This window comes from Prosopis cineraria, unplaced genomic scaffold (assembly GCF_029017545.1).
Source record: "Prosopis cineraria cultivar Desert tree isolate PC_DT_omini unplaced genomic scaffold, ASM2901754v1 PC1, whole genome shotgun sequence".
In the NCBI taxonomy this organism is placed as follows: Eukaryota; Viridiplantae; Streptophyta; class Magnoliopsida; order Fabales; family Fabaceae; genus Prosopis; species Prosopis cineraria.
Genome location: NW_026555332.1, coordinates 47,130,822 through 47,274,590, shown reverse-complemented (window position 1 = coordinate 47,274,590; position 143,769 = coordinate 47,130,822). Strand labels below are relative to the sequence as shown.

At 33.3% G+C, this 143,769-nt stretch overlaps 11 protein-coding genes, 1 non-coding gene and 1 pseudogene across 19 annotated transcripts; 6 read left to right on the top strand and 7 right to left on the bottom strand.

Moving 5' to 3' along the window:
- Nucleotides 1-3,279: 3,279 nt before the first annotated feature.
- LOC129309804 (thaumatin-like protein 1b) lies at nt 3,280-4,389 on the bottom strand. The gene is made up of 2 exons (XM_054951525.1): nt 4,303-4,389; nt 3,280-4,032 (listed from the first exon to the last, which is right to left on the bottom strand). The coding sequence occupies exons 1-2, from the start codon at nt 4,349-4,351 to the stop codon at nt 3,356-3,358; spliced, it is 726 nt and encodes a 241-aa protein (XP_054807500.1). The 5' UTR covers nt 4,352-4,389; the 3' UTR covers nt 3,280-3,355.
- Nucleotides 4,390-39,135: 34,746 nt separating this feature from the next.
- Nucleotides 39,136-52,810, top strand: LOC129309782 (protein fluG-like). 4 transcript variants are annotated; one of them, XR_008592959.1, is made up of 14 exons: nt 39,136-39,354; nt 40,432-40,683; nt 41,333-41,400; nt 41,496-41,611; nt 41,681-41,786; nt 42,366-42,522; nt 42,619-42,714; nt 43,141-43,189; nt 44,299-44,558; nt 46,120-46,292; nt 47,070-47,190; nt 47,258-47,302; nt 47,418-47,548; nt 49,384-49,518. XR_008592959.1 is itself a non-coding variant. In XM_054951498.1 (14 exons), exons 1-14 carry the CDS (start codon nt 39,193-39,195, stop codon nt 52,540-52,542), a joined length of 2,070 nt encoding a protein of 689 aa, XP_054807473.1. In that variant the 5' UTR covers nt 39,136-39,192; the 3' UTR covers nt 52,543-52,810. The 4 variants fall into 4 exon arrangements, 2 of the variants coding, with proteins under 2 accessions (XP_054807473.1, XP_054807482.1); XM_054951498.1 differs by lacking the exons at nt 47,070-47,190; nt 47,258-47,302; nt 47,418-47,548 and adding exons at nt 50,408-50,640; nt 51,437-51,582; nt 52,480-52,810 and having other exon boundaries at nt 49,384-49,572; XR_008592958.1 differs by having other exon boundaries at nt 47,070-47,302.
- Nucleotides 52,811-53,786: 976 nt separating this feature from the next.
- On the top strand, nt 53,787-55,864 carry LOC129317565 (expansin-A9-like). The gene is made up of 3 exons (XM_054961878.1): nt 53,787-54,088; nt 54,898-55,213; nt 55,296-55,864. The coding sequence occupies exons 1-3, from the start codon at nt 53,860-53,862 to the stop codon at nt 55,603-55,605; spliced, it is 855 nt and encodes a 284-aa protein (XP_054817853.1). The 5' UTR covers nt 53,787-53,859; the 3' UTR covers nt 55,606-55,864.
- A 75-nt stretch (nt 55,865-55,939) lies between these two features.
- LOC129317543 (uncharacterized) lies at nt 55,940-63,402 on the bottom strand. Of its 3 annotated transcripts, none has more exons than XM_054961859.1 (12): nt 63,100-63,402; nt 62,485-62,700; nt 60,939-62,084; nt 60,454-60,576; nt 59,783-59,964; nt 59,468-59,699; nt 59,059-59,268; nt 58,341-58,469; nt 57,453-57,521; nt 57,009-57,131; nt 56,589-56,639; nt 55,940-56,514 (listed from the first exon to the last, which is right to left on the bottom strand). In XM_054961859.1, the coding sequence occupies exons 1-12, from the start codon at nt 63,331-63,333 to the stop codon at nt 56,377-56,379; spliced, it is 2,853 nt and encodes a 950-aa protein (XP_054817834.1). In that variant the 5' UTR covers nt 63,334-63,402; the 3' UTR covers nt 55,940-56,376. The 3 variants fall into 3 exon arrangements, with proteins under 3 accessions (XP_054817834.1, XP_054817839.1, XP_054817844.1); XM_054961864.1 differs by having other exon boundaries at nt 62,485-62,681; nt 63,100-63,214; XM_054961869.1 differs by lacking the exon at nt 63,100-63,402 and having other exon boundaries at nt 62,480-62,582.
- Nucleotides 63,403-65,707: 2,305 nt separating this feature from the next.
- Nucleotides 65,708-70,176, bottom strand: LOC129305328 (uncharacterized). Of its 2 annotated transcripts, none has more exons than XM_054945395.1 (7): nt 69,854-70,176; nt 69,579-69,748; nt 68,129-68,230; nt 67,967-68,032; nt 67,688-67,762; nt 66,911-66,985; nt 65,708-66,386 (listed from the first exon to the last, which is right to left on the bottom strand). In XM_054945395.1, the coding sequence occupies exons 1-7, from the start codon at nt 69,948-69,950 to the stop codon at nt 65,982-65,984; spliced, it is 990 nt and encodes a 329-aa protein (XP_054801370.1). In that variant the 5' UTR covers nt 69,951-70,176; the 3' UTR covers nt 65,708-65,981. The 2 variants fall into 2 exon arrangements, with proteins under 2 accessions (XP_054801370.1, XP_054801366.1); XM_054945391.1 differs by having other exon boundaries at nt 68,129-68,205; nt 69,854-70,173.
- Nucleotides 70,177-74,589: 4,413 nt separating this feature from the next.
- Nucleotides 74,590-77,488, top strand: LOC129319916 (ras-related protein RABC2a-like). The gene is made up of 6 exons (XM_054965028.1): nt 74,590-74,962; nt 75,506-75,574; nt 75,775-75,840; nt 76,191-76,312; nt 76,753-76,881; nt 77,096-77,488. Exons 1-6 carry the CDS (start codon nt 74,824-74,826, stop codon nt 77,201-77,203), a joined length of 633 nt encoding a protein of 210 aa, XP_054821003.1. The 5' UTR covers nt 74,590-74,823; the 3' UTR covers nt 77,204-77,488.
- Nucleotides 77,489-77,530: 42 nt separating this feature from the next.
- On the bottom strand, nt 77,531-80,293 carry LOC129319906 (ras-related protein RABE1c-like). Its single transcript, XM_054965017.1, has 8 exons — nt 80,008-80,293; nt 79,159-79,231; nt 78,881-78,981; nt 78,656-78,721; nt 78,434-78,531; nt 78,288-78,350; nt 78,026-78,118; nt 77,531-77,937 (listed from the first exon to the last, which is right to left on the bottom strand). The coding sequence occupies exons 1-8, from the start codon at nt 80,072-80,074 to the stop codon at nt 77,845-77,847; spliced, it is 654 nt and encodes a 217-aa protein (XP_054820992.1). The 5' UTR covers nt 80,075-80,293; the 3' UTR covers nt 77,531-77,844.
- A 2,932-nt stretch (nt 80,294-83,225) lies between these two features.
- LOC129286950 (uncharacterized) lies at nt 83,226-87,077 on the bottom strand. The gene is given in 6 exon segments (XM_054923065.1): nt 83,226-83,602; nt 83,677-83,772; nt 84,237-84,315; nt 84,397-84,503; nt 84,590-84,681; nt 86,785-87,077. Coding segments are annotated over 6 exon segments (642 nt in total). The 5' UTR covers nt 86,969-87,077; the 3' UTR covers nt 83,226-83,518.
- Nucleotides 87,078-89,124: 2,047 nt separating this feature from the next.
- LOC129291336 (zinc finger protein ZAT5-like) lies at nt 89,125-90,474 on the bottom strand. The gene has a single exon (XM_054928631.1). It carries the CDS (start codon nt 90,139-90,141, stop codon nt 89,287-89,289), a length of 855 nt encoding a protein of 284 aa, XP_054784606.1. The 5' UTR covers nt 90,142-90,474; the 3' UTR covers nt 89,125-89,286.
- A 19,394-nt stretch (nt 90,475-109,868) lies between these two features.
- On the top strand, nt 109,869-109,940 carry TRNAH-GUG (transfer RNA histidin (anticodon GUG)). Its single transcript has one exon. It is a non-coding gene; the product is annotated as a tRNA-His (tRNA).
- Nucleotides 109,941-117,434: 7,494 nt separating this feature from the next.
- LOC129293991 (aquaporin TIP1-1-like) lies at nt 117,435-118,653 on the top strand (annotated as a pseudogene).
- A 13,228-nt stretch (nt 118,654-131,881) lies between these two features.
- On the top strand, nt 131,882-134,926 carry LOC129320589 (E3 ubiquitin-protein ligase RZFP34-like). Of its 2 annotated transcripts, none has more exons than XM_054966116.1 (13): nt 131,882-132,021; nt 132,128-132,254; nt 132,374-132,461; nt 132,610-132,669; nt 133,275-133,307; nt 133,399-133,476; nt 133,562-133,605; nt 133,712-133,752; nt 133,899-133,981; nt 134,099-134,190; nt 134,286-134,355; nt 134,453-134,494; nt 134,579-134,926. In XM_054966116.1, the coding sequence occupies exons 2-13, from the start codon at nt 132,160-132,162 to the stop codon at nt 134,729-134,731; spliced, it is 879 nt and encodes a 292-aa protein (XP_054822091.1). In that variant the 5' UTR covers nt 131,882-132,021; nt 132,128-132,159; the 3' UTR covers nt 134,732-134,926. The 2 variants fall into 2 exon arrangements, with proteins under 2 accessions (XP_054822091.1, XP_054822100.1); XM_054966125.1 differs by having other exon boundaries at nt 131,882-132,027.
- A 1,077-nt stretch (nt 134,927-136,003) lies between these two features.
- On the bottom strand, nt 136,004-137,939 carry LOC129303272 (alpha carbonic anhydrase 7-like). The gene is made up of 7 exons (XM_054942475.1): nt 137,738-137,939; nt 137,406-137,611; nt 137,156-137,262; nt 136,944-137,058; nt 136,613-136,777; nt 136,432-136,485; nt 136,004-136,304 (listed from the first exon to the last, which is right to left on the bottom strand). Exons 1-7 carry the CDS (start codon nt 137,832-137,834, stop codon nt 136,209-136,211), a joined length of 840 nt encoding a protein of 279 aa, XP_054798450.1. The 5' UTR covers nt 137,835-137,939; the 3' UTR covers nt 136,004-136,208.
- Between the last annotated feature and the right edge of the window lie 5,830 nt (nt 137,940-143,769).

Sequence of the window (143,769 nt, the reverse complement as noted above, 5' to 3'; positions counted from 1 at the left end):
GCATGCACATGTAACCTTAATTAACTTTTTGAGTTTTGATTGCGAGGGCGGATTTTTTATCGAGTTATTGAATAGTAAAGGTATGTGCTGTATCTTTTTTTAAATATAAACTGAAATACTAACCTAAAACAGAGTTTACTGACTTGATTAAATCTTCATTTTCATTTTTTTTAATGAACCATCCTTATATGGGAAAACATTTATTATTTAAAAATAATCAATTTAAATTATTTCAAATTCCAGCTTAAGATGCGTTTCGTTTTGCGGTAAATTTAACCATTGTAACAACGACGCATGTGACAAGTTTGTAGTAATTAGCGGTAGAAAAGAAGTAGCACAGCAGGATATAAGAGTAAATACCTCCGCAGGCCACCACACTTGACAAGATGTTTTTGCCCATACAACACTCCCTGGGGTTACAGTAATACAATTGCTGTCAGGAACAGGTGACTCCTGTGGTGTGGGTTCTGATATCTTGAGGGTGTTATGTTTTCCTTGTTGACCATCCCTACATTAAGTTCTTATTAACATAATGTGAGAGAGAGAGAGAGAGAGAGAGAGAGAGAGATGCAATGTTTTGCATATATTCGCACAGCCATGAGGAAAGGCCATCCACAACATACCTATTGCTGCCAAGGTCAAGAGCTTCATCCCGGATAACTGATTCAACTTCAGTCACTGGAACATCAAGATTTTCATCCCCATAGAAACCACTGCATTTAACAAGTGTACCTTCAGGGAATTGTTCCTCTTTCATTCTATCCTCGTGTAAATTGTTTGCAGAGACATTGTCCTATCTGACTTCTCCAGAAGATGAACCATGTGAAGAAACTGCAAAATACGTTTCCCAAAATAAAGGTTAACCATGATTTTTGACGAAATTCAATGATCTGAAGACAAAACGGGCACTAGTGCTGTAGGCAATGATCTGTGTTGAGTCCTTGTGCATAAATTACAATAAAGTCGTCAATTTAAACCCCAAAAGAAAAGATTGATGCACATGAATTTAAATATAAGAATGTAACTTTTTAAAGCTTTTAACATTTACTTAATCAAAGACAAAAAGTTATTGAAGGTCGTTATAATTTATCTATGAACTGAAAGCCCTATCGATGCTTCTCACCCAACATATAAATACTCCACAACTACAACACTAAAATGTGCTTGCTATTAATTACCCTGGCGTCTGCTGAACCATTTAGATATTGGCACACAACAGTTGAAAAAAAAAAAAATCCACTTATAAGAGCAACAGTCTTAAACTGCATTGCTTCTCCTTGCTCAACCAAGGAAGCATGGGAAAAAAAATATTGAATAAATATATCAATGTTTCAAAACTACCATCCGAGCCATCGAGAAAGAAAAGTCATACATTAATATTATGACGCTGAAGAGCAGCCATACTCCCTTTGACTAATAAAGGGGTGAGAAGACATTCTATAATGATTATTACTATTATTAAATACTTCAACTTAATTATTTTAATTTATTAAAATTTTAAATTATATTATTTATTTTTCTGAAGTAAAATATAAATATAATTGATAAAATATTATTTATATTGTTTATTTTAATTTTTTTGTGCTTCTTGAGGTTATTGTATTATTTACTTTAATATTTATATTTATAGTTATAATATAAAAATATATAAAAATAAATAATAAAAAATATAGATGATTATACATTAGATCATAATTATTTTTTTGTATATCTAGTTTTAATTAAAATTTTATTTTTTGCATTTAATTTATAATCACTCTTAAGTAATGTAATTGACTTGTTTTTACATTATATTTTATTTTTAATTATTTTTTATTTTTAAATGATAATTTTATAAGAAAATTATACACCGGATTATCTATTTTTTTCATATTCATGTCTCAAGACAGCATCAAATAAAAATCATATAGCCTCACATCTATTGTTATATTTCATATATTCTAAAAATTAAAAGTGAGATTTTAAAATATCTCATTTCTCCTCTTTTTATCTTCTTCTTTTCTATCATTAGCTGTCAAATTAGGAATCTCTAAACCATCATCAAACTTTAAAATTACCAGTGTTAAAAGCAGAATTTGAATTAAAAAATTAGGTTAATTGAAATATCATTATATGGATGAATAAATTTAACTATCATATGTCTCATTATTATAAACAAATATATTATTATTTGACATACCAATTTCATCATAAAACATTTGAAAATGAAGACTGGTTACCACATTATATAAGCATTTCAAATTAAAGTATCAAATAATAGGTTTTTGAATGAATTTATTATTTCACATAGGGATGTACATTGATCAATTCAATTAGATTTGATATTAATTGACAAAAACTAATGAATTAAATTGGCCTAAATCGTTGGACCGACTTGTAAATGGTTACTACAAAAAAAATGATCAACGACAACTTTACAATATAACTGTCAAAAGTCTAAGTTTGGTATAAATATATATAAGCTTAGTTCCACTAATGATTAAAATAATTTTTAAAAAAATCATAACTTCTAAATTGTAGAGGAACACTAAAATAATTTCATACATAAATTTAATATCAAAGAAGTACCTAAGGATCTCATTATCATTATCATATTTCATGGGATAAAATTATCATTTTCTTGTTTCAGAGGAATTTATCTATCATTTCCCATTTTCTTAACTTCTGTTGATTTTAAATTTAAATTCCAACCGTGGTGTTAATTTTAGACTATAAATTGAGAAGACTCAGCTCTTCGAAATTGTATACATTCCTTTATAAACTATGCATAAGGATGAAAATTGAAATCTTTTGCAGTACAATTTATCGCATTTTTATACTATTATCTCTTTAAAAGATATAAACATGTAATATCTTAATTTCAAAAGTTAACATGAAGTATCAAATTTAAATGGATCTGCATAACAAGTGATCATATATAACAATGCAGATTTTATCAAATCATTTTTATTTTTAAAAACATTTCTCCATATATTTTAGTGGGATTTAAATATTATTGAAGCTCCTATTTATTATTATCATTCCCATGAGATAGCATAGAAAAATATACATATTCAGTTGATGGCTTCAAAGTTAGAATATATTCGTTCATGCGCGTTGACGAAATTATCGAAGACACCAAGTGATAGAAAACGACTTATAGTTTATTCCCATGTGGCTGTATTATTCCTTTATAAATGCGTTGTACTGGTACATAAGTTGATTTTTGTGCCCATATAGCAAAATAATCATCAAATAAAACTGTGTTATTGTTTTGCATGCATGTATCAGCTGTGCATGTCACTAATTATTGTCCACGTTTATTGTATAATTATCCTATAGCGGACGAGCACTAAAGCTCTGATCTTCCCATCGCTCATGGACAGAAAGTGATGGCGTAGTTAGGTCCGCCATTGCAAGTAAAGGTGCCCTTGATATCATCATAAGCGTAACTATAAGCTTCAGGGCACAGATTGCTAAAAAACTGAGAGTAATTGGTGGGTTGGCATTTCTGTGGATTGTTGTAATCTCCGGAGCAACAATACTCAGGCTTTCCATAAGCCACGCAAGCACTCTTACATGCAATAACGCTCCCATCAGAACCGGTTACTTTTAGGTCATCTGGGCACTGCGAGTTGATGTTCGCCTTGCAGCTTGAAACTTTGCAGGTTCCGGTGCCGCCTTGTGGAGCCATTGACACAGGCAAGTTGAAACCATCCACGTTACTCACGTCATAGAAATCTTGTCCTCCGTTAGCGGCCACCGTAATTTCTACCAACGTTGCCGGTGTGGCTCCTCCGTTGCCATTGCACTCGACTTGACCGGAGCCACAGTTTGCGGTGGCACAGTTAAAGTTCCCAGCGCCACCGGAGCATCCAGTTCGAGCCCAAAATCGGCCCGACCACGGTGAAGGGACGTCCAAGGATTTGGATGCTCCCGTCCCCAACTCGAATCCGGTTGTGGACAATGCAGGGCTTGAAGCTCCGTTTAAGGTTCCTGGCCACACTGTGAATTGGCAATTGTTCGTAAAAGTAATGGTGATTGCATTTCCTCCTGCACGAAACCACGTCTCATGTTAATATATCGTCATATACAGTATTGCTTCTTATGGAGCATGCATTCTTAATTATGAGTTGCAAGTAATGTTATGTGAACAGCATATACGAACTAGAAATGGGATTGGGCATCTAGATTATGCTCAGTTCAAAATTGATCATCGTATAATGACATCACTGATGAAAATAAAAGGGGGGGAAACTAGAAGGACGATCTATGGAAACACTATAATTAGCCAATTAATGTCGTGAATGTGATATATCATACCATAGAGGAGGCAGGCCAAAGCAAGGCACAAAACAACTGGGGCATTCATGACGACGAGAATGTGTTGTGTATTGGTGTGTTGTGTGTGTCGATGAGAGATGGGTTCAAGTCCGTGTTTGTATATATAGGCCTTGGTCTTGAATAGTCGACATACGGAAATGCGGGGAGCCCTCAGTGGAATTTTCCTAGCCCTGTCCCTGCCGTGCACGTTTGCAAATATATTCATTTCATTCTTACGATTTTGATTTAGTTATAATTTAATTTTTAAATTTTAACTTATCATAATTTAGTTTTTAAAGTTTTGACTCGATTGTAACTCAATTTTTAAATTTTAATTCTTACAATTCAATCTTTATATTTTTAATTATTTAAATACTGATCCATATATCTTAAAAAATAAAATTATAAAGATTAAACTTATGTTAAAATTTATTGAGTAAAAGTATATGTTTGTCCCTGAAGTATTTTTTGAAGAATACTCAGCATCATAACATTTTTGTTAGTTTAACTTTTCCCTAAACATTATCAAAACAGAGCATTTTTACCCTTTACATCAAATTTTTTAATAGTCATGTTTCAAGTCAACATTGAAAATTTGAAAGAAAGAGTAAAAATGCTTCATTTTGATAATTTTAAGAACAAAATTGCTCTAACAAAAATATTAAAGTGCCGGCGCTCCTCGAAAAATATTTCAAAGACAAAAAGCGCATTTATCCAAATTTATTACCAATATTTTAAATTACTAAATCTTTTTAATCTTTATAAATATTATAAATATTAAAAATTTAAAATATTTTTAATTTTTATGATTTTATTTTTTAAAATATAAGGACTAATATTTAAATGATTGAAATTATAGGAACTGAATTGTAAAAGACATCGTTTAGGAATTAAGTTACAATCAAATTAAAATTTTAAAAATTAAATTATAATGAGTTAAAATTAAAAGATTGAATTACAACTGGATTTAAAATTTGAGACCAAGTGATTAATTTTTTTTTCACCATCAATCACGGAAGAGGCCAATTAACAATTAAGTTTTTCGTTCCTCCAAAACGTTAAGTTGTCCCTTGTCAAGATCAACTGGGTTACATCGTTTGTTTGTTGTGCATAGCACTCCATCGAACAAATTGCTATGATGGTGAGGTACATGCTACTCCACTTAGCATTTTCAGCCCTTAGCTAAAGCTGCTCGGCTATTGAGTATTACAACTAACCACGTAAAGAAATAATAAAGGTGTCAGCATGTAAAAGGAGAAATATGAAGAATTTAGAAATCAAAATACACACACCCCAATTCTCCTGTAGACGGTCAATAATCTCTCCCTCGATTTTTCCTTTTACATTATTAACGCCTTAATTGATGCCAACCAATTGTTAGGCCTGATATGTGCGCGCGCGCCCGCGATTCTACCATGTAAACATGGTTAAGTTGGGCGACTTGAACTTCGCTCTCGACGAAAATAATTACTTCTTCATCGTTTTGATTCATTTGACTTGGGCAGGCTAGCCGCCTCATATTATCTCAATATTATTGACCCATGCGATTATAGAAAATTTAAATTTGACTAGTAATAGCAATTAATAAATGAAATTGTTTATACTAAATACGAAACGTCATTCAAATAAATCACAAGGCTAGTTGAACTGAGTAATTGAAGTATCAAGTCCAATATAAATAAAAGAAGCCGACGCCGAAGCTCAATAAAAGCCACAAAAAGTAAACATGCTGAAATTCCGTCAGCTGCAAATATTAGACCATTGGCACGAAGATACAATCCTAAGTAATGCCGAAATCTACGTCCAAGTACGTAGTCGATAAAACGGGCTGGTTATCAAAATAGAGAAATCGTGCCATAAGTTTCACGAGATTCCTGATTTTTTAGCAGAACGTGTTAAGTTTCAAGGAAAAGACTTCTGCTATTCTGACACTATAAATAAAAAGAAAAAATACAGAAGAAACTAGTCAACATTCTATCAAAACTAGCAAATTTTACATTCGTTAGCCCTTCTCAATTTTTAATTTTTAGTTTGTAATTTTTTTACACTTTAATAAAATCATATACTTGTTTTACCAAAATCTTGTATCTTTTTATATCGAGTGAACTGTTGTAAGAGAACTTAAAACTCTTTTCATTATCTATTGAGACTTAACATCTCTAATATATTTAGTATTTATTATTCAGTTACGAAAAAAATAAAAGCTTCCCGTTGTCCTTGACTCCGTGTCATTCACTGCAAATACGTCAATGAGGACTTTTCGACGCAATTAATAGCAATTTTCGACGCAATCAATAAGAAATTTGACTAGTAATAACAATTAATAAACGAAATAAAAGCTTCCCGTTGTCCTTGACTCCGTGTCATTCACTGCAAATACGTCGATAAGGAATTTTCGACGCAATTTTGTGAAGAACTTGATTGAATCCCGCATATTGCACGACTTTGATTTAAGAAAATTAAAAAAAAGTAATATAGGTAATTATTTACAAAATTCCAATTTAAATAATAATATTATCTTCTAAGACAAATTGAAATTTTGTTTGCACACGAATTTAGATTTAGTAACTATATTTAATACAGACATTGAATGTCTGTATTATCTGAACCATTAAAATTTAAATCAATAGTTATGAATCTTTATTAAGATTTAAATATATTTTGAATAATTTTAGATGGTACAAGTACTCAATGTTTATATTAAATACAGTCACTGAATTCAAATCCATTTACACACACATATTCAATTTTAAGGTTAAAAATGAATGAATGTTATTTTTTTCCTAAATTGAACACATCCTATCAAGGAATAATATATTTTTGGTTTCTGTTCATGTTATTCTGTGGATGTAATTAATAACAAAGTTAATGGTTATTTTTGTCCCTCAGCTTTACCTAAGGAGTCACTGAGAATTTTAAACTTAACTATAGGTTAATTTTGTCCTTCAACATTAAAAAAAATCTCTTCTTTATCACCCCAATATTAAAAACACTTAACATTCTTTAATTATAAGTAGGTCTCACTATTTTTTAATATTTTTTATTAGATTAAGAGTCATTTTTTCTCTTCAACTTTTGTTGGAAAGGTAGCACCCTCAATTCAAATATTTTATAATAAAAATATTAAAAAATAATGTGAGACCCACTAAAAATCAACTAATAAAGAGAAAACAATAGGTAATATGAGAATGAATATTTAAAATTAAAAGACAGAATTCACCTCCAATTGAGTTTAGAGTTCTTAATGAATTTTTTTGGTAAAGTTGAAGGGTCAAAATGACCCTTAACCCTTTTTCCTTAATAAAATCTTCAATAGTGATATTTTTATAGAATTTTCTTTATATCTATTGAGTTAAAAAATGTCTGTTATTAAAATCATTTCAAATAACTTATTAAATAATATTAATATTAAAATAGTGTCCAAATCCTTATGCTTTATTAGAGAACTTGAAAATTAGTCATGATTGAATCTCGTGCATAGCACGGTATAGGCATCGTAATATAGATAAATTTGAATAATAATATCTTTAAAAATTCCAGTGAAAATGATGAACTTGTTATAATACAATTGAAAATCATAACACAGTCACCTAATTTTAAAAATATCAGCTATTAATATTATATGATTTTACTTATATAAATTTGTGCACAATATTTAAATCGTTTGGAATATATTTATTCAATATTTTCTCACAACTCTTAAAGTCAAGCTTGATTGAAAATAAAAATATGAGAAAATATTACAATAATCTTATTTTAGCAATAAACTAATTAAGCATTAAGTACAATGCATCCTGTATATTGCATGGTCTATATATCATAAAACGACCTATATATATGGAAATAAGAAAATATTTAAAAATTTCAAAAGAAAGAAAGATGTTATGTGTTAATCTCTCTAATCCTTGCACGGGTTCAAGAACAAAACATTTTCAACACAATATTTTGTCATCCGTAAAAAATCCCTCCAGTCCCTATTATAAAATATTTTTTTAAAAATTCTTTGGTTTTTAATACAAGTCATTTAATGTGGTGTTAATTGCTTTTTTCTAGTATTATTCTCACATAAACTCGCTTACTATGGGCAATTCAATAACAATATCATTTAAACAAACGGCCTAAAGTAAACATGACACTCCCAGCCTAAAAAAGATATTTTCATTTAAAAAATATTACACATAAAATTAGATAACTGATGACAAACAAAGGCACAACTCTACCCAGCTTCAGTGAACTACTCCCTTCATTTTTATTTATAGGAGAAAAAAAATTATATCACACAGTTTAAAAAAAATCAGTTAACTATATTAATTATATTTGAAAATAAAAGAATTGAACTACAATACTCTTTATTAATTATGTTAATGAAGCCTTCATTAATTGTTTCTTATGACTATGAATGATAAAATTATGAAGGATAATTTAAAAAATTTGTAACAAATGTCTATTGAAAAATAATGTAATTTTGCTTATATAAAAAAATAAGCTAACCTAAAAGTGATAGTTTCTCTTATAAATAAAAACAGAGGGAGTATTTTACTAAATTGTTGCCTGGAGGCACATGAGATTTAAAAGCAAGGGTGGGGTTATGTTGGATTTTAGCTGGTTACCGAATCATATGTAAAGAAATTTAAGCATGCATCCAAATTAAATTAAATTAATTTCATAAACAAACACTAAACAAATTGTTGACAGTTCATAGTATTCTTCAAGTTGATGAAATATAAAGATCAAATTGATGTGCACGTGGATGGTATGTGTACAATCACCTTCAAAAAAGAAACATATGTATCAAACACTGAAAAAACAGAATACTTAAATGAGCACCAAAATGGGAAGAGGAAAATAGAATAGCAGAAAGATGAGATTGAGATGAGAAAAACACACTTAGCATTTTCCAAAATTATTCACTGAGGCTTGTTGTAACAAATCTATATCTATGTTCATGATAAATCAAATAGACCTCGCCGTCTATTTCATATATTTATATTACAAAATAGATCTCTATAAGACTATTGTTGCCATACCTTCAATTTGATTCACTAATGTTTGGGCTAAATATGAAACATCACTCAATTAGGTCACAGTACTAATTGGGCTAAGTAATTGAAGCGTTAGGCCTAATATAAATGAAAAAAGCTAGCCCTGAGGCTTAATAAAGGCCACAATAAGTAAACATACTGAAATCTCATCAGCTGTAAATATTAAATCGTTGGCATGAAGACACAATCTTAAGTAATGCCGAAATCTACACCTACGTATTTTAATAAAACGGGCTGGTTATCAAAATGGAGAACATGGAATAAAGACCATACCATGAGTTTCATGAGAACCCTGATTCTTCGCCAAAATGTGCTAGGTTTTAAGGAAAAGGCTATCGCTACTCTGACATTATAAATAGAAGAAGAAAATACAGAAGAAACTAGTCAACACTCCATCTGATTTTAAAGACCAAAAGCTTGGTAAGTTTTCATCTAATTGGGAAGGACCGTTTAAGGTAAACGAAGTAATTAGAGGGAACGCATATATGTTAGCCAATATTGATGAGATTCCACATAGACGGGCCGTAAATGAAAAATATTTGAAGAAGTATTGGCCATCATTATAGTAAAAAAGCGATAAAAGACTCAAGGCCTAGAATGGCCTTAGGACATACGAAAGTCACACAATAAGAAAAAAATTGTTTGTTTTTTATCACGTTTGAATCATGTTACAAAGGATATGGAGTACATGAATAAAGAATAAAAAATAAACAATGAAAGAAAAAAATATACATATATATACATTATTTATAAAGATTGCATATAGTCTCCCATGTCGCCAAGCTGAATCTAGATCCTCAAAAAGGGTCAGATGAAGAGTAAGGGCCATCTCAAACTTAAGCATGGATTGAAGCTTGGCATTCGAAATGGCCTATGCCTCATCTAGAAGCTTAGTGGTGATCTCTAGTTTAGATTCAGCTAGACCATCTTTAGCTTCAGCTCACACCAACTCCTCTTCAGCTGCTGTTAGCTGGCATCTTAAGTCCACCACCTTAGCCCATAGTGCCTGGTGGTGATCCATACGAGGAGCATCTCTTGGACTCGATCAGTAGCAGCAGTCGTCCGGGTCTTGCGGCAAGGTATTTGTCCCTCACAGACCAATTGTTCTTAAAATATTCTAACAGGAGGGGGAGTTCTTTATGACACTAATTGGTGATGCCATAACATACTGGGACTTGAACTCGCAGGAGCACCAACTCAGACATGAAGATTAACTTTCTCCACAGTTTTCAAGAGCCTGAATCATCTCCTCAAAATTTTGTTCAGGAATGAGGAATAGATTGCTGCTGAGTTAGAACTGCACAACTCTCCAAGCATCCAGCACCACATCCATTTCAGGGACATACATGCGGGTTAGAAGGCATCAGTGGGCACTGCCTCTATTACAGCCAGCTGAAGAAAAAAGAATGAGGTTAGTAACGAAAGACCAAAAAGGAACTGGAAGGACTAGAAAGAAAGACCAAAACAAGTCAATACCTGAAATGGGTCCACGAGTGCTTTGTCTTTGCTAGTGGAAGGGGAGGAGTACGAGCAGACCGCGCCACCAAGTGCAAAGCCTTCTCCACATGGCCTATAAGAGTGGAAGAACTAGTCTGACCCTACACTAAGACACCTTGGGTGGAGACCAGAGAAACTAAGGCATTATTCACAAATGCTGCCTGAAATCCCTCCAGGGATCTCTCAAGGCCCCCACCTCTTGAGCACTTGATGAATTAGAGGTGGAATCAAACTAATAGGGGAGACCATTCTGAGGCCTTTAGTGGTAATAGGACCTTGGATCTTAAGTTCTAACACACCACTCAGCGTTACGGTGAAAGCCCTTCCCTGATCAAAAGTGGCCCTGATATCTTCTCGACTAATAACACCACCTAGGGCTGTAGTAGACATGGCATCCCCCAGACCTTCAACATTTTTTATCACCTCCTGAGCAACTTTAGTCGAATCCATAGGTGTTGGCTCATGATTGGCAGTGGCAGGGGAAGTGACCACTTGGGGATCTAGGAATTGGGTCTCATTCTCCCATGTTGAAGAGGACTCACCCTGCCATCATCAGAATCTACTGACAAGATCATCGTCTGTTGGTGATTGTTCTTGCACTTTCTTTTTTAAAGAGTGGGGCCAGTCAATAGAGGAGTAGAGGAAGGTTGGTCGAGTGGAGGGGGCATCATCTTTTTCCTTCTTTTAGCTTCAAGTGATGGAGATAGAGCCTGCTTCTTCTTGTGAGGACCATCTCCTTTATTAAGATGACTTGAGAAGCTTTTCTTAGCCCTGGGCTTCCTGAAGACTAAGGGAGCAGAAACTTGAGATGAGGCGTCATCTTGCTCCATCTCTTGGACCACAATCCTCAATGAAGGGGCCATCTAAGTCTCAGAAGTGGTGAGGGTGTCAATATTTTCCCTTAGAAACATCATCAGCATGTGAGATTGCATCCAATCATGACTTATAAAAAATAAAGATAGGATTAGACTGGGATATGAGATAAAAGAAAGAAAACTAAGACAAACATGGGAGGTAATACTTACTGGTGTGGCTTATGCACATAAAGCGTTGGGGCCACCATTTATTAAAGTGGAAGTAGGCATCTCTATCTACAAGCTCTACCTTACACTACCTTTGAGCAGTGTGTGGAATGGCTATCTGGTCGATAGCTTCTTTATCCAGCAGCTCCACACTAATTTAAGGGGATATGCCCCAAAGGATGCATTGACTCAATCCAAACTGGCCCACTACCAGTTAAGGATGATAGGACTCCATGTATACCCTCAGAGACTTAGAGGAGAAGCCAGTGCATGGCAGCCACATCTTCCTAAGAGTGGTGGCCAAAAGGAAAACTTCATCCCTTAAGAGCTTGGCAGGCTTGTTCTTCTTTTCCACCATGTGCTTGTACCAGGTAGGAAGGCAGCAATCTGAAATGTTAATAGCCTTCAAGGACTAGCTTTTGTTGACTAAAGAACTCAAAAAAGTTCTTTGACTCGATCAGCAGATAACCACCTAGGAGACAGGTTAGGGGTGGTTAGTGCGAGAATCGTTTGGAAAGGCTCTCGCCGAAGATGTGGAAAATAGGCCATTATCCATAACTTTAGAAACTAGACAGGCCTATAGAAGTTGCTGAAAGGTCTCTTTGTCAGTGACTCCCTCATGCCATCGTAAAGGAGGCATAGAAACATAGTCCCCAAGGCTATTTCATTGCTGTAGATCAGGGACTGGGTGATCTTCATGTACAGTTATACGGGATTCCTTCCCCCAGGGCTAGGATACATATGAAGACCAGATGCTCTGTGGTAGTGATAGGCTCAGTGGGTGGCTTCTCGAAGAACAACTCTATAATCTTCATGTAAGAGCCACACTCCTGATCTTACTCTCCAAATCAGCATGGAGGCGGTGTAGGAGTTATACTTCTCAAGGATCACATAGAAGTTCTCTTCCTTGATGATAGACAGCCTTAGGAACATGAAAATGTCCCATAGCGTGAGGGACATTAGGCTAAGCTCAAAGATGAAGGCGTTGCAGCTTGGAGCCTAAAAGTTGAAAAAGGTTATCAGAAGCTTGACGGGGACATCAACATCAGCCAAGGATAGCTAGATTAGGTCATACAGACCCATCTCCTTCTACTGAGGCTCATATTTTGACTTCAGATGCCTTACCTAATTACCCCAAGCATGAGGAGGCCGGGGCTAGTTCTTGAGTTTTCTACAGGATGACTCGAGGAAGGGCGAAGTCGTTTGGGCTAAGACTAAGTTGTGAATGGAGGTCAGTGACCATGGGTTTAGTTGAGTAGGGGCTATGACTTTGAATAGGTCGGGAGAAATTGTCAGGTACTTGATGTCACTCGTGTTGGAGATTTGAAAGCTCCAAAGTAAACTGCTGGAGAAAAATTAAACACAGTTAGCATGTTTTTCCAATAAAATAGAAGGGTTAAAGATGAGAAGCAATAAACTTACTAAAAAGCCACCAATTTGTGGAATGATGAATCCTCCTATAAAGAAATGAACAAACTATTAGAATGGGGAACCAATCTAAAGGGAAAAAAAGTTTTTCAAACCACTAAATACATAATGTCATAAACTTGCTAGGTTAACGAGATTTAGATAGTCACCAGAGAATCTGGCAGACTCCCAGCATAGGTGGAAGAAGGAGTAACGATAGAAAAAGCGACAGAAGCAGAAGAAGTTATTTAAGAGTTGAGGCAAGGGGAAGGTAGCAGATTGAATACTTGAAGTTTAAGAAATGGTAGAAAGGGCAAGAGAAGTTACCAGAATAAACATGTCAAAATTCCATCAATTACAAATATTAGATCGTTAGCATGAAAACACAATTTAAGTAATGTCGAAATCTATGCCCAAGTATTTTGATGAAATGAGCTGGTTATCAAAGTGGAGAGTATGGAATAAAAACTGTGCCATAAGTTTGACGAGATCCTTGATTCTTCAGCAAAATGTGCTAGGTTTCAAGAAAAAGGCTACCGCTACTCTGACACTATAAATAGAAGAAAAAAATATAGAAGAAACTAGTCAACACTCCATCAAAGACTCATGAGTTTTACATTCATTAGCCTTTTTGTTAGTTTTCAGTTTTTGGTTTGTAATTTTTTTACATTTCAATAAAAAAATCATACATTTGTTTTACCAAAGTCTTGTATAGGGAGCTCGGGACCTTTTGTTATCAATTGAGACTCAACATCTTTAACATGCCTGGTATTCATTGTTCGGACACGAACAATTAACTACTCACAAGTTAGTGAAATTTTACTATTTGAGAGATCAATTACTTAAATTTAACCATATAGTATGCATCCATTTTACTTGAAATATCATGAGAGAATAGCTGAAAAGGCAGTTATGGCTTGTCAAATATTTAATTGTTCAAAAATTACAATATAAAAGGAAGTATTCCCCCTTGTCCTTGTTGCAAAACAATTTTAACTGTTTCATGTATCTTAAAAAAATTAATTTTTTTTCATAATATCATAAAAAAATGATATGAACTTTCATTTTTACTTTTTTCTTTAAATCATTATACAATTACATTAAATGCATTCACACTAATTAAAAAATATAAAATTGGATAAAGTGGTTTAATTATTACAAGGCATCCAACGTTTTAGACAAAAAATTACTTGTAGAAGTAGAAGGTTTGTCCTACAAATAGGACTGGATAGAGTAATTCTTTAGTCTAGACAGAAAAATCTCAAGGTGCACAAACTATTAACCTTACACCAAAACTATAGAAATATTGCAAGAAAACAAAATGATGCTAGCAATGAGTCAGTAATAATGCTTGACAACCCACTGTAGGATATTTCTAATTATAATGAGGATTTGAATTTGGTACAAATCCCTCATTTGAATAAATAAAAATTTATAAATTTAAATTTTATTTAAATCTAAATCCATTTCTATTATAGTTTCTTTATAATTTTAAATTATTTTGACACCCCATCATTTGAAACTATAGTCATTTTAAATATCTTGCTATCTTCATGTTTTTATTATTAATACCTCCATGACTCTCTTATTTTTCTCATCTCTCATTCTTGTCTCACGTTAATTAAAAAATAGAGATAAACTCATTATTTTTAATTTTTTTTATTTCAAATCTTAAATTATTTATATTTTTCATTTAAAATGTTTAAACTATTCACCCAAACGAAGGATTTTAAATACATGAATTTTAAATGTGAGATTTGAAATGTAAAATCCTAATTTAAAATTTAAATCTAAATATACCAAAATTTGAATGCTATCTTAAAGTAGATGGAAGACTGAACAAATCATGTGTGCGCGCACTCAAATCTCCTTTTAGACTATGTTTGGTTTAAGGGGAGGGAAGGGGGGAGGGTTTTTAAGATATCTTATTTGGTTTGATTAGAGGGAAGGGGAGGGGAGGAGTTTTCAATGATCCTTTATTTCGTTTAGGAGGGGAGGGGAGGTAATAATTAAATTTTCATTATACCCTTGTAAAAAATGTTTTTATTTTTTAACCTTTTATCACACAAATCAATTTTACATATAGAAACTCAAATTGTATAATTTTTTCTTAAAAATTATCCTAATCTTATCAATTTTTTTTACTTCTTCACCCCAAATAAGTAAATTAAATAATACTATTAAATAATCTTATTAATAAATTAATCTAGATATTAAACAATACTTTGTGAAAAAAATCAATGAAACTAATGATTTTATACCCCCAATAATTGCACAAGATAATGTTAGTCCCTAATAACAATTGAGCAATAATTATCATCATTAATAACAAAATATATGGCAAGAGTATCTAACATATTGATCATGCTTAAGAATCACATTTTGAGCATCTAGCTAACAAAATATACAAAAATTATCAATAAAAGTCATCATCTAATTAGAACTATAAAACATCCTCATTATCATGTCCTTCCGTACTGGTGCTGGACATTGAATTGCTGCTCTAAACCTATCATTATCAATCATAAGAAACCAATATATGTCAGGTAATCTTGCAGCATCAATCTTACACTCTTCAAGCATTTTTCAAATTTCTTCACCTAACAATTGTGGCACCTTCTTGAAACTTTATCCTATCATCATATTTTCTTGTTAAATTGCCTCAACCACAGCTAACACTACTCCCATCAACTCATTTAAACTAGCCTCCTTCTCCTTAAACACCCTCTTTGTCTTCTTGCTACATGCACTATTAATAGTAGGTAAGTGCTCTTGGTCAAGTAAGTTTTCTTATCCCGGTAAGTTTTATTATCCATCAAGCTCAACATTAATTGTGGCTCTATTTTGTAAAACAATATTGTTGATGTCATTGACAGTTTTAGTGAATTCTTCCTGAGAACGATATCTCTTTCTCCACTCACGTGTTGTCTCACCCTTATCTCTATTAGCTTATCTACTCCATATAATATCATCATTTTTTCATAGTTTGAAAAAAGAGTAGTTCTCCACAATGTTACTTCAGGTTTAGCTTGAAACAAGTGAAATTACAAAGCCAATTCAATTGCAAATGCATACTTTTTCATTTTCAAAGACCATTAAACAAGTATAGCTATAAACATTTAGGAAATTACAAAAGAATAATATAATCAATGCATATGTAAAAAATTTACCTTAATTAATGCATCCCAAACTTTAGGCTCAGCATCCCATACTTGAGTTATTGGATTCCAAGCGAACCCACTCAAACTTTTGAAAATATCATAAACATATGAAAAGTTTCTCTTTAAAGTCTTTCATCGATTTTTCACCTTTTCCTTGTCAATTTGTTTACCGAACAAAGCACTCAAATATTTATATATGTTATCATAAGTTGTGTGGTAAAAGTGCCATTAATTTTGTGACCCTCATTATATTCATTCATGAAAGCATCAACGAGGGCATCATCTATTAATTTTGTCCAATTCAATGTCTCCTAATTATTATTTGGTGCCATCCTATTACATAATAACATAATCACATAATATCAATCCCCATATGAAAAGCTAATCAAATTTTAATATTAAACAAATAATACAAAGCAAATAAAAGTTAATAAAATAACAAATTTCAATGTCTAATCAAACCTCAATTAAACTCACTATAAGTCAATATAATAATACAACATATTTCAATGTCTATAATAATACAACAGATTCTAACTTATTGAGAAAATAAAATTTCAATCATCAAGTTCATCCTTAAGAGTAGCCAGATGTTCCTGATAATCTGCCCATATCTGATTGGCTATATTTTCTCTAATAAGTTCACCTCGAGCAGCTTCATTATTGTTCCTTCTTTGAGCACAATTATTATCATTTGAATGGTTTTCTCTTGCAAGAATAGCATCAACTTCCTCTAAAAGATCTTCAATAGGGTCCATACTTACAAGGAAGTTATGAAGAATGCAACATACATATATTATCATTTTTTGAGCTTTGATTCCATATGTAGGTTCAGTTGCATTAGATAGAATGAAAAATCTTTTTTTCAAAACACCAAAAGCACATTCAATAGCATTGCGTAATTATGCATGTCAAAGGTTAAATAACTCTCTATAATTTAAGGGGGATTTCATTTTGAATATTCTTTCAAATGATAGCAAACTCCCCAATAAGGTGTTATAAGTTCTCTTGTTAACATGAATCCAGCATCGACAAGGTAATATTTACTTACCATAAAGAAAAATAATTACTATAATAATTTTATAATCACAAATATAAACTTTATCAAAATAGGTAAAATATTTACCTTCAGGAATTATAAGCCTATCTTCTCATGTTAATGCATTTTTAATGATTCTTGAATCAGATGCAATACCTTCCCATCCAGGGAGTATATAAGTGAACTTTAGATCAATGTACATGATGTTAACACGTTCTGTGTCGGGAATTCCTTCCTACCATGGTATCTAGGAGCATCTAAAGAAGGCACGTTGACTCATATATGTGTTCCATCAATAGCACCGATGTAATCCTTAAAATATGGGAAGAATTTTTTATCTTTTTCAATTTCAGAAGGGATAGTTATGCCATTAGGTTGAACAAAAAATTTTTCTTCTAAGTCAATGATAGCTGTCAAAACTTGATAAAAATGGTGACTAATTATCTCACCAGAATACCTAAACCAAAAATTCACTTCACGATTTTTTGCACTATGTGTCAATATATATAGAGTTTTTGCAACTATTTCTTCCAAACTTGACCATCGTATGGGTTGCAGGCCAACCTCTCTTTCTAATATACCACATAATTCTAAAAAAGTTCTAGGAGTCATTCTAATGATATTTCGACTGGATGAGCAATCATTAATTTGGCTCATTATCTCGTCACACACCATTTCTCTCTTGCCACTCAAACTGTAACTTATTTTTTTTTAACACATCTTACTTGCACAAACTTTTACAAGGACACAAGCAAGAAGAGCTAGTGCTTTTCAACACAATTCAAACCAATGTTTCACTAGTAAAAGATATTCAGATTCCTTGCTCATCTACCAAAGTAACCAAGAAGAATAATGAAAATCAATAAACAAGCTACAATTATCATAAATAATAGCAAAAGATTTAGTTTCATCAGTAGAAAACAATGATCATATATATATATATATATATATATTACATGCTCGGCTAAAAAAGGAAATGCTTTCAATCTAATTTTATATCTAGGTATACATTCAACTTGTATTAAAGAAAAAATGGCTAAGAATTTAATCAGGCTTTACGCCATCTAAGCTAGAAGAAAATTTTCAATTTGATTCTTAGTCTTGCTGACTCTGAAGGAAGAATGGAGATTAACAGAGACTTCATTGTTAATTTCCTTCCACAGTATTATCCTAGAATGGTGGAACCGAAAAAGAGATTTGAACAGTATCATGCTCAGCATACATTAATATACTCTAGTCAGGTTTGAAGAAAATGAATCTTAGAAGCTAAATAATGCTACGAGCACATATCAATATACATCAATAAACATCTAGTCAGGTTCTACGAGCACAGATCAATACACTTTTATATTTGAACATCAATAAACATCAATATACTCTCACTCAGATTCTACCAACACAAATTAATGCATCTTAGAATGATGCTCATTTTCTGCTCGCTATTCTCTGCTATTCTCAGAACGAGCAAACATCATATAAGCTTCAAATATTACTCGCTATTCTCTGCTCATTTTCATTTCATTTTCTTGATTTCATACTCAATAAATCTCAGAACAGGAAAAGGCAAGAAAGGTTCAAAGAAGATGAATCTCAGAAGCTTCAAAGCGGACAATCTTAGAATAATAAAAGATAAATCAGAACAGAATGATGAAGAAAACCACGACGAATTGGACAAAGAAAACTAAGATGAAGCTTAAATCAAACACAAATCAAGTAGATCAATTCAAAGCAAAGATAGATTGAGCATCTACGAGGAAGAATCTGACTTGACGATGCATGGTGGAGCTTCGAAGAGTCTGACCTGACGGGATGACACATGGCAGGAGCTTCGATCACTTTGGTGATAACGCACGGTAGGGCTTCAAACACCTAGACCAGATCAGCTCCGAAAATGCAAAGAAAGCCAAGATAGATAACCAAAGATCTGCAAGGAAAGGAACCCAGCGCGGTAGATTAGTCAAGTGTTCTAAGGGCAATATGGGAATATCATAAAAATAATGATGGTAAATTAGTCAACAAATTTAGCTCCCCCTCAAAAAAACCCCAATTTGGAGGGATCTAAAATAAAGGGAGGGGAGGGCCCTCCCCTCCCCTCCGCTCCCCTCTAACCAAACAAAGCCTTAAGGTTTTATTAATTTAAAGGGACCTAGAAGAATCTGGGTGACACAAGTCCATCTTTGTTAAACCCAACCACCTCTTAGGTAAAAGTAGCCCACCCCCTCTTAATGGCTCCATCCTTGCACACATGTTTAATTGAATTTGGTCTTATGAAGATTAGCTAGCCAGCAGCTGATGATCCTTTACTATGCTTGTTTTTGGTTTAAGAATTACCCATTCACTATTTGATTTGATGTTGCCAATCGATCAGGTGCAAAAGCTAATTATAATACTTTCATATTAATTTCAATTTGAACATAATAAATATATAAATATAGTTTTTGGCTATATTTCAATCCCACCGATACATTTAAAGTACATAACTAAACAAAAAAAAATTTTGATCATATTATTCCATCATTATATAATTAGATATCAGATGATAAAAAGTATAATTATTTGAAAAGTAAATTATTGTAAGATCTAATTATTTTATTTGTATCTTCCATCAATTAATTTATATTATTTTTCATATGACTACATTTATTTACGCAACTTTTAATTAAGAATAGAGCTGAAAAAACAAGTTAACTTATGGATTGCGGGTTGGCAGGTGTGGTTGAAAATGCACACTCTTTGGTTGGCTATGATTTTCGGGTTGGCAGGTGCGGGTTGAAAATGCACACTCTTTAGTTGGTTATGATTTCTTCAACCCAACCTATCAAGCCATCAAATATTTTTTTAAAATTTATATTTATGCTTGCTTAAAAATATTATTTTACAAATTTATTTTTATTGTCTTTAACATAAATAATAATAATTAAATTGCATTGTCTTCGAGTAAGAAATAAAAGGAACAAAATAGTTAAATAGGTAAAAATGGGATGATGTAGGAGAAAAAAAATCAATAAAAAATTCTTTCTCTTCTTGAATCCTTCCATAGGGTACTGCTGTAACTGATAAATATAAAAAAGATGAAAATTGTGTGCGAAAGGACAGGATATATAAATGGTGGTTGAAAAGAATTTAGTAATAAAAATTTGAAATTTAATCACAACATCATGTACATATTTTCTTTCTCAAAGCTCTATGTGCATTTTCATTCTAGAAGACAGAAACATGCGTATATAATGGTAAAAAAACCAATAGCCTCGTAATATCAAAAACTCATTTATTTATCAATAGTGGTTTGTTGGAAGGACAAAAATATTGGAACAAATTGAGGAAGGTTGGAAGAGGAAATAATGAATAATTAAATAATGAAAAAATTAAAACAAAACATTATAAGCGAGTTTGCTCACGAATTGTAATATAAATTAAAAAATTAATGAAAAATTAAATAAAAAAATTAAGAATGATTTCCCTAACAATGTTTATAATTCATTATATTCTATAAATTAGGTTAATTAGCTCCTACCTTGATTATAGTTGAAAAAGTAAATAAATACATATTGTCCTTGCTCCCTAGAGAGAAAATTGTATACTTAAACATTGATAATGTTGTGAAAAATGATGAGGACTAGAGTTCACTTGTAACCTACCCTCTAAACATTTTCTAAATTCAACTGCAATGTCAGGCCTCGTAAATCATGAAATAAGGCTCAGATGTATCGATTATTTTAATATGAAACATTGATAAATTTATAGAGTTGTACAATGGTACAATCTCATAATTACATGAATTGAAAAACATGTTATTGAGATCCAAGTAATGCTTGGATCAAATGTAAGGATGAAAGTATATATATCATATATTGTTATATGTCTATCTGATTCTATGTTGCCGTTGCTGTGAGAAGGAGGCAATTTCCCATTATATTAACCTTTGTAATGATCATTAATAAGAGCTAGAACCAAAGCATATGTCATGTTGGTTTGTACCCACATTGTCCTATTTTTACTTGCAGCCAATTATACATTGTTGCTTCTCTTGTTCAAAGTAGGAAATTTTAAAAATATCATTTCTTAATGAGGATAGTAGCTTCATAGATAGAACTTCTAATGTTATTTAAAGGAATGACCTTGATAATTTGATCCAAATAATTATGAATTTTTATTAACCCACTTCCAATTATACCTACTTACATGTCATGTTTTTATTTTTTATTATTTACTATAATCTAATATGCATATTTAATATTAATGATAATAATTATACAGCCCTACTATGTATAAGATAATATGAAAAATATCCCTACTATAAGTTATCTTTTTTGGAAAAAAAAATTCACTATAAAATTAACATCTATTTAAAAAATATTATTATATATTATCCGTGCATCGCACAAATACTTTATTAATTAATTAATTGTTTGAATGAAATATAATAACGAGTATAATTAAAAAACAATACATAAACCCAACTAATATTTTATATTTTGAACCAAGCCAAAAATTTATAAATATAGGGAGGGGCGGTAAAGCCAAGGATTTACAGTTCCCGGCATTTTTCCCAAAAGACTGCTTTCTTAAGAGGCTAGGGAGGCATTCTCTGAAATAATGATTAAATTGCAAAAATTTTATTTGATTTTTTAAGATATCTAGGAATTTCATCTAAACATAGTAAAATTTAATGTATGCCTATATGAATTTATCATTTATCTCAAATATAGGTTTATATGATTATATATTTTTTTGGAGGATATCATGGATAATCTTTATTTATTTATTTTATAAACCAGGAAAAGGCAATTTGATCACTCAATGAATAGAGGAGATAACTTAAAAAAACGTGATCTAAGAAATTTTTCCTAATTTTTTTTGGCCAACACATTTTTCATAATTAAAGACCAGATAACTCAATTGTCAACCTGAAAAACAATTAAATACACACACACACACACACAAAGCAGTTTTCTGAGCTTTTGATTGATACTTAAATTGAACCCAACGACCCAAGCATAAATAGGACAAGGTTCAACTCAACCATCGATGGCTGAAAAAAAATCTAGCACAAGCTGTCAGCCCATCCCTTCAATCCTTTTAGGCCCGACCCATCATACACGTGTTTAACAACTACTGTCTTCTTTCTCTTTGTCCATTTCATACTTAAAGCCCAGCAAGTGATACTATAGTCACACTGGGCTTTGTCTTGTGGATACGAACAAGGCCATTGCCACCGATCATTGGCCAGCAATCCAGTATTACGTAAAGTTTTACGTATCATGCATTTAACTTCTATTCAAGCATTCCAGGAAACAAAAATAAATAAATAAATAAATAAATAATGATGAAGAGTCTAAAGTAATGACTCATCCTAATCATGGGCTTCAGATTTTAAGTTTGGTTAACATGAAACCAAATATTAGAATAAGCTAATTTCTATCTTAAATGTAGCACACGTTCCTTTATCGCAACTAAAGTTAATGTCAACTGTGCTGCCAAAAGTTGCCAAATATGACTCTGAGCAAATTGAGTCCCCTCTTTGTAAGTATTCATGTATTTGAAGAAATGACTTCAATGAAATATGATAATGCGTACGGGTCCATCTTCTATAGCCATAGCCATATCCATGTATTTTTCATTCTCTAATTTTTTTTAAGTGCACGCTCTACATTATTTTCCGTATTGTTCTCTGAAATGCGCTTGAAGCATTTAGAAGGATAGAAGATTATGCATTTGTTGGGCAAAAAAGTCAATGGATGACGAGTTGAATGTATTATTTATTGTTTTCCATTAAAGCATTTATGGGGGAGGCAGTATCAGGGTCCCAAAAGAATCATCCACAATCTTTTCCCTTCGCCAATAACGCGGATATGGTTGCTAAGCTTTAAATAACTGGACGGTGTTATTTTCAATCGCTCAGATTGACAATCAAAACAAAATAAAAAAATCCAAATAAAGATGCCTACTTTTCGATTGGAACCCTTCAAGTCAAGCCATCGGCTCTTGATTCTTCTATTCCCCCCCCCCTCCGGGTTTTTTTGGGCCAATATCAATTCTTCTATTCAAAAGACAAAGTTTTCATGCCGTCAGCAAATATAACCATTTTTTTCTACCAACAAGCGTATATAACTCATCATCCTAGTTATTATCATTGTCCATATTGTATTAAGGGTTAGGGTGTAAATCTATCTTTAAAATATCACATGAGGAATGTCCAGTATTTTAAACTAAAGAAAAGTGCACTGTTGCCTCATTTTAACAGACTTACAGACCTCAAACGTTGGCCATTAGTTTGACCAATGCTTACCCGGTGATCTACATGGCATTTCTTTTTTTTTTTTAAAAAAAAAAACAAGTTCATGAAAATATGAATTTTTAGCTTTGTAAAAAATCTAGAATAAAGATGGAGGGATAGGAGGGAGGAATGCATGCCAGTCCAGATCTGGAACAAAAACCATTAACAGAAAATTCAACAGATTGCCTCCCTCCTTCATCCTTTCCCTTCTTCCTCATCGCTTTTCTCAAACACATTCGAAACAAAAATGAATTGAATAGATTTGGCAAAAACTAGTATTAGAAAATCATTTGAGCAACTCAAAGGGGATTAGAATTCACTGAATATTCAACAAACAAGTCTGGTGGTAAGAAGCCACAGGGCAAATCTAGAACCAAATTGGAACAAGCTTCTTCTTCTTCAAAAACTAGAACAAGCTTCTCGAGTCTGGACCAAGCGAGGAGCATTGCCACCGCCGTAGTTAAAAAATTCATCACATAGCTCCTCAAGTCTGGACCAAGAAAGGACCCGGAAGGCAAGAAGAAGGCACATATAGCTTGGGACAGCAGAATCGAAGCTATCCACAGCGGTCAAGAACGACGGAAGATGTAGCGCGAATGACGAATCTAAACTTAAGTGACTCAGCAACAAAGTTTTGACTCCCACACGTTGGATTTGGATTTTCAACAACATCATTATTCCATTTCGAGCTAGATAATGGCAGATACAGTTCAGCAACAACTAACAGAATACTTTCGGCGGCGAGCATGGACTCGTCTTCGGTGTTAGAGAAGTCGAAGGCTGGGGGCTTCGGGGAACGAGTCAAAGGCTAGGTGAGAGGGAAGCTGAAAAGGGTTTCTCCAAGCTCTGGTCTTCGACTCCAATCGAGAAAATAGTATATTTTCTCCAAGTAGGATGCCACGTAAGTATTGATACCAAGGTCAAAAATGAGGTGGATGCACATGTTATGCCATGTAAGTATGGTCAGGTCAATTAACGGTCAGCCTTTAAAGTCAGTCAAGATTGGGCAACACGGTACCGTTTCATGTGCCTGGAGGGTGACATTGCCTATTTCACTAGGTTAGGATTCTCCTCACGTGATACTTTAAGGAAAGATTTGCTCTTTAACCTTTACATTAAATGACTGGAACGACTGATTGTTTAAAGGACCAAGGGCTTGTTTGGTTTATATTTTCATTTTTTTTGAAAAAACCTATTTTATAATAAAATTTTAAAAATTATTTTTCAGAACAAAATAAAATAAAAATCTATTTGGTCATGTTAAGTTAGAAACAATTTTAGAATTAAAAAAATAGGTTAATAGAAACAGTCACATAGAATTAATGGTGTTTAGATTGGAGATGATTATTAGTCCGAGTGTTAAAAGTATGGTGGTGGTAGATATAGCGGTTAAAAAAATAAGGGATGCCACGTGGGTCAAAGAGGGATGCCATGTCCAGGAACAAAATGGGAAAATAAACGACTCATTAAGAGAAGAATAATTTTGCTCTTTTAAGGAATAATTTACAAAAAAAAAACTATCCCACTTATTGATATAAGATACTCAGCACTCTTCAAAAATAAATGTAGAGATAAAATTGAAACTTAACCCTTTCCTATTTAATTTATGGCTATCCTATCATTTTATCATGCAGCTATTTAGATAATATTTATAATTAATTTTATAGGTTAAAATCATGGCTTTATGAAAATGTATCCAAACATTTTTATTATATATTAAAGTTAATTATTAACCTAAAATTATATTTTTCTAAAAATATCCAAACGCCCATCATATACGCCAAAGTTAATTTTGAACCCAAAATCATGTTTTTCTTTAAAATATTTAAACACCTCTATATATATCAAAATCAATTATAAATTCAAAAATACAATTTCAAAAAATAATTTATATGATTTTTTAATAAATTTTTAGAAAAATATAATTGAAAATATAAATTGAAAAGCAAATAATAGTAACTTATGAAACAATCATGATTTTGGATTCATAATTAATTTTAACATGTATGTAAATGTTTGGATTTTTTTGAGAAAACTATAGCTGTTGATTTATAATTGATTTTTGCATGTATAATATTAGATGTTTGGATATTTTTTGAAAGACATATTTTTAAGTTCATAATTGATTTTAACATGTAACGGATATGTTTGAATATATTTTCACAAAACCATGGCTTTATCTAATTTTTACTTTTTAATTTTGCTTTTCAACCATGATTAAAATCAATCTTATTAATAAAATTTATAAATCAATTATACACCATATAACATAATCAATTATATTGAAAATTAATCATATTAATTAAACTTTTTATAATCAGTTATACCTAACTGAAATTCAAATACACCGCATAACAACTCCAAATCAATTCCATTGATGGGCCAAATTAATATAAATATTTATTAACTCTTTATTTTTTTTTCATTTGAAGTAGATTGAAATTCTTTAAAGTTCACTTTATAAAATTTCTCAAATTTGAGAGCACTTGATTACATGAAGGTTCATAATTTTTTTTTATCACAGACCATGTACTAAGTTGTTTCAATATAAAATTTTTTATCACTCTATAATATTTAATGTCAAATGCTTCTAATTTTCTCTGTTTTATGTGTAAAATTATATATTTATATTGCTTACCTTTAACCAATGAAAACATAGCTCAACTGATATGAGATTGTACCAATTTAACTAGTGGTCTTGAGTTCAAAATGGATAATTGTGTTAGAAAAATATTTCTCACATTCATATTACAGCCTATGAATAAAAATTAGACATATTTATTATCAATTGATTTATTTAATAACTTAAATGCTCTTGAATTTAAAAAAAGCTTAGAAAGTAAACTTTAGAGGACTTTGACTTTGATACCTAAATATTGAACTTTTGTTTGGTTTGAAAGCAAATAGAAAGAAGGGAAGGAGAGAGGGAAGATGATTTTAATGAATTTAACTTAAAATTCAATTAAAAAAATCAATGAGCAGAGTTTTAAAATTTTAATAGAGAAAATTATAAAATAAAAATAGTAAAAAAATCAATTGAAAACTTTTTAATACACTCTCTCTGTCTCACATCCAACTAATTAAATTATTCCCTCCCCTCCCTCAAACTATATTGAATAAATATTAATTTGATAATTTTATAACAACATAATATCTAGGGCAATATGTGGATTAATCTTTTCAGTGATAATTTTAAAAAAAGTTAAGAGGCAAAAATACCTCAAAATTTTTTGAAAGAAGCAATATATGTCTTTACTTTTTAATTTGAGTAATATTGTCTTAAAACTTTTAGAAAGGGTGCAGTGTCACCCCTGATGTTAATTTTAACTGTTAAATAACTTAATTTGACTAATAAATGCCACGGGGCAAATTTTTTGTACTAATGTGGCAAGGTATATGAGATAGGAAGGAAAAAAACCATATCCTCCTCCTTCCACCTTCTCCCTTTTGTTATTTTCATCAACCTCCTCTCCTCCATTATCCCACCACCGATCAAACATAATTAAAGAAAACACCAATAAGATTTTTCCTCCCATTTTGCTTTCTCATCTGAGTAAATTTTCTAGAAACTAAAACAAAAAAAAAGAATATTAAATCTAAAGCAAATCACAAATTGTAGAGAATAAAGCAATCTAGAACAAGTTAGGGTTGGAAAAACATGTCCAAAACAATATGACTAAGTCAGTCCCATAAGATTGATAGCAAGGATATAATCTAATTAAATTATCAAATAGTGTGTTAAAAGAAAAAAAGGAAAACCCATGCACGCATGAAGCACCTAGAAAAACACAAAAAATGGAATCCAATGACTTCTTGAATAACCTTGCTTTCTATGACTTACCAGCACTCTTAATCGCAAAATAATCAATGGTCCATAAACACATAGATAGAGTCATAGAGAGTAAGAGAGTACATCATCTCCTCGAGCAAAACAATAGAAGAAAGTAAAAGTAAAATAGAGCCTAAAAGCACAAGCAATGTTATCGAGTATTTACCGTGACTAATGGCTTCATAGTTGTGGTATTGGTTTATGGTCAACGTAACTCAATCTAAAGCTTATTTCAGCTACAGAGGTTAAGCAGTGACGGTAAAAGAGAGGTTATAAGAGATGATAAATTAAAATATGGTTCAGACTGTGAAAATAAATTAGAGATATTGTAACTCAATTTAAGGCTTTATATTTTAGATGCAGATGATACATCAAACATTTTTAAGAAAGCAAGATCTGGACCATCTCCTTCTTCCTTCATCCTCTTCCCCCATTATTGATTCTTCACTGTCAGTTGAGAGAGAGAAACCTAGTTTAAAGCCTTCATCGTCGTACTGCAAATAATAGTTGAGTTAGTAAAGAACACAGCCCCATATATGCCATGTCATTTAGCAACTGTGAGAGCTTATGGCAAGAAGGAGTGCAAATGACATAAATAATGGGGAAGTCAAAGCGCTCAAATTTATTAATAAACCAAGAGAGTGTGTTGGAGCCATTGCTCTTAAAGGAGTTGAGGAACAAGTTAATGTTCTTGGCTTTAGTAAAATTGACCTCATTAAAGCTATCGGAGATGATGAGGAGCAAGCTATGGTTAGATCATGCTCCTCAATCTCTAGAAACCTAATTCGACAAGAAGTTTTAGCTCTTCTTTGAGGTTTTTTTTACCATGAGTTGTCTAACTTATTCCAATTAACTTGCTATTTTTGATTTTTTTTGGGTCAACCTATGTGATTTAATGGTCAAAATGGAGGGAAGTTAATGACAGGGTGTAATACCTCTAAAACTTGAACACATAATTAGCACATTTAACCTTAAAGTAAAGTTACCATGATAATTTCAACTAATTTAATAAGCAATAAAAGATATCATGATATAAAAAGGATTAACCTTAGTTGTTTGAAAATTCAAAAGGCTAAGTAGGAAAACTTGATATAGATAAAATCCTATAAATCATGTATCTCAAAAGCAAGTCTAAAAGGTCATTTGACCATTATAAATTAGAATAAAAAGTATTTAAGAAGTATAGAAAACAATTAGAGTCAAAAATAAGTCAAAATAAGGTTAAAAAGGTCATTTTCTCTTAATAAGGGTACTTAGCCATGGCTAACACTTCCGGAGAGGATTTGGTTGTGGCTAACACTCTTTAGGATGTGGCTAAAGTTTTTCCAAGGCCATTAGGTTGCAGCCAAATATCTATAAGTTGCGGCTAAAGTTGTTATGATAGCTCCCTGCCACAAACTTCTGACGCATAAAACTTTTGACTCGAATCTTTGATTAAGGTGATTTATGTATCCACCCATTGAAATTTCATAATCTAGATAATAGTTTTAATTTCATGTCAATATGATATCATTCAGAGAATTTAGACACTTGGGATCATAATTTCACAATTGCACCTTTAAAACTATCAACTAAGTATTCAAATCTCACACGACAAGTCATTAGCCCATGCAAGGGCCTAAACCACACTTAATGGGTCCTAATACACTTGTCTAAGTAGTCACATGCATAAAAAAAACTCATAATACAAGAATTAACTACTCAACCACCATAAAATCACATATAGAGGGGTTGAAAATGTAACTATTTGCCTTCAGGTTAAATAATCATCCAAATCATACAAAACCTATTTAATTTGTTAATATATATTTGTTTAAACCATCTTGGTACACTATCATAGTTAGATTAGGGGTTTGGACTCTACCTTGGCCAAGGCAATTTAAAAAAAAATGTCTAAATTCAATGTTTAAGGCTACAAATATAAGTGGACTTCAAATAAACATAAGTGAATATGAAAGACCCTAAGTTGGCAAATATTATATTCAAATTACAAATAAAACTAGAGGCCTACTTAGTCTCTAGCTCAAAGGCCTCCCTTTTACCTTTAACTTGATCCTTACCTATAAATATTAAACTACAAAAGTGAGATAAACATCTTAATAATCAAGTAATTTAATCAAATATATTAAAGTGTGGCATTTACAACAATTAAGTATTTAATATCACATGAGGAAAACCAACATTATTTATAATACATCATTATAATATATTTTGCATGATCAAATGCAACTGTCTTATCCCACTCCTTATGTCATCTGATTGAATTTATTGGCTATTATCTCATATAGGTATAACTCATATGACTGGACTATTAAGGTTATAGGTTCTAGGGGGTGAATTTGGGTTAGATTTAACTAAAAAATACTTATATTAAGTTGAAAAATTAACATATAGTGCTTGTAATTGTAGATTATAGTTCATGGAACCTCGCTAAGGGTTCAAGAGGTGATAGTAGTGACTTTGTACAATGGGTAACCGTTTTAATAAAAAAAAAGTTGAGATAACTAAATAATTTATATTATTTATTAGCTTGTCAAGTTATTTATAAGTGATTTCATGAGTACATGCTAGATATTCTACACGTCACATGTGCTTTGGAAAGTTAAAAGCTTTTGGAAAGGAATAATGTATTGGCATGTTAATTACGATTTAAATAAAAATGAGTAAAAATTAGTAGTTGTGTGCGTATTTTAAAAAGAACCTCTAAACATGACAATTTAAAAAGTGATGATTTATATAGAAATGTGATGGTGTGGTGAAATAAACATGTTGTGTGAAAATTGTATATGCATGATCTAGTGGTAATATGTGGTGCATAGTTGATAAGGGTGGAAGTTCACCTTAGTAAAGATAGTGAAGATTAAATTCACGTAGTAGTACTAACACTTTAGGATGCCAAGTGCAGATTTTATTCTCCTTAGTGCTTAAAAGGATACGGTGTTAGATATAATATCATCACTTCACTAACCACACTTAACAAATAAAGCTCTTGGTAATCAAGGGATTGTCTCCGAAGAGTGATTACTAAGTTTTTAATTCAAAAATAAAGGATCCCAAGTTTTCTAAATAGAAATAAGATAACATCAATAAAAATCTTTCATATCAGAGAAAAAATAAGTTTCGGAAGTATGGGATACCTCAGAGGAGTGAAAGAAGTCGAAAACGATGGAAAAACGAATTATGTGCTGAAATACAAAGCAATGCACCGCGGTGGGCGCACTTTGTGTTGCGGCGTGCTACTCTCTATGCCACGCACTGTGACGCAGGCACCATACGCTGTGGCGTGTTGCATAAAAATCTACTGGTTTTGCTATCAATTTGACAGTAGAAGTGGGGAACTTTCGACTCGTCTCGATTCTCTATCCGACGTCCGAATGACTTAATCTAGGTGTCTATAGAAAGCTCTTTTCTTATACTAACTAATGGCATATGTATTACTTCTAAAATAACTCACACTAGAAAGTTGGATACCCAAACACATTTTAATCACTTTTTAACACTTTTACACAAAAGTGGGTGTCTAAAACCCTCAACAAGTGCTATAAGCCTTTCCTAACACTTGGACCATATCCAATGAATCTAGGAGTACTAGTACAACATGTCACAAGCATCAAAATATTAATATAATAAAAATTTACTTCTCAACCCCAATTTAATAAAAACAAAGGAAGAGGTAAATTAACATTGCATTTAACTTAAATCATTCAAAACATGCTCAAATCTTCATTTCTACACTTGTATTAGTATTTTAGCCCTATATACATATATATAACAAAAATACCTAAAGGCTGAGGGTCCAAAATACAATTCTAACATTTTTAATAGCCAAAATAGTGCAAGTGAGATAATATGCATTCTAGAATTGGCAATTTATATGCTATTACACAAATGCATCAAAACTATAGGCATACAAGAAAGGAATGTCCTAATTCCCTGCCTCTTTAGTCTTCTCCCTCTCAATACCAGAGCTAGAGCTTGAAAAGTATTAAATAAGAGGAGTGAGTTTAGCCACTCAGTAACTAAGGTTAAACCTACTCTATGCAATTATATACCAATTATAAAACAAATGCATGCACAGGGAGATCAAATATGTAAAACAAGTACACATATACCACATATTATCATTTATCACTTTATAGCTCCTTTACTCACATAACTAGGTGTATTATCACTATATTCTCAAATATGTGACAAGACCTATACTCCAGCAACCTGCTACCACTTAGCACGTGTGACACGTCATATATTTACTTAGGCAATGATCAACCAACCTTATATCCTCCTTATTTCCTTAGACTAAAACCGTGAGCTATAACACTGATTAGAGCTTCGTCTGTATGACTGGACTACTCAAGCTTACCAATCATGAGATGTGAACCGGCCAAAGATTATAGGACTCACTCTCGAACCATGGCTTCCCCTATTCTTGAATCCTTGGGGTGTCTCATATCCTAGGCTATTCTCCTTATTGAATCGGCGAAGATAGCTATGCTCTAATCCCTCGACAAACTATGGGACAATCCATTGACAAACAGTGGGACAAGGCTATAGCCCCTGTGCACCGGAGGGCAGCCTAATTACCATATAGATTTTCTCTACTCCTAAATCCCTAGGCGAACTCCCGCAACTGATCATGCCATAAACCATACTCACTTATTCTCACTTTTCACTTTCATATACTCACTATTACAACAATCACGTTGGGTTCATGACCTTGCACTACCCAAGTGTGTATCCTCATCTTTTTCTCAAAATTCCATTTTTCATTAACAAACAACTGCTTCTATACCTCATCATATACATCTTTCAACAACAACAATATTCATAGTTAAAACTGTCTTGACTTTATATATTGTACTTTCAAGTCAAAAATAGCATTTCCATGCACCCAATGAAATATATATATATATATATAGTTTTTTATAAAAATCAATCTCATGCATGTAATATTCACCATTCACAATCAACAATCAATTAACATACAACTACCCAAAGTAAAGTTTCCCCCCGGTTACCTCAAACCTTTGAAAAGTCAAAGGTTTACCCTTCAATCAACTAGCCTCCAAGCTTGAATTTTCACTCCAAAAGGTGACCAAGAGTCAAAACTACAATCAACTAAGTTGAATTCTATTAACACAATAAACTCAAACATTTGAACCCTCAATCTTTACTTCTAAATTGCCCAATCTTCACCTTACAAGAGGTGGATCCTAACCATTGAGTTTGATAATTACCTTTAGCTCCCAATAGTAATAATGAGCCATTAAATTCCCATTAATGGCATCACAAACTTCCAACCACCATAATAAATGGGATTTTTAGACATTTATGGTGTTCAATAACCCAATATACTAAAACTCATCATATCTAAGTTTAAATACTCTAATCTACCCATATTAACTCCATTTAAGTCAATAAATTTGGACCCATAATCTATATGAACCGAAATCCTACTTCCATTATCAAACCCTAATCTTAATCTTATAAATGTGGGAGAAAAGGGAAGATTAATGAATGTAATACTTAGCTTGGGTGTTTGTAGCCTTCAAAATACTCTCAAAGTGGCCCTCAAGCAAACCTTAACTGAGCATTAACATGCCTCTCCTTTCTTTCCTTTCTTTTCCTTCTTTTTTTCTGTCTTATTTCACGTTTGATAAAGTACAGAAAATGGCCATGCACCGCGGTGCATGGCATAGAGAGGTCCTCCCTCACTTAGAGATGGCTGTGCATTATAGCGGATGATCTATACGCCGCGGGTGGCACAGCAACTTTAACTCCTCTTTTTCTTCTCATTTTGATGCCCGGGTGGTCTACCTCGATATTGGCCCCACAATTAGGGTTGAAATAGCATCAAACAAGATTATTAGACCTCTCTGGCCATACACCACTTTAATTTACTTAATTACCCTAATTAAATTCAATTAATCAGGGAATTAAAACTCAAGATGTTACATTAGAGACTATGCTCCTTAGCATCCATAGGATGCGATGTTTAAGTAATGATGCTCTAATTACTTGTAATAGAGGGAATTTATAATTCAGAAGTAGATTAGGATGCCTTAGTTGAGTAGCTCTACTATGGATGGTAAGCTCAAACCGAACATGTAGGTTGGTCTTGTGAAATAGCTTACAGGTTCATTCGAGAGTATTGGAGGATCAGATGGACATTGATCATGCATTGGTACGGTGCTAATATTATTTGTAAGTGAGAAAAAGGGTATAAATGCCCATAATATTATTTTAGTAAGTGTTATAGTGATTAATTCATTACATCCACTAAATGTTGATTGTTTAGCTAATATCCAAGTAAAAGTTAACCTTTTTTTTCATTGATGTGGATAAAAAAATCCCCAAGTAGAATTTTATAGAGGTTGATCAATCATCATATAAATACCATATGGGAAATCGCCCGCTTCTTTACAGTAGTGTTGGAAGCCAATTGAGGGTTTCAAACATCATCGTGAATGAAATTGTTTAATGTTGTGTTAATGTTCCTAAGATAGTTGGCATAAGAGGTGTGTGTAGTCACGAAAGCATTATGAGCAGCGACAAACTCTTTCATGAAGTGCTTGCGTTCTTTGCAGTGAGCTATAACCTCTTCATTTTTTATCTTTAGTTAAGTGTAACCTATCTTACTATGCTGAATCTCATATTTTGTAGACCAGAAAAATAAGTAGAAAGGGAGGGAGGAAGGGTTGGGATGCATGGTGATGGAAAGAAACCACCTGACATGAATTTTGACTGATTAGTCACTATTACATTTACTAAAGTAATATTATGGATACTCTTTCTATTTTCTCACTTTATGCTACTGGATGCTCTTGATCGATGACCTTATGAGTATTTTTGCCCTTTTTTTAGTCCTTGTAAGTAAATATTGATACATGATAAGTACAGTCAATATTTAACATTGAAAGCTAATGGACATTAGGATAAGTTAACGTTTGCTCACTTTTACACCAACTTTGATAATGTTATGAATATTTTTATCCCTTTATCTATTTTTTTAATATAAAATTTAAAAAAATCTTTCATTTAATACTTTATTTATGCAAAATATTAAAAAGAAAGATTATATAAAAAGAATAATATTAAAAAATATTATTAATAAGACTTTATTTTTATACCATTGAATCTCTTACAAAATACTCCCTCCGATTCACTTTATTAGTCACCTTCTAGAAGGATGAAGTGGTCCACTTTATAAGTTATTAGATTACTAGCGATATTTTATTTTAAATAAAATGTCTAAACTATCTTTAAAAAGTAAGAATGAGAGAAACAAAAAATGATATTATATATTTTATTTACTTTTTAAGAGTTATGATTATAATTTTATTAAATTTTATTCTTTATAATTGATATTGATGGGGTTAGTAAAAATAACTTATAAATTAAATCAAAGGAGTATGTTTTGGTATTAAATAAAGCCATCCATTTCGTCCCCATCTCTGATCTCTCTATTGCCGTGACGACCAACTATTGATGAATATAGAAGCATAGTTCACATAGTTTAGCTAACTTGATAGTAAAGTCAGGAATTCAGGTCGAATAAGCCTGAACCCAAATAGGCTCGCTATTTTTATAAGCCCAAATTAACAAGCCCAGCTCGAATTATTTCAGGCTTTAGGCTAGCCTGAATACTCGTTTAATATATTTTTTTGGTGTGATTTTGATGATTTTTTCCCACCTAATTGCACCAAAATAATAATCCAACATGCATTCATTGGTACTATTTTTTTTAACCATCTAAGCTAACAAAGCAAGAGCAAGTTCACCATACTAGTTTAACATCTAAAATAAATAATCCAACAAAATAACAACACATTCAACATGACATTAAAGTTAAAACATAACAATAATCAACAATACAAATAAAAGTCAAGCTAAATCCAAATCCTATGGCTCTTCCTGTTCCTCATCATCATCCAAAACTACATTTGCACTCTCAATGGCAGACAAATCCGTATTTAAATTTGGTTCAAGTGATTCCTCCTCTTCCTCTCCTTCCCCCTCTCCCTTTCCTTCTTCCTCTTCCACTACCTCTTCTCACTCAATCCTCTCTTTCTCTTCACTATCTGCAACAAGACAACAGAGGAAAATTTTTTCAATTATAATTGAATGAAATCAAATTTTACTTAATAATTATATAACAAAATAATCATATATTTTAAATTTATATTACCATCATATTGAAAACCACTTAACTAATTACGAGTGCAAATAAGAGCTTGAAAATTAGAAGGAAGAAGACTGTTTCGGTATTTGGTGAGAACATGTGAGCTAATGCTAAAAGTCAATTCACTTGCTACTGTAGTGATAGAAATGCTAGGGATATCAGCTGCCATCTTTAAAAGGATAGGAAATCTACCCTTATTAGTGTTCCACCAATTGAGAACATCTAAATCTTGATATGCTTGGGGTTGAAGTATTGCCTCATCTAAATAAAATTCAAGCTTAGACTTTTCAACAGACATAACATTCATGCTTGTATAATTAATCCAATCCTGCAACATGTAAAAATTTAATAAAATACCAACTAAAAAAATAAAATAAAACAATAAAATTAATAATAACATGAAATTAAACTTACATCTAAAACTCCTGGAATATTGCTACTCATGGTTGAAGCTGAAACACTAGAAGTAGTGGAGGATTGAGCTTGATTTGCTTGCATTGGAATCGTTGAACTTAATCTAAGATCTGAGAAAAGAGCATCCATCTCTTTATATTGATTAAAAATATATCTCAACTTGCTTTGAACGCTCCCAATCTTGGCAGGGCAATTTATAGGATCAATCCTTGCATACATGTATTGTATCATTTGAATCTTCATTCACGGATCAAGCATAGCTACAATTGCAAGGATAGTATTATAATCATTCCAATACTTGTCAAATTTTTCTTTTATTTTTTGAGCCATTTCTTGTATCACGAGATCACCATTTACCATAGTATCATTTAACAAGATCCGAATCTTTGATACTTGAGCGAAATACAAGGTCGAAGTGGGATAAGATGTCCCAAACATCAACCTTGTCATCACATAAAATGGCCTTAAGAAATTACACATCTATTCTCCTCTCCTCTACTCTTCATATGTTAGGCAATGGGTAAAATTATTATCAATAAATGCAAAGCTAGTAAAAGTTCGACAATATTGTAATCCACTCTTGAGCATTGTTCCATCTAGTGGGCATATTCATCCTCAAGCTAATTGAACTATCAATGCCACCAACCTCTTCAACACATTTTTGAAAGCAATTGCCCTTGCTTCTGATTGTTTAACATACTTAATGCTATCTCTAATCTTGTTTAGAGCAACGCTTGTCACTTTTAAGCCCTCTTGAACTATTAAATTTAAGATATGAGCATAACACCTTTGATAAAAAAATTTTCCATTATAAATCAACCCATTATCTTGCAAAACTAACCTTTATTTCAAAATTTCTTACATATTATCATTTACAGAGGCATTTCTAAAGTGATAGAAAATACTTTCTTAGTAATCCCCCAATCAATCAAACAATCACAAACTTTTTTAGCTAATTCTTTTTCGAAATGTAGAGGCTCCATCTTATAAAAAGAAAGTATTTTACTATTTAATCTCTAATTTTCATCAACAAAATGAGCAGTCAAGCATAAATAACCTTCAGAGGTTATAACAGTCCAACAATCAAATGTTAAACAAATTCTACCAATATTTTTCAACAATCTTTACTTCAATGCCTTTTTCTGCCCTTGATAGACTTTTATAACATCAGACATAGTGTTTTTAGTGATGCACTTTACACTTGGATTCAACATTAAAGAATAATACTTGAACCATTTATATTCAACTATGAAATAAGGCAAATCATTTTCAATTATCATCATAGATAAAACCTCTCGCACATGCTTATCATTAAGCTTTCTAGGCCTCAATTTTCCTTCTCTATCTATCATCATCACTCTAATATCATGATACTTAGCAAGTTGAGGATAATTTTTAGCATGTCATGCTAAATGAGATGTGCCATTAACCCTAGATCCTGTTAGGTTTTTGTTACAACTATTACACTTGGCTTTTACTTTCCTATCAATTACAATTCTAGAAGATGACTTCCAATCATTAGATGTACAAGTTTTTGATTTTTTAGCAACAAGTGGCTTCACTTCTTTCTCAGAACTTATTCTTTTACTAGAATTACTAGAACCAACAAACTTATTACTTGAAGAGGCAACAAATTTCTTACTTGCTGAGGAAGCTGATTTAATTGTAGAGGCAAGTAATTTTTGCTCATTGCTTTTTTGAGAGAGAAAAATATCAACTACTTTACCTTGCCACGCACGTTATCATCTACCTTACTATTAGAACTACCACCCACATTTTCATTTGTTTTCTTCCTTTGACTACAAGACATGTTTCACTGCATAAAATTGGAAATTAAATATCAATTTAACATACCATGCATCTATGCCTTTATTAAAAGTTAACACAACCAGAGGCAGTCTCAGATAGCTTAAGATATTCAATTTCACATAACAACACAACCATTGAAATTCACGCAGAGGCAGTCTCAAATAGCTTAAAAATAAGCTTAAGCAAACACAACCAGAGGCAGACTCAGAGGCAAAGCTAACTTAAAAACAATCTCAAGTAAACACAATCAAAGATTGATCAAGCAATCAAGCAAACAATGAGCATGCCATTAGATATCGAAATAGAGCAGAGATTTCAGTCTTGACTCTTAAGCAATCAAACAGATTGAAACAGAGCATGTCAGTATGCATGAGAGAAAAAGAGAGAAGAAGAGAAAGAAAACCTTACTAGTAGGTTCTGCTGTTCTGGTCTAGACAAAGCTTGTTGTGCTAGGGGGTTCTGGTCTGAACAAAGCTCATTCTGCCAGTGGGTTCTAATCTTTCTAGTATGGATGAAGCTCGAGTATGAGACAGTGAGAGATTGCAATCGATTGTGTAGTTTGAGAGAGATTGAGAGTGTGACTATGCGAGTAGGCCAATGAAGTCCGGTGAGGAAGAGGAAGCAATGACTGCCGATGGGTCTGGTCTTCTTCTTTTACAGCCTTCAAAGTTTAGCTTTAGGTAGTTTAGTGTAAGGAGAACTGGAGAAGCAAGACAGTGATTCAGTGAAGACGCTCACTGGATCTGATGATTCAGAACGTGCTTTGACTTCAATCAACCGATATCTCGATGGCTCGAAACTTCAAACGAGAAACAGAGAAAGCAATTTTAGGCTTTAGGGTTTTTTTAGCTCTTGCTGTCTCGCCTCGCGTCTCACTCTCAGCCTCTCAAGTCTCACCTCACTATCTAGACCTTAGCCCTCACCTCACTCACTCATGACTTATTTCTTGGTGTTAGCGTGTCTGCTTTTGTAGTAAGTAGCTGGCGCCATTTTTTTTAAAAAACAAAATGAGTATTTGGGCTTATTCGGATGGCCTGAATAGGCTCGAAGTATCAGTTTTTTTCTAAAATGTTAAGTACACTTAAATTACTGGCTATATATATATATATATATATATATATAGAAGAGAGATTGATGGGCTCGGTAAAATCGGAAACGGTAAAATCGGAAACAGTGAGGCAGCCTTTCTGCATTAGTCAAGGGCAGAGGGAGGCATGGATTTCGCAGATTTGAGAAGAGCTGTAGAGGAGGTTGAGCTTGTCGACGCTCACGCTCACAGCATAGTTGATCTTAACTCCAACTTCGCTTTCATCCATGCCTTCTCTGAAGCCTATGGTGATGCCATTTCTTTCGCATCACACTCTTTATCATTCAAGGTACTCCATCCTCACTCCCTCTCCTGTTATTCGCAACCATCATCGCCATCTGGATCCAACTGGCCTGATTCATGACTTGCCTCATGCGTATGGAAGACAATCCCGACTTTTTAGCTTCCACATTGTCAAGTCTGATAAAAAAATCCCGACTTAAATGATTCAGTTGACGGAAACAAAAGGATTTGTAGTTTCCAATCGACCGAGCTCCAATTAGAAAACTCGGCTGCGGCTGGTAAGAACCGGCCATGGGAGGCCCCTTTCTGAGACCATATGCCCAAAGAGAGTGGTATCACTATCCAACAGACTAGCTTATTGGGTGGGAAAGCTCTCACATTTATAAATCTTTCACCACTTGTGAGACTCTCGATGTGTGACTTGTGACGTATGACTTTAAAATGAAAACCGGAATCATCTTTGTACTATCGGTCAATAACGAATTTTCCTACGGCCTTGCACAATATTGAGCGCCCATGTAAAACAGATAACTGTAAATAACATGTTAATGTTACATTCCGGTTCGTTTTTTGTTTTGACATTGGGAAGTCAACATAATTGTAATCGTGTTATTATGTCAATCAAGCCACAAAACATGATAAACTGATAACCCGAGGTTTGGATTTCCTTATCAGAGTTGAATAGTAACTGGAAATGAAGTTGAAGGGAAAGAATAAAGGAATGCGTTCTAGCATGTTCTGTAAATTTTGTGAAAGTAATTGATTATGTGTGCTGTGATTTCTACTTGCATCTCTGCTGCATCAGTTCTTGTTGAGCCATGCTTCAGGATTTCTAGCGTGTTACTATATTTTATGGTGTTTCAAATTGAAACTCAACACTCATTCATGAGTCCCCAGAATAATGATTGACCTCGTTCTATGGATTTTTCATGAAGTATGGGTCCGATTTCCTTGAGTCAGATGATTTACCAGTCTCATGTTAAACTGCATGCAGCATTTGTGGTTCAATTCCCAGTTCCACCTTACAATTTATATATACTAGTGTTATGGAATGGAATTTGCTTGAGAACTTTCAAATTATTTTGATTGACATCTAATCTGTGATCAAATTATGCAATAACAGAGAAGTTTAAGAGAAATCGCTGAACTCTATGGATCCCAATGTTCTCTGCAAAGCGTGGAAGAATACCGAAGGGTCTCTGGATTGCAATCCATCTGTGCTACATGCTTCAAAGCTGCAAAAATCTCTGTCATACTCATTGATGATGGGTTAGAATTGGATAAAAAGCATGATTTAAGGTGGCATGAGAGTTTGACACCTCTTGTTGGTAGAATCTTAAGAATTGAGCGGTTGGCCGAGAAAATTCTTGATGAAGTGAGATGCTAAGATTTTCACTTTTGATCTGAAGTTGCATAATTGTTGGGCTTTTGATCTGAAATTGCATAATTGCTGGCCATCTTATATTGTTTTTAGGCATTATATTGTTCTTTATTCTGCTTTCTCTGTTTTAACTGCATAATGAACAATGTCAGATACAAGCTTTTCTCTATTTTGTGTTTATGTTATTGTTTACTAGCTAAAATTCCAGTAAGGTATTATTTCATGTTTAGTTTACTTTTACATGGTCATTTTTTTTTTTGGGGGTGGGGGAGGGGGACAACATTCTTTTCTTTGTTGACTGCAATAATAAAGTTAAAAGAATATTGCCCTTCTTGTAATTTTCATTACAAGAGTTTGTGCAATCAGGTCATAAAAATTCATAACAGACTAGAATTTGAGGAGGAAAGTCTAATGTCATTGGTAGTACTGTCCTAGGAGCATTGTAAAGCAGAAATTTTGTAGGCGAATTACTCTTACGCATGCTTTCATTCCAAACACATGAAATATTGTAATTTGGTTTCAACTTTTATTTGTTTTCCCTTCTTGCATTTGTAATTGTAGTCATACTGTTTGTTTCTAAGCCATGCTTTCGGCCATTTTCTATTTATTTCATGACATATTCTGAAATCTTATGTCACTTTAGGCATTGACAGATGGATCTAATTGGACATTGGATAAGTTCACTGAAGCATTTCTCTCAAAGTTGAAATCATATCCTTTGCAAAATCAATCTCTTTTCTTAATTGATATATAGTTGCATAAATGATTCACCAGTTTGGCTGGACTCCTTAGCATTTTTTTCCTACTGTTGCTGGTGAGATCTTTGGATTGAAAAGTATTGCTGCATATCGTAGTGGTCTTGAAATCAATACGAAAGTGACAAACAAGGCTGCGGAGGAGGGTCTCACTGAAGTGCTAATTGGTGAGTATGTAAGTTGCTTTCAAAATGATGTAATGCTGGATATTCCTAGTCATAATTCCTTATTTTCAGCTGGGAAGCCTGTCCGCATAACAAGCAAGAACCTTATTGATTACATCTTCTTGCAAAGTTTGGAAGTTGCTCAGTCCTATGACTTGCCAATGCAGATACACACAGGGTAATGGATAGTTCTTAAATTTCTGATGCTTCAGCATATTCTCCCATTGATAGCCAAATATTTTTCAGGGAATGGATGAGTTTTAAAAACGGGTAGTCTAAGTCAGTAAAACCTGAGTTCATTAAAATTTCTTGTAAACAACTGGACTTCAGTTAATAAGGTTTCTTGAACTGTCTTGTATTTGGCAGTGCGTGTGTTGTGGAAGTGCAGTAGTCCATGCTTTGTCCACTTTTAGGATTTACCAAAAATCTTGTTCATCAAGGTTGCAGTTTCCTTTGCTATTTACTGCATTTTGGTAAATACCATATTAAGCATCCCGTGCTACTCAAGTGGGGTGGGAAACCATCCTCCTAAAAGCTAGTTATTGAGATGAAAGAACTAATCCATTTAAATACCCCATTGAGTATCCCAAACTACTAGATGTGTGACTTAGGCATCCCATGCTACCTTGGTTTCAATCAATACACGTTTCACTTTTAACTAATGTACTATAAATTAAAATATTAATTTTTTTTTTTGTAGCTTTGGGGATAGTGGGATAAAGGCTTGTTGTTGTTGTTGTTGTTGTTGTTGTTGTAGCTTTGGGGATACAGATTTGGATATGACACTATCCAATCCTCTTCATCTCCTTGCAGTTCTCGAAGACAAGAGATATTCCAAGTGTCGTATAGTTCTTTTACATGCATCCTATCCTTTCTCAAGGGAAGCATCATATCTAGCCTCTGTTTACACCCAGGTAAATGTTAGATGACTCTGTAAATCATATTAGTACATATCTAATTTGGATAACAGGTTCCCTGGAATTGTAAATAATACAATTTTTTTCCTTCAGGTGTATCTCGATTTTGGGCTGGCAATTCCAAAGTTTAGTGTTCATGGAATGATATCTTCAGTTAAAGAGCTATTAGAGCTAGCTCCAACAAATAAGGTGACAGTATACGCAGTCATAATATGAGAGCACTGTGCACTGGGTATAGAAAATAAGAATTTCCATGCACTAGTAGGATAGAAAATTCAGGTGTAGCATATGGAATTAATTTTAGAAGTTTATACTTCATAATCTATAGTTTATAGCCTCAATTTTTATAACTTTTAACGTTTATGTTAGGTTGTCTGAGTAAGGAAGTCAAAAGGCAATCATTTCTTTCTTTGCATATTTATCCTGCTTCCTGGGTTGTTCACCCTTTCACTTCGTAAAAACTTCTGTACTATCTAAAGTGAAACTTCAGTTATTTTTATCTCTGGCTATGTTATTGCACACTCTGCACTGGCACACACATGGCAATATGGCATGTGGAGTTGTATTTTTGCTCTGTGCTGGTGACATTTAATGTCTTGCTTCAATAACTTGCAGGTGATGTTCAGTACTGATGGCTATGCATTTCCTGAAACATTCTACTTAGGTTGGTTGGCATCATTAGCATTTATTCTTTATACTCCATTTACTATAATACTTATTTCTTTGTTTTAAATACTTTTCTTCTTCTTTTTGACATCTTGCTTTGTTTTGAATTGTCTCATCACTTTGTCATGGTTTGTCTGCCCTCTTGCCTTAACATTTATCCTGATTCTTGGGATTTGTCTTGACATCTAAGCTTAGAAAATTATGGTCCACGCATACATAAATGCGGACCAGGGGTTTGAAAAGGAGAAATATGCTGGTGGCTTACTGACAATAATTCTGTTTCAATTTATTTCTACATTTGGCAACCTGGGATTCCTATTTACTGTTGGGGCATGTGTCCCATTTCTGTATCAATTATACAAGATTACATAATTGGAAAGGGGGACCTAATGAAAACTGGATTCGTGTCATTAGTGAGAAGGTGCAGGCCATATATAGAGGGACCATGCCTATGAATCAACCACCGGAATCCTATGAGATAAGCAAATTAAAGAGATATAACATGCATTAAAGGATATCACAGAAAATCAGAGCGCTGAAAATGAAAACAAACTAAGTCAACTTGATCCTATGAGATCTGGACATGATGTCACAGATTTCAAAGAGAGTTGAGCCTAATGACTATAATCACCACTGCACCCCCTCTTCAAGTTGAGGGTAGATGGTACCCATCTTGACTCCAAGCTCTTTAAGTCTACTCAATCAAGGAAGGCCATCGTCAGATCACATCATCAGCTACTTGCAATTTGGTTGGACTGTTGGAGTGTAATTGAGTTCAAGTAATCCAGAATCGAATTTTTGAGTCAAAGAATGTCAGTCAGTAAGATGTACGTAAAATAGTGCATATTCAGGCCACCCTTTGCTGTGTCTGTTGTCCAAAAAATTATGGGCCATTGACGTCCTAGTAACATCACTAATTTAAATGCAATATGTTTTGTATTTATAAATGTAAAAGATGATTAGATCTCTTTCATATGTCACCTGAATAATATTATCAATCATATAACCTACAATCTTGGCCCTAGAAATTTCTACCTCCTCCCTGCCTCAATACTTGAGGGCCAAACATGGCTGATTGAAATAATTTTTGTTTTTTTAATTTGACAGGTGCAAAGAAGTCTCGTGAAGTTGTTTTCTCTGTTTTACGTGATGCATGCATTGATGGTGTTCTCTCAGTTCCCGAGGCTGTGGAAGCTGCTAAAGACATCTTTGCACGAAATGCAATCGACTTTTACAAGATTAAATCAGCCGTTGGTACTGTAACTTCACACAACAACTTGTCCCAAAAGTCAAATATTGCCTTAGAGTCTGAATTGTCACTTGTTCGTCTGATCTGGGTCGATATTTCTGGACAGCATAGATGCCGTGTGAGTTTACGTCAAGCCTATTTCTATCATTTTCTCATTCCTGTCCTACATAGGAACCTTACATTTGGGAACTTGAGGAGAAAATTTGAGAATGTTTACTTGCTGACTTAGAAAGCTTACAATTGTAGTATGAGACAAGCAATTCGGGATTATGTTTACAAATGCAATAAACTTGATAAGGAAAGTCAACTGTCCATGGTCCTCACAACTAGGCTGCTATTCATAATGCTTGATTGTCCTATCTGGTTCAATGGTAAAAATTCCTGTTTTAGATATTTGTAAGGAAACAAAGTAATTTAACTATCTTTTAGAAAAAGTTTGCCATAATTTTGCATCATGCGGTCACATGCCAGTTTGACTGTTGCCTATTTAAGTGATTGTATCATTTCCTGAAATAGATGTCTTCTCGGACAAGTTAATATCCAAAATATTCGTTCTTGAGTTACATCTTTGATAAGTTGTACGAGCAATCTTTGAAAATGGAGGAATGCTTGAATCCTTGCATATTGAGGGGAGACATTTGAATAAACATTTTAGGGTTAGATTGCTTATAAAACTGAAACCGCAGTTCATGTTCACATTAATGTAGAACAAGGATTTCGTTAGACAATTTCAGCACATTTTCTTCTTCTTATTCTCTTCATGAATAAGTAATCGACTGTGAACCTAATCAGTGACTGTGAGGGTAGATTGATACAGTTCCTTGAAGTATGTAACGGTCATATAACTGGATTTTGATTTCCAATAGTTTCCTATGGATTTCAGATACTCTGTCCGGCTGTTTCAGCATAATGAAGTGTCTTTTATTGTTATATACATGACAATAAAAGACAAGTAACGCTCATTAGTTTTAGCATATGATGGGCCTGACATTCGTTTTGACCATGTTTACAAGAGGAAGGGTACTAGAAAGGGCCCAAAGCCCAATCAGCATACAGTGAACAGTATGGAGGCAGTTATCTAGGGTAGTGTGCCCTAGGTAGAGGTTATGCAGACTTTGGTTTTGCTCATGGGAGAGATCCTGCCCTCTCGAACGACAGGAGTGTTTCATTTCTGTTGCATTTAGCTACTGTTTGTGCTTGTGCTCTGTTTTGTCATTGTAATTGACTATAGTTAGTTATATTGTAATTGACTATAGTTAGTTACTTTTTCAGTTTTCCTCTTCCATTTTCTCCATTGAAGAGGTTGTAACTAACTTGTTTTGAAGTTAACCAGTGATATTTTTCCCAGTTCCGTCAGCATAACATCTTCAAAAAGAAGTGAAAATATATTCATGATTAAAGAAGCAAAATTAAGAAATGCAATAAATCCTCATTGCAAAGTGGCAGTGAACATGAGCAATTGATGCTGGGTCATTAATGAACAGAATTTGTTGTCACGATAGTAGCTACATTCTTATTGTTCCATCATGCTTTCCCTCCCTTTTTACCACTCACATTAGAATGAGTATGTTATAGTATTTAGGAATAATTCTTCCAGATCTGCAAAAGGTTAATTTCGACTCTGCTTGGAATTCTTATTATTCAAGCTATTCACAAGATGCTGCTAGTATTTGTTTCAGGTTGTTCCAGGAAAGCGTTTTAAAGATGTTGTTAAGGAGCATGGGGTTGGTTTGGCAAGTGCTTGTATAGCAATGCCTTCTTATCTAGATACAATGGTAGAAGGGTCTGGTTTGAGTGCAGTCGGTGAAGTAACCCTAATGCCTGACTTGTCTACAAAAAGGAAAATCCCTTGGTACTCCGTTTTTTACTTCATGAGATTTTCTGATATTTTATATTTAACTGGTCTTGCAAATTGTGATTTATTTTCAATTTTTCACCCAAAATTGTGTGTGCATCCCCTATTTATCTTGAAGTGAAAGATAATGAAAATCTCAATGCAAAGTAACTTTTTGCCAAATGGAGGCAGTAATATAATAATTACAAGACAAGCATTTTGAAATCTTCACTTCTCCCTTTATTTTATTGATACGTTAGTTTCTTTGGCCAGCTATTGTTACGTCGAAGAATGACATTCAAAGAACCTGCAACTCATGACATGCACAGTTATTTTGCGTTGGGCATTTATAATTGTGAAAGCTTTTGCATTCCATAACATAATTCGAATGAAGTTCCCTAAACATTACATTTTGTGTTTGTGGGTGGGTGAAATTCACTCATTTTATTTTATGAGAATTCAAGAGTAGTCTAATTTGATTAGTATTAGTATCCCATATTCATCTCTTTCTTCCTTTTCTTTTATCAATTCTTAGCATTACTGAACTTAGTCATAATTTTTATTCATTTCAAGATGTATTAGTTTGTCTCGTTATTCTATTCTACGAGCTATTATTTTGTATTTGATTACTACCGAATTCGTTAACTTCTTTAACATTGCAACTTCCATATCCACAGAATTCTTCTTCTTCTTCACAAAAACCACCAAAGGGTTCGTGAAAATTTGTAACTCGAGATTATCTTCTTGAGCTGATGGATTTAATCATTAAGCTGTTGCAACTCTTTTCTGTGACAGGAGAAAGCAAGAGGAGATGGTTTTATGTAATTTGCAAAATAAATCAGGTGAAGCATGGGAATATTGCCCAAGAGAGGCCTTAAGAAGAGTTTCAAAGATTCTGAAAGATGAATTTGACTTGGTATGTTGTAAAGCTAGTCTTAGTTGTGATGTACAATGTTGTTTAATGTTTGAACCTATGTTTCCAGGTAGTGAATACAGGGTGAATTTTATCTCTTGAAGAGTATAACTAGGTATTAAAATTAATGCTCTTCTTATTCATAAAAAAGATAGTACTCTTTCATGATCTAATGATTGAATTGTACCGTGAGAACTGATTAAAAAAGTGAATAAACAAAAATTGTTTAGGGAAGGGAAAGAAGAATGGGTGCCGATTGACTCAACTCATTACTCCTCCACATCAGCGTTTGATGCCACATCCCCCATTTTTTCATGATGTCATTGCTGCTCTTCATTCCTTGGGTATTTTAGTGGAACAGGTAAAAGAAAAAAAAAGGAATTTATAGCATCATCAGTTGTAAATATATATATGATGAAAACCTTTTTTTATGAGCATTAGTGTTATATTTTTATCTGAAGTGTCTGTAGCTTATGATTTGAATTGTGTATCTACTTCATTATTTATGAAAAGTTATCAAGGGAAAAGGAAGGAAATTTGAGCTTACCTTCTCACAATTATGACGAATAGTTCCAGTGGAGTTCTGTTTGTTGGAGGACCTGGAATTAGTTTTAAAGGTAAAATAACCTCTTGGCCTTGAGATCTAGATTGGCCACTGTCTAAACATCAGGTAAACAGAATTTCTCTGAATCCTGTGTCAACTATAATATAGTGATGTAGGACCGGAACCAAAAGATAACAGGAGCCCAGGATTTTACTTCTGTACCACCAAGAATGGAACAAAATCGCTAACAGAACTCCTAAATTGGTTACTAAATAAAATAACGCTCTATATCAACATGTACAAATTCACACAAGGATTCTATAATTCACCTAAATTAGTTTATGTAAACAGGCTTGATAAGATTTCAATTTCTTTTAACCTTAGCCTAGTTACAGGCTCTGAACTGTTCTAATGATCATTAGCGAGATACCTCCAAAAAGAAAATATATCCATATTGCTGAACCAATGCCTCCTACTCCGTCTAAAACATGGATCGTGTTAGATTACTGTGCCAAACCAAGGTTCCGAGAAGGACTGTCACCATACAGAACGTGCCAAATTAATGCTAATTTTTAAATTAGCATTTGGTTGTTCTTTGTAGGTCATCTGCAATTCCTCTCCTGAGGTTGTAATTGGTGGCCCTCATCTTCTGACTCTTTTTTGCCTCCCCTTTTCTATATATTTAAGATACATGCAGAAGCTGGAAAAGGTCAATTTGAAGTTATTCAGAGCTATTCGACTTGTACTGAAGCTGCTGATGAGTTAATCTACACTCGCGAGGTTATTAAGGCAATTGCAAGAAAGCATGGGTTGCTGGCAACTTTTATGCCGAAGTAAGAGTGGAAATTCTTTGAGTTCAACTATAATTATCTTGCCAATCTATTTTGGAGGATGCTGAAATTTAAGGCTAAATCAAAGGGGCTAAAGAAAGGCATTCTACTTCAGCCTTATGTACCTTTTTATAATATTTTGAAAATATAATTTAACTACAAGAAAAACTTCCATAGATAAAGATAACTGGTAACTATACAACAGTTAGGCCCCCTATGCCATATAAGGCCCGGTAAGATAGTAGAATCTAATGCAACCAATGCTCATATTATATTTGGGGGTGTACAAACGTTAGTATAAGCTTATTCATTCAGAGCTTCTTTTACAATTACCTCTACTATCTGCCAAGGAAGGGTGGGATAAGCCATGCTGGCAAATTTTGTACATTATCTTTAGAAGCAAATTTGTTTGTGTATTTATTTACTAACACACATACCTAGTAATATTTATGTCAATAAAATATTGTTTTCATTTTATCATCAAGCACAATGATGTTAATGCAACAGACAAAGTGGTTATAAGGTGGATCTAGTATACAATACTTCCCAGTGCTACCTATACTATTAGCTCTCACCCTACAAAGCTGTGCCAAACATGCCTTGTAATAATAAATTCTAAACCCTTTTAACAGTTCCATGTAGTTTGTTGCTGTTACTCTGTAGTAAGATATATAGGCCTCTCAAAGGGAAAGGTAGCATAGGAGTCCAACTAGAGTGGCATATAATACATGCAGCTTTTGAACTCTCTTTGGTTGCTTCAAGTGAATGCTAAGAAATATATATTTTGCGTATGTATAACAATGTTCTCTTGTAATATTGAAGGTGCTTTTTAGATGACATTGGCTCTGGAGTTCATGCGCATCTTAGCCTGTCACATAATGGTCAAAACGTCTTTATGGCATCAGATGAGTCGTTTAAATATGGAATATCGGCTATAGGAAAGGAATTCATGGCAGGAGTTCTGCATCATCTTTCTTCACTTTGGGCATTTATAGCACCGCATCCTAACAGGTTGCTCTTCATAATAGTAGTCCATGATTATCTTATCATATGAGCATTTTATTTAATTATTTATTTTTAAAATTTCAGTATGTTCATAATTTTGCTCTCTCTCATTACATGGTTGATTAAGAACTAGCAACGCTGATTAGATTGTTGGCGGTGGACCCAACTGCACACAATCTAATCCTCTGTATTGAACTTGTTTTCGGACCATGAAAGAGAAAAAGCAGAATATGATTAGAAATTGATGATATTGCTGAAACGGGAACTTGAGCGGTTGAGACTTGAGCTTGTGAACTTTCAGATTCCATTCTTTTATTCCATGTCAATTGTTAAAAAGATAAAGCTTATAATGATTTATTTAATTATGTATATTAATGATAGAGAACCGCCACCTTCTCTGTCCTTCTTCGGTACTTGATGTTTTCGTATTAGCTCTGTCTTTTTGTGATACTTAGCCCTGTCATTGGTACATACATAACTTGTGACTCTATTGGTCTTAATTTGTAAAGCGTAGGTTGATTCATTATGAGTAATTCCCTAGATATCTGTTTGGAAATTGAAAATAGGAATTTTTCCTTTAGGAATGTAGAATTTATCTAAAGTTACGTGCTTTTGAATAGTTGTTAAGAGTTTTTTTTTTTTCTCTTATGATTTGCATGTAGGAATTTATATCGAAAATATTGTTCTAAAAAATTAACCAGCAAAAGGGGAACCAAAGAAAAGGAAAAACGTTAATCTCTGTAGGTTGCAATGTCCACGCTTAATCCCTGTGCATCCAAAATATTGTTGCATGGACTATCTTATCCTGCATGGTTGCTTAGCACTTCTTTCTTCCTTGTAGTTACCATCGTCTTCAACCCAATACATGGAGCGGTGCATTCAAGTGCTGGGGAAATGAAAATAAAGAGGCCCCAATACGAGCTGCATCTCCACCTGGAGTTCCTGGTGGTCTAGTGAGTAACTTTGAGATTAAATCATTCGATGCTACTGCGAACCCTCATCTAGGCTTGGCTGCCATGATTGCTGCTGGAATTGATGGGCTTCGTAGGCACCTTTCTCTTCCTGAACCTGTTGGTAAGTTCAGTTGATCTTTCATCACACATGGCATGACTAGAATATTTTTTGCAAGCACTAATTATCATCTCAAAAGAATTTGACTGACTGACATTGTGAAATATATTGGATAACCAAAGAAACAGCTTTCAGATGAGGCTTGCTCAGTGTGCGTGTAATTGTGACGTGACTCGCATGTAATAGAAGGCGGGCATACCTCATCTTTTGCTAATAGAAACTCAGGCTGGAAGCTTGCGTTTCTAAGACGCATAAGAGGTTACCCAAGTTGAATAATGCTTAGTTTCTCCTTCCTCAAGTCAATAAATGTAGTTATAGAAAAGTGAAAACTTTTCGATTTCCTTCTAGAACTTGGTTATCGGAGTGTACGCCTTTATTGTCTTTACCAGTTGAGCGCTGATTTTGCTACCATCTTTCTTCCTTCTTTCTTTCATCCAATGATTTTTTTTTTGGGGGCTATTTTCATTTGTTTAATCGTTTGGATCAATTACAATTGCATCAAGGTAAAATAAAAATCCTTCTAAATCATTTTTTCTTGATCTTGTAAAAAGCGTTTAAAGCAGACAAAAAGAGGGAAAGTGGACAGGACAACTTTATCGTAGACCTAACCATAGTAGTACATTTGTTTGTGTGCTAATATACCTTTGTCAAATGTTATATCCTTGTTTTCTATGCGTCACAGTTATTCAAGTGATACGTATAATAAACTGAATGTTATTCAAATCTACCAATGAGTTGTTATTCTATTCCCCCCCCCCCCCAAAGAAAAATAATAATAATAATAATTTGCATAAAACAGATACAGACCCAGAAAGCTATCCAGAAAAACTTCAAAGGTTGCCTAGTACACTCTCTGAATCTTTGGAGGCTCTTGATGAAGATGATGACATCTTTAAAGAATTCATTGGTGAAAAACTGCTGACCGCAATAAAAGCAGTTCGAAAGGTATGTACTAGCGGGGTTAACATGCTTCTTAAGTGGTAGTTAGTAAATCCATATGATATAGAATGCTGTTACAACGACAATAACAACAATGACAAGAGTTTTATCTCACTAAGACTGGCTGCATGGATCACACAATATTATCATGCTTTATCAACAACCAGATAGAATACAATTACACTTGTTAAGAAGATAGTAACAGGCTGCCATGGAGTGGAAGATTGAGTGGATAATTTTTAAGCGGTCTCCCTTCCGGATTAAATTCTTTGGTATTTAACGTGGGCTGTCTTTGCTTCTTTGGCATCTCAATTTGACTTTTAAGGAGACTTCTCTACTGATCTCTTATGTCTTGGAAGCGAATAAGCTGCTTTTCATGTGTTATAGTTCTAAAAGTTCATGCTGCAGATGGGACATTTTCTTTTTGTCACGTAATTAGTTTTAAATGCAAGTCTTGTAAGACATAATGAAAAAGGAATACCTGCAGTGTTTAAGTCTGTTTGCAACAAATCACGCAATCAACTCCGATTGCTGGGATGCATTTTTATCTCCATGTCCTTAATGTTCTGTACTACATATCATGCTTCAGTTACTCTAATACAAAGTAGAAAAAAGAGGTCGCAAGATTATAGTTGAGGAAGACCGCTTTCTAGAGCTGGCACATATGCTTATACACCACACGGTTTTCTGTTACCATGTTCTTAGATATAGAGATTTAACCATTCTCCACTTAGTTTCTTCATAATCGGTCATTTGTAACGATGCAGCAAATAGTAATTCGATGACTGAATGATCGTGGTGGCTCTTTAGACAGTTCTTTTCTCTTCTCTACTCTCCCCACCTTTCCGTGTTATTTCTTCAGTCAGGCTAATTATGATCATTGATGTGATTTTTCATGTGCAGGCTGAAATTAATTATTTCTCAGAGCACGAGGGTGCACACAAGAATCTCATTTACATATACTGAATCAATCTGTTGCACTGGTGTAAGATCAGTCAGGCTAAAGTATTAGACTCTGGTGATTCTTCACGTTGAGTAATTTATTAATGCTTCCGATCCATGGGGTTCAAAACCAAGATAGTAATACTAATAATAATAAAGTCGCCCCTCCCCCACCCCGTAGGGATTTGTAGCTTTCGTTCCTTTGTCCTGTATTTCCCAATGGTTTTCCATCACTGTGCACTCTGCGCATAATGAACAAGTTAATAACAACAAATTATCTTTTGTCTTGTAAGGCTCCGTGAACTATATCCATTTGTTAATTTATATTCTGCTCAAATTTTTTAGTATATTATATATAGTTTAAGATGAATATTGTATTGTTTATATTATTCATAATTTATGAATCACATTTTTTTGTGTTGATGTATTTATAATAATGATATTTTTTCTGCATTAAAAAAGATAAAAGTACTTAATTAACCAACTGCCAGAGTTTATATACTTCCAACGTGCACATGTAACCTTGTAGTCGCGTCACTCAAGTTTGATTGCGAGGGTAGATTTTTTATTGAGTTATTGAATAGTAAAGCTTTTTTTTTAATATAAACTGATAGTTTACTGACTTGACTAAATCTTCATTTTCATTTTTTTAATGAACCATCCTTATTGATGAAATTCTGTGATCTTTGTACGAGTCATTAAATTTTTATTCTAACCTCTTGTATTTATAAGCTTATACTCCTTGCGCTTGTTATGTAGGCACCTTAGAGGGGTTTTATCCCCAACTAGATCGAATAATTGGTAGTCATGCCCCAGCGATATGACGGGGATTATCTCCCGTTTAAAGTTAAAATTTCCATAACATATATAGGATAACATTGATTATTTAAAATTAGTCAATTTAAATTATTTTAAATTCGAGCTTGAGATGCATTTCTTCTTGGAGTAAATTTAATTATTTAACCATTATAAAAACGACGTATAGAAGTTATTTAGCACATTACTAGAAATAAAACGTTGGATGATTTCATGCATTCCATGAAATGCTAAGGTTGGTAAGAGAAGAGAGGCAATGGCTCTTGTGATTTTGGTAAGGAGGGGCTGGGAGAAAAAAACTGGAACACTCAGAACGGACACACTATTCACCAACCCAAATAACCGACGTACCCAAATCTACGTTCCCATATATTGTTGCTCCTACCATGCATGATTTTCTACGCAGAAAATCTGGAAGAACCAAAATCACGAAGCAGATCAGAGAGATTATATTCCTCTAGAACTAAAAACGAAGACCCTAAAGGCTGTGCCAATATCTCATAATATAATTCAGAACACAAGGAGATGGCAATGCCTTTGCGAGCCCTGTTGGCCTCAATTGTGCTCTTTCTCGTTATCATCGTTCTTCAGCTTCCTCACGTTGATGCAGACACTAATCCCTCATGGAAACGAACCACTCACCACGTAGGAGGAGGCAGTACGGTTCCCCTCTTCCAGTCCCGGCCACGTTTTAAGCCGGGTCCTTGGAAGCCAGCTCATGCCACTTTCTATGAAGGAGGCTCTTCAACATATGGTATATTTTCTTAACAATGCTAATTCCCAACTTTCATATATTAAGTCATGTATACATAAGATCTTTAAAATTTGATAACTTATTTGATTCATACAAATAATTTTCTTACTATTAATTAGTTCATTATTTTATTAATGAAGTGTATGGGTAACAATAACATTGAATCTCTTTAAACTTTTTTTCTTGTTATAACCCTGTAAAATTTAGATGATGCATATTCTCCACTAATTAGCAAATAGCAATGTAGCTCACTAATAAATTAAGGAATTTTTTGCAAACGTGTAAAAAAAATTAAAGAATTCCTTGTCAAATTTTAAAATTGTTATTTTCATGAATTTATTTTTTTAACAAAACTAATGTACCATAATAAATAAAATTAATGTATGATATTAAGCTGGACTGGACCTGGATCAGAATCCAATTGATTTATAGCTACACTGAGTATGGATTTGCTTTAGGCTTTCTGTAATCTCTTCGTCCTTTTTCCCCTATATGTTTTTGTTAAAAATTAACATCAAGATGATTAAAAACTCGAATCTCTGCTCACACAGTCACACTCCACTATCTAAGCTAGCCTCGTCTAGTTTCTCCCCTCGTTATTTAAACTCACCACATTGGATTAACTATGAAATGGGTTGACTTAGCCTAGGACCAGCTGCCCAATAATAGGAAATGATTTTATTGGCTGCGGAGCAACAAAGTCCTTAGTTACCCGAAACTAAAGTCATTTCTTTTCAGTTTCTATATACCGAAACGATGGTTTGGGAAGAAGTACAAATATATTGATAAATTTGAGAAAAACATGGCAGGAGGAGCATGTGGGTACGAGGATGTAGTGAAAGAAGGGTATGGATTTGACACTGCGGCATTGAGCCAAGTTCTGTACAACGATGGACTCACGTGTGGTGCATGCTTCGAAATCCAATGCGTGAACTCGCCATGGTGCAAGCATATCAAACCTTCCATTTTCGTGACGGCCACCGATTATTGCCCTCCCAATTTCAACCTCGCGAGTAACAATGGAGGATGGTGCAACCCGCCACGCGAGCACTTCGACTTGGCCAAGCCTGCTTATCTTGATATTGCCGAGTACCAAGGTGGCATTGTCCCCATCAACTATCGCAGGTGGTTATCAAGAAAATCTCTACGCATAATAATTGTTGCGGTTGTTTTGACAAATTGTGATTGAAAGTGAATTGAAATGCAGGGTGGCATGCAAGAAGCAAGGAGGCATTCGGTTCACCATAACTGGGAATCCGTACTTCTATCTGGTGTCAGTGTGGAATGTTGGAGGAGCAGGGGATGTGGTGGGAGTGAAAGTGAAGGGAAGTGAGAAGGTGAAATGGACAGTTTTGAACAGGAATTGGGGTCAGAAGTGGGAGACCAATGCCATGTTACAGGGAGAGTCATTGACCTTCCGTGTCAGAACAAGTGATGGAAGGCACTCCACTTCGTGGCACGTCACTCCTGAGAATTGGCAGTTTGGGATGACCTACGAAGGCAAAAACTTCAAGTGAATTCACTCCAATTCCCTCCTTTCTCAACCACCATGTGCCTTGGTTTGTATATATTTGTTCTATTTTCAAGTATGTTGGCAGCTCCTTAGAGGCCGCGCATCAAATTAGAGCAGCTGAGAACGAGAACGAGCTTCCCCAGCCAGGTAGGTTAAGACTTGTAAGTTGTACCGGTTAGATCAACGTCGAAAGCAAATTTGTTCCTTTCCCCCTTTTATGTTCCCCCTTTTATAACTTTTGCTCAATGAAAGAATTTAATCAATTTGTTAATGCGTTTGAAAGGAAATTTCGAGGAATAAGGAAACGTAGTCAATAGGTCAGGTTAACTATATACGCAGAGCCAAAATCTTAATGATAATTAAGTTCAGAGTACAATAAATTTCAAATTCAAATTCCAGATAATTTATTGTTTAGAGACAATAAAATTCTACTGTAACACAACTTTTTTCTGTGGGCCACCCAACCCAATACCTTTCTCTACTCCTATGTCAGCTTGTCAACATGATGGACCGAGATTACAAAAATCCATCAGCTGGTAATGGTAACAAAACGTCCGACCACCTTCTGCAAATAACCAAGAAATTCACGAGCCATGCAAGACAATCTTCTCGTCCAGGGTATATGTTAAGACAATTTGGCTCTGAACCGTCATTGATGCCTCATCAGTTAGACGTGTAGCTTAGCTTAAGAGGTCACTTTCTCCATAGCGCGATCATAATATTCCAACGATTATCATCATCAACAGCTTCAATAAGTCCAAACGAACGAATACTTTTATGTCGTCTTCTTTTTCTTGCGCCTCACTTCTCCAGTATCATACCTTTTCTCACGTTTTGATTGTTGAGCACGTATTTCTAGTAGTTTTGATTTTGCATCACGAAAGATGACATCTGATCTTGAAGCCATCATTTGCTGAAAGATCATTTTAAACAAAATTAGCATTTTTCAAAAACCGTGTGCAAAAAGACTCGCAGATTGAGACAAACCTGGAGATGATCCATGGCTGCAAGGTTAAAACCAAAGGTATCTTTACATCCCTGACAAGTAATCAACACATGAAGTTGTCAATCAACGAAGAACGGCTAAATTATTAAGTTGACAAATATTTGTGTTATGAGGGTGGAATATTAAAAACACTAGTGCAGTAGAAAAACTAGAAAAGGATGGAACAGTTAAATAGAGGCCGATGATCACAAGACAGTAACACGAAGAAGTAGATCCTTTATACATCAGTCAAGATGAGCATATCAAATACCTCCTTAAGATCTAATCTAATAACTTTAAGAGTTCAGATAGCAAAAAATTTAATTCAAAGTAACAAAAATGGCAAAGCCTCAAATCTATCTTGTCCAACACTCCAAAAACTACAAATATTTTTGCGCACACAAAAAGGGGGGAATAGATACCTTGACTCTTTTATAAAGAATGTCACTGAGAACAGTCAACACATGTCTAGCAGCTGGTGTAGTAACCAGCTGATTATAATGTATCTGCAACAACAGAGTGCTAATCCTGCAAACAAGCTCAACCTGCAATGATAAAGCCATGAGAAAATGCTCGACTTCTAAAAATGTTTTGGGAGGGACTCAAAGCAATTTATAAATTGGCTTTATATCGTCATTATTACCCATATAAAAAGGATTTTACGTCTCATTCATCATATTCACATTCACATGTCTGTTAATGCTCATCATAAAAACACACAATCACAAGGAAAAAAAAGGCGGGGGTAAAAGGAGCCCCCAAAAAAAATAGCAAACAGGGGGTAGAATTTTTTTTTTTTTTTTTGGGGAGGAGGGTGTTTAGGAGTTTCAAGACAGGAAGTTTTAGTGTAACACATGCAGAAATACCTTATCAGAATATGATATCCAGTCCTTCAAATATGATAGAAGGTTCAAGGCATCTGAAAATGGTAAAGCCTGAAAAGAAAATCGAACCAAGTTAGATAAGTCTTATCCTGCTAGGTGGAGTCAGCCACATAGATTGCACAACATCATTATGTTCTATCAACAGCCAAGTCTTAGGGTATATTGTTAACTAAAAAATCTTATTCAACAACTTTCGATGCTCACATTCTACAATAAAATAAAAGAAACAGCTACAAAAATTCCAAGCATGACCAACAATTTGTGGAGGGTGGCCAAATTTCTTTATATTTTATACCTCTCAGGTATACCATATGGAAGAAAGGTTAAACTCCTTAAATATGCAACCCTTCACTAAAACCAGTTTAACAAATGATTTGTTGCTCTTACCAAGTTGTTTGTTATTTAGTTGTTAATTATTCAAAGATGAATACAAGACTCCCCAAGATATAAGGAACTGTGAGAATGACAGAAGCTGGTCAAATAAATTTTTGAAGAGGGATAAAAAATGTGCAGCTCCTAAATGTTTAAACTTCTTATTTTTTCCCTTGTCTTTTCCCCCTTTTGTTGGGAATTACACAAGTCTTGCATATTCGGTTTCAAACTCCTTTAATTTTGCATAACTGCCAATAACTATCTAGAACAATCAACAGTCAACACAGTACTTTGGCAAAATCAACAAAAATATGCAACTAACAAAACCTAAAGATTTGGTCAGTGCAAACATCAAAATTATCGAAGATTTTTTGGTACTTTCAAACACTAAAATCATCTTTTTAAAATCAAAGTAGGTTTGCTCCAACCAAATGCAATGCCCAACATGTTTCATAAATAAGATGAGAGAAGGAACGAATGTGCACATCCCATACATACCATCAACGTTTGCTCTAGATCATTGGAGTGAACATCTGAAAATGCACTTAGAACATAATCAGAAGGTGAAAGCCCATTCATAAGAGGATTTGCTTGAAATACAGCAACTTCACCGCTATTTTTCTCCGCCTGAAAAAGCAGAACCATAGCAAACTGTAATTTAGAGGAACTTTGTCTCTTAACTTCCAGGTGATCAACTGAACTTTGTAATGACTCACAACCATGTTATTTACAGTAGAAATCACCCACACTGCATCAGAAAAGTCACATGAACTCTATCAACTAAATATCATTAACTATTAACTAGATGATCATAAAATTTAACAAGTATATAGTTTGATGTCATATATTACTAAATTTAAGTTTAAACCAAATTAAGAGAACTCGATTACTATTTCGGTTGATTAGATATCATAGAATGCACACATGTATATTGCTTCTAGAATTTGTCAGAATTAGAACTACCATATAACATTAAGATATTATTTATTTATTTAGTATATATCAACATACTCATACCATATATTTTAGATAAACTATCATTGCACTTGTCCATGCATCTGCGAAACATGTTTGTGCAAATGCCCAATGCATCGTTGATCTCTTTAGATGTATTTAATTATGCATGCTTGAGCCATAGTTTATCAGCAAGCTTCAGTTTCGATCACAAGGGTTCTCCAAGAGGGAACAACCATCACTAGGCAAGTGAGCACCATACCTGATGCTCTGCAATACGCTTTTGTTCAGCATCAGCTATGTCTAGTCTCTCAATAATTAAGTCAGTTGCAGAAAGGGTTTCCTGGGTTTTCTTCCCAGCCACAGCCACAGCTCCCTCCTCTGGAATTTCTTCCTTGGGCACATACTTGTTTTCAAATGCATTGTCTATATCAGCCTCAAACATCTCCTCCAACCTTTTTTCCTTTTCTTCCTGCAATTAAAATGGTTTATCCTATTGAGGTGAAACAAATTATACTGAAAAGATTAACATTGCATCTATGTTCCAGTTATAATCAAGGCCCTTTGTCCTGCTTTAAACAAGCAATGTTGCATCTATCTTCCAATCATAATCAAGGTCCTTTGTCCTGCATTAAACAAGTGTAGCACAAGCCCAAACAAAGTGAGTATACCTCAATGAAAAACTGCTCCTCAGTGCGATCCCAGCGGCGGATAGAACGATCATGAGATCCAGTGACAACAAAATCACCACGATTACTAGCAGCAAGACACCAAATATCTGCATGATGTCCCTCAAGAATTAACAGTAGCTCAAATTTATCAGCATCCCAGTACTTTAACAAGCGGTCTTTCCCCACACTAAACACGTAGTGTGTCTTGGGAACAAATTTCACTGCTGTAACACTACATATAAATTGCATCAGAAAATTTTAAGTGAAATCTCAACCGAAAAATAAATATAATAGACATGAAAGATTATGTAACACCTGTCAGCATGTGCAAAAATGGATTTATGACAGTCACCAAAATCTAAACCCCAAATCTTTATATTTTTATCTGCAGAGCCAGTCACGATCAGTTCTCCATCTGATGAGATATCCATACATAGAACAGACAGCTTGTGGCCATATAAGGAAAGAAAGAATTTGAATGTGTCAACAAAGTGAATCTGAAAAATGAAATGAAAAAACTCATCAGGATAACTAAGAAATGCTTGAAAATGCAATAGTACCAATGCAAGAGACGTGAGATGCACCAGATGTTCATACTTCATAGCCAGTGCAGTACTGAATACTCATCACTAGAGTGAATGCATGCAAGTATCCATGTGATGACAAGAAGGGTGACATCTTCAGACGGTTCATAGACACAATCCTAGATCTCTAATTCATTTAATTTTCTTCTCTTTACCTTTACCAATTTTGGGATTTGATACGAAGTTCTATGCCATGTGCACACAATCATCTTTCCCCCAGGGAGGTGTGGAGGATGTAAGATGTTGCATAATTGAAGTACCAACAGAAATCAGAATGACCATAGAGAAAGTTAAAATTACGTTGATTTTTCAGAAACTGAGTCCAGAAATTAAGCAGAAGTAAATGTGAGCATGATCAAACGATAGATGTAAGCAAACTTGGATAAAGCTGAGCCATCTGACCTTTACAGTATAATCTAACAGGGCAATAGCAATATATTTAGCATCAGGGCTTATCGCAACCACAAGAACATCATCATTCATTTTCAAAGTCCTCACATTTGACACACTAAGTTGCTTTCTAGCCTGAAAGTAAACAGAAAAAATAAGGTGTTACCAGTAAAAAACATGGCAATTGATATAAAATACCTGAGCATATATGAAATGTCTAAATTTTGAACAATTTAGAGATCTATAAAACTTAACAAAAGAAGCTAAACAACTTGACAGAGGGGAGGGTTTTGGTTTCCACAAGATACAGCTGTGTTTAATAAATATCACAAGAATAAAACATGTGGCTGAAAAATAGCAAGGGCTTTTACTTATACTTTATCTATTTTAAGAGAGAACCTATTAAACCATTTCTACAAAAGAGGTATTAATTTTTTATTAAGATGTCATAAGAAATTTAAATAAAAGAAAACAAATGAATGATATGAGGAACACACTTGACCAGCCTTTTGCTTTAATTGATACTCCCAGAACTTCACATCATGGTCTGCACTTCCTGTGACAAAGCCATTCTCATCTGGTAAGACAGCAATTGAGCGCACAGAGCCACCATGAGCTTCCACCACTTCAAGACAAGTGCCACTTCCTATGTCAATAATTTCTAGGCTTCCGCTTTTAGTCCCAACAAGTCCATAGTTGCTATGGGGAAGAATTATACCACATAGTCCATAACCAGAATCAATGGTTCGTAAGCAAGAACCAGTGCTGGGGTTCCAAATTTTTACAGCATTATGACTGGTTGACATCAACAGAGTGTTGTCAGAGCTAAGCGTCAAACTTCTAACGTCTGAACGGTGCCCTTGAAGCTCAATAGCTAGTGTTTTTGGGGAAGCACCATTTTCAATAGAGTAGAACTCCAGTAGATTATTATTCAAAGACAGAGCCAAAGTTGCCAGAGAATTCTTAGGAGTAATTGGACAGAAAGAAATGGAGCATATCTTTTTGCTAGCTCTTATGGTATGAAGCAGCTTAAAAACATCTTGTATGTTGACAGTAGAGTTAATTGTTTCATTAGGTTGATCAGTTGTAACAGGATTATCTCCTGCTGCATTCTCATTTTGCCTATCCTCAACTTCTGCAACCTGCAGTGACTTTTTGCCATGTTTCTTCTCCTTTTTTCGGTGAAGTCTACGTTTTGCTTTCCTATTTGCTTCAGAATCATCTAACACACGGTATATTTCTACTGTCTTTCCAGCAACTTGACAAGCTAGCAAATTCCCTGACTTGTTGAATTGCACAGTTGCGACTCTATCCTTGTTTTGCCGCTGAATTTCACCAAAATAGCTTAAAACTTCCCATTTGTTTTGAATTGAAGAAACTCCATTGCCAACAGTATTGCCTCCATTTATAGACTGATCATTCATTGAGTCATGCTTAAGCGTGTAAAATCGAAGTTCCTTATCTGCAGAACCAGTGACCAAGTACCTTTCAATTGGATCAATGTCTATGGACCATATTTCACTATGATGACCACTAACGATTTGCATACAGTGCTGGGTATCAAGATCCCACACTCTCAAGAACTTGTCTTTGGAGGAGCTAACAAGTTTTTTCCCAGAACTCAAAAAAACAACATCAGTTACCTAAAATGAAGAAAATAAACTTGAGTCAGAATAAGAAAACTCATCATGACTTTAAGCAGTACAAATTACTCCCTCTGTCCCTATTTGTAAGTCCCAAATTCCATATTTGTTTTGTCCCTAAATATAAGCCTCAATTCAAATTTCAAAGTTTTAGGTGTAATTAATGAGTTTTTCCTAAAAAATCCTATAGAGAATTAAAATTACAATAGAATGCACATTCCAATGAGGCATTTAATTGAGAGCATATTTGGAAAGAAAAAACTAATTTTTACACATCATTTAGGTTTTAGTGTTTTCTTGGTTTGCATGTTCAGGGGGAAAAAAAAACAGGTAAGCAGTTAACCACTGATAGAAGGCAGAATGTCCGCATTTAGAAGTTTAACTTGAAGTTGCACCAAACCTGATCCCGATGACCACGTAGGCGAAAGAGCCCTGTCTCACCAATCACGTCCCATAAAATAACATCATTATCCTTGCTGCCGGAAGCGAGCATGGATCCAGCCTTATTGTAACGAAGAGCAGTGACAGCCCCCTTATGTCCATTTAAGGTTGTCTCACATGTTCCCGTGTCAGGATTCCAAATTCTTATGCTCCCATCTGCATAACCACTAGCTATCTGGAATCAAAACCATGCCATTTTCAGGTACTCCAACTCGAGCATATTTTGGGATTCAACAGTACAAATAAGCATTTATACGGGAGTTCTCGCATAAAATTTGTTTTACTTCAATTAACCAAACTGAGAAATGGCAATCAGAAACAAAATATCCATGTCTCTTCATTAACGAAAAAAGCCAAATACTTCTCAACTGACGACTTTAGCTAGCCATTGTTGCCCACTTTTACGAGAATCCATCATTTACTAAATGGAGGTTCAACGAGAAAAAAATATCTGATTTAGAATGATTCAAGACAGCCCAAACTCTTTCTAGAACAGACGACTGATTTGCATCAATGACGCAAAGAACTCAAGCAAGGTGAAAAGACAGAGAAAGCGGAAAACAGTTACTGTTACCAGAGAAGTGGTGGAAGAAGCGATTGAGGTGACAGCAACAGAAGGACCACGTGAAGCAGGAGAGGGGGTTAGTTCTTTAGTGCAGATGCCCTGCCGCACATGCCAAACGCCGACTTTTTCGAGGGCCGGAGCCAGGAGGTGCTTGCCGGAACTGTCATAAGAAATATTAGATTCAACAGACACAACGACCCCAAAAGACGCCGCCGGCTCATATCGCAGGTAGGCTTTAACCATGGCTGCGTTGGCGGAGTTCTCCCTGGTGCTGCGAGGTTTATGCCTCTCCCGACTAAAACGCAGGGTTTATGCCTTCTGAATTTTTTGCCCTTTTACGATAAAGTTTTGGGAAATCACGAGCAAGGACCCTTAAACAAATACATTCACAATTGAGGATCAATAAATTTTAATTTAACAATACACTCCTTAAAATCCTATCTATAATTAATTGTAATTGTAAAGCACGTACTTGCCCCTAAGCAAATATATTCATATGATGAATAAGCCATTATGTGCAAAATAACAAAACTATTTTTATTTTAATAAAAAATAATTCTTAAAGTGATATAAAATAAATTTATTTTCATTAATAAAAGTAAATATAAATTTGATGAATAAGTTACCATTCATTAAAAAAAAAAAAGACAACATTCCATCACCTTTTAACAAGAAATAATCTTTTTATAATTTATTCATAATACAGTTAGAGCCAACAACGTACTTTCACAATCCCAATTAAATACTGTTCGGACCATAGTCAAAATTTATTGGCTTTCAACTGTGGATATACTTCTTCATCGGTCTTTGGTTGTAAGTTGCCCCTAAGTTGCGGGTTTTCCCTTTTTATTTCCCTTGTGTGGTTTTTTGGCTTTTACAATTTCCTTACATGAGTCCAAGCACAACATTTGTTAGGCTTTCCAGGCCCATTAAGTTGGGTTTTGGAAAAGAAAATTATAAAAAAATTAAATTTAAATACCCAAAACATTAACAATTTAGAATTTAAATTAAAACATTATAAGAATAATAACCATATCAAATACGGGCTCAAATTCTTGTTTCACTGTCTTACTTCTTTTCTCATTGGTATTATTTTTATAGTAAAAAGAATAAATATATTTACAGATAAAAAGCATGCAGCACCAACTTCTGAAATTATTGGACTATATATCCCTTGGTCATGCTTAACTTTCCTTTTTTGACAACAGCTTAATCTAATCGACAGAAAACTAGTTTGTTTTTGTTTAATTCAAAAGGCAACCAACGTGTCCGTGGTCTTAAAGCTCAAACATTGGGATACGCATATACTGGAAGGAGCAGGCAATCGTACTTTCCACCTTCCTTTGGAAATTAACAAAATTTTCTTCATAAAAATTGATTCTAGGCCCCCATGTTTTATCTTATTTAAAATTCTGTCCTCCTGCACATCACAATCCTTCCCTACTGACCTGATTTTGCTTTCTCCGATCATCCCGCTAATATTTCCAGCGATGCACATGAAGTTAATTTCTCATCCTTGTTGAAGTTTAATCCACAACTAATATATTCATTGACTGTCCAGTTAACTTGACTTTCGGAAATGGCGACGTCGACTCCTCCAGGCTCCAATCTTCGGTCGTCTTCTATCCCAGCAAGGAAATCTGGGGTTTAATTATTTCGCTAAGATCTAGCTAGTTTTCAATATTCCTGATAATATACTTCTACAGAGAAAACCCTCGCACGTAAGTTTGACGATTTTTTTTGTTCAATGCAACGTAACATGTCCGTTTCAAGCCCAAAAATGAGAAACAGGTCGGTAGCTTGTTAGGAGTTTTTTGGAAAAGCAAATAATTACACTAACTAGTCAGAGCCCATTGGACGCATGAATGAAATTTTTGTTTTTATTTGAGACCCCACCTCTGGAGTGTGGGAATTTCCTGCTGGTGGATTTGCACAAGTGCGACGCTCCATAAATTTAGTGCATGTTTGGATATTTTACTTTCTACATGACTTTTGTAATTTTCAAAAAGTAAAAATTGTTTGACTAATATTTTATTTTTAAATATATATTCTAAAAATTTATTCATATTAATATCAAAAGTTCTTTTTCAAAAAATTAAAGCAAGCTGCTTTTGACATTTTAAATGGGCGAGTTAAAATTTTTAACCACATTTTTTCCATATTTCTTTTTGTTAATATTTTTTTAAAATGAAAATAAAAATATTATGTATTTTTTAATAAATCAACATTAACATAACAAAAATCACATATTATAAAATTTGTCTTTTTTAATAATTACATATTTAAAAGTACTTCCTATCATATATTATCTAAACAACTTTCACTTTATCAAATTAACTTTCAAAAAAATATATCCAAACATAAATCTTATTACATTAACTAACTTTCATTAAATTGATTTTTACTAAATGAATTTTTATCAAACTAAAAACGAATTACATCCTAATTCTCTTCTCTCCATGCCTTAGAAGTTTTTAAACCATAGCCTCGTACCTCAAAAAGAAAAATAATAAAAACATGAAGAAAGAAGGAAGGAAAGGAGGGAAGAAGAAACAAAGTTAATGATATGATACGACACCAGAACTACAATACCCTCACTTAGTTCGTGTATCGTGTGTTTCAGAAAATGACGCTCCTCTTTGTTAATTTCCGATTAATTTCGAAAGTATACATACACGTGTCCGCATCAATTTAGGGCACTCTCCAAACGCATAATAATTACTAGAAACTAGATACCACAATATCTTAATTTGAATACGAGGTCAATAAAGGACGCAGAAAATGAAGTGCACAGCTAATAAAGCTAAGCCTCTAACCTTAAAAAAAAAACCTCTTGGAAACTAACTTTACGTTAGTCGTGAGCGTACATCCCGCTCAAAATCGGAGATCCTCTATCCCATGCTTGGAGGTGGTGGGGGTGGACGTTGGGCTAAATAATTTTGAGGAGGTGGCATTGAAGGGGGCCTAGAACCCATGCTGAAACTAGCTGCTGGGCCAGCTGCAACTAGGGGTTGCGGTGGCATTCCGCCAGGAGGTGCAGGTGCAGGGCCATTTGACATTGGAGGAGGCGGCGGCAGCAGCAATGATCCAGGCATTGGAGGTGGAGGGGCTCTAGGAGGATTTCCGACAGCAGCACCAGGAGGTAGTCCTTGTGGTGGAGGTGGTGGTGGCGGTGGAGCTTGAGGTGGTGGAGGCACAGGCCTTGGTGGGGCCCCAGGTGCTGCAGTGCCATTGGTTGTAGAGGGAGGCTGTGGTTTGTTAGCCTCTGGTGGCTTGGGTTTGAAATATAACTGCAACTGCAGACAGTGCCCCATAACGTCCATGTCAGATTATGAAAACCAAAAATCTTGCTCAAGACACTAAATGGATAGAGAGTAAAAACCAAAAGAACAAAAGGAAGAGGAAAAATCCAATGAAGTTCTATTATCAAATTGCTTGAATAATTTTTTCCCCCCTTTTTGCCGTTTTTGAATCATCAGTTTGTAGTCAGTACTGAAGCAGTGATGCACCAGGTCCGTCAAGCTGCGTTGCCAATCATGTCATCTTCAGTAGTAAAATGAAGTACAGTATGCATACTGTGCATTCAAGATCCTTGTTTTACAATTCATTGGCTTGAAGTCTACAACTAATCATTGTATCTCTATTGAAGAAGTAACCATTCATCAGCTATTCTCTTCTTGTCAAATTATTCTCATTCCTTTGAGAAAAAAGGGGGAGATATTGGGTAGGCCGGTAAGGGCACATGTTAAGTTGTCCTTAATGAATGAAGCAGGTGTGTTATCAACTTATAAGGTATAACCAATACAGTGACGGTACTGACCGTGAACATTTTTGAGTCTGGGTCCCAATGTGAGAAAAACTTTGGTGTGGACTTGTCAATCTCTGTGCTGGGAACCTAAAAATGCAGATTGATCAGACACAAATCATTGCAAATGCCAAAATTTACTCTAAAGGGGGAAAATGACAGTCTATGATAGGATTCAAGATAAGTGAAGAGAAATAAGAAAAATCTCTATTAATACATGAAATTAGAATTTAACTTCATAATATTAATAAAAAAAACATAAAACTAATAGAAGAAATTAAAAGGAATAAATTTATCAAGATAATATAGAATAAAAATCTTATTCTATATTTCTCTCAATAAACACACTTAGGAGAATCTCCAAAGAACGAAGTCTCAAAAGTTTGTTTTATTCATGATATGTCAGCTTCTAAATTGCTAAGCATATTTATAATGCTAAATACAATCTAAAATAACAAATAAAATCTATATAACTAGATAATTAAATAAAACTGAATAAATCTCCTAAAATTTATATCTATATAAAATACTAAATAAAATCTAAAGAACTAAATATCTAAATAAAATCTAAATAAGTAGATATCTAGATAAATATATAGATGTCTAAATATCTATATAAAATCTAGATAACTAAATACCTAAATAATATCTAAACAAGATTATTAAATAGAAAATATCTAAAATAAATTAAAAATAATATTTATTTATAATATCTATCTTCCCAAATCACCCATTATCTCGGAACTCTATCAGTCTACAATCTATAAATATAGAATAGCAGGATTATATTACCTTGAAAGCAATTATCTCATACGGTTCAGCTGCAAACAAAAGATACTGATATCTTTTGTCAAATGGTTGAACCCTCTATCAATGAACATGTGAGAAGAGAAAGAAATAGAAGGATTAGTCCACTGTTTTATACAGAACAAAGAAAATTGACTTTTCCTTTCCTCTGAGGATTAAAAAGCAATTTTGAAGTAAGAAGCCAAACATAATAAGTTATGAAAAAACAAAAGACAAGGATGGATAAGCTTTTAAAGGCATTTGAGTCAATAAATTTAAGTCCACCTGCTCATATGAAGACATAAATCTATGCCTTGGCTTTGTGAGTTCTTCAATCTCAGGATATTCTATCTACATTAAATTCCCAATGAAAAAAGGGATCATCTATTAGAAAGCTAAAGTGAAGAAAAGGGAAATATATGACAAGAAGGTAATGCCATAGAAGACCTGGAAAAGAAGAGATCTCTGCTTTGTCTCTGGATCAAATTGCTTAGTCACTCGGTACCCAGGCCGACCAATCTTGACTGCAAAGTGCAAACATGTTGAATTCTGTTGATTGAAAAAGTAAAGAAGCCAAAGTTTCTTAAAACAACCAAAAATAACAGCTCTCTTAAGTCATAAATCATTCAAGTTATACGGGCAAATTCAGTATCAAATTATAAGTACAACAAGTTGAAATTAGTCCCAATAATTGATAGCTTAGGCAAATTATCAACAGATTCAGGTGTCTTTACTCACCAAAGCAGTTCATCGTGGAGTCATGTTATTAATACTTACAGATTCATCAAAATTAATTATTTATAATGATGATTTGGAAAATCAAACCTTTCCTAGCTCAATTAAGTTCAGATTCTTAAAGGCATTCAAGTGTACTTCAATCTAATTTCAAACTTACTATCAAGCTAGCAAAGCAGGGAATTGAAGTCAACCTGATTAGAAACCTTCCCTGGTCTTAGATTTAGCAAGTAATTGAAAAAAAAATAAAAGAAAAGAAAAGATGGTACATCATCTGAGATAAGACAACCATATTGAAATATGAAGATGGAAAGATGAATGATAGGGATGCTTTGGAAATTAACAGCCTGCAGCATGTCATAATTGTCCATCTTTTCCACGAGCTCCTTCAGGTTAATTGGATTATGAAAGCTTGGAATGCCATAGAGATCTTTTGACCAGCCTCCCACAGTCTCTCCCACAAGCATACAAGCAGCTTTGACATATCTAGATAGTCCTAACTGGGTTATGAAAGCTTCTAAAAACTTCATATCCAAGTGCAGGAGAAATTCGACAGTTTTACATTAGCTAAAAACTTCATATGAGAGGATGAAAAATTACAAATGAGATAGACCCCCAAGAAAATTCCCAACCACCTCAATAGAATGTGCTTCATCAAATAAGATTCTTTTCACTAGTTTATAGAGAGCTCTAAAGCCCGTTCTTATCCTTTTCATGTCTTTTTGCTTTCTATAACAATCAATTGTTCACATAAATAACCTCTAAGTACAGGAGATTGAAGATTCACTATTCAGAAACTACGCAAAAGTCAATAAATCGTGACTGAATCTACCAGACATGTCTTAATATACTTTCAGCTGTCATCTTTTCTCCAAATTTAGCCTCAGAAATCGGAGCTGAGGGCTAGACTAATTATCAAAAACAAAACCGTGGAAGTAAATAAAATTGCGTCATCATTGATATAGAATTTATTCGTTGATGTCAAATAAAGTTCTACTCGAACAATACCGTAAGCTACAGAAAAATTCTAATATCAGGAAATATAGCCACTCCCCGCTGCCACAAAAGTGGGACGCCTCGGTTAAAGTTAAACCAAGAGCACTCAGACAACTTGCCTCCATCACAAAGTGCACTTCTTAATACATGTCAAAGAAAGAATTACCTGACTTGCGAACCGAGACTTTACGTTTGTGGGGCTGAGGCTGAGCAGGTGCCTCTTTGGCCTCACGAGCTGCTCTCTTTGCCAGATTAGTCTGATGCCGCTTACCCTGAGTGTGGGCCAAGTAATTGCCCTCGTTATTGTGTAAGGTGAGACAAAGCTTGCACTCATAGCTGCATCCATGGGATAGAGCAAACCCAGTGAATAATACCAAGGAGCCCAGAGGCAAGGAAGTCTAGAGAGCATAAATGTAAATAGAAAATGAGTGAAGAGGAGACCTCCCAAGATGGTTGCGCATGAAATATGGGTCTTTAGCAAGATCAATGGTCTCCAGGGCAAGTCGGCGAAGACGCTCTCGACGGTCGATGGCTTCATTCTGAGCGGAGGCGGCTCCTCCACTCCCAGGCTTTGAACCCCAGTCTCGATCCATTCTGCTTCGTCTCCAGTGTCACTGACGACTCGGAAACGAGAACACAGACGATGGCCGACGGCGGACCTAAGCGGCTAAATAAAATGGAAAAAATAAATAAAATAAAAAAAAGACCATATTCTTGGAACTTCGCCGAGTTCCGGGTGAGTTATTCCATCAACAAAACCCTAAGCAGTGAGGAGAATTGTTTTAGGGACAATTACAAAGTTCATAAATAATTAAATTAAACCCATTGACAGCACAATATGGTATTATTTGTTTTTAGGTTAGACGTTAACAGGTTGTGTAGTAATTAATTTTTTTATATAAAATTTTACTGTAATTCTCCCATCTTTTATATTAGACAAAATGGGCCATAAGCCCAAATAATGAAACAGCGAAATAGACGAAACCAAACTCAGGCCACATGCTAATAGGAGTTAACTCTAACAAAAGAGTTAGTTTTTCATAACATAATAAATTAATATTTAAATTTTTGTTTGGAGAAATATTCACATTTATTATCTAATAGTATCTTAAACGGAATTGTTTTCAATAAAAAATATTTATGCATAAAAAAAATGCAAATACAAATTAATTGCTCTCCTCAAAAAGCTAGGTGATAGGGCTATATTGTGTTATCTATTGTTTAGAATAATATGTGTTGCCATAGCTCACTGAATGCTAGACTCAGCTTCTCTCCTCTCGACTCCCATCCCTTTTTCCTCTACCCCTCCAAGGATCTTCATGAAAAATTTGGACTGCTAGATCCACTATCTCTTAGCGAAAGAGATAGTGGAAGAAATTCAACTTCCTGTTGCTTTATTTGATATGTGGAATATTTTTGATAAATTAAAGTAGGAGTATGAGTAGGAAAGAGATTTAAAAAAGTATTTGGTATATCAATGAAATGATGATATAATTTTTATTTGATATTTATAATTATAATATTTGAATACCATTTTATCCTCGACTTTTTTTAAAAAAAGACTATATGCACTATAAATCCAAGCACTGACCTAGCCGCCAAGCACTACCATGCATAGCTTTGGCCACGAAGCATTGTCATGAGGTGGGAGAAGATGATTAAAAAAACTAGCAAGAATATCAATTTTAATTTGGAAAAAACAAACAAACAAACACAACAATCAACAAGAAGCCCAAATCAAATGAGAAGAACTCGATCTGAATCCTCTTGCAAAACGAGCTCGTCATTTGAGAAGAAGACAGGAAGGTTTTGGATTTCTCTAGTTTATTCATATCCAAATCTGATAAAATTTAAAGTGAATATGAGAATTTTCTCTTAAGAAACATGCGAACCATCATCATTGAGGTCTCCATCATGGTTCTCAATGATCTTTTCTTGCTCAGTGGAAGAGTATGGATGAGACAAACTCTTTGGGAGGATCTATCGCCACAAGGGCAAACAAATTGTGGGGGAGGCTCGGGTGGCATCAAAGGGGAGGAGGTTAGATAAAAACAAGGAGGAAAAGGTTGGGTAGTGAGGCAAAAGAAGGAAGAAGAAGACGTTGCTAGAGAAAAAATGATGATAAAAAGAAGGAGACATGAGAAGAAAGTGATGAGGGTTCAAAAGATGAGTGACCAAAGTTGAACAATGAAATGTGTGTTTGGATAGGCATAATAATCGATTGTTTAGTTCAAAATTAATTTTTTTGGACCAAGTTATCCAAACAGCTAGAAAAGGTCAAAAATCAATTAATGCCATAAACATTGTTTTTTTAGAAGCTCTCTCAATCAACTTCTTGCAAAAAGTTGATCAAAAGTGTTGGGAAAATTATAAAGAAAGGCCTAAGAAAAAATTATAAAAAAGGCACAACATTAAATAAAAATAAAATCAAACTCTCTTCTCTTATCTTTTTTTTCTCAATAAAATTTAAACTTTATATCCTCAAAAAATTGATAATTTGTATTTAAAAATTAAATTATATAATAATTTATATGGTTAAAATTGATTATGATTAAATTATACCAACAACTTCAATTCTGTTAAAATCACTTTTAAAAAAACGGTATTCAAACAGATTGCGTTATAATATAATCAATTATGATTAAAATCTACCACTTAATCAATTATTTTCATAATCTATTACGCCCAACTAAAATTCAAACGGGCACAAAGGGTGAGGTGGAGGAACGTAGAAGGGTTAGGGCTTTGTGTAAAATAGAAATTTGGAAGAAAAACATACAAGGACAATTTGGTCACTCAAAAAATCATCCCATAAAATAGATTCATTTTTATGGTCTGTTGATGGAATGGAAATTGCCTCAAACGAGATAATAGACCATTCTATTGAAATGGCTTCTCATGTCCACTAAATGAGGTAACAAGTCATTAATTTCTCTATTCCCATTCTATCAATTTCCATTCCCTCGTAGCAAATGAGGCATGAGTTCTATGAATGTATTTTATTATTGAATTTTGTTTTTAACAAATGAATTTGATAACTTTTTTAATCTGCACAAAAAATTATCTGAAATACCATATACAAGGGGCCGAAAGTAGTAATGAAGATCTTGTAACTTACTATAGTTTACCTGCATTATGTTTTTAAAATTACATGATCAGCATTCTACTTTAGCAAATCCGTGCAGCTTGGCCGCGGCCTTTAATCAATTAGTAATCCATTTCTCGTATCCAGAATACATTCTTACAATTAAAAATGTAATTCTTTATTTAATTCAAATAACTACTTATTTTTATCAAACTTCTTAAAAGAATATTTTCCTTTTATGTGACCGATGCAATTACTTTTTCGTGATAAATCATATCAACTTCAAGTTTGACGTGTTGATTTAACTTGACAAATTTCAATATGCTATAAAAGTATTTGGGGATATGTACGTACAAGGGGGCGAATGTTCTGCTTTTGCTTTGTTTTACATACACTGATTTTGGGGCAAAAGCGATTAATCAAGACTGTTTAGTTCCAAGCCACAGTGATCTTTTAAACTGATTTTTTCCAGTTTCCCTTCATTGCAAGGCAACAAACCGTAGACCAATAGCGCATCCTCTTTTTTACACCATTCACATGCTTGATGCAGTCAGAGCTAACATCAGCCAGATTTACAGTGATTCACATGCATATTGTACTTGATCCGGTAAGAATGCAAATATGCAATGCCGCAGATCCCATGGAGTATACATGCGGATCCAATAGAAGAAAAATAAATATAAATAAATAAAAATAGCCAGCAAACAGAAGATGTGTTCCAAATGAACAAGCGTGCATTGGCAAAGCGAGGTTGTGGCTGTACTACTGCAAGGCACTGGGCCATAAATGATGTCCAACTTTGGTAAACAAAATGATTGTCTGGTGACACGGTCTCTGCCGACTCTATTATTAAAGTGATATGAATATAATCTTAATCTTAGCTGGTTGATTTTCATCCCGTGGCAGCTGATTACGTGTCAGCGATTTGGCATTATTTTGAACAAAAAGAGTTTAATCAAGCAGCTGAGAAAAATGAATTGGGAATCTAAGGAACGCATTTTAGTGAATGGGTTAAAGCAGGCAGGGGAAGAAAATATACACATACAGGGAAAGTGGGAGCACATTGGGTTGGTTGAAACTTGACAAATGAAAGGGTGCGGAACAAAGGAACATATAATGAAGGGAGCAGATAACGACCTCCCACTCAATGCTCAAACTTTAAAGCACAGTTTGTGTTGCGTGGCCACTCTGTTGGACCCATTCTGGTTCACTATCTCATAGATCTGACACGGCCACTTCACCATACCTTTGTCTTTCCCGCTGCCAAAGCCCACTCGGGTCAGCACATCGAGCCTTCTATGTACATTGATCAAGGCCACGTCGTTTGCGTCTAACGTAATAATACAGATGCATTAATCCCAACCAGAAAAGAAAATTTTGCATCAGCTAAACTCAATAAATGAATGCCTTGGTTGTTCTGGTCACGCACCGTGCAAATCCATTCAACCATGTAACCTCGATCCACGATGGGTGCATGCCTTGTTTAATCTAGTTTGATTAGTTTCATGTTGTGTTTATGCGGCAATGTATTTTCATCTTTCATTCAAATTGTTTCAACGTTGCACATTTCATATTTTTTAAAAGTGTGCATCAAATAAGATAGAAGTGAATTTATTTCAACATTCTCTGTCAGGCTTCCATGTTTTTTAGATTAAAGATAAAAAAAAGTAGTATATTTGGAATTTAAAATATATTACCAATAGCCTAATAAGGATCTATTATATTTTTATTTATAATATTATCTTCAAAATGAGAGAAAATTGCAGAGACGATAAATGAAGCGGCAACTTAAATTTTAAGGAGCAAGTTGCTTCATTTATTGTCTAATCAAATAATTATATATATATATATATATATTTTACCTGGGTGCTATATTTTATGTGATCCCATCCAGAAGATATTATAGCTTGGGGGAGAAAACGACGTTAAAAAAATCCAGAGGGCAAGAACCAGAGATTCAGGAGAGAGGGGCATCCAGAAAAAAAGTGGGAAAATAATAATGAAAGAAGCATCCCGAAATAAAGAAAAGAATGAATACGTTGGCGTGTCACCTGATTGTTTCTCAACTCAACTCTGGCCAACATAGCCGTTTTCTTTAACCTCTCTCTCTCTCTCTCTCTCTGCGCGCATCGCCACATTCACATCATATAAATGAACCAATTAAGATGCTGATACCCATCTTCAATTGAACTGCATTGCATTTTAGAGTAACTTTTCCCTCTCACCACTTATACGTTCATTTCGCCGTACATTTTGGAGGGAGATAGGCACGTTAATTACCTTGGAAAAAGTTTCATCATCACGCGGACGCAGACAAAGAGAGAGAATGAGTTCATTCTCAGGTCAGAGCGGTGGCCATGATCTTTCTTTCAAGATCTTGTTGATCGGCGATTCCGGCGTGGGAAAAAGTAGTCTCCTCCTCAGCTTCATTTCCAGCTCCGTTGAGGATCTTTCGCCCACCATTGGTATGTACTTTATTTCATTCCACTCATTTTCCTTTTCTGTTTGATTCCCGAGAAATCCTTTTTACCTAAACCAAGGAAGCATACCGTTACTTTTTCACTGATATTCCATTTAGCATCATGCTATACTAGCGCTGGGTTTGTCGCAGATTATTCTTGTCAACTAGTTGACATCTGATGGTTGCTGATCTATGATTTGCAATCTACTATTCAACTGGCATATTTTCAAATCTGTTTCATTTACTGGGAAGTGGCTCTTTGCATTTCACAATTTCATTCGTAGAATTCCACTGATTTCTATATTTTATCTTTGCAGGAATAACTCAAAGAATAACTCTCAATATTGAATTTAATTTAATATTCTGGCCATCTGACGTTTCCCCCGCTAAATTAACTATTCTTCCAGAACTTTATTTTTCCGTAACCCCCGGAGTTCGCATACACTAACGCTCTCGCTTTGATTTTGCTTTTATCATCAGATTGAGTACTGATAAGATCTGATGTTATAATTGTCATTATGTTTACCTCGCTCTTCGTCATCTGTAGGTGTTGATTTCAAGATCAAGGTGTTCACAGTGGGTGGGAAGAGATTGAAACTGACGATTTGGGATACTGGTAAAGTATAATCAATTCCTCTGCTTCAGATTCACAAATTAAAACCTTATTTTCGCTCTGCATTTGAGTTTGTGGCTACAAGCAAAACGGTAGAAAAGGATGGACTGGAGCTTGTCCCTTTCTTCAGTTCATAGCGTATCCTGCGTCTTATGATAAATCACTTTTTCATTAGCCTCGAAATAACATTTCATCTGTTGCAGCTGGGCAGGAAAAGTTCAGAACGCTAACAAGTTCTTACTATAGAGGAGCGCACGGAATTGTTCTTGGTATGCTTGTTCTTCTACATTAATGGCTTCTCAATAATTTCTTTATGGAAAATTTGCTTGTTGCAACTACTGTTGAACTCTATCTTGATTCTCGGGCATTGTACAGAAATATAAATTTATATTTTCTGTTTTTTTATGCTTTTTTCTGCTTTCGATATTCGGGCTAAAAGGTGCATTATCTTCCTCAGAAACACCCTTCAGATTTGGTTTATCTTTCCAACAGTAAAATTGTTATATTTATTGCCATTGGCTTTTATGTCCTGTTTAAGATTTAATTATGTGTATGGAATTATTACTATTTTTTATTCAACGCTTTTTGTTAAGTCATTGCCCATTTGTTCTTCACTCAGTTTACGATGTCACAAGGAGAGATACCTTCACAAACTTGTCAGAAGTATGGTCTAAGGAACTGGAACTCTATTCAACCAACCAGGATTGCATGAAAATGCTAGTCGGAAATAAGGTTGATAGGGTAAGTTTGTGCTCTAATCCTGCGCAAATAGATGACTAAAGGGTGTGCATAATTAATTATCGTTAAATTTTCCTCAATAAAATGGATAATAGGTATTTTCCTCAATATGAAAGGTCTGTCCCACAAGATTTTGTTATAAAATGATTCTGTAACAGCAATACAATACTCCCAATTTACATGTTTCTACTTAAAATTGTTATAAGTGTTGAAGAATCTTTTGGAGCTATATACATGTAATGCTTGTATAAATTCCAGCACAAAGTGGCAAGTACTAAAGAAACTGGATTGACATGGGTTAAAGTTTTCTTAAAACAAAAGCTCCTAACGACAAAAGGCACGCCTTAAATTTATTTTTTTTTTCCTGGCAATAATCTATTGAAGTATACGCTTCTTTATAATTTCAGGTTCTTACATCACTTTTATGGGTTCTCTCTGTTTAGGATTCTGAAAGGGTAGTCAGTAGGGAAGAAGGCTTAGCTCTTGCCAAAGAGTTGGGGAGTTCGTTTCTTGAATGCAGTGCTAAAACTCGAGAAAAGGTAGATAAATGCTTTGAAGAACTTGCTCTAAAGGTACAGTTTTAGATGCCCTCGTGCTTCTTCCTCCTCTTTTCTGGGTACCTAATATAACTAATGTTCGAACCTATAAAACTTGTTGTGTAATTTAAACATAATAGACATAGTATTTGAAACAAAACTAAACAGATGCAAATTTGCAGAATTTTAAACTAGCCATGTGTCATGAGAATAGACATGATATTGTAGACTTTTATGCTGCATATTGTAGATTATGGAAGTTCCTAGCCTTCTTGAAGAAGGATCAACCGTAAAAAGGAATATATTAAAGCAGAAACTGGAACCCCAAGCACAGCAACATGGTGGATGTTGCTCTTAAAATGCAGCAATGTGGACATTTGAGACATGACAAGCGCTCCTTGGACATGTGATTGTATATGTAAGCTTCTTCTCTAGCCTCTTACCGTTTCCATTGTCTTTCAGTTGCTCTATTCTTGTACTACCGCAATGTGGAAATTGACACTCAAACTACGGTTGTTTTCCTGGTGTAAATTTGTTTGCTCTTTCGTTCGTTGTTCGTAGCCTAATATTTTGTCCAGATCAGTAAAGCCAATGCCAATACGATTGATCTATCAGTTTCGATGTCACTCTCAAGTTCAGAGTTTCTGTTGCATGCATAAAGGGCTGTGGTCCAAACCCCCAAAGGAAAATCATACGAATCACAATCTTTACAATCGAACAGAAATCTTAACTTGACACTACGCGTCTCGAAAGTCCAACTCAACCAAATGGTACATACAACATCCAATATATGTCAAATCAGTCTGGCTAAACGTGGGGAAAAAATACTGTACTCAATTCTAAACTACAGTTCAGTAGCACCAAATCATTTGAAGCGATGAGAACTCGCCTCCTAATATTTTAGGAGAAGTTACAACGCCACAAAACTACGAGCTTGCTTTGTATGCCGTAGCTCATTGTCGGGGATATATAATATTCGAGGAAGTGCTGATATAGAATTCACGTTCTGCAGCATACTGATTTCTGTGGCAAAGCTGTAGACGCAGACGAGCCTTGGACCGGCTCAACTTTGCTGATTTTGATAGATTGAGGCTACATAATAAATAACGAGTCGAAGGTGATTTTGGGGAAAATAATCAATTACTTTCCTTGGAAGATTAAGGAAACCAAGAAAGTGTACCTCTGCTTTTGAGTCACTCTCTGAAAGTCTCTGCTTTATGTCTCTTGCTATAGAAAAAAAGACCTGTTCCACGTTCAAGTTGGTCTTGGCACTCTGCCCAGAAATGTTTTATTAATATAAACTGTGAAAGCAATGCCCAAAATCCAGAACTAGTGCTTAAATCAGAATCCATGCAAATCAAATGTTAGCTAGACCCAAGTTGTAAACCATGTGTACAAATGGTGAGTGATTTACACGATAAATTGGTGCATATTCTACTCACAGTCTCGAAAAATCTGATGTCATATTCATCAGCCAATGCCTTGCCCCTTGACGTTGGTACTACCTACAAGGACATTATAACGTAAGTTTTGAACTTTGGATACAACAGAGCCCAATATATGCTTCTAAACGATCTCCAGTCAGTACCCTTTTGCTCTCATCCATGTCAGCTTTGTTTCCGACCAGTATTTTGTTAACATTATCAGATGCATGCTGCTCAATGTTCCTGATCCAGTTCCTAATATCTACAGTTAAAATAATAATAATAAGAAGAAGAAGAAAAGGGATTCATAATTATTTAATCCTTCTCAGTAATTCCAGCCAACGAAACTTCAGGCGAAAGGAAAATAGGTGGAGCTAGGGCAATACTGTTAAAGGATGATTCATCTGTTACATCGTAGACCAGCAATATTCCCATGGCACCCCTGTAATAGGCTATAAGAAACAATGAACAATATCAGCCACTTGGCCATACATATAGAAACTTCCTGAAATAATTTGTGACTCAAGCACGCATTTTCATCCTCATAGTGGAGCAGCGCTCGAAAGCTTCAACAATGTCTTTTGAGAGATTTCGTCAGAAAAGGGAAGTACCAGTCGTTATTGTTCGGAAACGTTCTTGACCAGCAGTGTCCCATATTTGCATTTTAATGCGTTTCCCATCAATCTCGACTGTCCTAATCTTAAAGTCAATCCTGAAACAGGCACCGATAATTCAGGACTCTGTACATAACCATGAAGCAAATTTGCATGCATTTGTGATTTTCGAAGTCCTATGCCTCAAGATTAGGCCTATACACACAATATAAGGGACTCGATCCACCAAAAGATTCACATAACAAATCCGTCCTCAGAAAGTTAAGCACACATACCCGATAGTGGTGATGAAACTAGTAGTGAAAGAATCATCCGTAAAACGTAACAGTAAGCAACTTTTTCCTACTCCTGCAATTCACTAAAAGTTGTCATGTAACTCGTAAAAACCACTCACTCACTACTGAAAATTAAATCGGAGAAGGAAATGAGGAAACTTGCATAGCTTTAGCTCAAAGCATAGCGTTGCCAAACACATAAAACTGCACAATGGGGGAAATAGCAAAGCGCAAGCAACAAGAAGTCGTTATCACATACAGCGCCTTCATGATCATAATTAAAATCTAGTTACTGTATTAAAAAAAAAAAGTTGTTGATTAAGCATGCCCTGTGCCGTTATTCACATCATTGGTATTGAACGAGTAGCGAAGGAAACAGCGAAGTTCATGTGGATGGTCCTGTTGAGTCAAAGGACCACAGATAAAAACAGACTAAACACGTTTACAGATAAAATTTGGCATTTCTGTGGTGGTTCCATCTTGCTTGATTTTTAATCTAAATTTGCCCGATAAGTCAGCAAAGAATAGCGCAAATTAAAAAACCACACGAACTTCATTTGGTTTGCATGAAACCCGATAAGAGAGCCCACACAAAATTATTTTAAGTATCAGTTTTGAAATGAAAACTCACTTCCCCCAAACAACTGATCTTAAATTTTACACAATCAAGCTGAACCAAATTATAACACAAAATCATAACAACCAGCAGTTAACCCACCAGTTAACAAACGATAAGTAGCTAAAACTTTTAAACCAGAGTGAATATATAATTAAACACGAGAATTGAACAGAAGAGGGACGAGAAAAACTAGAATAAGGAGAGGAAGGAAGTAAGAAACAGAGACTTGCCGCTATCACCGATGAGAAGGAGCTTGATAAGGCAGTCGTAATCGGTGCGTGCTCTTGCCACCGCCATTATCAAGGTCGTTTCAGAGTGAGACAGAACTCTCACAACTCAGAAGTCACAATTATGAAGACAGAGAGAGAGAAGATGAGAGTTTAATAGTAAGTTTACGTTACATTACATCGACAAAGTTTGCTGCAGAACAGAAACGAAAGAAAAGGAGGCAGACACAGCGTGACAGACTGTGTTGTGTGCAAACCTGGGATGAGGCTGAAAAGTTCCAATGACCTTGTCCTCGTTTCTACGATGCTTTCTATTGGTGTCTCCATGACAGCTGTTCAACTTTTTATTGTTTGCTTTACATTCTTTGTACTTCCCCAACATGTCTCTTTTTCTCACAAGGTTTTGATTGAGAGATTACAAATTAATTATTCCCAACTTTAGAAGCGACTATGAGGATTATTTATACCAATCACGAACAATTTTTTTAAAAAAATAAATGTTGATTATTTTATTCATAGGTCAGTATTTACTAGTGACTTGTGTATTTTTTTGGGATCAGCAATCATTGATTTGGCGATGTTATAACCATTGAAGCAATTAATTCAAGGTATTCGTCTCTTAACTCATTGAATATCATAATAGTGACAGGTTTATAATATATTGCTCTCTAATAAGGATTTGTTTCGATTAACATGATTGTCTCATACGGTAACAGCAACATGTTTTCCTAAGATATATCGGCGTTAATACTTAATCGTCCCAACATATGAACTTGACACCCAAAAAAATTACCTCAAAAATAGCTGTCCTTTTAATGTTGGGAGAAATAGCTGTCCTTCCACCCTCAGTGGCTGCAATGGAAAATAGTTGGCGGTTCATGTTGCCAACATTGTTCTGATTTAGTCTTGAGAGGAACAGAATGGTAAGAATATGATTTACTTTGTCCGACGAGTATAGGAAGGCAGTGTGAAGAATAGAGAACAAGCGAGAAGATAGATCAGATTTAGAAGGCAAAGAGAAAAGATTTGGCTTCTCTCCCCTGACCTTTCCTTCCATTTCCTCTCCACTAACTAAAATAAAATCTGAACCATTCCGATTTGGTGAAGATTAAATTTGAATGGTTCACATTTAACATTTTTATTTTTTATTTATATTTATATTTTATACTTACTAAAGTAAAAATTAAAATTTCATCAATTTGGATAATTCAATTTAATTTTAAATTTTTTATAATTTTTATAAATTAATTATTTAGATATATTTTAAAAAATTCAGATTTAATATTAATTTTTTTAAATTTTTATTTTAATAAATATAAATTAAAAGTGAAGGTAATATCTCAATTGATATTTTCTAAAAAAAATATTTTTATAAAAATTTAATATTAATTTTTGAACTCTCTGAATTATTTTGATGAGTAATAAAATAAATTTATTAAAAATTTCAATTTTAAATTTAATAAATATAAATAAAAAATAAAAACTTTAAATTTAAATTTATTTTATATTAAATTTGAATAGTTTTGATTTTATTTTAATTAACAGAGGGAAAGTAAAGAGAAAAGTTCGTGAAAAGGAGCCCAGCCCCAAAAAAGGGGTTAGGATAGTGAGCAGTGAGAGTGACGAACAAGGCTGGCAAGGTGACAATGACAGAATGGGTTTCCTTGTCCGACGTTGTCCCCGCTGTACTTGTGTTCTGTCAACTTTTGTCGGATTTACTTTGTCAAGTAGCGCCCAGTGCACAAAGAATAGCAGCAGTTCACACGCCGACACACACCGCTATGGGTCGAGTTTACCAACAGGCCACGTTCACTCCTCCACTCGCACAAGGTCAGGTCACAGCACTGGCGCTAATATGAGACTCAGATCCTGATGCAACAAATAAGTACTAAACAGTGTCTATTATAAAGTACTCTTTTTTTAAAAAAAAAATCTAAATTATATGATCATATCATTCCTTTTGAGAATGTATACTAATATCCTTATCATTTTAAATTTATGTTACAAGCAAAGTACCAGAAAATGTAATTTTGGGTCCCTAAAGTTTTTTAGATTATCAGTTTATGAATTTTGACTCGAAGTAATTAAATTCATGTAATTTCTTAATTCAAAATAATTCAATCTTTATAAGTTTTTGACTTTGTATAATTTGATATCTATAATTTCTTAATTCAGCAAAATATAAATACCAAATTGTACTAAGTTTAATTTCAAGAATTAAATTGATAATTGAAAAAAATTTAATAACTAAAAGGTATATTATCCTACCAAAGTATTTTTACATAGACCATTGATTTCTTTGATTGATAATATATTTCATAATGTTTTATTTGATATTTTTTATGTTGTATCAAAAATTAAAAATTTAACTCATTCGAAACATTTCTTTTTAACATTCGCAAAGCTTACGCATAGCAATATACTTATTCTGCCCCCAGATATAAATCCTAGTATCAGTTTTCTTTTGTTTACAAATATAAGTCCTAATGCAGATTTTTAGGTACAATCAATACATATTTCCCCCAAAAAAAACCTTACGTAGAAAATATAAGTGCTAATTGAGGCTTATTTTGAATTTCTAGACATTAGATAAAGGGTAAAAATGAAAAAAAAAATATTCACATGACACATACTCTCTTTGTTAGAAAATGTAAAATATTTTTAATTAAATCATACCTATAATAAAGTAGTTAATTACTTTCAAATTAATAGGATGTTTTATTTTAAAAAGATGTATTAATTATACTTTAAAATGCTAAAAAAATTTTATTTTTTAACATCTAAATTCTTAAAAAATATTTCTCTCTCTCTCTCTCTCTCTCTCTAAAAAAATATTTCTCCTGCTAGTATATTTTGGCACCTCTTTGTTTAGCATGTTTTTCAATATTAGAACTTATATCAAGGAAACAAGCACCTCGACTCTTCTATCCCGTGGCTCACGGAGCATGGTTTTCGACACTCAGACACTCGCTTATTGTTTGTTTGGCAGGAGAGGAAGCGATGGAAAAGCCGAGTATAACCGTGACGGGAATTATTCTAATGTCTGTTATACCTTACAAAGCACCAACCTCAATCTGTCCAGTTTGGAAATAATATTGCATGTAAAATTGCCAGTTCCTGTCTAAAAGAAGCTGAGTGAATGCGCGAAGGACGAAAATATATTACGACTAAAATGAGATTGAGGGAGGGAAAAAAAAAATTTGGAGGCTTTCAACGAGTAGTTAGTGATTGAAATAGTGAGATGGAATAAAAAAATTCACATATTTTTACATGATTGAATAACCTAACCTAAAACGTATCCTAGGTCAGGCATCTGCAATTTCCCAATTTGCCCTGAATACTGGCAAAATATGAAATCAGTATAAAGGAACTCACGTGTTCTCTAATATATCATTTTTGAACTTCTAGCATTAGGCAAACAATGAATTCTCAGATTTTGGGTAGCTTAACGAAGCGACTTCGAATCTAGAACATCCGTCTAAATGAATTTAAACGTGTTCCACCCATCACATTGCTAGTGAGGTGGTAGGGAAGTAGCACCAGCAGCTTCCAGCAATCTCCCAGCGTCTGTGCTGTGATCAAGTAATTCTGCTGGGATCTGCCAAGAAAAAAAAAATTCAGGCTTTGATGCAGAGTAGAAACGGAAATTTCTCATATTCCTGCCAACATTACCTTTCCATATAAGTTTGTCTTCGTGGGAGATGCACCATGAGACAGCAATAACCTAACGACATCAACATGCTCGCCTCTAGCAGCGTGATGGAGCGGCTGCAGAAACAATCGTGACATAATGTTGATAGAGCGAATCAGAACTCTATCAAATATCATATTGTGGGTAGGTTAAGGACTGAGATACATCTATTCATGATTTCATCTAAACCCCCGAAAGTGAGGAATTTCATCCTGCATCGCGATGTTGAGGATACCCAAAAAAATGACACACTTTTTAAATTAGATGCTCTCCAATCATATCTTCATGCATTCTGTAAGAAAATCGCACTATAATATGACCATGTTGGTCCAAAAAAAAAAAAAAAAACATGACCATGTTGAAACTCACATCTTATTTTTGCTCCCATCATCTCATCTCTTTTCTATCTCTTTGCAAATACAATATATGCATTCACTCTTTATAAATGTAGAGGATCAAGACTACACAATTTCATAGATGGTTCAACCATACAGTTCACAGTTAGAAGTTGAAATGCAAGATTTTTGGTAAAAATACTCACTGTATCACCCTCTGAATCAACTGATTCAAGCATCCTCCTTATATGCTCTGCATTATCAGCTCTGTTAAGTAGCAGTGGACTATCTCAGCATACCCTGAAATGATCGTAAAAAGATTTTTTAAAAAAATTATAAATAACAATCCAGTGAAGTGAGCCAGACTAACACTTGGAAAATAACTACATATCACCTCCTGCACAAGCATCATGCAATGGAATTGCACCATCTTCATCCTTAGATTCCATGTTTGCTCCTCTATCCAGAAGTAGCTGCATTTAATTGAAACATTTATCAGTTAACCATCAAAATTCTTTGAAATAACATATCAAACAAGGAATAAACAAAGTTGACCAACCTGGACACACGATAAATGGCCATATAAGCAGGTCAGATGTAGAGCCGTATCCCCATCTTCCACAGGCTCGTCAATGCTTCCAGTCAAGTTATCTGCAGTAGAATGAGGGTAAGCACCAGCACAAAGATGATCTAACATTCAACTGAAGGAGCATTCAGATGTCCAACAAAATAATTAAAATCCCCACTTTCCCAAAAATAATGCCAATCTCCAGACATGAAACCTTTAGCGTACAATACTGGATTTATAAAGATGTCATAGAAACGAAATAATGTATCAACAATATTGAAATTTCAATTGACTGAAGCAACCAATTAACCTATCAGTTCAACTCTTTCTTCAATTGAGGCAGAATGAGATATCTAGTTCTGATTTCAATCACTAAAAAAAATAGCATGCCTTGCCCAATCAAATCTCCATATCTCACAACTACTTTCAACGGAATCAGTTCTTTACATGAAGGAGCATCTCGATGATAGGCAGAAGAGAAGTATAAAGAATAGGAAAATAAAGAGCTGGACAAAAAACTCAGAACTTTCATTAGCAATTGTAATCTATTCTACTTCATTAATTACAAAAGAATAATTAGTTAACTATAACTCCTTCTAACAATAAGTCTTTCATTTACAACTATTAACAGACTTAACTATTTCCATCTACTCAATTCCATTCCATAAAAACCTTAATCCTCAAAGGCAACTATCATTATTACAAGATTGTTGTTGTCGTCGTCGTCGTTGCTGTTAACACTTCCATTCTGCCTACGAAATGCTGCATAACACTTCCATCTGCCTCAATTACATCAATTCTTACATTAGGTCGTCATAGATAGGCTTAAAACATCTTCTCAAAGCTGTTTCATATGTATCTCACGAAATCCTATGCCTTCTTGATATACATTCTATGCCCATTGAAGCCTTCGTCATCTAAATGTAACTAGACGGTTATCTTCATCTCTATTGGTGTTTCATCCAACAAAAAAGTATATTGTGCACTTCTTGAAGCATCCAATGACATCTTTTTGAAGGAATCGTGGAAATTATATGTTTGTATAATGAGTGGATATCTAATACTCATGATTCACTTACCTCTAATGATCTCCTCCTCTTCTATCAATATCGACCCATTTGATGGACCAATCACTCACTTTGCATGCACTAGTAGTGCCAAGAGACCTTCTAACAGACATGGAGCCTAGAAACATGTTGCTCTATGGTAAACATTCAATTATCTACTGTAGTCCACAGTCAATTAAGTTCTGCTCTAATCTCATTCTATCTTCCATCTCACGTAGTCATTAGTCAGACTTAGGAAGGGGCAGCTTCTGCCACGGGTCAGCAGATCAATAGCTATGACACTACCGATTGGTAGAGGGAGAAATTAAATAGAAAGAACAGTAGATTAGAGAAAGACTTGGGATCCAGAATTTCATTTACAACTATAGATGTTCTCCTTCATCTGTTATACAACTATATGGAGGATCATTAGTTAAGAACCCTAAGTCCTTCAACAATAATTATGTTATTAACAACTACTAACAGACTCAACTATTTCCCTCCATTCAACTCTGATGCCTAAGACCCGCACTCCAACGCTTTCAAATTCAAATTATACCACATGAAAAAGCATACCAAGACTAAGTAAATAATCACACCCCTGCCGCTCGACTTTTTCTCTTTGCCAATACTCTGTCGACCAATTTTGAAGACAATGAACCGCCCACACCAAATATATTCACAAAAGAAACTGGTGCTCATGAAGTTTAAACCCAATAAGAAACGTTGATGACAGAAGGCACCCTTAGAAATATAATGTTCGAGAAATTTTTAAGTCTATATCGCCAGGCACTCAGTAGTATATAATGGCAGGCATTTAGGTTATGAAGAAGTATATTCACCTGAACAATCTGAATAGCTAAATAGCTATCACATTACATCAGCAGCAAACATATTTCAAATTTCAACAAGTTAAACGAATCACGTGTAGATAAAAGTAGAAGGAATGATAAAAGCATGAAATAGAGTCCGCAAGAATTTGCAGACCTAAAAAAAAGCCAAAAGAAGCAGAATCTAAATAGCTATTTTTACAGTTATTGAACGTGGGGATTAGTTTGCACAGAGATTAAAGGAGGTCGAAAACAACAGCTGAAAGAGGGTAAGAATTCAGCAGAAGAAATTAAGGCAAGAAGTGGGAACCTAGAGCTCGGCGGAGATTGTGGACGTCACCAGACTGGGAGGCCGTGGCTAGGTCGCGGAGATGAGGAGGCGTATCCGATTCATCAAGCTCCACCAGGCCATTTTCTTCAAAGAGGGCGTTGTCATCTTCGAAGTTGTCGTCGTCGTCGTCGTCAAGACCATTGCGCCTCCCAGGAACCGCCATTCTGGACTGTCGCTGCTTCCGCCGCTCACGAGTTCCCAGCACAACGAGGGCCCTCAGGGCAGCCGCTCCTATTTCGATACCCAGAGTACACGCCACGCAGAATTACGCCCCTAAATCATGCGGTACTAATCATGTGTCGTTTTACGCTGGTTAAAAAAAAAAAAATCTATGTCGTTTTACGCTCCCCCCCCCCGGGCCAAATGTCGCCTGACACATCTAATGATAGGAAAGGCAACTTTTCATCAGACATTAAAACGTGGGAATTGATAACGCAGAGTAATTTTGCTCCAAAAAAAAAAAATAACGCAGAGTAATATTTTAGCGGACAAATTAGAGGACTTGTTAATAATCCTTCTAAGGCTACTAAAAGTTAATGGGTCAAATTATAATTCTCAAAGATAACTGTATCATGATGCGCATATTTTTTAAATGTTTAGATTGATTATTAATTTTATAACTTGTAATACATAAATATTCTCAAGTAATTTAGTTGGTCAAAACCCAAAACAGATATTGGGGCATGTGCATCTAAATTTATATACTAATATCCAAAATTTTAAGTTTTCACAATGAATATCGCTCATTTTTTAATGTAATACATTTTTAGTATTTAAAAATATAATTATTACTTTTTTTAAATTGCTCCTAATGAATATATCATATTATATTTATTTTAGAACGAAATGTCATATTAAATATGTGTAAATATGAAAAAATAATATTAATTTAAAGATAAATAACTACTATATTAAAAATAAAATTTAATTAAAAATACTTTATATTTTTTAACAGTTGGGAATACATTCTATCTTTAATACTAGGCTTTTAAAATAAGGGGAGAATGACATATGAGGATCACACTTTGCATTTTTTTTTTAAATGAGCTAATTATTATACTGTAACTCAATGGACTTTTTTATATTAAAAACCTATACTTTGTGTTCATCAGTCTCATATTTCTACTCTCTCCCACCCACACGCCAGAGAGAATTAAAATTAAAGAATATTGGAAAATAAATATGAGGGGGTCGTTATCCGTGGGAACTTAATTAGAAGCATGAAGCTGCAAGTTCGACACCTAAAAAGCTAATAAAATAGTGGCTGAGGGAGCCTCACAAAATTGCCTTTACCATCAAAATCTGGTACATAATTAATGAATCTTATTCGTTTCTAGTTGGGAAAATATATCAGTTCGTTGGGCCACAAGCAGCATTTGTTAAGAGTTCCTGCAGGGTTACCTCATATTGGTTTCAATATAATGCAGCGTGAAATTCTAACCAAAACCAAATTATATGTTTAACTGGTTCAAAATTGAAGAAAAAAAATTGAAATCATAGGCGATTTAATTACGAGGTGAGACGATAATTGACGCATAGATGTAATAGAGAACAGCACCATTTGGCAGGTAATTTCATTAGCTTTTGGTAATGATTTAGTAGTTCATATGTCCGTGAAACGTAAACAAATTAAATCTTGAATCAGCCCAATTGATAAGGTTTATTTTAAAGTTGGACTCCAAGTTCTTTCAGTTTGGCCGACGTGATTAACTTACTCAGGCTGATTAACTAAGCCTCTGCTTGGTTGGAGAGAAATTGAGAGGAAGAACTCGAATAGGTTTAATTTTTAAAATTGGAAAAACAAGGTTAAAAGACTTTAATTAATTTTCCTTAATCCTTTAATTTACATATTTTTTTATTAAAATTTTATAACCTCATCACCTATCCATTTTTTTTCCAAATCCAAGTCATTAGAAACTCCCATTCCCTATTCCTCTCCAACCAAATAGGTGTAAGCTTGGTTCAAAACCAGCACTTATTACATCATACTTGGCTAAGTTGAAAACCGTAGAATATTTTTTTTTTTTGTTTACCTGTAAAGCCTTATTAAGTTGACTCACATACAAAAAACGGAAAAAGATAGAACATTTGGCTAATTATATTATGCCATAGGTCTCGTGGAAATATATGTACTTGATTGAGAAAACTTTTTCCATAGTTAATTTACCCCAAGTATGTCTAGAAGCAAAACTAACTAATGACAGGCCAGCCAGTTCCCCACGCAACCGCAATTATCAATTGAAAGAGAAAAAAAAGAGGAACGTAATTGTAAATCTATGGTCATAAGCCACAGACCCAGCAAGTATAAACTTCATCGTCGATTCTGTACTGTGGGAATCAAATCAAGCATTAAAGAATGGAAAAAGCCAACAACTGTATACGAGTCGATCAGGTAAAAAATAATAATGTCAATGGTAACAATAATTGATTTCTCTCTTGACGAGGTAAATCAACTAAATGATAGAGGCAGAGAGATGAAGTTCAATAATGGCAATCCACCAAAGAAGATGCAGAGAAAACCAGAACATTTTCTTTAGACTGAAAAGTCAACTTGGCTTCTCTGTGATCATCTTCTGGAGCTGGAAGATTCAAATCCAACTTCAAAACATTTTTGGGTTTGTTGGCTTCCTGGAGTTCAGAATTATTCCCCGTGCTCGTCGTCGTGCACGTCGCAGAATTGTTCACTAAAGTCCTGTGGCGCCTCATGTGACCCCCCAAGGCTTGCCCAGAAGTGAACTCAGCTCCACATATAGAACACTCGTGAACTTTCGACTTATTAGTGTTACTGCCGCCGCTATGCGAAGCCCTATTTGATATCTGCAACGAGAGGACGAAATCTGTGGTGGGACCATAGGGGTCATGACCATCCTCCTTGGCAAAAGTAACTGATGGCAGCTTTTCTTCAGAATTATTGTTTGGCTTCGGTTTCTTGTGGCTGGCTCTGTGTCCACCGAGCGCTTGGAACGAAGGGAAGCATCGATCACAGGTCTTGCACTGATAAAGGTATAGCCCCGAGGAAGCCTTATCGTTGTTATTATTGTTGATGTGGCAAGAGGGCTCAGGTGTATGGCCTTGAGCCAGGAGGATCAAACAGTTGGCCATGTCCTCTTCTTCTGTGCTCACCCTCAATTGATCAGTTGAGGCGGTGGCCATATCTACAACCGATGATGATCCACCTGAATTGTCCTCGGTGCTGGTTCTTCCTGCGCTGGAAGAAGAAGAAGCCACGGATAGCCTGATTGGGGAAGGTAGCCTCGAACGCTTGGTGCGCTTGCCCTTCATGACTTGGGCTTGATCCTTATTCCACACCACAATTTCCTGGCCTGTGACCTCCATGATTATCCTGATCTATTCTTCTTCTTCTTCTTCTGGTGTCGAGTGTGGGTGATGGAAGAAGCAAAGGAAAAGAGTGGGAGTTAATAAATAACCGAATATAGAGATATATATTAATTAATTGGTGGCGTGAACAGTATGAAGCATTGCCAGAGTTGCGTTTCCAACCTTGGAAGTTACATATAAGGAAAACGATACAGGTGTGTAATGAAGAAGAGGGGAGAGAGAGAGATTGAGATGCAATGTTAAGTATGATGAGGCGAGGAAACGAGTGAGATTCGGTTGGCTTTGAAGCAAACCCATTACTTTTTCTCAACGATTCCTTTTCACGGAGGATTGGTTTGCAAGCTTGGAACCACAGAATTTTGCAACTTTCACCCCTCCTCATATACATGCCTTTTGTTTTCTATCACCTTTTGTTTTGCTTTTCTTGCTTGTGTTCCTCTTAATTCTCTTTTCTACCTTTTTGCCTTTCTTCGCTCCTATTGGTAATTCACTGCAATTTTATTTTAAAAGGTTAATTAACAACCTCAGAGTGTTGAGATTTTAAGTTGGAGAGATCCTGGTGACTTGTGATAGGAGATTATCTCGCATTATTAATTAAATTATTAATATCAATTGCTTCCCATGATTTGAAGATGATATATATACCGTGTATAATTTATAAATGGAGTACACTACTAGACACACTTAATCAGGGACTTCATGTGCGGTTGACCCAACCACTTGTGATTATCCTCAGTGGACAATATATACAACCCAATAATCACGCTTAATCATTCGATTATTATGATCTTTTTCAAGATCTCATAACCAATCATTTGGTGTCGGTAAATGCACTACGTAGAGAGTATGACTCTGTCTTCTTATACAACGCAGACCCTAGCTAGCCTATATATACAATTTTCCCAGCATTAACTCGTGGAAATGTGTGAACTGGATCGATCTGTGCAGGCTAGCTTTCACACAAGGAATGGAACTTGGACTATAATGGTCAACTAGTCATTCATAAAATAACAAGTGTATTATAAACAGTACGAAGTAGTAAATTAACACCGTGTGAGACTACTTGTTTCGCGTATATAGACCAAGTTATCAGGCTATTAGGGTTGAGGTTATAAATAATATATAATATAGAAGTAGCAGAAGACATGGAATATGGATGGTGGAGAAGTGCGGTACGTAGCGGGTTTGGTGGTGTAAGGTATAGAGTATGTGAAGGTTAGAGGGGAAGAGAGATTCTTAGCGTAAGGAATTGTATGTGAGGGGTTGTGAGGGGCACGTAACTTGCAACGCCAGCATCAGCTATCTAGGTTTGCTGCGGTTAGTGCCTCAAAGCAAAGCATCTACTTCACTCTCTCTTCTCAATTATTGTGCATTTTATGACTATCATTTAACGCAACAATTCCCTGCACTACCTCTCCACCACCTTCTAATGTATATTTGAATATTATATATATATATATATATATATTCGTCAATCATTATGTAAGAATAATGTTGCTTAAGCTTAGACAAGACACAAAGCGAGTTGGCCGGTGCTTGCACCCTATGTTTTGCACACATAACATGCTTTCCATTATTTTTAGCCTGTGATCATCTACTTTCGCACTTCACATGCAGATGCCACGCACTTGCATACTATTAGTAATTATAATACAGTAACATTTTTATTTTAAACTCAGAATGATGAAAATATATCTGCATGGGAGGAAGATCAAGATGAAGATTTGTTCCATGATTGTGCAAAGGCATGGACAGTCATAGGCGGTGCTACATTAAGTTTGGAGGGGCAGATGCACCCCCTATACTTGGATCAAATTATAATGGAAGGTTAATTGTTTCATTATTTTACACCTCCTGATCCAAATATTTTGCACTCCATAGCTCAACTTTAAAGATATTTGAGTTCCAAAAATTTTTTAAATATGTTCAGCTGAAAGTCAAACAAAATTTACCTCAAAATTTTAAAAGGAAAGGTTAATTGAATTTGCCAAGTTTTATCCATGTGAGTAGTCTTCTTGTGATTTAATGATGCTTGATAATCAACTTCAACTTATATCATTCATATGTGAAGCAATACTTAATTTGCATCATAAAAAGGAATTGGAGTCTTGCAAATAATTGACAAAAATAAGAAGACATATAGTTTATCTCTTAATTTATATTATCTTGAAGTTAGCAATGATATTATCGATTACCACAATAATGATAGAAAGAGCCTTTTTATTATAAAGTTTTTACAGAATTGTATGGAAGATCCACTAATAAATAATTGTTCGGTGACTTATATTAAAAAAAATAGACAATGAAATGATTGCTAAATGATTCCAAAACATAAAGTTATGCAGGGTATAATAGTAAGATATGTGCCTGCTTCTTTAAAAAATTATTAAATTATTTTTAAATTATTAATTTTAAAAATGTTGCACCACCCAAAGCCTTAGAAGCACCACTGTGCACAGTGAATCATAATTCGCGATCAGGTATATAAATGCACAACACACGCACAAATCGAAAGTAGTGGAGCAGGACTAAATTTAACACTTAGGAAGGGATAGTTGTTTCAACAGCAGCGAATAACTTTGGTACGTCATCATGATGTTTGCAGAAGTTATGGAACCCACACACACACACACGCTTTGTCCGTGATCAATTTTAACTTTTTTATATTCATGTCCATGCAAAGTAATTATTAAAGAGAGATGTTGATGAAGGGTTGGATACAGGGACAAAGCGTTGATATATAAAAATATGATTACATATGCACTTTTAGCAAGGTTATGAGGAAGTAGGTTTAGCTTCTGAATTGATTGACAAGGAGAAAACTAGTGGCTATACATACTGCCATCGCTTTCCTCTAGAAGTGAGAAGAGTGAATGAAAAAGCGTGCCGGCGCCATCTAACTGTGTTGCTTAAGGAAGGAGTATGCAGCAGACATACTCACATGAAGCGTGAAAAAACATACTAAATTGTAACCACACTCCAGCAGTTGGGAGCTTTCCTTGAAAAATGCAAAAACTTGTGCAAGCTTGATTATTTGTGAATAGAAAATGGAAGGAGACCAGACCACCAGCTGAGAGAACGTGATAATGGAGCTTTCCTTCTTCACATGACACGACCGTATAGTACTGTTTCTTGTCGGTCCTTAATGTATTCACAGCTTCCGCGCCAACGTGACCATCATCTATCGAAAACAATTTCTTTAGAATCAGAGGTTTGTTCCTTTCTCTTGCAATGATTTTATCAACCTCCACAAATCGAATCCCAATGTCTAGTTTTCCGTAGTTCAACAGACGGACCCCGTCAAATTTGTTATTTATATTTTGTTCGCGTTTTAACTAAATAAATATTTTGTTTGGGGCATTTTCTATCCAGTTTTTTGACCTCCCTTTGCTTTAATCACATCATTTTTCGATATAAAATCTTGCCCTTCAGTATCTTTTACGAAATTTTTTAATGAAATACCTTTGAGATATCATTTCCAAAAATATCCGTCTCTTTCACTACTCTCACCTTAGATTAAGGGTAATTTTAAACAAATTATAAAAAAATTGATATTTAACTAATTTTCTTATTTGTCCCCCCCCCCCTTTTAACTTTGAATGTTTTAGATGTTTGGGAGCTTATTACTCGGAAGTCGGAAGATACGTGTAAAAACAGTAAAACCCCCAAAGGTTTCTAGAATCACGAGGTTCATGAATTGAATAAAGAATTTGGAGAGAAGCGTGAAGTGGATCCAGATAACATTTTTGACCAAAAAACAAAAGAGAGACCCAGATAACGTTATATTCTACTGAAAGTATATAGAACCATACATCCACATTATGGCGTCAGCGATGAGAGGGAAAATTTTAAGAATGGGAGGGCAGCGAACACAGATAGTCCTTCAAGGATAACGACTCTGTGCCAACTCCACCCACGTTTCAGATTTGGTCCATTATTTGTCCCCATTTGTCCCAGCTATGTGAATGAAACACGTGAAACGACACTACCAAATGTCACCCACTAGTTTTAATTCTGTCGATTATTTTTTTTAACATAACATTCTCCATTATTCATCGAAAATTTCAGCCATAACGTAACACTATAGTTATCGTTATTTATTTACCCTATACTGGTGCTCTTGTAGTCATACTCGATGGGTTCTAAAACTTTTATGCTTTTTTTTAATACATAAAACCTTCATGTTTAACATAACTCTTTTTTTTTTTTTTACAAGGGAACACAAATGGATCATTTGGACAGGAAAAATAAAGGGCAGCATGCGCCCCCCCCCCCCCCCAAAATAATAATAAAAGAACTAGGTTGAAAGATTTTACATATAATTTAAAGGAGCGTAAAATACATGGCAGCTTTTTTGTATGATATATGGAAGCAGGAAGCATTTGCGAGAGAATAAATCCACGGGGAGGGCTCTGTTACTAGTGTTTGGGTTTTGAGAATTGAGAAATTAAAATATGAGGTCAAGGATGAGTTCTGAAAACCTTTTTGTTTCTTTTTTGTTTTTGATAAACTTGAGTTCTGAAATCTGGTGATGGTAAGAAAAGGGTCCATGTACAAGACTGAGGGCCCAATTGTTGGCATCATCTGCGCTATTTGACCCAACACTGTATTGGGCTTCAGATCCTAACTACGCTTCTCAATATTGAACGCAAGCCTAGTACTGTGGGTGCAAAGCTCTCCAAGTAGTAATTTTTTAAGTAAACAAATCTTAAACCACTTAAGCCAACTATCATCGATAAAGTGCATACATGTTTGATGATTTCCTCAATTTCAACAACAATTTATCTACTTTCCTTACACCATATCCTCTTCTCATGGCTTGCCATAATCAGAGGCTTCTCGTGGGCTCTTTAACAACGATTTTTGATCTTCAATATTCTCAATTATGACGTGGATCTCTTAATTCTCAGCTATCTCTGTTTCTAGATTTAGTTTCTCTCGCGCCGGCATGGCCTACAAACTTGTATTATTGTAATTTCTATCGTATTATTCACAAGTAAAACTAAATATTTGAAATTTGAAATGTAAAGGGGATAGAGGAACTTATTTACAGTCAAGATAAACTAGGCGGGATCACCAATTCACCATCTCGGTGTATATCTAGTTTCGGTGATCTAAAATGCTTCAAGGCCTGAATATTTCAAATGAGGTGATAGGGAGGAAACCGGCAGTTCGGTTCAAACTTATGTTTCAGAGTGGACGGTACTGGAACCAAATCAGGCATGACATCGAGGAGGCCCACAAATCAGAAGAATATCTCCAGCTGGCAGACCTCGTGCTTCACTGATCCACTTTACGACTCCAGAATTCACTCGCGACCTGACAGCTAGCTTATATACCACCACGGCACCGTCAATCAAGTATTCGCCTCTCCCTTGGCCACCGTTTTAACCAGACATTTAATCTATTTACGGAGAAAACAAACGGTGCCAAACTGCTTTCTTTCATTTTCTGGCTGGGTTCATTATCATGGGTGTTGATGGAACTTGGGTGGCTCAGCTTGATTCATCGGCTGTAAAAATGGGCCCGTGCCGGAGATTTTTATGGTTTGGCCCCAGGAATTGACTGCTCTGTCCAAATTGCACGTTTCTGTAAACTTCTTTCCTTTTCCAGATGACACGTCACCGATCTCATTTCCCCCAACCGAAAGCGACCCCTTTTGGAGGTTTCTTCATCATCATGCTCCACACTCACCGTCGTAACCTGAAATTTTGACCCCTTTATAACCCCTAATCTTTAATACTCATTACATACCAAATTAATTGGTATAGGACACTTCTTCAAGAGGCTGAACGTTTTAAAATATAAAAAATTTTAATTAAAATAAATTTTTATTAATTATAATTATTTAATATTATTCTTTTTGCATATATTTTCCGCTCAATATTCTTTTATCATATTAAATGAAGTGTAATTTTTAAAATTTTTATTTTTATTTTAAAAAATAAAATTATAAAATATATTTAATGAGCTTTATTAGGGGTGTTCACGGGACGGGACGGGACTGAAACACCCCCATCCCGTGTCCCATCCCGAAAAAAAAAATCGGAACTGAATTTTGGTCCCGTGTTCCATCCCGTCCCGAAAGTCGTCCCGTCCCGTTAAGAGTCGGGACGGGACTGGGACAAGATCAGGACATCCTGCCGTCCTGATAAATGAAATAATATCAAAAAAAGATCTGAACAATAACGTTCAATAAAATTTTAAATCATATAATTTATTAAGTTTAAAATCAAAACAACACAAGCACATAAATAACAATAATTTAAAATCAGTTATTGAATTATATTAATCACAACTACATATTATAATAATATTCATTAAAATTTTAAATCATATAATTTATTAAGTTTAAAATCAAAATAACACAAGCACATAAATAACAATAATTTAAAATCAGTTATTAAATTATATTAATCACAACTACATATTATAATAATATTCATTAAAATTTTAAATCATATAATTTATTAAATTTAAAATCAAAACAACACAAGCACAAATAACAATAATTTAAAATCAATTATTAAATTATATTAATCACAACTACATATTATAATAACAAATACAAGTGATATTTATGCTATAAGATTAGCAACAACAGGCAAGTCAAACACAATATCAAAATATTTGTTCTTCTACTTTAATGAAGATGTACTAAGCTAATTACTCTTCTAAAAATAAGCAAGAAATATATTATAAATAAAATTTATTAAATAGATAGATATAAAAATAAATTATATTAATATAATTAATATATTATAAAGAAAGATATCACCATGTTTACTCCATGCCATTAAAATTATTAATATAAAAAAACTTTAATTTTAAATAAGAATTGCAAGTATTAAAATTATAATTGATATAATTAATATAAATATAAATTATATTAATATATTTAATATATTTAAAATAAAAAATAATATATATAATATTCGGGACGGGACGGGATGTCTCGATAGTAATCCCATGTCCCGTCCCGTCCCGAATCTCTTTTCTGTCCCATCTCGTAAAATTCCGTCCGATTATTTTCGGACCGAGACAAGACCCGTCCTGATATGATCGGGACAATATCGGATCAGTCGGGACGGGTTCAAACTGAACACTCCTAAACTTTATTAATATATAAAATTTTATTTAAAAATATTTTATTATTTAAAACGGAGGAAGCACATTCGATCTACCACCGCTATTAAATAAATTGCATTATCTTTTTTCCAGTTTTTTGTCTCTTGTTATTTTTTCTCACAAGTCTTTTTCCTTTTTCAGCCTGATCTTAGAATAGGTTTTTCCACGCAAGTGAGCATGTTTGTGCGTGTTCAAATTTTTGCGGTGAAAGTCATGCTCCATTCTTCATCAATTTACTTTTTCGCGATAAAATTAAAATTTCACATGCATTATACAAAAAGTTAAATTATTCGATTATAATACGAAAGGCAAAATTATTTGATTATAATTACAACACATGAACATACTCTTTCAAATCACGATATAAGTTACTTTCTAAAATTATATATGGACCCAAAATATATGATGTTGAATAAATTTTATGTCTTTTTTTACCATTTGTACCTTTTTTTTAACATTTAAATGTTTGATATTTAAAGACTATGCATGTGTTATAAAGAAAATTTAAAAATATAAATATAAACATATGAATATTTTTAGAAAAATCAGATTTTGACTAATATTTTTTAAAAACATGAATTAATTATTAATTATTAATTATTAATAACATATGCCCTCTCTGTTTAAAAATATAAGACATTTTTTAAAGAGTTAGATATTAAAAAATATAAGGCATTTTTAGTCTTTCGACGTATAATCAGTAACTTTTCTTAAAAAAAGTGTCTCTATTGATGAATAATTTTATATTTGTTGTAATAGGTGTTTAATATGGGTAAATATAAAAAGACAGAATTATTTTAAAAGTAGGTAACTACTTTATTAGAGGGTGAGATTTTGTTAAAAATACCTTATATTTTTTATGAAGGGAGTATCATGTTTTGGGTAAAGTATATAACTAAATCCACTCACTCATTAGTCATGCTAGAATAGTTACCATGGGTTTCTCAATTCAAACACAGACTTGGTGCTTATTTGAATTTGCATCTAAAATCAATTATTTAGACCATAACCATGATTTTGATGAAAAAACACCCAAACACCTGCATTTTCCATAATCCATAATTAGGATGAAAACTACATTCTTGCCACATCTGGGGGCACGTAGTTTTTCAATTTTAATTATATAGTCATATGTGTTTATTACTGTGTAATATCTTGAAGAATTTAACCCTTAATTAGTTGAGTAAATGAAAATTTATTAAGTAGATTAACGTGGTATGTTGTCACGAGTGTTTCAGGTTGCAATTTCAACCCTGGGATTTAGTCTGGAGCAAAGTTAAGCCACCCGAATATCAAAAGGTAAGAAAAATAAAGAAAAATGATTTTGTGCCACATGTTCTGGTGCACAAGCAACTAGAAGGCAGGAGCATCTTCTCTGTACCACATACCGCGACGTATGATACAAATTCTATAGAAATAAGTCACAAAAACAAAAAGAAAACAAAAGATACACAAAGGAGACGTAAAGAGCTCTACTGGGGCTTAAGGTTTGGAAGCATTGAGAATATTGTAGAACTTTCAAATACTATAGGAAAGTTTTTTAACCTTAAATCTCTCTCCTCTCTTGCATTTTTTTTTTATGTTGGGAGTTAGGGTTTGGTTGAGAAAGATAATTTTTGATTCATAAATGCCATGAGTCGAAATCTCATTGACTTAAATAAGGTTAATGAGAATTGTTTAGGTGCTTTAAACTTTGTGAAGAGTAAATAATGTGTTTTTGATGGTTGATGGCCATTGACGCTCAAAAATCCACCATTAATGTGGTAGATGAGAGTTGAAAAATACCATTGATGGTTGCTTTAGAGCTCAATGAAGTTGTTTTGACATAATGGGAGTTAGTGAATCCAATGGATAAGTCTAAAAAAGAGAGATTATCCTAATAGGAGTTTTGAAAGTATAGTGATAGACATTAAAAATTATCTGAAAAAGGGATGCTAAGTATATATATTGTGGTTAAATGTAGAGTAAGCCTATTTAGCACCATTTAAGCTTTGTGAAGATTTCAAAGTGTGAATTTAAGGGGTAAACTTTTAACCTCTCAAAAGTTTAAGGTAACCAAAGAAATTATTTCTTGTGCTTTTATGTATTAATTGATTTATTGAGTTATATTTGATAATTAAAATGTGTAAAATTGAATGAAATGCAAATATAACATGACTTACTTGAAAATCTACTATAATGATCTTGTAAGTTCAATGACATGTTTTCTTGAGAGTTCAATGATGTGATTTGTTAATAGAGTTCAAAGATTTTTTGTTAAGTAAAGTAGAGTTTAATGATTTGATGTGCGAAAAGTTCAATGAAATGATGTTTGTAAAGTTCTATGATGTGTTATATTTAGAATTCAACGAATGTGTTTAGTGAGGAGTTTGATGATACAAACTAAAGAGGAGTTCAATAACCTAGTTATGTATGTCCATGTGATGTTCATATATGAGTTAAATACAATGATGGTATTTTGCATGCTTGTATTTTGAGTAGATACATGCTTTGAAATGTTGCATTATTATACATTACATGATTATGAGAGGTGAGAGTTCACCTAAGAAGAAGAGTAGAAAATTAAAATTCACATGGTAAGGCTACCATCAGAGCTCGATGGTTTGCCTAGATATATTTATCACCCCACTTATTCAATGAGGGACTCAAACCTAATTAGTTTTTCACTTATTTAACGAGAAAAAGTAGTCTAAGAAGAATAATACCTCACAATATGAGAAATGGGAGAAATCGTGAATCACAAGTGAGATAAGCAACCTTAACTAGGTAGCCCTTCGTGCGAAAATGGCTAGGGAAGACTCAATTCATAGACAATCTCGATGTATTATCGCTCACGGTTTCATGTCAAATGCATAAAGATAATATAAAGGAGGTGTGATCATGCATATAGTGATAAAAAGGCATACAGTTATTTATATTGTGACCCTAGTGATGAAAGCCATGTGATCAGTCCTATATCTATATGAAATTGTGTCATTTAATCATTATCTCATGATTATATGCTACTATGAATGAGAAATGTGAATGGTGTTCTCGAGCATGCTAAATGATTTGAGAATAATATCTTTATCACTTGCATTTAAATTGATTGACATGCATTAGTATAAGTTACAGGAACCTTGATTATTGAGTAGTTGTACTCACCTCATCATCTTTAATATTGTAGGAACTAACTCAACGGGACAAGACAGATAGAAACAATCTGAGGCATAAGATTACTATCCTATATGTAGGCATCATTTTCTTTTTTATTATTAACGTGTACAATTTTTCATGATATTGCCAACTCAGAAAAACTTATGTCTTTAGTTTGCTTACACGATGAGATTGTGGTATTATATTATGTATTTTGAGCCCTAAGATTATATATGTATTCATTGTGATTAGAAAAGAGCCAAAATACTAGTACAAATGAAAAGTGATTTAAGCATGCAATTTATCTTGATGTGGTACAATGATTTATGAGATTATGACTCCCTCTTTTCTTTTTGAAATTAAATGATTGAGCATTGAAAATGTATTGAAATTGTTATTTGTAAGATGTGGTATACTGCACAAGTCCGTTTTGGTGTTTTGAGTGTAGTTTAGGGTGTAAATTTGATTTTTGGGCATTTAATATGTGAATTGGGCACCTAAGTTGTATAGTAAGATTGAAAGGGAATGAATTTTTGAAATGGGTGTTTAAATTTTGATATGGAAATGTTATAATTGTGAAATTAATGCCATTAGTTATTGTTAGGAAAAAGTTTTTTATAAACACCTAGATCACTTCAATCAAACATCGGATGAAGAAACGTGACATGTCAAAAATTTGCCCCTGTTATTGTAAAAAATATGCAATGCGCCACGACACGTGACGTAGAGGCAACATGCCGTAGCATACATCACACAAGCCACGGCATAATGTCTATTTTCCTACACTATCTTGTTATTCATGCTCATTGTGCAAATGCTTAAATTGTTAAAGAATTCATGCTTCGGCATACATTTAATTATTTTGATTTTGAATTGTAAAGGAATATTACAGTGTGTTGATTTTGAAAATTTATGATCCCTATTTTGTAAAAACTTATATATACTTGATAATTCTATTAGGAGTAATCACTTGATTATCTTAAATATGGAGTTAGTTGGAGATTAGTAAGAAAGACTTTATAACAAGTTAGAAAATTTTTACTTACAAAATATACTTGTAAACCATATCTCCTTATTGTGTTATTGTGGTTTCTCGTGATCTGATCGCCCATGCGTCAATTTGATATTCATTTTCTGTTAACTCAAAATTTTATTTTTTATTTTTTGTGCTCAATGGCAATTTGTTTGGTTATGAGGAAATTAGCAGCATCAAACTTTTGAAAATTTATTCTTTATCGGCAAGTAACGGTCGTGTCCTCCTCGAGCCATATTTAAAAAATAATTTCCGGCACAAAAAAAATGATTAAATGTGTTGTTTAAGGAATCAACAAATTTTTTTATTTTTGGCGAAAAGAACACAATTTTTATAAATAAATAAATAATTAATTTTTTAATATTTATAAATTTTTGCCAAAATATTTTTTTCCAGTCAATATGAATAGTTAAATACTAAAAAATACACACTAAATGTTTTGTATTCGGTAAAAAATACCAAATGCTAATGTTAATATAATTTAAACTTTTATAATTAATCAAGTATAAAAGTTAAGTTGAATAAATTTAATAATATTAGTACGTACAACTTCATCAATATTTTAATTTTTAAAAAATAATATCTTTTATGATAATTTATGTAATTAAAATTGACTTCAACCAAATCATCTAAACATGCCCAATTTTATTAAAATTAAAATTAATTTTAAAAAATAATATTCAAATATGATCACTTTATAATATAATCAATTATAATAAAAACAAATCACATTAATAATTTTTTTATAATTAATTATGTGCAACCAAAATCTAAAGGGGCGCTTGGACATCCCTATTTCTGTCACTTTCCCTAGTTGCTTCGGGGGTTTTCCTTATCTATTATTATCGCGGTCTGCATCCAGAGCATGTTCCGTGTGAGCATTTTTAAATTCGTTTCATAGACTTGGAAAGTTAAAATAGTGCAATATAATCCAAACACTTCAATTTCCATTTCCAATTAGCGGAGAGAGAGAGAGAGAGAGAGAGAGAGGCGAAATTCATTATTTCCGAACGGATAAAGACGAGGGCGACTTCTTAATCACGCAGCGTTTAAATTTTGAAGAATACAACTTTGTAAAGAAACCACCTGTTTCATGGTGCAAGTTAATTAAAAAAAAAAAGCCCTGAAGATTAGTTTGAATACGTACGAAGGAAAAAATTATTTAATTTACAAGACTCAGTCGTTAGAATTGGGAGAAATGTTGGATTTATTCGCAATTGTTTTTGTTTTATTATTATACAGAATGTATTTTGAAAATAAAAAAAATAATGAAAACATATAATTTTTGCATTTGTCTTTGTTTTAAAACTACGTTACTGAACATATTTTTAAAAGCAGATTATCAAACAAGCCTATTAATTTCATGTTATTTGATCCTTTTACCATTTCGTTCATCTCTATCGCCAACGGCCATGCACGCAACACCTAACAGGGTCAGCTTCCCCCTCTAAACCATTACTTCTTTAGCGCCTCTCCTAATCATTGAATGATGTCTCGATCGTCTGAATTTAATTTTAACAACTAACTAGATTTATGCCCCATGCACTGGAAGAGTTTAGTTTTTGAGAATAAAAATAGATATAAATATTAAAAAATACTTTTATATAGATATAGATACTCTTTTTGCTTAAAAATATAAGATATTTTTAATTAAATTTCACTTCTAATAAAGTGATTGTTTGTCTTTAAACAAATCCTTTTTTTTTCGTTTCACATTTACCCCTATAGGATGTTTTATTCTAAAATAAATACAAAATAATTTATTTAATATGGATAATTTTTTAAAAAATAATTACCCCTTAAAAAACTAAAAATACTTTACATTTTTAATATTCAACTCTTTAAAAAATGCCTTATATTTTTTAATGAAGAGAATATATAAAAAATGCTTTAAATATTTAACACCTATTATTTTACTAAAAATATTATATTCACCATCAATTTTTAATACAAAATCCTATATGATCTCTTAAAATATAAAAAACTTATTATTTTTTACACCTTGTTTAAATTTTTAAAATTTTTAAATGTAGGCCCCACTCATAACTTTTTTTGATAAACAGACCCACTCATATTTTTAATGGTAGGTCCTATATTACTTTTTTAAACCACACTTTTTCAATTTCTTAAAAATCAAGTTTATTAAAATATCATACTCCCTCTTTAGAACTTCAATTCATATCGAGTTTAAAATATCTAAACTTATAAAAATTTATAATTGAGCATGACTCTTAACACTTTTAATTTTCAGGTTTATTTAAATTAGTTTAACTACCTCAAATTATTAAAAATTATTTTATTTTATCTTTCTCTTTATTGAATCCATACATTGCATCTTTGAATATTTTTTTTGGCTACTTTATATATTTATTTTTTAAAAAAAGTACAAAATAAATACATTTAAATAATAAAAAATTAATTTTTGATAATTTAAATGATTTTTGGATACATTTATATTAAATAAGGGTATTTTAATTTAACATACATGACTTAATAGTCAACTAATGGTTAGATGAATGAAAATAAAATCTTAAAAATAAAGGGAGGGCATGTATTTCATAACCATTCATACTAAAAAATATTCATATAGGTTTCAAAAAATAAAAAAAAAGTATTATTAATTAAAAAAATAGATAAAATATTTTTTGTTTTCAAGTATAAGTTTTGCATGTACCGTATCTATTTGATTTTTTTTTAAAAAATGTTAGATTTATTAAAATAAAATAAAAATGCAAAGTCGGACGGTACTGCCATCCGACGCCACCAAATTTTGTTTTTTTTTTTTTTTTTTTGTTTTTAAAAAAGTCCATCCGACAATGTTGCAATGGCAGAAGGTTAAAAAAAAAAAAATGAAGGGAAAGACTGCGGACATTTTCAAAAAATCACTGTTCATCAGGCATATCAAATTTATGTAGGTATAGCCGTATAGGCTCCTAATCATTTAATGATGTCTCAATCATCCAGGTTAATTTTAACTGATAATATCCAAAGCTTTTAAAATTTATTTTAATTTTTATTTTATATTTATTAAAATAAAAATTTAATGAATCTAGTCATCACCAAACTGAAAAAATCACATTTAATTTAAGTAGTTTTAATTTAATATTAATTTTTTTATAATTTTCATAAATTGACTATTCATATAGATAATTTTATAATTCTAGTATGGTTTGTTTATAATTATAGTTTTTAATTTTTAAAATACAATATTAAAAATCAATATAATATTCTAATTGGCATCTCCCGGATTTTTTTAATTACAATTTAGAAATTTTTGACTTGAACTATCCAAAATAAATCTTTACAGTCAATTTATAAAAATATTAAAAATTAATATTAAATTTGAGCCATTTAAATTAAATACAAATTATGCATATTGATACTGACCAGCTTTATTGAAAAAATTAGAATTCTTTTATTTTAATAAATATAGAATAAAAAATTAAATTTAAAGGCTTTAAGTTTGAATTGTTCAAGTTTTCTAAACAGTCCAGGTTTACAGGAGGCTCAACGGATGGATTGCTCGGAGAAGAGAAGCTGACTGCATTCCTAACTTGGCATGGGAATTAAATAAATGAATTTAAATCTTTTAATGTTGATTATTTATGTGATTTTTTCATCATTTTATTATTTATTATAAAACATAAAATCTTAAGATTTTAGAAGGAAGATGAATTCTATAAAACACGCGCATTCTCAATTTTAAAGAATTTAAATATTTCCCTGAGAGAGCAGGGTCTAGCAAAGTGCTAACTCTTCAATGCTTCTTTCGGTCCTGTTTATCATGTGGAGAGAGGAATTTTTTTTTTTTACTGTATTTATAAATCATCTCATTAAATTTTCATTATAAATTTACCTATTTGACTTCTATTGAATGTTAAAAAAATAAAATATATTATTAAATTATATATAGTGTTTAATAAATATAAATTTAATAATAAATTATTAAATTTTTAAATAGAGTTAATAAATTTTAATAAAATATATTAAAAACATTTTATAAATAGGACTTGGAAAGTAATGTTTTATCCTCTCCGCTTAACCTTAATTTTTAACAAGACTGGAAATGTACGTGTGTTGCATGAGCTGCGTTGTCGTGTAAAGCGATATAGTCGTGGACCAATAAATAATTGTCTCAGATAATCAAACACAAAAAGTTGGCAAAAAAAAAAAAAACCACAAAAAACCTGAATCACACGGCTCCAAATGCAGTTTCGCAGTAGAAATCTTTATATCGCTAAAGGAGCTGAAAAAATATTTGAAACCTTGCAAGAGAATAAGTGCGTGTTTGTAACTTAAAATGTATTGAAACTTTCACGCGAAACTTTGTTTTTGTATGATATTATTTGAAAAGTAAAACAAGTAAAACGATCTTGAGATTCAAACCCCCCAAATACCTGCTTAAGTAAAAAAAGTATTTACTAGCATCAGCTTTAGCCAGTATTATTTATATTTAATGTCGTCTACTCGCATTCGATTCTTTATTTACTGTGTAGTTGATATTCACTGTGATCTGAATGTTTTCTTCACATAATTGCACACCAGTTTTTCAACACGGCATTTTTATAAGGGTGTCAACCTATGATAAGGCCATTACAATTTCTAAACAAGAACCGTGCGGTATGGATGGGCATTTTTATGAGCTCCTGTGCGTGTGGCATGAGCGTGCGTGAGGAGAACTTTGGGCACAACAAATTCCAAATTGAACCCAACAATCAAACTACTCCTCCGCTTCTATATACAAATATATATATACATATATATATCATAAAATTTAAAAAAATAAATCAACTATAATAATTATATTTAAAAATAAAAAAATAAAATATCATGCGTTAACCAACACAAGTACACATTACTTGTCTTATATTAATATAAATTATAAAGAATAATTTAAAAAATATATAATAAATACTTATTACATTAGGTGATTTTGTTTACAAAAAATATAAATTAAAAGTAGTAATTTTTCTATTAATAAAAAATGAAGGGACTATCAATTAATAGGAAGGCATGTCCCCGGTACTAATTGTTATTTTACATTTATGTTGTTCTGCTTCTTATTCCCTGGCTGACACGACAACCTCGCGTTTTCACTTTACACGTCCGCAAGTGAAAAATTCATGGCCTACAGCGATGAGCAGCAATTATGGGTGCGCGAGTGCGCTTCTCTTACAAAAAAGGGTTTGGTCAGGGATAATGTAAAGAAAAAAAAAAAAAAAAGAGTAAAGTATTCGTCCAATACAGCAAATAAACCAAAAAAAAAAAATCAATGGTAATAATAAAAATACCAGATAAAGATAATAATAAATGAGATAGAAAGGTGAGGTAGAGTGAAGGTAGGGCGGCGGCGTACAGGCGTTGACTGGCGAGGCCGGGGGACGGTGGGAAAGGAGGAATGGTGTGTGACGGTATGCAGTTTAAACGTGGGAGGAACCGAGGAAGTGGGTAGTGGGGGCCATCGCGCGAGTGATGGATCGAGGAAGGCAGCGGTGGACCCCACTTGTCACGTGGTGGGCCGCACCGCATTATCTGTGTTGAGGTGGGTTTCGTACAGCTGTCAGATAGGCATTGCTTTGTAAGCGGGGCATTGACCAATGGGACTTCTGGCACGATTTCTCATAAATTAGCACGGCACGAGGTTTTTTTACATGTGAGCCTGTGACCCCCCACGGCCCCACCTCCCTTTTTCTCACGATCACGTGCTGATCCTCCTCCTCGACTCTTTCCAAATTCCAATTCTCTCCGGTCATGCTGATGTGTCGTCGGCAATGAGATTCTCCAGGTTTGAAAAACAAAAGCGTAAATATTAGCTCCTTTCGAAAAATAAAATAAAATTTACATACAATATGACATAAATCATGCCCATCCATAACTTAAAAGAAAATGATGACAGCACTCTTTATAAATTCTATATTTCGCATCAGCAAAGTTTAGAAACTGAGTATTCATAAATTACTATATTTTAAATAACAACCAAATGTAATTCGGACCATAAGGATTTACCTTCCCTCTTGTAACATTCCAATTTAAATTTTAATAGTTAATTTGGGTTAATAGAAATAAAAAAAATAATATTTAGAGGTAAGAAAATTAGTAAGAAATGATTATTAAATCTAACTTAGGATATAATTCTAAAAAAAAATCTAAAAAAAATAATAATAAATAAAAAAATAATTAAAAAATAATAATAATAAAATAAAAAAAATATTATTAAATTATTAATATAATAAAAAAAAGGGAAAACGTATTAAAAAAAAAAGGAAAGAAGGAGTGAACTTTCGGTGGGCAATGATTATGTTTAATAATAAAAAAAAAGAAGAAGAAGAAGAAGAGAGAGGAAAGAGTAAATAAGCACTAAATTTTTATAAAACTCACCCGTTTCCTTTCATTTCTTCATTCCTTCTTTCGTGCGTGAGCTGAGGCAGAGAGAGCATCTGTGAGCCAAGTTCACCGGTGCTGGGTTTTAAGGTAAGAGTTTTTAATAGGATATTTAGGGTGTGATTTTAAGCTTTTCAAGACTAAGTAAGTGTTCTAAAATTTTTTCTTAGTCATCCTTTTTCTTTGGTTTCTGAGTTTGTAGTGGTAGAAAATTTAAGATCTGGAAGAGAGATGAATTTATGTTGAATAAATATGATTTTTGAGGTTGTCAGTAGTATAATAAATGTTCTAGAGTATAAATTTATTGATGATCTTTGAATCTGTGGCTTATGGATCAAATTCTAAACTAGATCTGAAAATATATGTTGATTTATTGAGGTTTAGATGATTATTTGGGATGAGAAATGAATTATTATGGTTATAGGATTATGATTCTAAGCTAGAGACTTAATTTTTAATTTTTGGATATTTTAGGTACGAATTTATAAAATAAAAAGAAAATTTTGATAATAGAAATTAATTTAGAAGTTGATTTTTAGATTATTAATGTTTATTGATAATTAAAAGAGGAGTTAAAAATTTTACTTAATAGTATTAACTATAGATTTGTATTAAGATTGAAATTAGAAATTATATTATATTTTTAATTCTATTATTAGAATTATTTTATTAGTTTCAAAAATTGAAACTAATATTTATAAATAATATGTTATTTTGTAGATTGTATTACTGGTGAAGATTGTGGTGAGAGCGAAATTTTAAGGAATAATTTATTGAAAAAGCCACAAGGTAACCATGCTTTTAATTTGTGATTAGTGTTACTTCATGTTAATTGGGTGATTATTGAGAAAATTATGAATTTTGTAATATTGTATAATTGTGCAATATTATTATGAATTTGTTTATTTATTGTGGGAGGTGTTGGGAGACTTGCTATTATTGTTGTATTTATGTGCCACGTGGTACGCCCCTATTGGAGCTCAATAGGTGGCTTGTAAGGGCTCGGGCTAATCTACCTTTGGCCGGGTAATTTAGCACCGAGTGAGGGCTACGGCTTGAGGTTAATGGAGGGATATAAGGATGGTTGTTTGTGTGTATTGTAATATTTCTTATATTTGTTGGAATTATATTATTTTTAATTCTCATTTAGTAAGCACACACTTAACTGTTTGTATACACTATCATAAATTGGCTTTGGTTACTGGGACTTTTGAGTCTCATTATGTAGTTAACAATTTTCAGGAGAAGAGCCACGAGTGACACGTGGAGGAGTCCCAGAGGCTTAGTAGTATAGATCCACTGTCTCTTTTGGGTATTTAATTTATGATTTATAATGTGTTATATTGCCAATATTAGGGCTTTTTGTTTATTGTCAATTATATGAATATATAAATGTAATCATGCCTTTCAAACTATTTCTATTTTTGGTACAATTTGGATGACTGTAATTTTAATATTTAGTTTACTTTGGATTGGTTAAAATGGCATGATTATAAGGCTAAATAACTGGCTTGTGTTGAAAATTGACTAAATTGCTTATTTTACTTGTTGGGAGTATAAGGATGGACAAATGTGATTTAGCCTAATGGCATGTGGGAGGTAAAAATTTATCTGAAATGTTATAGTGTGTGAGTTGAAGCCAATTATAAAATATTTTATATCAAAATTATTGATATAAAAATATCTTGGGTGGCTGTAACCCAACTATGATTGAGTTAAATTATTTAAAAAAAAAATTTTGGTGTGTTACACCTCTCTTGATTCAATAGGTCTAAAATGGAAACATTTTTCTTTCTAGGGTAAAACATGGGCAGCAGTGCAGTTATTGAGGGAGCTAATCGACACACAGCTGCTAATCCTCCGGAATCCAAAAGTCGGGAATAATCCAACGAACTGAGATGGGTGCGATGTAGTTTTGATATCTTCAGGGTTAAATAACTCTATTTCTTAATTCAAAAAACTTCTAGACGTCGTAGATGCGTCGGGCATGTCCTTTTTTGGGAAATTAAAGCTGTGAATTATAGCTGCCCAAGTGTTGTCTCAACTTGTGGCTGTAGTTTAGTGGTAAGAATTCCACGTTGTGGCCGTGGAGACCTGGGCTCGAATCCCAGCAGCCACACGAACATGAATGATGCACTTCTTCTTCTTGTTTTTTTTTTTTTTAGGTTATTTTCCTTGAACAGGAATGAAGAACGCGGTCCATCATTCACCATTCATGGAATTCGAACATGTGGCCTTGAGGACAGAATTTCGTTCATCATGTCTGCGGATAAAGACAAGCTCTGCCCGTGCACCACCAAGTAAAGGTCCCCCCCTCCCCAGCCCCCAACAACTATTTTACTCAGTCCCTTTGCTTTTCTGTTTTATGGGCGCCCACAAGTCTGTTTTCTTAAACTCGTTGTTTCAAGTTATTTATATTATCTTATTTTCTCAGTCACTGCTAGCATCTCACAAGTCACTTGTGTCAATTAAAACAATCGCATAGTTAATCGCCCTTTGGCCCACGCATGACAGCACAGAAATGGTGGGTGGTTTAATTTCTTCCAGTCCCCCCAGACGCTACATGTGCTCAGCGGAACTCGTTTGAAAAATAATAATAATAATAATTAAGTTGCGATCATGCAAAGTCGCATATTAGAGATGCTATCACCATGACGCATGGTTGGAGCTGTTGAGTGGATAATCCATAATTTTCATTGACCTGGCATTGCATGATTCTCATTTTATTTTTAACTTTCTTTTTTAAAAAAGAAAAACTAGACGGGGAAGAGGGGTGGGCATATGCTGGCGGATATCCTCTTGTCGTTCTCACTTCAGTTCTGACAAAATTTTGTTTTGCTGCGTTTTATAAAGCATCGTCCAGCAACCATCACATTTCATAATTTTATTTTCTCAATTTGATGGATTTTTAATCTGAATCAGATGCGACATTTCACGATGAAAAGTCTGAAAACGCTCCCTCCCCACAGTTAGACGAGGAAGTAGGAACGCACTTCAGCAGGGTACAGCATCCATACACTGACAAATAATTTTTCCGATTTCTTCATTTTTAAAGTCAATCTATGCCAAATTACTATCGCATCGAAATCACTGTGTCCAGGTCTCTAAATAAAATTGCTGATTAGATAGCGATGAAAGCTTCAAAGGAAATGTGTCCACGAAATTGGTTGGCAACACCTCCATTCCCTCTTGCTAGGCTACCGAGGAATGATAACATGATGAATCATTGTTCTTCTACTGTCTGAGGCGAGCCTTGTGGCTGATATGTAGCTTTATTTGTTGAGATTGTTTTTTTGTTTTTTAGTGGTTGAGATTGTTTGTTTGTTTTTTTTTAGTTTGCTGATATGTCGTTTTATTTGTTTTGTTTTCTTGTTTTTTTTTTAATGTGTTGTTGTATTTTGTTTTTTTTTAATTAAATGTGTGTTAGTTTGTAACCTTAAGTTTTCTTTAAGTGTTTTTTTTTTTACTTCAGTTATTAATGTGTGTAATTTTTTTGTTTTGGTATTAATAAAATTGACTTTTTTGACAAAAACAGAAATCACTGTGTCTTGTTCATGTGATTCCATATTAATACTACCCTTTAAAATTAACTAGAGAATAATCGACAATGCAGTTCTATGTACTTTTTATATTATATACTCCATTTGTTAAAAAATATAAAATATTTTTTAAAAAATTAAATATTTAAAAATATAAAATATTTTTAATTTTTTAAAATATAATCATTACTTTTTTTAAATATCCTTATTAATAATAATTTTATATTTATTATAGAGCTTTTTAATAAAAGGTAAATATGAATGGATAAAATTAATTTAAAAATAAATAATTATTTTATTAAGAAATAAAATTTAATTAAAAATATTTTATATCTTACAGAGAGAATAAGTGTGTGTGTGTGTATATATATATATATATATGTTGATGGAGTAAATGGTTATAAAGTTGTCTATAATCCAAGAACAAAAATATCAAAACATTACGTAAAGTTATCTGGTGATTAATAGAAATGGCTCAGTGCCAGAATTTCACAGCGATCGAGAAGGAGAGGTCAGTTAATCGGTCACGCGAATCAGCGAGAAGAGCCATGCCATAAGCAAACCTTTTTTTTTTTTTAACCCAAAAAACATCAATCGGAAATTGCGATGCTTTGTCGAGCCCGCGTCAACCTTCAACCGTGGCGATTTTTTTATTTTAATACAAAGGTCACGCCAAACTGTATAGAATGACTAAATCTTAATCATATTTAAAGTTAGAAGGCTTTTATAGTTATTTAATAATTTATTTAAGATTAAAATTTGAAAGTTCTCCAAAAATATCTACGGGCTAAAAAATTAGCATAGCTATTTATCTTTTTATACATGTGATCAAATGTGACTATCTAATCTCTCTTATTGATGTCTTTGATTTTTTTAACTATGTCGAATAATGAATGGTCTCCAGAGTAGCTCTAATTAATGAGGGATAGCACCTCCAAAAAGTACGAGTAGACATTAACATTTTTAAATTTCTCATCCCAACAAAGATTGAAATTTTCATGGATACTCATGAGTTTTGTAGCTGTGCTACGATAATAGTCGAAAAATTTGTGAAAGCCTTAATTCAATTATCCTTGTCATCTCTGATGAATTTAAAGTGTAGATAAGTTTTTAATAAAAAACAGTATATTCTTTTTATTTTAAAAATATAATGAATTTTTAGATGGGATAAATGTTTAAAAATATAAAATAATTTTAATTTTTTAAGGTGTAATTATTATTTTTTTAAATATCCTTATTGAATAAATTATTTTATATTTATTTTAAAGTTAAATACTTTATTAAATAAAGATAGATATGAAAAAAATAGAGTTGATTTAAAGATAAATAAATATCTTATTATAGTAAAATTTAATTAAAAATATTTTATATTTTTTAAATAGAGGAAGTGCATAATAAAATACTTGAATGATAATTTAGTTAATTTCATCATGCCCTAATCAGTATCAACCACTAACGATTATGTTTACTTAACTGGACGAAGTTTCTTTTCTTCTTCTTCTTCTTCTTCTTCTTTTTGGGCCTGACAGGGACAGAGATTTTCTACGTAATTAATATCCATTATGTCGTTGCAACTTATATATATATATATATATATATATTTTGATAATTTTAATCATTGTTGTTTTAGTGGAACAATAGTTAGTTTATTTTTGGTCATTAAGAGACACAAATGGCCTTGTGAAAACATTCAAAACAAAAGCAAGCGCGCGCACCCTCTCTCTTTTTTTTCATTGCTTTGACCCTTTTCAAGTCAAGAACCATTTCTCAAGTGCACACTAGTAAAAAAAAATAAAAAAATAAAAAGAAACAAAAGAGATGTTTAGCCAGTTAGCAACTCCTAGCGATTTTTTGTTTAATAATGACTTGCTTTTGATATTTTTAAAAGGCAGGAAGTCCATCACACTTTCGTGGATCATGGAGATTCCAATGCGCTTCAATTTTGCTTTTATTTCTGTTTCCCTCCCATCTTCTTCTCCTTCTTTTTTAAAATTCATTAATGTTAGAGAACCCGAGGCCTAAACATGTGCAGCATTCCTATTTCAAACGGATACGGATATCATTGGATCATGTCCTCCAAATATTGAACTCGACGCCGAGTAAATTTTTGGGAAAATCATTAATATATAGCTCCCAAGTAAAGGATTTATTTATGCAAGTTTCACAAATTTATTAAAATACGGTAGGATGTAAAGGTCCTCAACATCATTCATGAAAAGGGTCAAACAGATGAAAATATGCCTCAACAGTTCATTTGATATACAAGTCAACTTTATTACTCTGTTTTTGGCCCTAAAAACAACTTTATTACTTTCTTAAATTATGCCCAAAAAAAACTTTATTAAAGTATCAAGTTAATCTTTTTGATTTGTAAGTGGCACTTGTAAATCGTTGGTTGTCAGGAAAAAAGGGGGGGGGTACTTGTAAGTCTAGAAAGTCTTTTTACCCTAGTCATACATGGGATACTCATGGAATTTTGGACTTTGTAGCGGTTTAACAGGTATTGGCAAGATTTATTTGGGATTTTCTCTAAATTCCTTAAAGTTACGTTTGGATGAGTGAGTTTGGGGTGAAAATTTAAATTTAAAATTTTATATTTAAAATTATACATTTAAAATTCATAGGTTTTAAATTTTTTGTTTGGATAATAATAACAATTTTAAATTATAATATTCAATCATTTGTTTGGATTATGAGTGAAATTCTAAATTTAAAAGCAATTCAAACAACACCAACAATTTGGTCCAAGTCAAAATCAACGGTTTGGACCATCGACTTTTATCAAGACTAGACTGCAAGCAAAAACAAGGCCATGACCAATTTTGGTAGAAATTAGCCATTCGGTCTTGGCTATTGCCTACACTTCTGTCTCGATTAGCACCATAGGTTTGATCTTAATGAAAGTTGGTTGTCCGATCCATGTCATCGCCTAAACTCTAGTCCTAGTTACCGCCAGCAATCCTATCACAGTTGGCACCAATGGTCCTGTCCCAGTTGGCATTAGTGGTCCAGTTCCTTTAGAAGTTGATCATTCATTCTTCAAGTTACAGTCGTTACCTGCATTTTGGTCTTGGTCATCGTTGGCGATCAATCCTGGTCGCCGCTTGCAATCTAGTCATGTTCAACGCCACCAATGAGCCAGTCAAATTACACAGAGATTGAGATAAAATTTAAAATAATATAGGTTTGAAAAGGATTTCAAATTATAAAAATATTAAGGTAGAACTTTGATTTGAATTTGGGTCAAATCTGAATCCATACATTTTTAATTATCCAAATAATAAATTTGACGCAAATTTAAATCCAAATCTTTTTGCACTCAAACATAGCATTATGTTTGGCTGTATAAAGATTTGAATTTGGATTTGAATTTAAGCCAAATCCATTATTTAGGTGATTAAAAATCTGTGAATTTGGATTTAACAGAAATCTAAATCCAAATCTTAACCTAAATCCTTTGCAATTTTAAATTATCTCTTGATTGCTATTATTTTAAATTTTCATGGAAGTTTCTCTCTTTCTTTGTGTCCGTTCGTCGATTTCGCTTCTTTTTCAACTTCAACATTGTTGCCTCCAGCAAACTTTCATAGGACCTGATTGCTAGCATCGACGGGGACTAGACCAAAGGTGACGACTGAGACAAAAATGACAATGTCAACCAAGACCAAATTGCCAATATTGATCAAGACTTGATGGTAGACATTGACAAGGACTAGATCGCCAACGATGATTGGGATTGGATAGTTGGCGTCAATTAGGGCAGGACAGTCAGCTTTAACTTAGGCTGGATTATCGATACTGGTCGAGATTAGACCACTTACAACAATTAGGACCACCCTCCTCTACCACTCAATTGCTGTTTGCCATCGTTGTCATTTGATGTTGATCTAGTGCCATAATTCAGTGTTGGTTTGTTACCATCGTCCAGTGTTGGTCCATTGCATCCAACTGTTATTGATTCGCCATCAATTTTTAGGACCAACCTGTGATTCCTATCTTCAATGCATTTACCTTCTTCGTCCAATGCCAAATGCTACTGTTAATAGGGAATAGTCTGGTATCATCATTTAAGTCCAATCCACAATCTTTAGATTACTGTAATTGGATAGCAAGAGTTGACTAACATCGAGCTGCCACCTCTTATCTAGATTGGACTGCTGACTTTGATTGGAACTGGATTACTGACATCATCTAAGTTACCTTTAAATTCAAATATAGAATTTGAAATTTTATTTAAGATCGGGCAAAGAATTTTAATATTATAATTTAAAATTTTTTATATTATCCAGACAAATAATTTTAAATTTATAAATTTTAAATGTGAGATTTTAAATATGATATTATAAATTTAAATTCTCAACTTAAATTTATTCATTCAAACACAACCTAAATTGAATCTTGAGCTCTGTGGAGGAATTTTTCATATTGCTCGCGTGGAATACCTTAATCGTTTTTTTAGTTATAAAGAAAGGATGGATCCAGACATACCAGCTAAACTGATCCGAATAGGCATTTTGACTGTCATATGTTACCACTAAATCGTTTTTATTGTTCTACTTTTACCCTAGAAAACCAATTAAACAACATCCACGTCTAGCCATGCCAATGCAAGCAAAATAATAAAACCCAAATAACATGCATTGTTCAAACTTTGCAAAAGGAGACTTAATTGTTATTTTTGTCAAGTATTTATTGTTGAATATTATAAAATATTTATGAATATCTAAAAAAATTATTATAAATTAATAATATTAAACACTATTTAAATAAATTTATGTTGTAACATATATATTAAAACCTATTATTATATAAAACTTTTTAAATTGTGTTTAATATATTTTTATTGCCTAAATTTTGAAATATCTATTTATAAAAAATAATGCTTGCCACATACTTTTGAAAAGCTTTTAAGGTGGGCTTTCTCTCATTGCTTTATTAATGTTTATATTGCTTGAGTTATTTTAAACATTTTTATTGTTTTGCGTCCTGTTTATTTTATAAGAAGTGTCTATTTAATTTTAAAAAAGTATCGTATGATTAAACAGCTTTTAAGTATGATGCCTTCAGACATAACTCAAATTATAATTTCACCTATTAGTGTTAACATTTATATGATATGATATGCCTATTATATTAGCGTCATTCTGCATCTATCCGTGATTTACAATTCGTCGTTGGTATCATATCATATTTTGCATTCGTAATTAGAATTATACATGGAAACCGACCACTGACCAATGCGTGTGTACTGTAAATAACTTCCACCAGGACCCTTTTGATGTGAATGAAAACTTGGTGGGAAGTTAATTATTTGAAAAAAGCACCCACGTGTCAGACGGTCTCAGGTAATAATAACAGCTTTTCGGGTGGGTCACGTCCAAAAGAGCACGTTTATCCGCTCATCCCTGTATGGAAGCAAATTCTTCATTTCTATCGTCCATCATCTAATCTAACTCTTCATTATTCCTAGCCACTTTAATATGACAAGCACAGATTACTTTGGAACATTAACTTAATTATACGAGCTATGAAAAAATTATCAGAAATCCGCACAAAAAAATATTATCGGATCCCTATTTATCCGTATTTTACAGTCCATATCATTCAATATCCATTTTCTAAAGGGCTAAGCCATATATCTCTTTCGACCTTTCCAGACCCTAACAATTTGCCAAACAGGACAAACCTAACCAGTCCCCACCCCTGCGCCCCACTACGTGCCTCTCTCTCTTATCCTCCTTAGACACGTGTCACACTTCCTGGATGCCTTTCGCCGAATTGCTTCGCTGTATCAACAGCAACGAGCCAACGACAGAGGCGCTCATTACTCAAAGCATCCTCGTAGCAAAGAAACTCCCAAAAATAATTACAACCATTATCAATATTATTTCTACAAATTTATCCTTTTTAAAAAAAATATTCCGACAAATTTAGCAGCTCCCAGCCTGTCACCAAATTAACAAAAATTTCCAAACTTCAATATTTATTTCTCATTCCTTCTTTCTTATTTACCGGAACCTGCTATCGCCAGTTTCATGATCCTGGTCGCTCTCAATATAAAGATTCACTCGAACTCTCTCCGCTGGGAAGTGAGAAGTGCTAACCAGCACTCGCTATTCCTTAAAGTGTCTGATTTCCGAGCACGTCCATAACATGCCGATCCGAAACATCGCCGTCGGTAGGCCCGAGGAGGCCACTCGCCCGGATACCCTGAGGGCGGGGTTGGCCGAGTTCATCTCCACCCTCATCTTCGTCTTCGCCGGTGAAGGCGCAGGCATGGCCTTCAACAAGCTGACCAACGATGGTGCCACCACCCCCGCCGGCCTCATCTCCGCCTCCATCGCTCACGCCTTCGGTCTGTTCGTCGCAGTCTCCGTCAGTGCAAACATTTCTGGCGGCCACGTCAACCCCGCCGTCACCTTCGGAGCCTTCATCGGAGGTAACATCACGTTCTTGCGAGGCATCATCTACTGGTTTGCTCAGCTTCTCGGTTCGACCGTTGCCTGTCTGCTCCTGAGGTTCGTCACCGGAGGGCTGGTAAGGCCATCCTTCAGTACTTGTCTCGTCAGGTTCAGTTATAATAACAGAAAGTGGACCATACGTCGTTATTTATTGAGTTTAATTATGTAGTTGATGACTTGATGGTGATTAGTAATAACGGTATTGTTGGGGTTTTTCTATGCTGCTGGACAGAGCACACCAACTTTTGGACTGTCGTCGGGAGTTGGGGTTTGGAACGCGGTGGTGTTTGAGATCGTGATGACATTTGGGTTGGTGTACACGGTGTACGCGACAGCGCTCGATCCGAAGAGGGACAAGTTGCAAATAATAGCGCCCATCGCGATCGGTTTCATCGTGGGAGCGAACATTCTGGCGGGTGGGGCCTTCGACGGGGCATCCATGAACCCGGCAGTTTCATTCGGGCCAGCGTTGGTGAGCTGGAGCTGGGAGAACCAGTGGGTCTACTGGGTCGGACCACTTATTGGTGGTGGGCTCGCCGGGCTCATCTATGAGGTTGTCTTCGTCCACCACACCCACGAGCAGCTACCCACCGCAGACTACTGAGCTCGAGGATGAGTCCGAATCTTAGATTAGATTTGGGTTTCATGCCCTTTGTATCTGAAATTTGTGTATCTTTGTTCATTTTCATCATCTTCGTTTAAATTATGCGTTGAATTGGTGGCCGTTGATCTTGATGGAATCGTGATGATGGGGGAGGATTTGTTTCCCTGCATTGTGCAGCCCTGAATGTATTATAACGCGGGTCTACGTGTGTGATTTCACCTCTTTTCATCCCCTCTCAAATCTACTCTCCCTTTGATGTAGAAATTGCTTTTAATCCCTTGAACTAGACATATAATTTTTATCGGGTAAATATGATTTAAATTTATTATTTCTTGTTAAGCATCCGAAAACTAGGTTCTGGATCTTAAAATCCAAAGAAAGAGTTTAACATGTGATTACATGTATCGTTTCTTGTACCAGAATTAAATGTCTCGTTCAAAGATTCTAGAGTAAATAAATACTTTTATTGAAGTTAGCATTTTTTCTCAAGCTCGGAAGTTAAAAAAATTGCGTGTAAATTTAAAATCTAATTTATATTTTCTTTCAAGGCAGACAGGGAGGGGTTTTTTGGGTCCATACATAATATTTTATACATTTTTATTTTTAAGTTACTTCAATTAACCTTATTAATATTGATACAATAAAAATATAGAAACTAAAAATGGATGAAATTTCAGATATAGCCTTCAACTAAACAAACAATTTATTATTATGTTTTTTTGTCTTTTTTTCTCACTTTTTAAAAGCAGTTTAAAAATTTTAATTTAAAACAAATCATTCTTATCAATTAGCAAGTGGATTAAATTATGTTTTTAGAAGATGATTAATGTATAAGATTGGAGGAGTATAAGGTATGACTTTGATTTTTTTATTTTTTAAATATTGATAAAAGAAAATAAAAAATTTAAATTTAAATATTAATAGAGATAAAATTAAAAATTATTTAATTTTTAAATAAAGTTAATAAATTTTAATTTTTTTTTAATCCATTAAATAAGATGGAGGGGAAAACGAAACTTTGAAAAGCGCATACAAGAATCACTTACTTTACGATACTGAACACCAAGTCCTTACCCAGAGGATTTTTTTTTAACAGAATGCACAGATGTTCTAATTACACTTTAATTTATTTATCTGGTCTTATAAGACAAATAAAAAAATTAATTTTGATCAAACTTTACTATTTTTTATGTTTATCTTTACATTTTTGCCATATCAAATGTTAGAATTATAAAAAATATTTTTTATTATTATTAAGAGTAGAGTTAAAAATTTATTAAATTTTAAGATATAGTTAATTTTAGTTTGGACAAAACATGTTAGAAATAACTTATAAATTATATTAAAGGGAATATATGATAAAAATGAAGTTTTTCTCTTTACTGTTTAGCCCTTTTTTTTTGTGGGGGGGGGGGGGTTTGCAAGGTTTGTTGAATTTCAATGAAATTGGATTAAGTATAATAATGCATTTGGAAGGCATATGAAAAATGTGATGGGTTGAGAGTTCATCAGCATGCTCATCTTTTTTTCAAATAATAATAATAATAATAATATTGTACCAACATTTGAAACATTTACTGGTGTGAATAATGAATTATATAGGGAGGGAGGTGATTGGGAGCAGAATTTGGGGCCGGCGGGAAGAGGAGAGATGAAGGAATGAATATGGCCGTTAAGTGAGAATGGCCCCACAGCACACCGCCTAGAAATAAAAGCGAGACAGGCAAACTAAAAAGTGAAGGCGAGTGGGGCTGCTTCGTCACAGCATTTTCACATTCCACCACCTCCTCAGTTGTGAGTTTTCCATACATCTTCAGTACCAAGTCTAACACCACACAACACAATACTGAGATCCGTAGATCCCTCAAAGCAACATGTGTGTCCAACTGCCATGCACCCACCTTTAATTTGAATATGCCACCCACAAATACGATAAATTGCACCCGCAGACTTTTTGTTGTTCACTCGCATTTGGCAACCATGGAAGGCAGAGGCAGAAAGCAGAGACTGAAGGGAAGATTTTTTCCATCATCATCATCATCATCAATCATTATGAGAGGTCGAGAGAGGAAAAGAACAGAGAGCACGTGGAAACAACTCTGGATTACAGCACCTAAATTAATCAAGCACCCCTTCCCCTTTTATCATTTGGACCAGCCTTCTTGTCCTCTCTCCTCTGCTACTGCTTGCTCGGGTCCGTCTCTGCTTTTTACCACTTGGACATCACCCCCACACAGTACTTTAGATTCTTTACCAAACCCATAACTGCAACGTTTATATATTTGTCTTTAATCCTTTAATTATTTACCCCCCCCCAAAAAAAAAAAAAACTCTTTCCTAGTAGTGGTACAGGCGCATCCTTTATCTGATTTTAAAATGTAAACCTTTAGACGTTTTTGAAAAAAAAAGGGGGGGGGGGGGAGATGTTCATGCCTCTCATGCTCCTATCCTTAACTTATTGTGAGTCTGGACTTGTGAAGCCACAATGATACAACTACTACCGAATACTCCAAACCGGCCTAACCCGGTCATATAGGTGCAGCATTGATTGATGGTATATGAAAAAGAAAATGAAGAAACGGAGATAAATTAAAAAAAAAAGGTGAATCGATTAGAATAGGGGGCAAAAAATGGGTAGGAAAAAAACAGAGCTTTGAGGGGAGACAGAAGGGGCAAGATTATTATAAGAAATGAGTTGTTGAGGACCACAGATAGGAGTGTGTGTGTTTTTATATATATATGCCATTACTGAACTCACTTTCGTCTGGAGCAAGAATGGGGGAAGAGAGAGAGAGCACGTGGGTTAGGGCCGCACGAAGAGGAAATACTGAAATAGTGATAATGCAAGGTCTGTGATTGTGGGTAAATGTATTGCTGTGATCGCGTCTCTTGCCTCTTCTCATTTTCGCCTTCAAACTGAGAGCTGTGCTTTGTAACTGTCACGGTGGCTCCTTCCTATTTCACGCTCACGCTCTCACCTTACATCTCCCCATTCTCCTCAGTTCTTTTTCTCAAATTACAGACACCAACAAATTTTTCCCCCCTCCAACTGTTTCTATAACACCGTTTTTTTTTTCCTGTCATGCATTCAGATTTTTTTTTTTTTTATGCAGATTCAATTCAATCTCAAATCACATGACAACCACCAAATCCAAAATCTTTCTTAAGCATAAGCTTGTGAACAAATTCAGGGTGATTGGACTAGAGAGGTCAAACATGGCTGTCACATGGGAATTTTTTTTTTCCCCTTCCTGATTTGGATCTGAAATTCTGCAAACCAGGCAGATGATTGGCTTGCTGAGTATTATAATAGAGGACGAGTCTTGAGAGAACGGGTTAACCTGCCATCCTCCTTCCATTTGTTTACTAGCACCGATGCTTTCATTGGTAGTTGACTGGGTCGGTACTTTTAAATGCAATGAATTTATTTTATTGGCCAGAAAAGACGTGACACACTAAAAGATAAAAGCCTTTTGTGTCCGTGAAACTGCATATTTTTAGTTCTTGGCAATACTTGTTGGTAAAAACTAGGCTTGCACTTTCAAAATTCTTGTATATATGTGTGGAGGATAAATTCACGTGAGTTAAATTTTAAGAGACTATCAGGGCAAGCATACTTTCGGGATCAAAAAGTGCTCATAGATTATCTATTAACAAGTACTCACCTTAGCAGTGGGATTTAATTTCATAATTTTGTAAATTATTAGTCAAATACTTGCCAATTAAGCCAATCTTTGTTGGTCAATCAGTGATTTTGAGGGCATAAATCATTTGCATTGAAGTTCTCGAATGGGCTGGTGGGCTGGGCTACATCACTTGAACGTGAGGGTGTTTTTTGACATATGTTTGGTATGGGTTTTGCAATGGGGCATTCCACGGGCCACAACTTGCTTTCTGATTGTAGTTTTGCCATGGGCTGCAGTCGCCTTTGTTGGTTGGACCAACCAATAAAATCTACAAATTGGGCTCACCATGCAACATAAAAACTCGTACCCTCCAAACTTTTACCTTCTATTGTAGGACTACGCTTCCCCTTTTTTTTAATAACCAAAGTTGGACTAGGAAGGATTCACTGAAATCTTTTCAATCATTTATGAATACATTTTCTCTGTGACTGGGAGAAAATTCTCACTGTCTTTGGTATGAATAATAAAAAATGAGAATAGAAATAAGAATGAGAATAATATTATCAAACTTTTGCTTGGTATGATTAAAATAAGATGGGGATATGTTTGCATTATTATGTCCAGGAGAATAGAAATATAATTGGAATGGATAGGATATGATAACAATTTACTAAATAAAGTAATTAACTTAATTTTTGATGAGATGGAATGGTTTGTGTGAAAATATAAGGCAAGTGAGTCTTTTTATTTCTTCTCCCACTCTGAACAGCATCATTCATTCCATAAAAAATTGATGGAAAATGAATGGGAGACATGCAGATTTCAGTTCATTCCATCAAGTGGAATTTATTTACTTTGATGTTAGAAAACAAAATGAAACTTAAAAGTTTTAAATTGATTTTTATATAGAAATAAAACCTCAAAGGCCAAAAATGCTCCTTCACGAGAAAAAAAAGCGCGAAAACTCTGTGTAAACCGTAAATGATAAATTAACCATACGATAAGGTATTACTAACTAATTTACAGTTCTAAAAAAAATATGAGTTGGAATCTTATGTAGTTTTAATTATATTTTTATTAAATATTATATATAAACATTTTGGTAATGAAAATTAAAATTTTAATATTTTTAAATAGTTTTAATTAGTATTGAAATTGTAATCAGTACCCCCTCAGTTTTCAAATACAGGAGAAAATAATTAATTTACACAATTTAAAATAGTTGGTTAAATATAATAATTATGACTGATATTTAAAAATTAGTCTCAATTATGCCCATAATTAATAAATCAAAATTTTTTAGTGAAAATAAGTATTGACTTTATGCGAGAGAATTTGAATAAAATATGACAAGTACTTTTTGAAATTTATAATTCTGCTTATAAATAAAAATAAAGACACAGATAATAATTTCTCCCATACATAATTCATTTCTATATAATGTCACGGATAATAATTTCTCCTATACTTAATTCATTTCTATATAGTGTCATATTTGCAAAGTAAGGAGAAAAAAATTTATTTTATTTATAAATTATATTATTAAATTTTTTATTTACCTTTTATTAAATGTTGAAAAGAAAAATATGTTATAAATAGACAGGATTAAAAATGTATAAGAAAAAGATAAATAACACAATTTAAGAAAATTAATTAATTATAATAATTGAGTTTAAAAATAAAAAATTAAACTAAAATATTTTGTATTAATAAATATAAACATGTATTAATTATTTTTTATTAATATAAAGTATAAAAAATGTTTTTAAAAATTTATAATAAATATTTATTGAAATATATAATTTTATTTGTAAAAAATTATAAATCAAAAGTAAGCTTTTCAAACAAAGAAAAGCGATCCAGGGATCACTTTTAAAAAATCATGCGGAAGGCGGAGACGGATAAGAGAGGGGAAGCAGAATGATGAAAAGGGCAGACGAAATGGACAAGGTGGAGATAGAATGCAAACACGTGTTTAAATATTATTGGTCAAAATATCACAACTGACTGCAATCAAGTGTGCGGCGAATTTGGGAAGGCTTTTACTGATCCTCCTGCTCCCATCGTCTGCCACGCCCTCCCTCCCCAACCGAATAACAAATGGTTTGTCTGTCCTTTCACCGACTTTTCCCCCCATCGCATTATCCTCTTCTTCTCTCTCTCTCTCTCTTATTGGATTTATTTATCCTCTTCTTATCTATGGCCGCTTTTGATTTTTTTTCTCCCTTTCCTTTTCCCTCTTTCTCTATTATATCTTTTTCCTGTAAAATTTAAATCCTGATATTAGTAAATTCATATGAAGATTTTTTAATATTTTTTCTTGTTTTATTATTTTTTAGAAAATATTAAACTTTAATTTTAGAAGATTTAAATCCTCAAGAAATTGTTAGTAAATCTTAATTTTAACCTTTCTAACTAATTTGTTGTATGCACAATTGCCCAAAAGCAAGAGTTTCAAGTTCAGTAAAAACAGCTCTAATTTAAATAGATTGTGTCATCAATTATAATCTTCCCCCCTTCCCCTTTTTTTACATGTTATCCTTTGCATTGATTTACACTCTGTGGATATTAATTATAAATTATAATACTCACGTGGACTTGAAAAACAAATCTTTTAGTATTTATGAATTATTATGATTATAACACAAAATAAAAAATAAATAACAGGTCTTATTGAATGGTCATAATATATTCTCATATATTGGACGGTTATTAGTATAACCATTCAATATATGTTTGAAATTTTCAAATAGTTAAAATATCTAAATAAAAAATATTAGATGGTTATTATTAATAACTGCCCAATAATATCTCTTATAATGTTAATCGTCCAATACATGCCTTTATATTAGATCCTCACCCCTTAAATCATATTCATTTTCAGTGTTCAGCATCCTCCTTCTTGTGCCTCTTCTCTTCCTCTCTCATTTTTGCACTATCGATGGCCTTCACCGTTGTTTTGTTGTGTTTTGAAATGCCGTAGACACTAACTTTGTGGGTCTGCTCCTCTCCTCCATTGGGTGTTTGTGTGTCATTTCACAAGTACCGTGTCTTATCTTCTTCTCATTTCCTCTAAATCTCTTGATCTTAAACGGTTCAACTTGGTTTTTGTGACATGTTTGATTTTTTATTAGGCTTTGGTTTGTTAGATTAGATTATATTGATTTTGGGTTGTCATTGTCGCACGCAAGGTATTCGATAAAATGTTTCATAAAAAAAAAAACCTTTGGCCAACACCCACATGAAGTTTAAGTTATGGATAACTTGAAAATGTATGTTAGGCTAATAATGTATGATTATATGGGAGTTATATTTAGGTTTTTGTATTTGAATTTATAGTCTATTTTTTTTATATTTTTTGTTTGAACAATATGCAACTAGGTTTGCTTGAAAATTTTTTATCATTTGATTATTTGATTGATGGTTGAGACTTGAGTTGTGCATGAAATTTCATAATGATTGAAACTGTATATGAGTACTTTTAACTTATTCGAAATTATTACTCGTGTGTAAGTTTTAACTTTATATAGCATATGATATTATTGTTGTTGTTGATGATAATGATGTTATGATTGAGGTGAGTGCAAAAGGCCTTGAAAAGTTTTATTTTTATGTTGTTATGTTATCAACCTTTCGTTTGAAATTAATAGCTTGGTATTTTAATAGCTCTTTTATTGAAGTTTTTTTAATTAAAAGGAATTTTTTCACACAAGAAATTTTTTTATTTATTTTAAATAGGAATGTAAATTTTTAATGAAAGCAACTTTTATACATTGATAATATATAATTTTCGTAATGGTTGGGTTTATATATTAATGTTAATATTGAAATATATATTTTACTTATTATTGTAAATGAAAAATGATCTTTTATTATTGTAACTAATATAAAATAATTTCTAATTATAAATCACTTATTATAGAATAAATCACTTATTGCAAAATTTCTAAAGTATTTAAAAATTATTTTTTAATCTTAAACACATGGACCCTAATGTTGTTTGGATTATATATATATATATATATATTTTCAAATGCAATGTCAAAAAAAATCATGAAAATAAATGTTCTAACAATTAGGTCAATTATCTAAGATTGAGATAGTCGTGTCGAACTGATTGCCAAAAACCTACCAAAGTATACTTGAAGTGTGTGCAAAATTATTTTCTAATTCTATGGTGTTTATCAACTTTGACCAAAGCAAGCACAACAGAAAACAACACGATGTAATTAGGACTGAAATGGTCAACGAAGTCCTCCAACATGTTTCGATAAGCCAAAATATGGTTTATTTTTATACGAGGTACATATTGTTTATATGAACTTTTATTATATTTTAAACTTAATATGATATAATAATTTTTTTATTATTATTTTCATTTAGGTAACTATATAAAATTTTTATCATCCTTGGTAATCTTGTGTCAAAGTTTGTTTTTGTCTGTCTTTATGATATCTCTGCTCATTATAATATCACTGCCGAGGTGCAGCATGGCCAACTTCAAACATTAGCAAAGTACTTAAAGGCAAAGAATCATATTATGATGATGTTATTTATGGTACTTGTTTGCCTTCAAATGTTACTGCAAACGTACGGGTCGTTACAAGTATAGAATATTATAAAGTTGTCGTTCCCATGAAAATTTAGGCAAATGAGAGTTAAAATTCATTATTAAGCTTTAAGATAGGTTGAGCAACATTAAGAGTATGTTTGCATGAAAGTAACAAAAATTGGATTACAATTATTTTAAAGCAATTAAAACTTGTTGAAACCTTGACTTTCAGAGGTAAGGATTTAAGATTATCTCTCCCATTTATATTTCATGAAACTTAAATTAATTTCTCTCAAATAAATTTTTAATAAAAATAAGTGTTAGTCTAATATTCTAATTTACTTGAAAAGGCTTTCTCAAGTCAAAATCAAATATACTTGCAAACACTAAAATTTCACAATCTCTTAAAAATAATTAGTGAAAATAATTTTTAAGCTCTGATCTTAATGTGACTATAAAGGGTTAATAAAATATTTCTATTTTACCAATAAAATCATTCATTTATCTTTATAAATTTCAAGTGCAACATTATTTTATCCAAGTCTTACACCTAAATTGGCTCTCTCAAGCACAATTTAAGTGAACAAAACAATATAAATGGTGATCAAGCATTTAAAAGCATTAAGCAAATGATAAAATAGACACATGTATATAATAAACTTCCAAAAGAAAGGAATATTCAAGCATTAATCCATACAAAAGTTTAAAATAATCTTAGAACAATAAAACTAGCCACCCATGTTTAGAAAAGAGCCATACATGTCACAATATGCAGCATCCATATCAGAGACAAAGAGAGAAGAGGGAAGAGAAGAAGAAAATTTTTAAAAAATCCATTTTAATCTCTTCAAATTTTCAATCATTGGCTAAATCTCCTTCAAAAACCTTAAACCCTAGCATAGAAAACCTCAAAGAACTTTTGAAAGTCGCAGCTCTCTCTTCAAAGTGCAAGAATTTTACATATATAACCTTAGCTTTAAGTCTGATTCAAAAATGCATAGCTTCATTAAGAGGCTTTTGGCTACGGCCAATTCTTCCTTGGCTGCGGCCAAAACCTCTTGGTTAGGTTCTTTCGGCTGCAGCCAATTCTTCCTCAATTGCAACTAATACCTCTTAGTCAAGACTTCAACTGTAGCCAAAACGTGTTAGTAGTGTCTTGTTGCTAGCTTTTGGTTGAGGCTAAAAGTGCTTGGGCTAAGGTTTAATTCCTCACTATTTGTCTTGACTCTTTCTTGATGTAATAACTTCATAACTCCTACTCCTCAAATAATGTTCTAATAACCTAAGAAGGTAAGAAATTTTGTGAATTCAAGATTAATTATATCAAGATAAAGAATTATGCACAATTCACACAAAGATTTTGTCATTTAAACCCAAATGTGAGATATGCACATTTTCCTATCATATGTACCAAAAATATGCACAATTTCATTAAAAAGCATATGAAATTGTAGGAAAATGCGCTGAGATGATATAAATTTTTATAAGTTATCAGTACCTTATGTACAAAGATGAGTTCAATGGTATCCTAATTAATTTAATTTATCTTATCATTTTAAGGTTGATGAAATGTGCTTTCAAATTGTTTTAGGAGCCACTGGATGCTGATTGGCATTATGCCGACTGCTATTAAAATTGAAAAGTTCTACTATTTGGATTTTGCTAGTGGGTAACCAGATAATAGACTAGACACGATGAAATTATTTAATTTGTAAGTTTATATTTTGATTAATATTTTTATTTTTTTTTTCATTTTGAATTTCTAATTTCAACTTATTCTTTTTCTTATCAGGGCTATGGTGCTTTATTGCAGTGAAAAGAACTTGCCTGCACCATTAAGGTACATGTTATACGATCTAGTCTACCCTAATTAAAAAATAATAAAGGTACTTATCACTATTAATTTTAACAATTGACTCTAATATTTTAATTAATTCAATGATATGTTTATTAGTTTTTCTATGTAGTGCCCGCAACAAATAGTATATAACAAAGATTATGGATATTACTAATGAAATTTCTTAAAGACATCATCACTCATGGGATGATTTTAATCGCCATTATGGTATGCATGTTATTTAGATTCAATTATATATGATTATAAATTTTAATTTCCTAAAGTAGTTAACTTTGTTATCATATTACATTATTGCAATATTATCATCATTCATATTGTAAAGAATTTGGAGATCATTACATTAACAAAGTTATTGAGGAATTGTGTGAGTTTATTTTCCAACTATGGGGCAAAAATAAGTGAACTACACATTTTTATTTTAATTTTTCTCATTTAAATTTTACAATTTAGAATAATTTTAGTTTAGTATAGCAAACAACTTTATTTTTTTTAGTATTATATTCAGCAATTGTATAATAAATAATTTTTTATTTGAATAAAATTGTTAGTTTATTATAATTAAATTTAGTTTAGTGTAATTATGAATTGGACTTATTCGTATTTACATTATACTATTGCAAGAGGCTATAAAAAACGTAACTATGGTAATAAAAAAATTTTAATATAATGAATGGTTATCATGATAACTGCCCAATATATTATTTATATTACACGATTCTGGTAAATAACCATTCAATATATACTTTCCTTTTACTGGTCATTTGGATATTATATTGGATGGGTCTTTGGACCATATTGGACAGTTGTAATAATAGTTCAATATTTATTTTATTAACATATAATGGTGTCATATTAAATGGTTCATAACCTTTCAATGCATGAAAAAAAAAACTGTTCAATATTCCTTTTTATTAGTAGTATTATCCTCTTCTTATCTATCATCGCTTTTCATTTTTTTTTTCTCCCTTCCTCTCCCCCATTCCCCATCATTTCTTTTTTCCTATAAAATTTAAATTCTGATATTAGTAAATCTATATGAAGTTTTTTTAATATTTTTACTTGTTTTATTATTTTTTTATAAAATATAAAACTTTAATTTTAGAAGATTTAAACGCTTAAGAATTAGGGCATATAATCCGTGGATAGAAATTAACTTTTCTAACTAATTTGTTGTATACACAATTGCCCAAACAGCAAGAGCTTCAAATTAAGTAAAGCTCTAATTTAAATAGATCGTGTCATCAATTATAATCTTCCGCTTTTCTTTTTTTCTTTTTGCATGTTATCCTTCTTACTGATCTACGCTGTATAGATATTAATTATAAATTATAATACTCACGTCGACTTGAAAAACAAATCTTTTAGGATGTATGAATTATGATTATAACATAGGTAAAAATTATGATATTGTATGTGAAACATATTTATAGAATCGTACTCTTTTATTCTTCATTTTAATTTACTGTACAGTGACTTGTAATTTTTTTTTTTAACTATGCGATATGTCCTACTCCTAGTTAATCCAAGCATCGTCTGACTAACATATAAATTCTCTTGGTGTAATTAGCCAAAAAAAAAAGTTTCGAAAAGATTTCCTTTTTTTTATTATGATAAAGAAATTCACGCAATCCTTTTGAGGTAACAGTCGAAAATAAAAAAAATTCACGGTACCATTGAGCATCTTTCTTGATATAAGCTATGAAACAATCATTCATCTTGGAAAAAAACAAAAAACAAAAAACAATCATTCATGCATCAACACATTTCTCGTTTGATGACCTACCTAATTTTTTCCTTCCAAGCTTTGTTATTGTTGAAATATCCTTTCTACAATTATCATGGCAATAATGCAAGAAAATAAGCTATTGTTAATTTTAAGAGAAGATAAACATAATTCAAATGAACCACCAACTAGGGTCTGAATGCGGGGGCAAGATGAGCATAATGTCACGCTGTTCTTTCGAGAAACAGACTCCAGTCATGTGCCAGATTCATTCAGCACAGAGGAAATATATATGCTCTTGTAGAATTTTCAATGTTTTCTTGGTAGAATATTATGCTAATTAGGTTAACGTAGTCGTTTTTGAAGTTGTATCGACGATTACGGTGATATGCTTAAATATTTTGTGGAAAACTAAGGTGCTTAAACGTATGTGTACAGTGCACTTTTTCGTCAAATTAAAGACAAATACATATGCAATTTTAAAATAAACGAGTGCTATTTATTAATATCAACAATGCAATTAATTTTAGGACAAACAAGGTATGGAACATATATTGGTTCTGATTTAATTGGAGCAATAAAGTACATAAGCAGAAGTATTAAGAACCTCCCCACCCCCCCCCCCCCCCAAAAAAAGTCCCCAACCCACCCCAGTATTTTAAGCTACTTAATTTACCCGTTGGTGCTTAATTAAATTTAACTTGTTATTATTGGAGATTCGATTCACATTATCTTGATAAATATGATTGTTCATGAGATATCAATCCTCTTCAAAGATCATTATTTTTCATTAAAAACGTAGAAAACTTGAATTTTCTTAATTTAAAATATCAAAGAGCATTATACCAAATAAGCACATGGATAAATAAAAACACATATCTCCTTCCAAATAAATAAATTAAATTTTCATCATATTTTTTTTCATTACTCTCAATTGAATGCTAGAAAGAAAAAGTAAATTGTAAATATATATATATATATATATAATAAGAATAAAGTTGAGAAATTTTAAATTTATAAATAGAGTTAATAAATTTTAAAATATTTTTTGATTTTGATGAAATATATTAAAGTGATTTATAAATAAAATTATAAAAATATATTCGTATTTTAGTTCTCCTATGTATAAGTTATTTTTAATCAAATATCATATACTAATAAAATTATTATTTAATTAAAAATACATAAAATTAGAATAATTTTTCATTTGTATCCCTAATAATGTCACTCTTAATATTATGATAGTGAGTAATAAAACATACAATTAATATATCATCTCATTTTTTAATCCAAAAAAATATGTAATCTCATTTTTAATATAAAGATAAAATTATTTAATTATTTGAAAAATATCATGAGTGATGATATTTTTTATATTTAAAGACAAAATAAAAAAATTATATATAAAAATTGATGGTGTAATAAATAGAACGTGAAAAAGTGAAATTCAATAATTAAAAAAGGTATTGAGATCTGAGCCCTTGAGCAGTCACTATTAGATCCCATTGTCAATGTTCGCAAGTGTGCGCTTAATGATAGTAAGTCATGTTTAATAATTGACAATTGATTGATGATGACGATTTAGTTGGCCGGCAAAGCGCTTGCGTGTCGCCTCGCCATCGGTCTTCCTCACATTCACGGAAATAATAAATAAAGCGAAGGGGCTCTTTTGGTATTTCACTTTGTCCGATATTTTCCCCGCAACGCGCATTTTCCTTCCCCTCTCTTCCGTTCTCTCCTCTCTGGAGAGAAACCTCCCCTTCGCGCCTCTAAGCCAGGCCTTCAGTCTCTGCCACCATTATCATCAGTCATCACTGTTATTCTCCTTTCTGTTCCTGTTAGGGTTCTGTCTCTCCTTTCCTTTCCTTTCTTATTCCTTCTATTGTCATCAATGTCGTGTTGTCTTCATTCTTCTAATTTGCAACTCATCATTCTTTTTTAAGGTATTCAACGGAAAGCAAGAGCAGAATCTGGAATGATGGAGTGCATTGTCGAGCCGCAGATTTCAGCCCATGGAATTTCTCATCTAGATGACGGCTCTCTTTCTGAGACAGGATATGGCCGTTACGGGTATTAATTTATTTAATTTACAATACAACTTTTGCCCATGCATTGAAGAGTTTTGATTCCTTTTCGAGAAAATCGTCGGTAGGAACTAATTCAGGGGCTGTCGGCGTTGGAATTTGAAGGTGTTCACACTATAGAAGGAGATGCAAGATAGTAGCACCTTGTTGCAATGAAGTCTTTGATTGCAGACATTGCCATAATGAATCCAAGGTACTTCTATCCCACTCCAATTGATTCGCTTTTGTAGATGATGTTGTTGAACGATGGCCGTCTAACTCTGATTTTATATTTTCTTGAAAATAATTAACTTTCTTCTTGATGGACGTTTGAATATGTACTTCCAACGCTCTTTCAACAGAATTCGATTGAATTGGACCCTGTTGATCGCCACGACCTTCCTCGTCACGATTTAAAGAGAGTACGCTGCTCTTAACTTCGCATCTTATTTTAATAATTACGCTGTAATTAACGCTCGACATATACTCGGTAATATTTATATTAGAAATATTTAAACGGCCGTGGTGAAAAAGGCAAACTGAAACAGTGAAACCTTTGCGCTTTCCATTTTGGGTCCGTGCGTGCTATGTGCCGCATCTGGCTTTAATTTAATCGTTAATGCATGAATCATGATCTCTATTAATGGACACTGAAGAATTCAATTTTGAAATACAGAAACGCAATGGATGAGGTTTTAACTTGGATATACTCTGTTCAGCTAATTTGACTCTATTAAATTGGCAAAGTTAATTACACTGACTATTCTTAAGAATATTAAATGCCAGGATTTTCTTTAAAAAAAAATTATGGAAGAAAAGAAAAGGAGTGATGGCTCTTTTTTTTTTCTTTTCCTTTTTTACTTTCCTACCACTTTTCATAAATTATCACTAATCTTTAATCGTAGAAAAAGAAAAAAAAAACTAGCACTCAGTCTCTATTCAACTTGAAAAGGAAGTACTTGGCCAAAAAAAAAAAAAACTTGAAAAGGAAGTGCTAACTGGAAATTCTTTCTGCGATTATTTTCAGGTTATCTGTTCCTTGTGTAGCACCGAGCAAGATGTATGTGTCATCCATCCGAAATATATATAATGACAGAGAAAGTCGGTGTAAATTGATTAAACCACTTTCTCGACATATTTTTTCACTGCAGGTTCAGCAGATGTGCATTCAGTGCGGTGTTTGCATGGGGAAGTACTTCTGCTCCAAGTGCAAGTTTTTTGATGATGATGTTAGCTTCTTGCCTCGTTTCGCTCCTGAAAACTTGGTTCTCCTTTCTTGGCCTTTAATAACCGAACAATTATGCTTTACTCCAGGTATCGAAGAATCAGTACCATTGCAATGAATGTGGCATCTGCAGGTCCAAGCTATGCCATGCCTTGATTCTTTACATTTAACTGTTTCGTGCCTAAAGTTTCACCTCCAATTAATCTGTTGTGTTTTTGACATTCTATTTGTATCTGCAGAATTGGAGGCAAGGAGAATTTTTTCCACTGCAACAAATGCGGTAAGCGTTTGAATGCCTTGTGCACTTACTTTCCTCGAGGGATGAGCCATTTGCGTTTCTTCTCAATATTCAATGTCAAATTAACTTTTTTTTGGCTGTCAAACTGACTGTTAAGAAGGGTTATCATGATTTTTATTTATCTTTAGGATGTTGCTATTCGACATTGTTGAAAGATTCACACCGTTGCGTGGAAAAAGCTATGCATCACGATTGTCCGGTTTGCTTTGAGGTAACATCAGAACTCAGAAGGGCAGGGCCCTGATATCTTGAATAGATATATTCTTTTGTCTTGTATAGTACTTTAGCACCAATCATTTGATCTCCTGTTTTTCCAATATATGTGCAGTTTCTTTTTGATACCACAAAAGACATTACTGTATTGCCGTGTGGTCACTCTATTCATCTGGAATGTGTGAAAGAAATGGGGAGGCATTTCCAGTTAGTCCTCCAACTGAAAGGATATTATTGTATTCTATGATAATTGTATATATGTTTAAGAACTTTTGCTTCATCCTGACAAAAATACTTGGCAGGTATTCTTGTCCTGTTTGCTCAAAATCTATCTGTGACATGTCCCGTGTGTGGGAGAGACTGGATCATGAGGTATCTTTGTTGTCAGAATTCGTATATTCTGATCTATATCTACTTACAGTATTTCTAGAAAGAGCTCTAGACTTTCTGAACGTTTCAAAATATTCAGGTTGCATCGACACCTATGCCAGAAATATATCAAAATAAGATGGTAAACATTGGTATCCTATTGTGTCTGTTTAGTTGCAACGGTGATTATCATCTAATAATCTGAATCTCTGTTGGGAATGGCTAGGTTTGGATTCTGTGCAATGATTGTGGGGAAACATCGGAGGTGACCTTTCACGTTTTGGCGCATAAGTGTATAAAATGCAAATCCTACAACACCAGACAGACGCAAGGTGGACCTGCATCGTGCTCATCCAACATTGAAGAAGTGCGTCAATGATTAGCTAACGATCAGGTTGCTCATTTGCAATAGTTTAGGGTTGTTATGTTTACTGTGACTCCTATAGCCATGATTTACTTCTTAAAGTAGTTGGACTGAAGCTACGTACGCTCGCTAACTAGATTTCCATGATCATGTTACTTGACTGTAACTTTAAATAGAGTTTTTTAAACGATTTTCTTTTTAATTTGCTAACTAGAGTTGATCATGTATTTGCATGAATCTCAAGAAGCCCGTTGATATTGATCAGGCAACCTCTGTTGTTCGACACATTAACACATTAATGTGGACAAAATAGGGGTCATATGCTCATTTTCTCATGACTCGAGTAGTGAATTTGGGCTTTGGCCTTTGGGTAAAGAACGATTATTTTATTAAAAAGTTATTGGAGAATCGAATTGAAAGTTTTATTTGGGGAAGGTTATTTAGGGGAGGGCTTCAACCGATCGAGTTCCTCCATTTCCCGCTATAAATGGAGAGAAGTGTAAACTATTAACGCCACTTTTTCTTCAAATTCGATACACACGAGAGTAAACTTCAAAATCCTAAATTGCTAGTATAGTCAGTCTTCGTAATGCAAGAATGGAAAATGAATAACTACTTATGAGTGGAAGTCTGGAACTAACTTATCAATTAATGACAAAACATTATAGTGAGGGGCGATGTACTATATAATGAAGCATATTAAAAAAACTATTTTGTTGAAACTCTTGGTATGCGATCCACGTTGGTCATTGTTATTGGGCTTCTGTTATCTGCTAATTGTTATATTGTTTGTATGTTAGGCGAAAGCACTGGATTAGGATTTCTCCTGAACACATGATAGAAACTAAGAAATACTGAGATATTCTTGACCCCCCAAGCTTTTTCTTCTAACGAGTCAAATTTGGTTGAAAGACTGTAAATTAATAAAAAAAAAATTTGCTGTAATATTTATTAGATACTTATAATCAAAATATTCCTATATGAAATGAAATTTACGATAAATTGTAGTATTATTTACCGAACATTTGTCTGATTTTATATAATAATACTCAGGAATTAAATTGAAAACATCTTCTAAAAAGGAGCGGAGAGATGATCGTACTTGTAAACTATATAATGGTTTTCAATTTTAAGTGTACAAGGAATTAATGCTTTAATCTCTAATCAAACAAACTACACCCTAACTAATTACTTGTTTAACACGCCACGTCCTATCAAATGTCTAGCAACAGAGAGGTTTTTAATTCAAATGCGGATTAATGTAGTATAGTAAGTGGTCAAAAAATATATTCCTAAGTCCTACATGAAGGCTTTATTGTATTATTCATCAAAAAAATAAATGAACACAAGAATAAACTTACACGTGGAGATATAGAACGAGTAAATGTGCATCATAGTAAACAGTTTTTACAGCACTTATTGCTTTGGAAGCGGAAAACAGATGAATCTTGGTACCGTGTAGTACAAGAACAGAAGTAACGAATACAGGAAATTAATAATGAGGTTTATTAATGTAGGCGTTTGGGACATAAAGTTGTATCTCTCGATTGTTAAGGGGCTGCAATGGCCTCGCGTTCCTCCTCGCATACTGTGACACCACATGCAAGGGGTAAGATCAGTATATGATTAAAGAGTTAAATAATTAATTAGTCGTTAGTTTAATTAACTCAATGCGATACGTAGTCTTGAAGAATTTATTGGATATATATACTTACATATTGGACTGAATTAACGAGAAGATTTACTTGCTCTCTTGAGACAGTCTTAATCTGTTGAGATAATTGATTTCAGGAGTTCAGATAATTAAGAGACAATAGCAAATAATAGAATGAAGAGAACGGTAAGGTATAGCAAAATTGAATGGTATTAATAGTTGATAACTTGAATAAACAGTACCTTCTTAGAAATAGTCCAAATGACACCTTCAGTGCAAGGAGGGGCGGTGAGTGATCCAATATATCTGTAGTACATCGGGCCACCCAGTTCTATCTCCGAGGGATCTATTATCCCTAAGCTCTTTTCATCTCCCTCTTCTCCAATCTCCTTTACGATCTCTTCCAACTGAATTCATTTGCATTCAACACGCACGTTAAGATATGGTGAGTTATATTTTTAACAAACGATTCTCAGTTCTCACCACCATTTCTTGCAAACTGCCATGGCAGTTATAGCTGCTATATGTATTTTCATAACTTTGTTTGAGATACACACACACACACTCACCCACCTTGGAGAGAAAAGGATCAGGACGACCAAGCTTGTAGAGAACAGCAACCACAGCGGTCCTGTTAGTCCCATCGGGCAGTGTCATTTGATGGACCATGTGCAGCTCCAAGTCATACCTAGTAATTGGAAATCCGATATTGAAAATGAATCAGTTTAAAAAAACAATAAAAATGATAGTACACGTTGAATGAGGAATATGAGAGAGGAGCGAACCTCTTGCCATTGATGAGGTGTTCAGCTGGCCAGTGCCAATGGGCTCCTTGGAGAAAGAAATGGGTTCCATCGATTATTGTTGAACCCGCATCACTTTCCCAATTCACCTGCAGTATATTTTCCAAAAGAAACATCAATATTATTATGATATCCTTGTGTATATGTGTAGGTTAACTTGCTTGCAATGCAATTAATTCGTGCACGTATATAGCATGTTATTTAAAGTTGGATTGGATGAATGTGTAGGCACCGTTATGTCACGGCCTCTGTTGAGGATAGAAGCAGCGGCAGGCTTGTAGCCCTTGTCTAGGTCCCCTAAGTTGGACAACACTTTCACCTTGCGATTTAACAGATCAATAGGAGATTGAACTGTTCCATTCTTACAGGCCGCCCATTCTGCTTTCAGCTCACCCCATCGTGAAGGCCCCTTCGCGCTCCCTTCTATGTAACTGAACTCTGTTCCATCGTTCACACACACGCTTAAAAACACATTCAGGCATATAGTTATTGAAGCTAAATTGGTCTAAAAGCCCAAGAATTGGGATGAAAGAGAGATGGGTTATATGCATGATCACTGATTACCAACTTCAAGAGCTTTGGTTGACTCTGAGTATTGTAAAATGATTGTTACTAATATCACCAAACATGGAATGAACGTCTTCATTTGTCGCTTCATCATTCTCAGGAACAAAAGATTGCAACTAGGGAACAGATTTAATGAAATAATATCTCAGATGTCAGGAACTATATGAATTCTCGGATGTGATGTGGTGCGACAGATTTTGTATGGTGGAAGGGTTTTTATAGATTGCCAAGGGACGTGACGAAGTGGCCTTGGATTTGGTCGGAGTAAACGAACAAGGGAAACTTTCTTCGAAGAAAAATTCCAGTGTTTTAGTTTAACTTTACCTCCTTTTTTAAAGTATTTACAGTCGTCGTTTTTCCATTTTTCCGGTGGAAGTGTGAACGTGGTTAAACGATCGGGTCTGAGAGAGGCTGTCTCGTTTCCATTCTGTTTAAGTGGAGTGATTGTTTCATCATGTGCGTAAATTAATAAGATTACATATGATGACTTGGTATAATTAATAGGAAGGGAAGGAGCTTTGGATTCATTTGAACAATTCAGGAAGAAAAAGAAGAATACTAATTTAATTATAAAAAATAAACAAAGGATGGCCGTTGTGGCCACATCAAATTATACGTAATACTCTTTCTTTCTTTCTTTGTTTTTTTTTTTTTGGGGGGGGGGGGGTGTTGATTTCAGCATTGTTGTTGCATTGCGAGCTTTGGCGTGGCCGGCTCCCCTGTGATCATGAGCTCGTCTGTTCACTGTAAAATTAAACTCTACGATGATATCCACTTTTATAGATGTATTTGAAACGAGAGGCTAATGAAAAATGAAACAGAAGAGAGTAAAATAATGGATTTAAATCTTTTAAAGTTGAGACCAATAAATTTCATTTAAGTTTTCCCTTTTTAGTATTTTTTTATCACTTTTTATAAAAACACAAAGTCTTTTCTTTCTTTTTTTAAAATATACACTTCACAAAAATTTACATAGTTCAAATTAAGAAGATTTGAATTCTATAATAATCATGGGAGCTTTGTTGAACTCCCCTAGTTAGCGTTGTCAACTTTTGTCCCTTCATGTTTGGCCCGTTCACAGCGGAATCGGTCATTAATCAAAGGTTAAAGTAGACATAAACTCTGGTTGCACATAAACAATGTCTGAACATTATAATACTCAGTCTTTAGTTGTCCAAGTTTCTTTTTATTTTTTTAACTAATTCTAGTTTTTTTAATCATGTCAAAGTAGTTAATATATGTTCAGTGATCATCTTATTGTATTAATTGTATTGTGAAATATCTAAATATAATATTTCCACCATATATTATTACTCCCTAAAATAGCTGCTCCAACGTTAAGGAGGGAGGAGGGAGTATATTTAATTCGTTGGAGGTACCTTAAGCTTTACACATCTAATAAGGTCAAAAGTTTGCTTTCTGCTGTTGGAAAGTATATTATAGTTTTGTGCGTATTACCTGGCCATTCAGTATTGGGGGTCTGAAGACATGTAAATTTGAACCTGGGAGCTGGTCAGGGGTGACATGATCTAGACAAAGACATGTTCCAATAATACATAGCAATTTAATTTTTACAAGCTCTTGTTTTGTGAGGCGTGTATGAAGGATTCCTTTAAGCACATATAATCAAGTAATTAATTGCACAGTACTTTTTATAAACAGCAAAGATATATACGGGATTGATGAACAGTCATTCATCTGCGATCAAGCTCTTTTATTCCGTAATTTCAACGTCTCCCTCGCCCCACTTTTTTTCTTTCTGTTCATAATAATATTTCTCCTTTATTGGGAAATCGATCACTACTGTGTTTAGATGAGGGAAAAAAAAAGAAAAAAATTCTTAAAATTAGTATAAAAAAATTACTATTTTTGATAATATATTCCTCTAGCTTTCTTTTGTTTCCCTATTTGCTCCCCACTTTTTCTCAACCAAGACTAACCCTTCATTTGGATCGAAAAAAAGTAAAAAGGAGAGAAAATGGAAAGAAAAAAAATTAAAATGAAATGTTATTATTCATTATGTTTGAATGGACAAGATAAAACTGAGTGAAAAGAAAATAGAGAAACGTATTACCATGACTGTGATACCCATACATTGGAATATATTATGTTTCATGAATAAAAATTAATTGAAGAAAAAAATTATATTAAAATTAATATCATCAAAATAATTTTAAATCAAGTTATCTGGTAAAAATATGATATTTTCTGCTTAAAAAATAATTTTTTCTATTTAAAATTAAATCATGCTTTTTTTTCCGATGGCGAGGGGTCTTGCCATTAAAAATTGTTAGTATTGCTATGAAATAATTAAATGAAGTCAGCTTGGGGGCAATGCGTGAAATACAGTATTTTCTCCCAAAAATCTCTTCATAGGTGAAAAGAAAAGTTAGGAAGAAAATTAGATATGGTGGGTTTTACATTTCACTATCTCTCCTAATTTCTTTCTCCTTACTTTAATTTTTTTATCCAAACAGGATAAATATTGTTTTCCTTTTTATTTTCTTTTCAAGTTTTATCTCCTCTCAAGTTTTCTTCCAGTCAAACTAGCAACAGTTTGAGCTGGTCTTGTGAGCTGGCCTTTTATAATATCCAAGACGAATCTTTACCTATTCAAAATAAACCTGCGTATGGTGCTTTAAAATATAAATATCGCATTTAATCATAGCTACTTAATCAGATGTGCCGGAAATGTTAAGTTTTAAAAGATAATAATGAATTATCGAGCTCTTTTATCATAATTTACCTGATTGTCAAGATACAAATAAATTAAAATACAAGCGTGTTTAATTAATGACTATGCAAAGCATATGATTGTAAAGATTATGAAAAATAAAAATAAAAAAACTATTTGAAAATACAAGGAAAATTTAGATGTTAAAAGTAGGGCTGCACAGAAGACGGGACGGCACTGGATTTTACCCTAATCCGAAATCCAGTCTCTTTCATAAAAAGGACTGAGTTAGGCAATCCGTAGTCCAGTCTTGTCTAGTGATAACCCGAAGATTAACAGAAGCGGACTTGGTCCATAGGATTAGGAGACTAGTCCTGTCAGTCCAGTACTCACTTAGGTTCTTTTTTTCTCTTTTTATTCTATGAGAGGAAATAATCTATTCCAACATAATAAACTCAATTAAAATAATAAAAAAACTTATAATAATAATAAATCCATAATAATTTCTAACAATAAGAAAAAATATTTATGTTATAATCCAAATGATTTAAATTTATAACTTTAACAAAAACAATACTCAACAAAATTCAACAACACTATATTACAACAATAATTTAGAAACAAACTTAACAAATCTTCATACAATCATCTCTTTAGCATCAATTACACTTCAAACATTTAAAAAATAAATTAATTATAATTATAATAAAAGAAATTAATAGGACTGGATTGGACCAAGTGGTCCGGATTCCTGATCTCTTATCCAGTCCAACCTGAAGAAATAATCTGGTCTTTTTAATCTTTTTAGTCTTGAAGGACCAGTGACTATACAGATCAAACAAGACTGAGATCATTTCGAGTTAGACTGGACCAGACAAGATTGGAAAACTTTTGCACAGCCCTAGTTAAAAGTATTGATAGGTGTTGTTGATTAATTGTTTGTGTTTTTTTTTTTTTCTGTGATCTTCTGCTCCTTTTATAATTATTCATTTGAAACTGTTTATCTCGGTAGAATTCGGAGCTCGAGCTCATTTCAAGAATTTATTTTACCGTAGAAACCTGGAACAATTTAGAAAATGATGACATGAAAAACAAAAGTACTATCGCATATATTCAATTCCGTTCCTTTTTTTAAATCATTTTTATGCCGTGCTAATTTTTAAAAATTATTTTTAAAAATTATAGAAAATTCAAACGCAAGAGATCCTGACTCCCCATCGATAAAAACTAAGGCCCCGTTTGGTATGACTGAATAGTTTTTGATGGAATTGGAATTGGAATTAGAATTGGAATCGAAATCAGAATTGGAATAGAATTGGATTTTAAAAATATGTTTGGTATGTTAGAAAAATAATGGAATCCTTGTATTATTTTGTTTGGTATGTAAGACAGGAAATGAAATTATGCTTAAAAGACAAAAAATACCCCTAAAAATTAAAATCAAAATTAAAATGTATTAATATTGTGATTTAATTTCTCCTATACTATTTAATATATAAATGAAATATTATATAGATGATGGATATTAAAAATAAGTAAAATATTTTTAAATGAAATATTATAAATATTTAAATTATATATAAACACACACACACATATGATAATTTATATATATAAAAATTTGAATTGTCTGAGTTGGGCATTTTGAATTGGGCATATATATATATATATATATATAAAAATAAATGAAAGCACGAGTTGAGCATTTTCAATTGTTCACTGTGCGACTGTTTGCATGCTCAATTTTTTTCGATATTAATCACAAATGAGCAAGGGCATAGTTGTCTTCTCTATTTTTATATGAGGATAAAATTGCCTTCAAAAAATACAATTCCATAGAATTGCTCCAATTCCATAGCTCCCATCAAAGAATTCAATTCAACCTTTTTTGCTTGAATCAAGATTCTTGAGAATTTAAATTCACATTACAATATCCCAGCTTCAATTCCTTTTCCATACTTGTGATTCCACTCTACCCAAACACAGCCTAAAAAGAGAAAATCGAACGCGGGGCGTGTCTTTTCGCTGTTTTTCTTCCCTTGGGGTCCACCCAATCTGTCCAATGGCTGTTTCATATCTGACGCCGCTCTTTTTAAAAAACCGATAGCGAAACAACCTTCTCATTCATCGTCAATTTTTTGAAGAAAATTATCTCTATTTATCTGACATGTTTAAAAGATTTAACATAATATTATTATGGAGATGATCTAAAATAAAAGCACTAAGATATTTTAAAAAAATTAAAAAAAACTCAGCAATTTAATTATATTTCTTCAACCGCATGCTGAAACATCGAATAAGCAATAAGAAGATATGGATGTAGCCAAGTCCACTGCTATTATATATATAAAAATAGAGTTTAAAATAATAAGAAAATGTCAGATGTTTATTTTTAAATTTATTATAATTTTGTATTTTAAGATACCTTTTATGTGATTATGTGTTCCAGAAATAGGCTTGGAATTATGTTTGAGATGTTTTATTATTTTTTGAGAAATATAAATATATTATTTGCATTTGGAATTAGGTGCGAGATGAATTATTAATTTTTAAATATACATAAAAATCTACTTTTATCTATTTAAAATTTAAATATGGTCATGTTTAAGTTTAAATTAATATTTATTTATTTAATAATTCTATCCAACCTAAATGTACGGTGTGAAAATTTAGGTTCAATATTTTTTTTATATATAACTTAGTAAATTAATATCTATCTGTTAATATTAAATAGCAATACTTTTTCTATGCACGATTTAGTGGGGGTTTTTTGGATTTGATATTAGAATTAAAAATCAATACAATTTTCTTTGTTTTACTTAGTGTTCTTTAATTTTCTTTAAATTTTTAATTAATAATTATTTATTTAATAACTCTATCCAACCTAACTATATGGTAAAAATATAAATTCCTAATTTTGAGTATATATATAGCTATATATTAGGATCCAAATTTAAATTAATATACATCTGTTTAAATTTTTAAAAAAAAAATGCATTTTACTATTTAAATTTATCCTCATGATTTCAAAAAAATATAGATATGATAAAGTATAGATATTAATATATTTAATTATTTGGATCTCATTGTGTTAAATTTATACATTAATTTTTTTCATATTTATATAATTTGAATTCTGAACCAGTTGTTTGAATTGTTAATTTCACATATAATAATTAGGATCTCATTATATTAAATTTATATATTAAGTTTGGTAAAATTAAAATTCCTTTAATATCTACACTCAAAAAAATAAATATTTAATATATATATATCTTATATATAATTTTAATTTTAATTAAATCACCTATTAATTTTCCCTTCTAAATGAGCCTCATTCAATGTTGAATTAATT

What these genes read in the sequence shown, in the direction of transcription:
- LOC129309804 (XM_054951525.1), bottom strand. Translation starts at nt 4,351, where the DNA reads ATGAATGCCCCAGTTGTTTTGTGCCTTGCTTTGGCCTGCCTCCTCTAT. An exon ending in TTTGGCCTGCCTCCTCTATG is followed by an intron (nt 4,033 to 4,302) that starts GTATGATATATC and finishes GGTTTCGTGCAG; the next exon opens with GAGGAAATGCAATCACCATT.
- LOC129309782 (XM_054951498.1), top strand. Translation starts at nt 39,193, where the DNA reads ATGGATTTCGCAGATTTGAGAAGAGCTGTAGAGGAGGTTGAGCTTGTC. An exon ending in CACACTCTTTATCATTCAAG is followed by an intron (nt 39,355 to 40,431) that starts GTACTCCATCCT and finishes ATGCAATAACAG; the next exon opens with AGAAGTTTAAGAGAAATCGC. An exon ending in CCAATGCAGATACACACAGG is followed by an intron (nt 41,787 to 42,365) that starts GTAATGGATAGT and finishes TTGTTGTTGTAG; the next exon opens with CTTTGGGGATACAGATTTGG.
- LOC129317565 (XM_054961878.1), top strand. Translation starts at nt 53,860, where the DNA reads ATGGCAATGCCTTTGCGAGCCCTGTTGGCCTCAATTGTGCTCTTTCTC. An exon ending in AGGAGGCTCTTCAACATATG is followed by an intron (nt 54,089 to 54,897) that starts GTATATTTTCTT and finishes AAAACATGGCAG; the next exon opens with GAGGAGCATGTGGGTACGAG. An exon ending in GTCCCCATCAACTATCGCAG is followed by an intron (nt 55,214 to 55,295) that starts GTGGTTATCAAG and finishes ATTGAAATGCAG; the next exon opens with GGTGGCATGCAAGAAGCAAG.
- LOC129317543 (XM_054961859.1), bottom strand. Translation starts at nt 63,333, where the DNA reads ATGGTTAAAGCCTACCTGCGATATGAGCCGGCGGCGTCTTTTGGGGTC. An exon ending in TGTTAGATTATACTGTAAAG is followed by an intron (nt 59,965 to 60,453) that starts GTCAGATGGCTC and finishes TTCATTTTTCAG; the next exon opens with ATTCACTTTGTTGACACATT. An exon ending in AGCGTATTGCAGAGCATCAG is followed by an intron (nt 58,470 to 59,058) that starts GTATGGTGCTCA and finishes CTGCTTTTTCAG; the next exon opens with GCGGAGAAAAATAGCGGTGA.
- LOC129305328 (XM_054945391.1), bottom strand. Translation starts at nt 70,005, where the DNA reads ATGGATCGAGACTGGGGTTCAAAGCCTGGGAGTGGAGGAGCCGCCTCC. An exon ending in ATGCGCAACCATCTTGGGAG is followed by an intron (nt 69,749 to 69,853) that starts GTCTCCTCTTCA and finishes CCATGGATGCAG; the next exon opens with CTATGAGTGCAAGCTTTGTC. An exon ending in CAGACTCAAAAATGTTCACG is followed by an intron (nt 66,387 to 66,910) that starts GTCAGTACCGTC and finishes CACTGTCTGCAG; the next exon opens with TTGCAGTTATATTTCAAACC.
- LOC129319916 (XM_054965028.1), top strand. Translation starts at nt 74,824, where the DNA reads ATGAGTTCATTCTCAGGTCAGAGCGGTGGCCATGATCTTTCTTTCAAG. An exon ending in GGATCTTTCGCCCACCATTG is followed by an intron (nt 74,963 to 75,505) that starts GTATGTACTTTA and finishes CGTCATCTGTAG; the next exon opens with GTGTTGATTTCAAGATCAAG. An exon ending in ACTGACGATTTGGGATACTG is followed by an intron (nt 75,575 to 75,774) that starts GTAAAGTATAAT and finishes CATCTGTTGCAG; the next exon opens with CTGGGCAGGAAAAGTTCAGA.
- LOC129319906 (XM_054965017.1), bottom strand. Translation starts at nt 80,074, where the DNA reads ATGGCGGTGGCAAGAGCACGCACCGATTACGACTGCCTTATCAAGCTC. An exon ending in CCTTCTCATCGGTGATAGCG is followed by an intron (nt 79,232 to 80,007) that starts GCAAGTCTCTGT and finishes AGTGAATTGCAG; the next exon opens with GAGTAGGAAAAAGTTGCTTA. An exon ending in ACATCAGATTTTTCGAGACT is followed by an intron (nt 78,119 to 78,287) that starts GTGAGTAGAATA and finishes ATTTCTGGGCAG; the next exon opens with AGTGCCAAGACCAACTTGAA.
- LOC129291336 (XM_054928631.1), bottom strand. Translation starts at nt 90,141, where the DNA reads ATGGAGGTCACAGGCCAGGAAATTGTGGTGTGGAATAAGGATCAAGCC.
- LOC129320589 (XM_054966116.1), top strand. Translation starts at nt 132,160, where the DNA reads ATGATGGAGTGCATTGTCGAGCCGCAGATTTCAGCCCATGGAATTTCT. An exon ending in TGTGTAGCACCGAGCAAGAT is followed by an intron (nt 133,308 to 133,398) that starts GTATGTGTCATC and finishes TTTTCACTGCAG; the next exon opens with GTTCAGCAGATGTGCATTCA. An exon ending in AAATATATCAAAATAAGATG is followed by an intron (nt 134,495 to 134,578) that starts GTAAACATTGGT and finishes GGGAATGGCTAG; the next exon opens with GTTTGGATTCTGTGCAATGA.
- LOC129303272 (XM_054942475.1), bottom strand. Translation starts at nt 137,834, where the DNA reads ATGATGAAGCGACAAATGAAGACGTTCATTCCATGTTTGGTGATATTA. An exon ending in CACCTCATCAATGGCAAGAG is followed by an intron (nt 137,059 to 137,155) that starts GTTCGCTCCTCT and finishes TCCAATTACTAG; the next exon opens with GTATGACTTGGAGCTGCACA. An exon ending in CTGATCCTTTTCTCTCCAAG is followed by an intron (nt 136,778 to 136,943) that starts GTGGGTGAGTGT and finishes AAATGAATTCAG; the next exon opens with TTGGAAGAGATCGTAAAGGA.